The following is a 144,179-nucleotide window of genomic DNA, read 5'->3' as shown; positions in this document are numbered from 1 at the left end:
ATTTTGAGCACTGTCACCATGGGTATTGCAACCATGAGCACTGTCACCATGAGCACTGTCACCATTGCGATTATCACCATGTGTACTGTCACCATGGGCACTATCACAATAAGAACTGTCAGCGTGGGCACTGTCACTGTTGGCAAGGGCACCGTGGGCACTTCCACCATGGGCAATGTCACCATGGGCACTATCACTGTGAGCACTGTCAACATGAGCACGTCACCATGGGCACTGTCACCATGGGTACTATCTCGAAGGTCAATGTCACCATGAGCATTGTCAGGATGGGCAACTTCACCATGAGCACTGTCACCAATGGCACTATCACCATGAGCAATGTCACTGTGGGCCGTGTCACCAGGGGCACTATCACCATGGTTAATGTTCTCATTGGCACTTTCCCCGTGAGCACTGTCACCCTGGGCACTGTCATCATGGGCACGGTCACCGTGAGCACTATCTCCATGAGCACAGCCACTGTGAACACCATCACCATAATCACTGGCCTCATCGGTACTGTCACCATGAGCACTGCCACAATGAGCACTGTCAGCATGGGCACTTCCCCCATGAGCACTGTCACTAGGAGAACTGCTAGCATGGGTATTTTCACCATGAGTACTGTCACCCTCTGTATTGTCACCATTTGCACTGTCACCATCAGGACTATTACCGTGAGTGCTATCACCGTGAGATCTCTCACCATGGTCACTGTCACCATGGCACCTTGCACAATGCGTGCTGTCAACATGAGTGCTGTCACCATTGGCACTATCACCGTGAGCATTCTCACTGTGGTCAGAGTCAACATGGGCTCTGTCACCATGAGCACTGTCACCATAGGCAATGTCACCGTGGTCAGTGTCACCATGAGCAATGTCTCCATGGGCACTCCTACAGTGGGCACTGTCACTGTGCGAACTGTCACCATGGTTACTGCCACTATGAGCAGTGTCTCTGTGAGTACTGTCAGCATGGGTTTTTACCGTGAGCACTGTCACCATGAGCCCTGTCACCATTTTTCAGTGCCACCATGTGCACTACCACCATGTGCACTCTCACCATGGGCACTATCACCGATAACACTGTCACCATAAGTACTGTCTGCATGGGCACTGTCACCAAGGGCACGGCCAACATGTGACCTGTAACCATTGTCAGTGTCACTGTGAGAAGTGTCACCATGGGAATTAACAACATAGGCACTCTCATCATGAGCACTGTCACCATGAGCACTGACACCACGAGCACTGTCACCCAGGGCAGTGCCACCATGAGCACTGTCACCATAACTGTTGCTATGAGAATTGTAACCATGGGCAATTTCTCAATGAGTAATGTCACCATGTGTATTTTCACCTTGGGCACTCTCAAAGTAAACAGTATTACCATGAGCACTTTCACTGTGAACACTGTCACCATGGGCACTGGCACAATGTGGTGTGTCACCATGAGCCATGTCACCATGGGAAATGTCACCGTGAGAAGTGTCACCATAGGCAATGTCACCATGGGCAATGTCACCATGGGAACTGCCATTTTGAGCACTGTCACCATGGGTACTGCAACCATGAGTACTGTCACCATGAGTAATTTAACCATTGGCAGTATGACCATGTGCACTGTCACCATGGGCACTATCACCATGACAACTCTCAGCGTGAGCACTGTCACTGTTGGAAATGGCATTGTGTGCAATTCCACCATGGGCAATGTCACCATGGACATTATCGCTGTGAGCACTGTCAATATGAGCACGTCAACATGAGCCCTGTCACCATGGGCAATGTCACTGTGAGAAGTGTCACTATAGGCAATGTCACGGTGGGCACTGTCACCATGGTCACTGCCACCACTGTCACTGTCATTTTGAGCACTGTCACCATGGGTACTGCAACCATGAGCGCTGTCACCATGAGCACTGTCACCATTGCAAGTATCACCATGTGCACTGTCACCATGGGCACTATCACAATGAGAACTGTCAGCATGGGCACTGTCACTCTTGGCAATATCACCATGGGCACTATCACTTTGAGCACTGTCAACATGAGCACGTCACCATGGGCACTGTCAACATCGGTACTATCTCGAAGGTCAATGTCACCATGAGCATTGTCAGGATGGGCAACTTCACCGTGAGCACTGTCACCAATGGCACTATCACCATGAGCAATGTCACTGTGGGCCGTGTCACCAGGGGCACTATCACCATGGTTAATGTTATCATTGGCAATTTCCCCGTGTGCACTGTCTCCCTGGGCACTGTCATCATGGGCACGGTCACCGTGAGCACTATCTCCATGAGCACAGCCACTGTGAACACCATCACCATAATCACTGGCCTCATCGGTACTGTCACCATGAGCACTGCCACAATGAGCACTGTCATCATGGGCACATCCCCCATGAGCACTGTCACTATGAGAACTGCTAGCATGGGTATTTTCACCATGTGTACTGTCACCCTGTGTATTGTCACCATTTGCACTGTCACCATGAGGACTATTACCGTGAGCGCTATCACCGTGAGATCTCTCACCATGGTCACTGTCAGCATGGCAACTTGCACAATGGGGGCTGTCAACATGAGTGCTGGCACCATTGGCACTATCACTGTGAGCATTCTCACTGTGGTCAGTGTCACCATGGCCACTGTCACCATGAGCACTGTCACCATAGGCAATGTCACCATGGTCAGTGTCACCATGAGCACTGTCAACATGGGCACTCATACAGTGGGCACTGTCACTGTGAGCACTGTCACCTTGGGTACTGCCACCATGAGCGCTGTCACCATGAGCACTGTCACCATTGCGAGTATCACAATGTGCACTGTCACCATGGGCACTGGCACAATGTCGTGTGTCACCTTGAGCAATGTCACCATGGGAAATGTCACCGTGAGAAGTGTCACCATAGGCAATGTCACCATGGGCAATGTCACCATGGGAACTGCCATTTTGAGCACTGTCACCATGGGTACTGCAACCATGAGTACTGTCACCATGAGTAATTTAACCATTGGCAGTATGACCATGTGCACTGTCACCATGGGCACTATCACCATGACAACTCTCAGCGTGAGCACTGTCACTGTTGGAAATGGCATTGTGTGCAATTCCACCATGGGCAATGTCACCATGGACATTATCGCTGTGAGCACTGTCAATATGAGCACGTCAACATGAGCCCTGTCACCATGGGCAATGTCACTGTGAGAAGTGTCACTATAGGCAATGTCACGGTGGGCACTGTCACCATGGTCACTGCCACCACTGTCACTGTCATTTTGAGCACTGTCACCATGGGTACTGCAACCATGAGCGCTGTCACCATGAGCACTGTCACCATTGCAAGTATCACCATGTGCACTGTCACCATGGGCACTATCACAATGAGAACTGTCAGCATGGGCACTGTCACTCTTGGCAATATCACCATGGGCACTATCACTTTGAGCACTGTCAACATGAGCACGTCACCATGGGCACTGTCAACATCGGTACTATCTCGAAGGTCAATGTCACCATGAGCATTGTCAGGATGGGCAACTTCACCGTGAGCACTGTCACCAATGGCACTATCACCATGAGCAATGTCACTGTGGGCCGTGTCACCAGGGGCACTATCACCATGGTTAATGTTATCATTAGCAATTTCCCCGTGTGCACTGTCTCCCTGGGCACTGTCATCATGGGCACGGTCACCGTGAGCACTATCTCCATGAGCACAGCCACTGTGAACACCATCACCATAATCACTGGCCTCATCGGTACTGTCACCATGAGCACTGCCACAATGAGCACTGTCATCATGGGCACATCCCCCATGAGCACTGTCACTATGAGAACTGCTAGCATGGGTATTTTCACCATGTGTACTGTCACCCTGTGTATTGTCACCATTTGCACTGTCACCATGAGGACTATTACCGTGAGCGCTATCACCGTGAGATCTCTCACCATGGTCACTGTCAGCATGGCAACTTGCACAATGGGGGCTGTCAACATGAGTGCTGGCACCATTGGCACTATCACTGTGAGCATTCTCACTGTGGTCAGTGTCACCATGGCCACTGTCACCATGAGCACTGTCACCATAGGCAATGTCACCATGGTCAGTGTCACCATGAGCACTGTCAACATGGGCACTCATACAGTGGGCACTGTCACTGTGAGCACTGTCACCTTGGGTACTGCCACCATGAGCGCTGTCACCATGAGCACTGTCACCATTGCGAGTATCACAATGTGCACTGTCACCATGGGCACTGGCACAATGTCGTGTGTCACCTTGAGCAATGTCACCATGGGAAATGTCACCGTGAGATGTGTCACCTTAGGCAATGTCACCATGGGCAATGCCACCACGGGAAATGCCATTTTGCACACTGTCACCATGGGTACTGCAACCATGAGTACTGTCACCATTGGCAGTATGACCATGTGCACTGTCACCATGGGCACTATCACCATGACAACTCTCAGCATGAGCACTGTCACTGTGGGAACTGGCATTGTGTGCAATTCCACCATGGGCAATGTCACCATGGGCACTATCACTGTGAGCACTGTCAATATAAGCACGTAAACATGAGCCCTGTCACCATTGGCAATGTCACCGTGAGAAGTGTCACTATAGGCGATGTCACCGTGGGCACTGTCACCATGGTCACTGCCACCACTGTCACTGTCATTTTGAGCACTGTCACCATGGGTATTGCAACCATGAGCACTGTCACCATGAGCACTGTCACCATTGCGATTATCACCATGTGTACTGTCACCATGGGCACTATCACAATGAGAACTGTCAGCGTGGGCACTGTCACTGTTGGCAAGGGCACCGTGGGCACTTCCACCATGGGCAATGTCACCATGGGCACTATCACTGTGAGCACTGTCAACATGAGCACGTCACCATGGGCACTGTCAACATGGGTACTATCTCGAAGGGCAATGTCACCATGAGCATTGTCAGGAAGGGCAATTTCACCATGAGCACTGTCACCAAAGGCACTATCACCATGAGCAATGTCACTGTGGGCCGTGTCACCAGGGGCACTATCACCATGGTTAATGTTCTCATTGGCACTTTCCCCGTGAGCACTGTCACCCTGGGCACTGTCATCATGGGCACGGTCACCGTGAGCACTATCTCCATGAGCACAGCCACTGTGAACACCATCACCATAATCACTGGCCTCATCGGTACTGTCACCATGAGCACTGCCACAATGAGCACTGTCAGCATGGGCACTTCCCCCATGAGCACTGTCACTATGAGAACTGCTAGCATGGGTATTTTCACCATGAGTACTGTCACCCTCTGTATTGTCACCATTTGCACTGTCACCATCAGGACTATTACCGTGAGTGCTATCACCGTGAGATCTCTCACCATGGTCACTGTCACCATGGCACCTTGCACAATGCGTGCTGTCAACATGAGTGCTGTCACCATTGGCACTATCACCGTGAGCATTCTCACTGTGGTCAGAGTCAACATGGGCTCTGTCATCATGAGCACTGTCACCATAGGCAATGTCACCGTGGTCAGTGTCACCATGAGCAATGTCTCCATGGGCACTCCTACAGTGGGCACTGTCACTGTGCGAACTGTCACCATGGTTACTGCCACTATGAGCAGTGTCTCTGTGAGTACTGTCAGCATGGGTTTTTACCGTGAGCACTGTCACCATGAGCCCTGTCACCATTCTTCAGTGCCACCATGTGCACTACCACCATGTGCACTCTCACCATGGGCACTATCACCGATAACACTGTCACCATAAGTACTGTCTGCATGGGCACTGTCACCAAGGGCACGGCCAACATGTGACCTGTAACCATTGTCAGTGTCACTGTGAGAAGTGTCACCATGGGAATTAACAACATAGGCACTCTCATCATGAGCACTGTCACCATGAGCACTGACACCACGAGCACTGTCACCCAGGGCAGTGCCACCATGAGCACTGTCACCATAACTGTTGCTATGAGAATTGTAACCATGGGCAATTTCTCAATGAGTAATGTCACCATGTGTATTTTCACCTTGGGCACTCTCAAAGTAAACAGTATTACCATGAGCACTTTCACTGTGAACACTGTCACCATGGGCACTGGCACAATGTGGTGTGTCACCATGAGCCATGTCACCATGGGAAATGTCACCGTGAGAAGTGTCACCATAGGCAATGTCACCATGGGCAATGTCACCATGGGAACTGCCATTTTGAGCACTGTCACCATGGGTACTGCAACCATGAGTACTGTCACCATGAGTAATTTAACCATTGGCAGTATGACCATGTGCACTGTCACCATGGGCACTATCACCATGACAACTCTCAGCGTGAGCACTGTCACTGTTGGAAATGGCATTGTGTGCAATTCCACCATGGGCAATGTCACCATGGACATTATCGCTGTGAGCACTGTCAATATGAGCACGTCAACATGAGCCCTGTCACCATGGGCAATGTCACTGTGAGAAGTGTCACTATAGGCAATGTCACGGTGGGCACTGTCACCATGGTCACTGCCACCACTGTCACTGTCATTTTGAGCACTGTCACCATGGGTACTGCAACCATGAGCGCTGTCACCATGAGCACTGTCACCATTGCAAGTATCACCATGTGCACTGTCACCATGGGCACTATCACAATGAGAACTGTCAGCATGGGCACTGTCACTCTTGGCAATATCACCATGGGCACTATCACTTTGAGCACTGTCAACATGAGCACGTCACCATGGGCACTGTCAACATCGGTACTATCTCGAAGGTCAATGTCACCATGAGCATTGTCAGGATGGGCAACTTCACCGTGAGCACTGTCACCAATGGCACTATCACCATGAGCAATGTCACTGTGGGCCGTGTCACCAGGGGCACTATCACCATGGTTAATGTTATCATTAGCAATTTCCCCGTGTGCACTGTCTCCCTGGGCACTGTCATCATGGGCACGGTCACCGTGAGCACTATCTCCATGAGCACAGCCACTGTGAACACCATCACCATAATCACTGGCCTCATCGGTACTGTCACCATGAGCACTGCCACAATGAGCACTGTCATCATGGGCACATCCCCCATGAGCACTGTCACTATGAGAACTGCTAGCATGGGTATTTTCACCATGTGTACTGTCACCCTGTGTATTGTCACCATTTGCACTGTCACCATGAGGACTATTACCGTGAGCGCTATCACCGTGAGATCTCTCACCATGGTCACTGTCAGCATGGCAACTTGCACAATGGGGGCTGTCAACATGAGTGCTGGCACCATTGGCACTATCACTGTGAGCATTCTCACTGTGGTCAGTGTCACCATGGCCACTGTCACCATGAGCACTGTCACCATAGGCAATGTCACCATGGTCAGTGTCACCATGAGCACTGTCAACATGGGCACTCATACAGTGGGCACTGTCACTGTGAGCACTGTCACCTTGGGTACTGCCACCATGAGCGCTGTCACCATGAGCACTGTCACCATTGCGAGTATCACAATGTGCACTGTCACCATGGGCACTGGCACAATGTCGTGTGTCACCTTGAGCAATGTCACCATGGGAAATGTCACCGTGAGAAGTGTCACCATAGGCAATGTCACCATGGGCAATGTCACCATGGGAACTGCCATTTTGAGCACTGTCACCATGGGTACTGCAACCATGAGTACTGTCACCATGAGTAATTTAACCATTGGCAGTATGACCATGTGCACTGTCACCATGGGCACTATCACCATGACAACTCTCAGCGTGAGCACTGTCACTGTTGGAAATGGCATTGTGTGCAATTCCACCATGGGCAATGTCACCATGGACATTATCGCTGTGAGCACTGTCAATATGAGCACGTCAACATGAGCCCTGTCACCATGGGCAATGTCACTGTGAGAAGTGTCACTATAGGCAATGTCACGGTGGGCACTGTCACCATGGTCACTGCCACCACTGTCACTGTCATTTTGAGCACTGTCACCATGGGTACTGCAACCATGAGCGCTGTCACCATGAGCACTGTCACCATTGCAAGTATCACCATGTGCACTGTCACCATGGGCACTATCACAATGAGAACTGTCAGCATGGGCACTGTCACTCTTGGCAATATCACCATGGGCACTATCACTTTGAGCACTGTCAACATGAGCACGTCACCATGGGCACTGTCAACATCGGTACTATCTCGAAGGTCAATGTCACCATGAGCATTGTCAGGATGGGCAACTTCACCGTGAGCACTGTCACCAATGGCACTATCACCATGAGCAATGTCACTGTGGGCCGTGTCACCAGGGGCACTATCACCATGGTTAATGTTATCATTAGCAATTTCCCCGTGTGCACTGTCTCCCTGGGCACTGTCATCATGGGCACGGTCACCGTGAGCACTATCTCCATGAGCACAGCCACTGTGAACACCATCACCATAATCACTGGCCTCATCGGTACTGTCACCATGAGCACTGCCACAATGAGCACTGTCATCATGGGCACATCCCCCATGAGCACTGTCACTATGAGAACTGCTAGCATGGGTATTTTCACCATGTGTACTGTCACCCTGTGTATTGTCACCATTTGCACTGTCACCATGAGGACTATTACCGTGAGCGCTATCACCGTGAGATCTCTCACCATGGTCACTGTCAGCATGGCAACTTGCACAATGGGGGCTGTCAACATGAGTGCTGGCACCATTGGCACTATCACTGTGAGCATTCTCACTGTGGTCAGTGTCACCATGGCCACTGTCACCATGAGCACTGTCACCATAGGCAATGTCACCATGGTCAGTGTCACCATGAGCACTGTCAACATGGGCACTCATACAGTGGGCACTGTCACTGTGAGCACTGTCACCTTGGGTACTGCCACCATGAGCGCTGTCACCATGAGCACTGTCACCATTGCGAGTATCACAATGTGCACTGTCACCATGGGCACTGGCACAATGTCGTGTGTCACCTTGAGCAATGTCACCATGGGAAATGTCACCGTGAGATGTGTCACCTTAGGCAATGTCACCATGGGCAATGCCACCACGGGAAATGCCATTTTGCACACTGTCACCATGGGTACTGCAACCATGAGTACTGTCACCATTGGCAGTATGACCATGTGCACTGTCACCATGGGCACTATCACCATGACAACTCTCAGCATGAGCACTGTCACTGTGGGAACTGGCATTGTGTGCAATTCCACCATGGGCAATGTCACCATGGGCACTATCACTGTGAGCACTGTCAATATAAGCACGTAAACATGAGCCCTGTCACCATTGGCAATGTCACCGTGAGAAGTGTCACTATAGGCGATGTCACCGTGGGCACTGTCACCATGGTCACTGCCACCACTGTCACTGTCATTTTGAGCACTGTCACCATGGGTATTGCAACCATGAGCACTGTCACCATGAGCACTGTCACCATTGCGATTATCACCATGTGTACTGTCACCATGGGCACTATCACAATGAGAACTGTCAGCGTGGGCACTGTCACTGTTGGCAAGGGCACCGTGGGCACTTCCACCATGGGCAATGTCACCATGGGCACTATCACTGTGAGCACTGTCAACATGAGCACGTCACCATGGGCACTGTCAACATGGGTACTATCTCGAAGGGCAATGTCACCATGAGCATTGTCAGGAAGGGCAATTTCACCATGAGCACTGTCACCAAAGGCACTATCACCATGAGCAATGTCACTGTGGGCCGTGTCACCAGGGGCACTATCACCATGGTTAATGTTCTCATTGGCACTTTCCCCGTGAGCACTGTCACCCTGGGCACTGTCATCATGGGCACGGTCACCGTGAGCACTATCTCCATGAGCACAGCCACTGTGAACACCATCACCATAATCACTGGCCTCATCGGTACTGTCACCATGAGCACTGCCACAATGAGCACTGTCAGCATGGGCACTTCCCCCATGAGCACTGTCACTATGAGAACTGCTAGCATGGGTATTTTCACCATGAGTACTGTCACCCTCTGTATTGTCACCATTTGCACTGTCACCATCAGGACTATTACCGTGAGTGCTATCACCGTGAGATCTCTCACCATGGTCACTGTCACCATGGCACCTTGCACAATGCGTGCTGTCAACATGAGTGCTGTCACCATTGGCACTATCACCGTGAGCATTCTCACTGTGGTCAGAGTCAACATGGGCTCTGTCATCATGAGCACTGTCACCATAGGCAATGTCACCGTGGTCAGTGTCACCATGAGCAATGTCTCCATGGGCACTCCTACAGTGGGCACTGTCACTGTGCGAACTGTCACCATGGTTACTGCCACTATGAGCAGTGTCTCTGTGAGTACTGTCAGCATGGGTTTTTACCGTGAGCACTGTCACCATGAGCCCTGTCACCATTCTTCAGTGCCACCATGTGCACTACCACCATGTGCACTCTCACCATGGGCACTATCACCGATAACACTGTCACCATAAGTACTGTCTGCATGGGCACTGTCACCAAGGGCACGGCCAACATGTGACCTGTAACCATTGTCAGTGTCACTGTGAGAAGTGTCACCATGGGAATTAACAACATAGGCACTCTCATCATGAGCACTGTCACCATGAGCACTGACACCACGAGCACTGTCACCCAGGGCAGTGCCACCATGAGCACTGTCACCATAACTGTTGCTATGAGAATTGTAACCATGGGCAATTTCTCAATGAGTAATGTCACCATGTGTATTTTCACCTTGGGCACTCTCAAAGTAAACAGTATTACCATGAGCACTTTCACTGTGAACACTGTCACCATGGGCACTGGCACAATGTGGTGTGTCACCATGAGCCATGTCACCATGGGAAATGTCACCGTGAGAAGTGTCACCATAGGCAATGTCACCATGGGCAATGTCACCATGGGAACTGCCATTTTGAGCACTGTCACCATGGGTACTGCAACCATGAGTACTGTCACCATGAGTAATTTAACCATTGGCAGTATGACCATGTGCACTGTCACCATGGGCACTATCACCATGACAACTCTCAGCGTGAGCACTGTCACTGTTGGAAATGGCATTGTGTGCAATTCCACCATGGGCAATGTCACCATGGACATTATCGCTGTGAGCACTGTCAATATGAGCACGTCAACATGAGCCCTGTCACCATGGGCAATGTCACTGTGAGAAGTGTCACTATAGGCAATGTCACGGTGGGCACTGTCACCATGGTCACTGCCACCACTGTCACTGTCATTTTGAGCACTGTCACCATGGGTACTGCAACCATGAGCGCTGTCACCATGAGCACTGTCACCATTGCAAGTATCACCATGTGCACTGTCACCATGGGCACTATCACAATGAGAACTGTCAGCATGGGCACTGTCACTCTTGGCAATATCACCATGGGCACTATCACTTTGAGCACTGTCAACATGAGCACGTCACCATGGGCACTGTCAACATCGGTACTATCTCGAAGGTCAATGTCACCATGAGCATTGTCAGGATGGGCAACTTCACCGTGAGCACTGTCACCAATGGCACTATCACCATGAGCAATGTCACTGTGGGCCGTGTCACCAGGGGCACTATCACCATGGTTAATGTTATCATTAGCAATTTCCCCGTGTGCACTGTCTCCCTGGGCACTGTCATCATGGGCACGGTCACCGTGAGCACTATCTCCATGAGCACAGCCACTGTGAACACCATCACCATAATCACTGGCCTCATCGGTACTGTCACCATGAGCACTGCCACAATGAGCACTGTCATCATGGGCACATCCCCCATGAGCACTGTCACTATGAGAACTGCTAGCATGGGTATTTTCACCATGTGTACTGTCACCCTGTGTATTGTCACCATTTGCACTGTCACCATGAGGACTATTACCGTGAGCGCTATCACCGTGAGATCTCTCACCATGGTCACTGTCAGCATGGCAACTTGCACAATGGGGGCTGTCAACATGAGTGCTGGCACCATTGGCACTATCACTGTGAGCATTCTCACTGTGGTCAGTGTCACCATGGCCACTGTCACCATGAGCACTGTCACCATAGGCAATGTCACCATGGTCAGTGTCACCATGAGCACTGTCAACATGGGCACTCATACAGTGGGCACTGTCACTGTGAGCACTGTCACCTTGGGTACTGCCACCATGAGCGCTGTCACCATGAGCACTGTCACCATTGCGAGTATCACAATGTGCACTGTCACCATGGGCACTGGCACAATGTCGTGTGTCACCTTGAGCAATGTCACCATGGGAAATGTCACCGTGAGAAGTGTCACCATAGGCAATGTCACCATGGGCAATGTCACCATGGGAACTGCCATTTTGAGCACTGTCACCATGGGTACTGCAACCATGAGTACTGTCACCATGAGTAATTTAACCATTGGCAGTATGACCATGTGCACTGTCACCATGGGCACTATCACCATGACAACTCTCAGCGTGAGCACTGTCACTGTTGGAAATGGCATTGTGTGCAATTCCACCATGGGCAATGTCACCATGGACATTATCGCTGTGAGCACTGTCAATATGAGCACGTCAACATGAGCCCTGTCACCATGGGCAATGTCACTGTGAGAAGTGTCACTATAGGCAATGTCACGGTGGGCACTGTCACCATGGTCACTGCCACCACTGTCACTGTCATTTTGAGCACTGTCACCATGGGTACTGCAACCATGAGCGCTGTCACCATGAGCACTGTCACCATTGCAAGTATCACCATGTGCACTGTCACCATGGGCACTATCACAATGAGAACTGTCAGCATGGGCACTGTCACTCTTGGCAATATCACCATGGGCACTATCACTTTGAGCACTGTCAACATGAGCACGTCACCATGGGCACTGTCAACATCGGTACTATCTCGAAGGTCAATGTCACCATGAGCATTGTCAGGATGGGCAACTTCACCGTGAGCACTGTCACCAATGGCACTATCACCATGAGCAATGTCACTGTGGGCCGTGTCACCAGGGGCACTATCACCATGGTTAATGTTATCATTAGCAATTTCCCCGTGTGCACTGTCTCCCTGGGCACTGTCATCATGGGCACGGTCACCGTGAGCACTATCTCCATGAGCACAGCCACTGTGAACACCATCACCATAATCACTGGCCTCATCGGTACTGTCACCATGAGCACTGCCACAATGAGCACTGTCATCATGGGCACATCCCCCATGAGCACTGTCACTATGAGAACTGCTAGCATGGGTATTTTCACCATGTGTACTGTCACCCTGTGTATTGTCACCATTTGCACTGTCACCATGAGGACTATTACCGTGAGCGCTATCACCGTGAGATCTCTCACCATGGTCACTGTCAGCATGGCAACTTGCACAATGGGGGCTGTCAACATGAGTGCTGGCACCATTGGCACTATCACTGTGAGCATTCTCACTGTGGTCAGTGTCACCATGGCCACTGTCACCATGAGCACTGTCACCATAGGCAATGTCACCATGGTCAGTGTCACCATGAGCACTGTCAACATGGGCACTCATACAGTGGGCACTGTCACTGTGAGCACTGTCACCTTGGGTACTGCCACCATGAGCGCTGTCACCATGAGCACTGTCACCATTGCGAGTATCACAATGTGCACTGTCACCATGGGCACTGGCACAATGTCGTGTGTCACCTTGAGCAATGTCACCATGGGAAATGTCACCGTGAGATGTGTCACCTTAGGCAATGTCACCATGGGCAATGCCACCACGGGAAATGCCATTTTGCACACTGTCACCATGGGTACTGCAACCATGAGTACTGTCACCATTGGCAGTATGACCATGTGCACTGTCACCATGGGCACTATCACCATGACAACTCTCAGCATGAGCACTGTCACTGTGGGAACTGGCATTGTGTGCAATTCCACCATGGGCAATGTCACCATGGGCACTATCACTGTGAGCACTGTCAATATAAGCACGTAAACATGAGCCCTGTCACCATTGGCAATGTCACCGTGAGAAGTGTCACTATAGGCGATGTCACCGTGGGCACTGTCACCATGGTCACTGCCACCACTGTCACTGTCATTTTGAGCACTGTCACCATGGGTATTGCAACCATGAGCACTGTCACCATGAGCACTGTCACCATTGCGATTATCACCATGTGTACTGTCACCATGGGCACTATCACAATGAGAACTGTCAGCGTGGGCACTGTCACTGTTGGCAAGGGCACCGTGGGCACTTCCACCATGGGCAATGTCACCATGGGCACTATCACTGTGAGCACTGTCAACATGAGCACGTCACCATGGGCACTGTCAACATGGGTACTATCTCGAAGGGCAATGTCACCATGAGCATTGTCAGGAAGGGCAATTTCACCATGAGCACTGTCACCAAAGGCACTATCACCATGAGCAATGTCACTGTGGGCCGTGTCACCAGGGGCACTATCACCATGGTTAATGTTCTCATTGGCACTTTCCCCGTGAGCACTGTCACCCTGGGCACTGTCATCATGGGCACGGTCACCGTGAGCACTATCTCCATGAGCACAGCCACTGTGAACACCATCACCATAATCACTGGCCTCATCGGTACTGTCACCATGAGCACTGCCACAATGAGCACTGTCAGCATGGGCACTTCCCCCATGAGCACTGTCACTATGAGAACTGCTAGCATGGGTATTTTCACCATGAGTACTGTCACCCTCTGTATTGTCACCATTTGCACTGTCACCATCAGGACTATTACCGTGAGTGCTATCACCGTGAGATCTCTCACCATGGTCACTGTCACCATGGCACCTTGCACAATGCGTGCTGTCAACATGAGTGCTGTCACCATTGGCACTATCACCGTGAGCATTCTCACTGTGGTCAGAGTCAACATGGGCTCTGTCATCATGAGCACTGTCACCATAGGCAATGTCACCGTGGTCAGTGTCACCATGAGCAATGTCTCCATGGGCACTCCTACAGTGGGCACTGTCACTGTGCGAACTGTCACCATGGTTACTGCCACTATGAGCAGTGTCTCTGTGAGTACTGTCAGCATGGGTTTTTACCGTGAGCACTGTCACCATGAGCCCTGTCACCATTCTTCAGTGCCACCATGTGCACTACCACCATGTGCACTCTCACCATGGGCACTATCACCGATAACACTGTCACCATAAGTACTGTCTGCATGGGCACTGTCACCAAGGGCACGGCCAACATGTGACCTGTAACCATTGTCAGTGTCACTGTGAGAAGTGTCACCATGGGAATTAACAACATAGGCACTCTCATCATGAGCACTGTCACCATGAGCACTGACACCACGAGCACTGTCACCCAGGGCAGTGCCACCATGAGCACTGTCACCATAACTGTTGCTATGAGAATTGTAACCATGGGCAATTTCTCAATGAGTAATGTCACCATGTGTATTTTCACCTTGGGCACTCTCAAAGTAAACAGTATTACCATGAGCACTTTCACTGTGAACACGGTCACCATGGGCACTGGCACAATGTGGTGTGTCACCATGAGCCATGTCACCATGGGAAATGTCACCGTGAGAAGTGTCACCATAGGCAATGTCACCATGGGCAATGTCACCATGGGAACTGCCATTTTGAGCACTGTCACCATGGGTACTGCAACCATGAGTACTGTCACCATGAGTAATTTAACCATTGGCAGTATGACCATGTGCACTGTCACCATGGGCACTATCACCATGACAACTCTCAGCGTGAGCACTGTCACTGTTGGAAATGGCATTGTGTGCAATTCCACCATGGGCAATGTCACCATGGACATTATCGCTGTGAGCACTGTCAATATGAGCACGTCAACATGAGCCCTGTCACCATGGGCAATGTCACTGTGAGAAGTGTCACTATAGGCAATGTCACCGTGGGCACTGTCACCATGGTCACTGCCACCACTGTCACTGTCATTTTGAGCACTGTCACCATGGGTACTGCAACCATGAGCGCTGTCACCATGAGCACTGTCACCATTGCAAGTATCACCATGTGCACTGTCACCATGGGCACTATCACAATGAGAACTGTCAGCATGGGCACTGTCACTCTTGGCAATGTCACCATGGGCACTATCACTTTGAGCACTGTCAACATGAGCACGTCACCATGGGCACTGTCAACATGGGTACTATCTCGAAGGTCAATGTCACCATGAGCATTGTCAGGATGGGCAACTTCACCGTGAGCACTGTCACAAATGGCACTATCACCATGAGCAATGTCACTGTGGGCCGTGTCACCAGGGGCACTATCACCATGGTTAATGGTCTCATTGGCACTTTCCCCGTGAGCACTGTCACCCTGGGCACTGTCATCATGGGCACGGTCACCGTGAGCACTATCTCCATGAGCACAGCCACTGTGAACACCATCACCATAATCACTGGCCTCATCGGTACTGTCACCATGAGCACTGCCACAATGAGCACTGTCAGCATGGGCACTTCCCCCATGAGCACTGTCACTATGAGAACTGCTAGCATGGGTATTTTCACCATGAGTACTGTCACCCTCTGTATTGTCACCATTTGCACTGTCACCATCAGGACTATTACCGTGAGTGCTATCACCGTGAGATCTCTCACCATGGTCACTGTCACCATGGCACCTTGCACAATGCGTGCTGTCAACATGAGTGCTGTCACCATTGGCACTATCACCGTGAGCATTCTCACTGTGGTCAGAGTCAACATGGGCTCTGTCATCATGAGCACTGTCACCATAGGCAATGTCACCGTGGTCAGTGTCACCATGAGCAATGTCTCCATGGGCACTCCTACAGTGGGCACTGTCACTGTGCAAACTGTCACCATGGTTACTGCCACTATGAGCAGTGTCTCTGTGAGTACTGTCAGCATGGGTTTTTACCGTGAGCACTGTCACCATGAGCCCTGTCACCATTCTTCAGTGCCACCATGTGCACTACCACCATGTGCACTCTCACCATGGGCACTATCACCGATAACACTGTCACCATAAGTACTGTCTTCATGGGCACTGTCACCAAGGGCACGGCCAACATGTGACCTGTAACCATTGTCAGTGTCACTGTGAGAAGTGTCACCATGGGAATTAACAACATAGGCACTCTCATCATGAGCACTGTCACCATGAGCACTGACACCACGAGCACTGTCACCCAGGGCAGTGCCACCATGAGCACTGTCACCATAACTGTTGCTATGAGAATTGTAACCATGGGCAATTTCTCAATGAGTAATGTCACCATGTGTATTTTCACCTTGGGCACTCTCAAAGTAAACAGTATTACCATGAGCACTTTCACTGTGAACACTGTCACCATGGGCACTGGCACAATGTGGTGTTTCACCATGAGCCATGTCACCATGGGAAATGTCACCGTGAGAAGTGTCACCATAGGCAATGTCACCATGGGCAATGTCACCATGGGAACTGCCATTTTGAGCACTGTCACCATGGGTACTGCAACCATGAGTACTGTCACCATGAGTAATTTAACCATTGGCAGTATGACCATGTGCACTGTCACCATGGGCACTATCACCATGACAACTCTCAGCGTGAGCACTGTCACTGTTGGAAATGGCATTGTGTGCAATTCCACCATGGGCAATGTCACCATGGACATTATCGCTGTGAGCACTGTCAATATGAGCACGTCAACATGAGCCCTGTCACCATGGGCAATGTCACTGTGAGAAGTGTCACTATAGGCAATGTCACCGTGGGCACTGTCACCATGGTCACTGCCACCACTGTCACTGTCATTTTGAGCACTGTCACCATGGGTACTGCAACCATGAGCGCTGTCACCATGAGCACTGTCACCATTGCAAGTATCACCATGTGCACTGTCACCATGGGCACTATCACAATGAGAACTGTCAGCATGGGCACTGTCACTCTTGGCAATGTCACCATGGGCACTATCACTTTGAGCACTGTCAACATGAGCACGTCACCATGGGCACTGTCAACATGGGTACTATCTCGAAGGTCAATGTCACCATGAGCATTGTCAGGATGGGCAACTTCACCGTGAGCACTGTCACCAATGGCACTATCACCATGAGCAATGTCACTGTGGGCCGTGTCACCAGGGGCACTATCACCATGGTTAATGTTCTCATTGGCACTTTCCCCGTGAGCACTGTCACCCTGGGCACTGTCATCATGGGCACGGTCACCGTGAGCACTATCTCCATGAGCACAGCCACTGTGAACACCATCACCATAATCACTGGCCTCATCGGTACAGTCACCATGAGCACTGCCACAATGAGCACTGTCAGCATGGGCACTTCCCCCATGAGCACTGTCACTATGAGAACTGCTAGCATGGGTATTTTCACCATGAGTACTGTCACCCTCTGTATTGTCACCATTTGCACTGTCACCATCAGGACTATTACCGTGAGTGCTATCACCGTGAGATCTCTCACCATGGTCACTGTCACCATGGCACCTTGCACAATGCGTGCTGTCAACATGAGTGCTGTCACCATTGGCACTATCACCGTGAGCATTCTCACTGTGGTCAGAGTCAACATGGGCTCTGTCACCATGAGCACTGTCACCATAGGCAATGTCACCACGGTCAGTGGCACCATGAGCACTGTCAACATGGGCACTCATACAGTGGGCACTGTCACTGTGAGCACTGTCACCTTGGGTACTGCCACCATGAGCGCTGTCACCATGAGCACTGTCACCATTGCGAGTATCACAATGTGCACTGTCACCATGGGCACTGGCACAATGTCGTGTGTCACCTTGAGCAATGTCACCATGGGAAATGTCACCGTGAGATGTGTCACCATAGGCAATGTCACCATGGGCAATGTCACCATGGGAAATGCCATTTTGCACACTGTCACCATGGGTACTGCAACCATGAGTACTGTCACCATTGGCAGTATGACCATGTGCACTGTCACCATGGGCACTATCACCATGACAACTCTCAGCGTGAGCACTGTCACTGTGGGAACTGGCATTGTGTGCAATTCCACCATGGGCAATGTCACCATGGGCACAATCACTGTGAGCACTGTCAATATAAGCACGTCAACATGAGCCCTGTCACCATGGGCAATGTCACCGTGAGAAGTGTCACTATAGGCGATGTCACCATGGGCACTGTCACCATGGTCACTGCCACCACTGTCACTGTCATTTTGAGCACTGTCACCATGGGTATTGCAACCATGAGCACTGTCACCATGAGCACTGTCACCATTGCGATTATCACCATGTGTACTGTCACCATGGGCACTATCACAATAAGAACTGTCAGCGTGGGCACTGTCACTGTTGGCAAGGGCACCGTGGGCACTTCCACCATGGGCAATGTCACCATGGGCACTATCACTGTGAGCACTGTCAACATGAGCACGTCACCATGGGCACTGTCACCATGGGTACTATCTCGAAGGTCAATGTCACCATGAGCATTGTCAGGATGGGCAACTTCACCATGAGCACTGTCACCAATGGCACTATCACCATGAGCAATGTCACTGTGGGCCGTGTCACCAGGGGCACTATCACCATGGTTAATGTTCTCATTGGCACTTTCCCCGTGAGCACTGTCACCCTGGGCACTGTCATCATGGGCACGGTCACCGTGAGCACTATCTCCATGAGCACAGCCACTGTGAACACCATCACCATAATCACTGGCCTCATCGGTACTGTCACCATGAGCACTGCCACAATGAGCACTGTCATCATGGGCACATCCCCCATGAGCACTGTCACTATGAGAACTGCTAGCATGGGTATTTTCACCATGTGTACTGTCACCCTGTGTATTGTCACCATTTGCACTGTCACCATGAGGACTATTACCGTGAGCGCTATCACCGTGAGATCTCTCACCATGGTCACTGTCACCATGGCAACTTGCACAATGGGGGCTGTCAACATGAGTGCTGGCACCATTGGCACTATCACTGTGAGCATTCTCACTGTGGTCAGTGTCACCATGGCCACTGTCACCATGAGCACTGTCACCATAGGCAATGTCACCATGGTCAGTGTCACCATGAGCACTGTCAACATGGGCACTCATACAGTGGGCACTGTCACTGTGAGCACTGTCACCTTGGGTACTGCCACCATGAGCGCTGTCACCATGAGCACTGTCACCATTGCGAGTATCACAATGTGCACTGTCACCATGGGCACTGGCACAATGTCGTGTGTCACCTTGAGCAATGTCACCATGGGAAATGTCACCGTGAGATGTGTCACCTTAGGCAATGTCACCATGGGCAATGCCACCACGGGAAATGCCATTTTGCACACTGTCACCATGGGTACTGCAACCATGAGTACTGTCACCATTGGCAGTATGACCATGTGCACTGTCACCATGGGCACTATCACCATGACAACTCTCAGCATGAGCACTGTCACTGTGGGAACTGGCATTGTGTGCAATTCCACCATGGGCAATGTCACCATGGGCACTATCACTGTGAGCACTGTCAATATAAGCACGTCAACATGAGCCCTGTCACCATTGGCAATGTCACCGTGAGAAGTGTCACTATAGGCGATGTCACCGTGGGCACTGTCACCATGGTCACTGCCACCACTGTCACTGTCATTTTGAGCACTGTCACCATGGGTATTGCAACCATGAGCACTGTCACCATGAGCACTGTCACCATTGCGATTATCACCATGTGTACTGTCACCATGGGCACTATCACAATGAGAACTGTCAGCGTGGGCACTGTCACTGTTGGCAAGGGCACCGTGGGCACTTCCACCATGGGCAATGTCACCATGGGCACTATCACTGTGAGCACTGTCAACATGAGCACGTCACCATGGGCACTGTCAACATGGGTACTATCTCGAAGGGCAATGTCACCATGAGCATTGTCAGGAAGGGCAATTTCACCATGAGCACTGTCACCAAAGGCACTATCACCATGAGCAATGTCACTGTGGGCCGTGTCACCAGGGGCACTATCACCATGGTTAATGTTCTCATTGGCACTTTCCCCGTGAGCACTGTCACCCTGGGCACTGTCATCATGGGCACGGTCACCGTGAGCACTATCTCCATGAGCACAGCCACTGTGAACACCATCACCATAATCACTGGCCTCATCGGTACTGTCACCATGAGCACTGCCACAATGAGCACTGTCAGCATGGGCACTTCCCCCATGAGCACTGTCACTATGAGAACTGCTAGCATGGGTATTTTCACCATGAGTACTGTCACCCTCTGTATTGTCACCATTTGCACTGTCACCATCAGGACTATTACCGTGAGTGCTATCACCGTGAGATCTCTCACCATGGTCACTGTCACCATGGCACCTTGCACAATGCGTGCGGTCAACATGAGTGCTGTCACCATTGGCACTATCACCGTGAGCATTCTCACTGTGGTCAGAGTCAACATGGGCTCTGTCATCATGAGCACTGTCACCATAGGCAATGTCACCGTGGTCAGTGTCACCATGAGCAATGTCTCCATGGGCACTCCTACAGTGGGCACTGTCACTGTGCGAACTGTCACCATGGTTACTGCCACTATGAGCAGTGTCTCTGTGAGTACTGTCAGCATGGGTTTTTACCGTAAGCACTGTCACCATGAGCCCTGTCACCATTCTTCAGTGCCACCATGTGCACTACCACCATGTGCACTCTCACCATGGGCACTATCACCGATAACACTGTCACCATAAGTACTGTCTGCATGGGCACTGTCACCAAGGGCACGGCCAACATGTGACCTGTAACCATTGTCAGTGTCACTGTGAGAAGTGTCACCATGGGAATTAACAACATAGGCACTCTCATCATGAGCACTGTCACCATGAGCACTGACACCACGAGCACTGTCACCCAGGGCAGTGCCACCATGAGCACTGTCACCATAACTGTTGCTATGAGAATTGTAACCATGGGCAATTTCTCAATGAGTAATGTCACCATGTGTATTTTCACCTTGGGCACTCTCAAAGTAAACAGTATTACCATGAGCACTTTCACTGTGAACACTGTCACCATGGGCACTGGCACAATGTGGTGTGTCACCATGAGCCATGTCACCATGGGAAATGTCACCGTGAGAAGTGTCACCATAGGCAATGTCACCATGGGCAATGTCACCATGGGAACTGCCATTTTGAGCACTGTCACCATGGGTACTGCAACCATGAGTACTGTCACCATGAGTAATTTAACCATTGGCAGTATGACCATGTGCACTGTCACCATGGGCACTATCACCATGACAACTCTCAGCGTGAGCACTGTCACTGTTGGAAATGGCATTGTGTGCAATTCCACCATGGGCAATGTCACCATGGACATTATCGCTGTGAGCACTGTCAATATGAGCACGTCAACATGAGCCCTGTCACCATGGGCAATGTCACTGTGAGAAGTGTCACTATAGGCAATGTCACCGTGGGCACTGTCACCATGGTCACTGCCACCACTGTCACTGTCATTTTGAGCACTGTCACCATGGGTACTGCAACCATGAGCGCTGTCACCATGAGCACTGTCACCATTGCAAGTATCACCATGTGCACTGTCACCATGGGCACTATCACAATGAGAACTGTCAGCATGGGCACTGTCACTCTTGGCAATGTCACCATGGGCACTATCACTTTGAGCACTGTCAACATGAGCACGTCACCATGGGCACTGTCAACATGGGTACTATCTCGAAGGTCAATGTCACCATGAGCATTGTCAGGATGGGCAACTTCACCGTGAGCACTGTCACAAATGGCACTATCACCATGAGCAATGTCACTGTGGGCCGTGTCACCAGGGGCACTATCACCATGGTTAATGGTCTCATTGGCACTTTCCCCGTGAGCACTGTCACCCTGGGCACTGTCATCATGGGCACGGTCACCGTGAGCACTATCTCCATGAGCACAGCCACTGTGAACACCATCACCATAATCACTGGCCTCATCGGTACTGTCACCATGAGCACTGCCACAATGAGCACTGTCAGCATGGGCACTTCCCCCATGAGCACTGTCACTATGAGAACTGCTAGCATGGGTATTTTCACCATGAGTACTGTCACCCTCTGTATTGTCACCATTTGCACTGTCACCATCAGGACTATTACCTTGACTGCTATCACCGTGAGATCTCTCACCATGGTCACTGTCACCATGGCACCTTGCACAATGCGTGCTGTCAACATGAGTGCTGTCACCATTGGCACTATCACCGTGAGCATTCTCACTGTGGTCAGAGTCAACATGGGCTCTGTCATCATGAGCACTGTCACCATAGGCAATGTCACCGTGGTCAGTGTCACCATGAGCAATGTCTCCATGGGCACTCCTACAGTGGGCACTGTCACTGTGCGAAATGTCACCATGGTTACTGCCACTATGAGCAGTGTCTCTGTGAGTACTGTCAGCATGGGTTTTTACCCTGAGCACTGTCACCATGAGCCCTGTCTCCATTTTGCAGTGCCACCATGTGCACTACCACCATGTGCACTCTCACCATGGGCACTATCACCGATAACACTGTCACCATAAGTACTGTCTGCATGGGCACTGTCACCAAGGGCACGGCCAACATGTGACCTGTAACCATTGTCAGTGTCACTGTGAGAAGTGTCACCATGGGAATTAACAACATAGGCACTCTCATCATGAGCACTGTCACCATGAGCACTGACACCACGAGCACTCTCACCCAGGGCAGTGCCACCATGAGCACTGTCACCATAACTGTTGCTATGAGAATTGTAACCATGGGCAATTTCTCAATGAGTAATGTCACCATGTGTATTTTCACCTTGGGCACTCTCAAAGTAAACAGTATTACCATGAGCACTTTCACTGTGAACACTGTCACCATGGGCACTGGCACAATGTGGTGTGTCACCATGAGCCATATCACCATGGGAAATGTCACCGTGAGAAGTGTCACCATAGGCAATGTCACCATGGGCAATGTCACCATGGGAACTGCCATTTTGAGCACTGTCACCATGGGTACTGCAACCATGAGTACTGTCACCATGAGTAATTTAACCATTGGCAGTATGACCATGTGCACTGTCACCATGGGCACTATCACCATGACAACTCTCAGCGTGAGCACTGTCACTGTTGGAAATGGCATTGTGTGCAATTCCACCATGGGCAATGTCACCATGGACATTATCGCTGTGAGCACTGTCAATATGAGCACGTCAACATGAGCCCTGTCACCATGGGCAATGTCACTGTGAGAAGTGTCACTATAGGCAATGTCACCGTGGGCACTGTCACCATGGTCACTGCCACCACTGTCACTGTCATTTTGAGCACTGTCACCATGGGTACTGCAACCATGAGTGCTGTCACCATGAGCACTGTCACCATTGCAAGTATCACCATGTGCACTGTCACCATGGGCACTATCACAATGAGAACTGTCAGCATGGGCACTGTCACTCTTGGCAATGTCACCATGGGCACTATCACTTTGAGCACTGTCAACATGAGCACGTCACCATGGGCACTGTCGACATCGGTACTATCTCGAAGGTCAATGTCACCATGAGCATTGTCAGGATGGGCAACTTCACCGTGAGCACTGTCACCAATGGCACTATCACCATGAGCAATGTCACTGTGGGCCGTGTCACCAGGGGCACTATCACCATGGTTAATGTTCTCATTGGCACTTTCCCCGTGAGCACTGTCACCCTGGGCACTGTCATCATGGGCACGGTCACCGTGAGCACTATCTCCATGAGCACAGCCACTGTGAACACCATCACCATAATCACTGGCCTCATCGGTACTGTCACCATGAGCACTGCCACAATGAGCACTGTCAGCATGGGCACATCCCCCATGAGCACTGTCACTATGAGAACTGCTACCATGGGTATTTTCACCATGTGTACTGTCACCCTGTGTATTGTCACCATTTGCACTGTCACCATGAGGACTATTACCGTGAGCGCTATCACCGTGAGATCTCTCACCATGGTCAATGTCACCATGGCACCTTGCACAATGGGGGCTGTCAACATGAGTGCTGGCACCATTGGCACTATCACTGTGAGCATTCTCACTGTGGTCAGTGTCACCATGGGCACTGTCACCATGAGCACTGTCACCATAGGCAATGTCACCATGGTCTGTGGCACCATTAGCACTGTCAACATGGGCACTCATACAGTGGGCACTGTCACTGTGAGCACTGTCACCTTGGGTACTGCCACCATGAGAGCTGTCACCATGAGCACTGTCACCATTGCGAGTATCACAATGTGCACTGTCACCATGGGCACTGGCACAATGTCGTGTGTCACCTTGAGCAATGTCACCATGGGAAATGTCACCGTGAGATGTGTCACCATAGGCAATGTCACCATGGGCAATGTCACCATGGGAAATGCCATTTTGCACACTGTCACCATGGGTACTGCATCCATGAGTACTGTCACCATTGGCAGTATGACCATGTGCACTGTCACCATGGGCACTATCACCATGACAACTCTCAGCGTGAGCACTGTCACTGTGGGAACTGGCATTGTGTGCAATTCCACCATGGGCAATGTCACCATGGGCACTATCACTGTGAGCACTGTCAATATAAGCACGTCAACATGAGCCCTGTCACCATTGGCAATGTCACCGTGAGAAGTGTCACTATAGGCGATGTCACCGTGGGCACTGTCACCATGGTCACTGCCACCACTGTCACTGTCATTTTGAGCACTGTCACCATGGGTATTGCAACCATGAGCACTGTCACCATGAGCACTGTCACCATTGCGATTATCACCATGTGTACTGTCACCATGGGCACTATCACAATGAGAACTGTCAGCGTGGGCACTGTCACTGTTGGCAAGGGCACCGTGGGCACTTCCACCATGGGCAATGTCACCATGGGCACTATCACTGTGAGCACTGTCAACATGAGCACGTCACCATGGGCACTGTCAACATGGGTACTATCTCGAAGGGCAATGTCACCATGAGCATTGTCAGGAAGGGCAATTTCACCATGAGCACTGTCACCAAAGGCACTATCACCATGAGCAATGTCACTGTGGGCCGTGTCACCAGGGGCACTATCACCATGGTTAATGTTCTCATTGGCACTTTCCCCGTGAGCACTGTCACCCTGGGCACTGTCATCATGGGCACGGTCACCGTGAGCACTATCTCCATGAGCACAGCCACTGTGAACACCATCACCATAATCACTGGCCTCATCGGTACTGTCACCATGAGCACTGCCACAATGAGCACTGTCAGCATGGGCACTTCCCCCATGAGCACTGTCACTATGAGAACTGCTAGCATGGGTATTTTCACCATGAGTACTGTCACCCTCTGTATTGTCACCATTTGCACTGTCACCATCAGGACTATTACCGTGAGTGCTATCACCGTGAGATCTCTCACCATGGTCACTGTCACCATGGCACCTTGCACAATGCGTGCTGTCAACATGAGTGCTGTCACCATTGGCACTATCACCGTGAGCATTCTCACTGTGGTCAGAGTCAACATGGGCTCTGTCATCATGAGCACTGTCACCATAGGCAATGTCACCGTGGTCAGTGTCACCATGAGCAATGTCTCCATGGGCACTCCTACAGTGGGCACTGTCACTGTGCGAACTGTCACCATGGTTACTGCCACTATGAGCAGTGTCTCTGTGAGTACTGTCAGCATGGGTTTTTACCGTGAGCACTGTCACCATGAGCCCTGTCACCATTCTTCAGTGCCACCATGTGCACTACCACCATGTGCACTCTCACCATGGGCACTATCACCGATAACACTGTCACCATAAGTACTGTCTTCATGGGCACTGTCACCAAGGGCACGGCCAACATGTGACCTGTAACCATTGTCAGTGTCACTGTGAGAAGTGTCACCATGGGAATTAACAACATAGGCACTCTCATCATGAGCACTGTCACCATGAGCACTGACACCACGAGCACTGTCACCCAGGGCAGTGCCACCATGAGCACTGTCACCATAACTGTTGCTATGAGAATTGTAACCATGGGCAATTTCTCAATGAGTAATGTCACCATGTGTATTTTCACCTTGGGCACTCTCAAAGTAAACAGTATTACCATGAGCACTTTCACTGTGAACACTGTCACCATGGGCACTGGCACAATGTGGTGTGTCACCATGAGCCATGTCACCATGGGAAATGTCACCGTGAGAAGTGTCACCATAGGCAATGTCACCATGGGCAATGTCACCATGGGAACTGCCATTTTGAGCACTGTCACCATGGGTACTGCAACCATGAGTACTGTCACCATGAGTAATTTAACCATTGGCAGTATGACCATGTGCACTGTCACCATGGGCACTATCACCATGACAACTCTCAGCGTGAGCACTGTCACTGTTGGAAATGGCATTGTGTGCAATTCCACCATGGGCAATGTCACCATGGACATTATCGCTGTGAGCACTGTCAATATGAGCACGTCAACATGAGCCCTGTCACCATGGGCAATGTCACTGTGAGAAGTGTCACTATAGGCAATGTCACCGTGGGCACTGTCACCATGGTCACTGCCACCACTGTCACTGTCATTTTGAGCACTGTCACCATGGGTACTGCAACCATGAGCGCTGTCACCATGAGCACTGTCACCATTGCAAGTATCACCATGTGCACTGTCACCATGGGCACTATCACAATGAGAACTGTCAGCATGGGCACTGTCACTCTTGGCAATGTCACCATGGGCACTATCACTTTGAGCACTGTCAACATGAGCACGTCACCATGGGCACTGTCAACATCGGTACTATCTCGAAGGTCAATGTCACCATGAGCATTGTCAGGATGGGCAACTTCACCGTGAGCACTGTCACCAATGGCACTATCACCATGAGCAATGTCACTGTGGGCCGTGTCACCAGGGGCACTATCACCATGGTTAATGTTATCATTGGCACTTTCCCCGTGAGCACTGTCACCCTGGGCACTGTCATCATGGGCACGGTCACCGTGAGCACTATCTCCATGAGCACAGCCACTGTGAACACCATCACCATAATCACTGGCCTCATCGGTACTGTCACCATGAGCACTGCCACAATGAGCACTGTCAGCATGGGCACATCCCCCATGAGCACTGTCACTATGAGAACTGCTAGCATGGGTATTTTCACCATGAGTACTGTCACCCTCTGTATTGTCACCATTTGCACTGTCACCATCAGGACTATTACCGTGAGTGCTATCACCGTGAGATCTCTCACCATGGTCACTGTCACCATGGCACCTTGCACAATGCGTGCTGTCAACATGAGTGCTGTCACCATTGGCACTATCACCGTGAGCATACTCACTGTGGTCAGAGTCAACATGGGCTCTGTCACCATGAGCACTGTCACCATAGGCAATGTCACCATGGTCAGTGGCACCATGAGCACTGGCAACATGGGCACTCATACAGTGGGCACTGTCACTGTGAGCACTGTCACCTTGAGTACTGCCACCATGAGCGCTGTCACCATGAGCACTGTCACCATTGCGAGTATCACAATGTGCACTGTCACCATGGGCACTGGCACAATGTCGTGTGTCACCTTGAGCAATGTCACCATGGGAAATGTCACCGTGAGATGTGTCACCATAGGCAATGTCACCATGGGCAATGTCACCATGGGAAATGCCATTTTGCACACAGTCACCATGGGTACTGCAACCATGAGTACTGTCACCATTGGCAGTATGACCATGTGCACTGTCACCATGGGCACTATCACCATGACAACTCTCAGCGTGAGCACTGTCACTGTGGGAACTGGCATTGTGTGCAATTCCACCATGGGCAATGTCAACATGGGCACAATCACTGTGAGCACTGTCAATATAAGCACGTCAACATGAGCCCTGTCACCATGGGAAATGTCACCGTGAGAAGTGTCACTATAGGCGATGTCACCATGGGCACTGTCACCATGGTCACTGCCACCACTGTCACTGTCATTTTGAGCACCGTCACCATGGGTATTGCAACCATGAGCACTGTCACCATGAGCACTGTCACCATTGCGATTATCACCATGTGTACTGTCACCATGGGCACTATCACAATGAGATCTGTCAGCGTGGGCACTGTCACTGTTGGCAACGGCACCGTGGGCAATTCCACCATGGGCAATGTCACCATGGGCACTATCACTGTGAGCACTGTCAACATGAGCACGTCACCATGGGCACTGTCACCATGGGTACTATCTCGAAGGGCAATGTCACCATGAGCATTGTCAGGAAGGGCAATTTCACCATGAGCACTGTCACCAAAGGCACTATCACCATGAGCAATGTCACTGTGGGCCGTGTCACCAGGGGCACTATCACCATGGTTAATGTTCTCATTGGCACTTTCCCCGTGAGCACTGTCACCCTGGGCACTGTCATCATGGGCACGGTCACCGTGAGCACTATCTCCATGAGCACAGCCACTGTGAACACCATCACCATAATCACTGGCCTCATCGGTACTGTCACCATGAGCACTGCCACAATGAGCACTGTCAGCATGGGCACTTCCCCCATGAGCACTGTCACTATGAGAACTGCTAGCATGGGTATTTTCACCATGAGGACTGTCACCCTCTGTATTGTCACCATTTGCACTGTCACCATCAGGACTATTACCGTGACTGCTATCACCGTGAGATCTCTCACCATGGTCACTGTCACCATGGCACCTTGCACAATGCGTGCTGTCAACATGAGTGCTGTCACCATTGGCACTATCACCGTGAGCATTCTCACTGTGGTCAGAGTCAACATGGGCTCTGTCACCATGAGCACTGTCACCATAGGCAATGTCACCATGGTCAGTGGCACCATGAGCAATGTCTCCATGGGCACTCCTACAGTGGGCACTGTCACTGTGCAAACTGTCACCATGGTTACTGCCACTATGAGCAGTGTCTCTGTGAGTACTGTCAGCATGGGTTTTTACCGTGAGCACTGTCACCATGAGCCCTGTCACCATTTTTCAGTGCCACCATGTGCACTACAACCATGTGCACTCTCACCATGGGCACTATCACCGATAACACTGTCACCATAAGTACTGTCTGCATGGGCACTGTCACCAAGGGCACGGCCAACATGTGACCTGTAACCATTGTCAGTGTCACTGTGAGAAGTGTCACCATGGGAATTAACAACATAGGCACTCTCATCATGAGCACTGTCACCATGAGCACTGACACCACGAGCACTGTCACCCAGGGCAGTGCCACCATGAGCACTGTCACCATAACTGTTGCTATGAGAATTGTAACCATGGGCAATTTCTCAATGAGTAATGTCACCATGTGTATTCTCACCTTGGGCACTCTCAAAGTAAACAGTATTACCATGAGCACTTTCACTGTGAACACTGTCACCATGGGCACTGGCACAATGTGGTGTGTCACCATGAGCCATGTCACCATGGGAAATGTCACCGTGAGAAGTGTCACCATAGGCAATGTCACCATGGGCAATGTCACCATGGGAACTGCCATTTTGAGCACTGTCACCATGGGTACTGCAACCATGAGTACTGTCACCATGAGTAATTTAACCATTGGCAGTATGACCATGTGCACTGTCACCATGGGCACTATCAAAATGACAACTCTCAGCGTGAGCACTGTCACTGTTGGAAATGGCATTGTGTGCAATTCCACCATGGGCAATGTCACCATGGACATTATCGCTGTGAGCACTGTCAATATGAGCACGTCAACATGAGCCCTGTCACCATGGGCAATGTCACTGTGAGAAGTGTCACTATAGGCAATGTCACCGTGGGCACTGTCACCATGGTCACTGCCACCACTGTCACTGTCATTTTGAGCACTGTCAACATGGGTACTGCAACCATGAGCGCTGTCACCATGAGCACTGTCACCATTGCAAGTATCACCATGTGCACTGTCACCATGGGCACTATCACAATGAGAACTGTCAGCATGGGCACTGTCACTCTTGGCAATGTCACCATGGGCACTATCACTTTGAGCACTGTCAACATGAGCACATCACCATGGGCACTGTCAACATGGGTACTATCTCGAAGGTCAATGTCACCATGAGCATTGTCAGGATGGGCAACTTCACCGTGAGCACTGTCACCAATGGCACTATCACCATGAGCAATGTCACTGTGGGCCGTGTCACCAGGGGCACTATCACCATGGTTAATGTTCTCATTGGCACTTTCCCCGTGAGCACTGTCACCCTGGGCACTGTCATCATGGGCACGGTCACCGTGAGCACTATCTCCATGAGCACAGCCACTGTGAACACCATCACCATAATCACTGGCCTCATCGGTACTGTCACCATGAGCACTGCCACAATGAGCACTGTCAGCATGGGCACTTCCCCCATGAGCACTGTCACTATGAGAACTGCTAGCATGGGTATTTTCACCATGAGTACTGTCACCCTCTGTATTGTCACCATTTGCACTGTCACCATCAGGACTATTACCGTGAGTGCTATCACCGTGAGATCTCTCACCATGGTCACTGTCACCATGGCACCTTGCACAATGCGTGCTGTCAACATGAGTGCTGTCACCATTGGCACTATCACCGTGAGCATTCTCACTGTGGTCAGAGTCAACATGGGCTCTGTCACCATGAGCACTGTCACCATAGGCAATGTCACCGTGGACAGTGACACCATGAGAAATGTCTCCATGGGCACTCCTACAGTGGGCACTGTCACTGTGCGAACTGTCACCATGGTTACTGCCACTATGAGCAGTGTCTCTGTGAGTACTGTCAGCATGGGTTTTTACCGTGAGCACTGTCACCATGAGCCCTGTCACCATTTTGCAGTGCCACCATGTGCACTACCACCATGTGCACTCTCACCATGGGCACTATCACCAATAACACTGTCACCATAAGTACTGTCTGCATGGGCACTGTCACCAAGGGCACGGCCAACATGTGACCTGTAACCACTGTCAGTGTCACTGTGAGAAGTGTCACCATGGAAATTAACAACATAGGCACTCTCATCATGAGCACTGTCACCATGAGCACTGACACCACGAGCACTGTCACCCAGGGCAGTGCCACCGTGAGCACTGTCACCATAACTGTTGCTATGAGAATTGTAACCATGGGCAATTTCTCAATGAGTAATGTCACCATGTGTATTTTCACCTAGGGCACTCTCAAAGTAAACAGTATTACCATGAGCACTTTCACTGTGAACACTGTCACCATGGGCACTGGCACAATGTGGTGTGTCACCATGAGCCATGTCACCATGGGGAATGTCACCGTGAGAAGTGTCACCATAGGCAATGTCACCATGGGCAATGTCACCATGGGAACTGCCATTTTGAGCACTGTCACCATGGGTACTGCAACCATGAGTACTGTCACCATGAGTAATTTAACCATTGGCAGTATGACCATGTGCACTGTCACCATGGGCACTATCACCATGACAACTCTCAGCGTGAGCACTGTCACTGTTGGAAATGGCATTGTGTGCAATTCCACCATGGGCAATGTCACCATGGACATTATCGCTGTGAGGACTGTCAATAAGAGCACGTCAACATGAGCCCTGTCACCATGGGCAATGTCACTGTGAGAAGTGTCACTATAGGCAATGTCACCGTGGGCACTGTCACCATGGTCACTGCCACCACTGTCACTGTCATTTTGAGCACTGTCACCATGGGTACTGCAACCATGAGCGCTGTCACCATGAGCACTGTCACCATTGCAAGTATCACCATGTGCACTGTCACCATGGGCACTATCACAATGAGAACTGTCAGCATGGGCACTGTCACTCTTGGCAATGTCACCATGGGCACTATCACTTTGAGCACTGTCAACATGAGCACGGCACCATGGGCACTGTCAACATGGGTACTATCTCGAAGGTCAATGTCACCATGAGCATTGTCAGGATGGGCAACTTCACCATGAGCACTGTCACCAATGGCACTATCACCATGAGCAATGTCACTGTGGGCCGTGTCACCAGGGGCACTATCACCATGGTTAATGTTCTCATTGGCACTTTCCCCGTGAGCACTGTCACCCTGGGCACTGTCATCATGGGCACGGTCACCGTGAGCACTATCTCCATGAGCACAGCCACTGTGAACACCATCACCATAATCACTGGCCTCATCGGTACTGTCACCATGAGCACTGCCACAATGAGCACTGTCAGCATGGGCACTTCCCCCATGAGCACTGTCACTATGAGAACTGCTAGCATGGGTATTTTCACCATGAGTACTGTCACCCTCTGTATTGTCACCATTTGCACTGTCACCATCAGGACTATTACCGTGAGTGCTATCACCGTGAGATCTCTCACCATGGTCACTGTCACCATGGCACCTTGCACAATGTGTGCTGTCAACATGAGTGCTGGCACCATTGGCACTATCACCGTGAGCATTCTCACTGTGGTCAGAGTCAACATGGGCTCTGTCACCATGAGCACTGTCACCATAGGCAATGTCACCGTGGTCAGTGTCACCATGAGCAATGTCTCCATGGGCACTCCTACAGTGGGCACTGTCACTGTGCGAACTGTCACCATGGTTACTGCCACTATGAGCAGTGTCTCTGTGAGTACTGTCAGCATGGGTTTTTACCGTGAGCACTGTCACCATGAGCCCTGTCACCATTTTCCAGTGCCACCATGTGCACTACCACCATGTGCACTCTCACCATGGGCACTATCACCGATAACACTGTCACCATAAGTACTGTCTGCATGGGCACTGTCACCAAGGGCACGGCCAACATGTGACCTGTAACCATTGTCAGTGTCACTGTGAGAAGTGTCACCATGGGAATTAACAACATAGGCACTCTCATCATGAGCACTGTCACCATGAGCACTGACACCACGAGCACTGTCACCCAGGGCAGTGCCACCATGAGCACTGTCACCATAACTGTTGCTATGAGAATTGTAACCATGGGCAATTTCTCAATGAGTAATGTCACCATGTGTATTTTCACCTTGGGCACTCTCAAAGTAAACAGTATTACCATGAGCACTTTCACTGTGAACACTGTCACCATGGGCACTGGCACAATGTGGTGTGTCACCATGAGCCATGTCACCATGGGAAATGTCACCGTGAGAAGTGTCACCATAGGCAATGTCACCATGGGCAATGTCACCATGGGAACTGCCATTTTGAGCACTGTCACCATGGGTACTGCAACCATGAGTACTGTCACCATGAGTAATTTAACCATTGGCAGTATGACCATGTGCACTGTCACCATGGGCACTATCACCATGACAACTCTCAGCGTGAGCACTGTCACTGTTGGAAATGGCATTGTGTGCAATTCCACCATGGGCAATGTCACCATGGACATTATCGCTGTGAGCACTGTCAATATGAGCACGTCAACATGAGCCCTGTCACCATGGGCAATGTCACTGTGAGAAGTGTCACTATAGGCAATGTCACCGTGGGCACTGTCACCATGGTCACTGCCACCACTGTCACTGTCATTTTGAGCACTGTCACCATGGGTACTGCAACCATGAGCACTGTCACCATGAGCACTGTCACCATTGCAAGTATCACCATGTGCACTGTCACCATGGGCACTATCACAATGAGAACTGTCAGCATGGGCACTGTCACTCTTGGCAATGTCACCATGGGCACTATCACTTTGAGCACTGTCAACATGAGCACGTCACCATGGGCACTGTCAACATCGGTACTATCTCGAAGGTCAATGTCACCATGAGCATTGTCAGGATGGGCAACTTCACCGTGAGCACTGTCACCAATGGCACTATCACCATGAGCAATGTCACTGTGGGCCGTGTCACCAGGGGCACTATCACCATGGTTAATGTTATCATTGGCACTTTCCCCGTGGGCACTGTCACCCTGGGCACTGTCATCATGGGCACGGTCACCGTGAGCACTATCTCCATGAGCACAGCCACTGTGAACACCATCACCATAATCACTGGCCTCATCGGTACTGTCACCATGAGCACTGCCACAATGAGCACTGTCAGCATGGGCACATCCCCCATGAGCACTGTCACTATGAGAACTGCTACGATGGGTATATTCACCCTGTGTACTGTCACCCTGTGTATTGTCACCATTTGCACTGTCACCATGAGGACTATTACCGTGAGCGCTATCACCGTGAGATCTCTCACCATGGTCACTGTCACCATGGCAACTTGCACAATGGGGGCTGTCAACATGAGTGCTGGCACCATTGGCACTATCACTGTGAGCATTCTCACTGTGGTCAGTGTCACCATGGCCACTGTCACCATGAGCACTGTCAACATAGGCAATGTCACCATGGTCAGTGGCACCATGAGCACTGTCAACATGGGCACTCATACAGTGGGCACTGTCACTGTGAGCACTGTCACCTTGGGTACTGCCACCATGAGCGCTGTCACCATGAGCACTGTCACCATTGCGAGTATCACAATGTGCACTGTCACCATGGGCACTGGCACAATGTCGTGTGTCACCTTGAGCAATGTCACCATGGGAAATGTCACCGTGAGATGTGTCACCATAGGCAATGTCACCATGGGCAATGTCACCATGGGAAATGCCATTTTGAGCACTGTCACCATGGGTACTGCAACCATGAGTACTGTCACCATTGGCAGTATGACCATGTGCACTGTCACCATGGGCACTATCACCATGACAACTCTCAGCGTGAGCACTGTCACTGTGGGAACTGGCATTGTGTGCAATTCCACCATGGGCAATGTCAACATGGGCACAATCACTGTGAGCACTGTCAATATAAGCACGTCAACATGAGCCCTGTCACCATTGGCAATGTCACCGTGAGAAGTGTCACTATAGGTGATGTCACCATGGGCACTGTCACCATGGTCACTGCCACCACTGTCACTGTCATTTTGAGCACTGTCACCATGGGTATTGCAACCATGAGCACTGTCACCATGAGCACTGTCACCATTGCGATTATCACCATGTGTACTGTCACCATGGGCACTATCACAATGAGAACTGTCAGCGTGGGCACTGTCACTGTTGGCAAGGGCACCGTGGGCACTTCCACCATGGGCAATGTCACCATGGGCACTATCACTGTGAGCACTGTCAACATGAGCACGTCACCATGGGCACTGTCAACATGGGTACTATCTCGAAGGGCAATGTCACCATGAGCATTGTCAGGAAGGGCAATTTCACCATGAGCACTGTCACCAAAGGCACTATCACCATGAGCAATGTCACTGTGGGCCGTGTCACCAGGGGCACTATCACCATGGTTAATGTTCTCATTGGCACTTTCCCCGTGAGCACTGTCACCCTGGGCACTGTCATCATGGGCACGGTCACCGTGAGCACTATCTCCATGAGCACAGCCACTGTGAACACCATCACCATAATCACTGGCCTCATCGGTACTGTCACCATGAGCACTGCCACAATGAGCACTGTCAGCATGGGCACTTCCCCCATGAGCACTGTCACTATGAGAACTGCTAGCATGGGTATTTTCACCATGAGTACTGTCACCCTCTGTATTGTCACCATTTGCACTGTCACCATCAGGACTATTACCGTGAGTGCTATCACCGTGAGATCTCTCACCATGGTCACTGTCACCATGGCACCTTGCACAATGCGTGCTGTCAACATGAGTGCTGTCACCATTGGCACTATCACCGTGAGCATTCTCACTGTGGTCAGAGTCAACTTGGGCTCTGTCACCATGAGCACTGTCACCATAGGCAATGTCACCGTGGTCAGTGTCACCATGAGCAATGTCTCCATGGGCACTCCTACAGTGGGCACTGTCACTGTGCGAACTGTCACCATGGTTACTGCCACTATGAGCAGTGTCTCTGTGAGTACTGTCAGCATGGGTTTTTACCATGAGCACTGTCACCATGAGCCCTGTCACCATTTTTTAGTGCCACCATGTGCACTACCACCATGTGCACTCTCACCATGGGCACTATCACCGATAACACTGTCACCATAAGTACTGTCTGCATGGGCACTGTCACCAAGGGCACGGCCAACATGTGACCTGTAACCATTGTCAGTGTCACTGTGAGAAGTGTCACCATGGGAATTAACAACATAGGCACTCTCATCATGAGCACTGTCACCATGAGCACTGACACCACGAGCACTGTCACCCAGGGCAGTGCCACCATGAGCACTGTCACCATAACTGTTGCTATGAGAATTGTAACCATGGGCAATTTCTCAATGAGTAATGTCACCATGTGTATTTTCACCTTGGGCACTCTCAAAGTAAACAGTATTACCATGAGCACTTTCACTGTGAACACTGTCACCATGGGCACTGGCACAATGTGGTGTGTCACCATGAGCCATGTCACCATGGGAAATGACACCGTGAGAAGTGTCACCATAGGCAATGTCACCATGGGCAATGTCACCATGGGAACTGCCATTTTGAGCACTGTCACCATGGGTACTGCAACCATGAGTACTGTCACCATGAGTAATTTAACCATTGGCAGTATGACCATGTGCACTGTCACCATGGGCACTATCACCATGACAACTCTCAGCGTGAGCACTGTTACTGTTGGAAATGGCATTGTGTGCAATTCCACCATGGGCAATGTCACCATGGACATTATCGCTGTGAGCACTGTCAATATGAGCACGTCAACATGCGCCCTGTCACCATGGGCAATGTCACCGTGAGAAGTGTCACTATAGGCAATGTCACCGTGGGCACTGTCACCATGGTCACTGCCACCACTGTCACTGTCATTTTGAGCACTGTCACCATGGGTACTGCAACCATGAGCGCTGTCACCATGAGCACTGTCACCATTGCAAGTATCACCATGTGCACTGTCACCATGGGCACTATCACAATGAGAACTGTCAGCATGGGCACTGTCACTCTTGGCAATGTCACCATGGGCACTATCACTTTGAGCACTGTCAACATGAGCACGTCACCATGGGCACTGTCAACATGGGTACTATCTCGAAGGTCAATGTCACCATGAGCATTGTCAGGATGGGCAACTTCACCATGAGCACTGTCACCAATGGCACTATCACCATGAGCAATGTCACTGTGGGCCGTGTCACCAGGGGCACTATCACCATGGTTAATGTTATCATTGGCACTTTCCCCGTGAGCACTGTCACCCTGGGCACTGTCATCATGGGCACGGTCACCGTGAGCACTATCTCCATGAGCACAGCCACTGTGAACACCATCACCATAATGACTGGCCTCATCGGTACTGTCACCATGAGCACTGCCACAATGAGCACTGTCAGCATGGGCACTTCCCCCATGAGCACTGTCACTATGAGAACTGCTAGCATGGGTATTTTCACCATGAGTACTGTCACCCTCTGTATTGTCACCATTTGCACTGTCACCATCAGGACTATTACCGTGAGTGCTATCACCGTGAGATCTCTCACCATGGTCACTGTCACCATGGCACCTTGCACAATGCGTGCTGTCAACATGAGTGCTGTCACCATTGGCACTATCACCGTGAGCATTCTCACTGTGGTCAGAGTCAACATGGGCTCTGTCACCATGAGCACTGTCACCATAGGCAATGTCACCGTGGTCAGTGTCACCATGAGCAATGTCTCCATGGGCACTCCTACAGTGGGCACTGTCACTGTGCGAACTGTCACCATGGTTACTGCCACTATGAGCAGTGTCTCTGTGAGTACTGTCAGCATGGGTTTTTACCGTGAGCACTGTCACCATGAGCCCTGTCACCATTTTTCAGTGCCACCATGTGCACTACCACCATGTGCACTCTCACCATGGGCACTATCACCGATAACACTGTCACCATAAGTACTGTCTGCATGGGCACTGTCACCAAGGGCACGGCCAACATGTGACCTGTAACCATTGTCAGTGTCACTGTGAGAAGTGTCACCATGGGAATTAACAACATAGGCACTCTCATCATGAGCACTGTCACCATGAGCACTGACACCACGAGCACTGTCACCCAGGGCAGTGCCACCATGAGCACTGTCACCATAACTGTTGCTATGAGAATTGTAACCATGGGCAATTTCTCAATGAGTAATGTCACCATGTGTATTTTCACCTTGGGCACTCTCAAAGTAAACAGTATTACCATGAGCACTTTCACTGTGAACACTGTCACCATGGGCACTGGCACAATGTGGTGTGTCACCATGAGCCATGTCACCATGGGAAATGTCACCGTGAGAAGTGTCACCATAGGCAATGTCACCATGGGCAATGTCACCATGGGAACTGCCATTTTGAGCACTGTCACCATGGGTACTGCAACCATGAGTACTGTCACCATGAGTAATTTAACCATTGGCAGTATGACCATGTGCACTGTCACCATGGGCACTATCACCATGACAACTCTCAGCGTGAGCACTGTTACTGTTGGAAATGGCATTGTGTTCAATTCCACCATTGGCAATGTCACCATGGACATTATCGCTGTGAGCACTGTCAATATGAGCACGTCAACATGAGCCCTGTCACCATGGGCAATGTCACTGTGAGAAGTGTCACTATAGGCAATGTCACCGTGGGCACTGTCACCATGGTCACTGCCACCACTGTCACTGTCATTTTGAGCACTGTCACCATGGGTACTGCAACCATGAGCGCTGTCACCATGAGCACTGTCACCATTGCAAGTATCACCATGTGCACTGTCACCATGGGCACTATCACAATGAGAACTGTCAGCATGGGCACTGTCACTCTTGGCAATGTCACCATGGGCACTATCACTTTGAGCACTGTCAACATGAGCACGTCACCATGGGCACTGTCAACATGGGTACTATCTCGAAGGTCAATGTCACCATGAGCATTGTCAGGATGGGCAACTTCACCATGAGCACTGTCACCAATGGCACTATCACCATGAGCAATGTCACTGTGGGCCGTGTCACCAGGGGCACTATCACCATGGATAATGTTCTCATTGGCACTTTCCCCGTGAGCACTGTCACCCTGGGCACTGTCATCATGGGCACGGTCACCGTGAGCACTATCTCCATGAGCACAGCCACTGTGAACACCATCACCATAATCACTGGCCTCATCGGTACTGTCACCATGAGCACTGCCACAATGAGCACTGTCAGCATGGGCACTTCCCCCATGAGCACTGTCACTATGAGAACTGCTAGCATGGGTATTTTCACCATGAGTACTGTCACCCTCTGTATTGTCACCATTTGCACTGTCACCATCAGGACTATTACCGTGAGTGCTATCACCGTGAGATCTCTCACCATGGTCACTGTCACCATGGCACCTTGCACAATGCGTGCTGTCAACATGAGTGCTGTCACCATTGGCACTATCACTGTGAGCATTCTCACTGTGGTCAGAGTCAACATGGGCTCTGCCACCATGAGCACTGTCACCATAGGCAATGTCACCGTGGTCAGTGTCACCATGAGCAATGTCTCCATGGGCACTCCTACAGTGGGCACTGTCACTGTGCGAACTGTCACCATGGTTACTGCCACTATGAGCAGTGTCTCTGTGAGTACTGTCAGCATGGGTTTTTACCGTGAGCACTGTCACCATGAGCCCTGTCACCATTTTTCAGTGCCACCATGTGCACTACCACCATGTGCACTCTCACCATGGGCACTATCACCGATAACACTGTCACCATAAGTACTGTCTGCATGGGCACTGTCACCAAGGGCACGGCCAACATGTGACCTGTAACCATTGTCAGTGTCACTGTGAGAAGTGTCACCATGGGAATTAACAACATAGGCACTCTCATCATGAGCACTGTCACCATGAGCACTGACACCACGAGCACTGTCACCCAGGGCAGTGCCACCATGAGCACTGTCACCATAACTGTTGCTATGAGAATTGTAACCATGGGCAATTTCTCAATGAGTAATATCACCATGTGTATTTTCACCTTGGGCACTCTCAAAGTAAACAGTATTACCATGAGCACTTTCACTGTGAACACTGTCACCATGGGCACTGGCACAATGTGGTGTGTCACCATGAGCCATGTCACCATGGGAAATGTCACCGTGAGAAGTGTCACCATAGGCAATGTCACCATGGGCAATGTCACCATGGGAACTGCCATTTTGAGCACTGTCACCATGGGTACTGCAACCATGAGTACTGTCACCATGAGTAATTTAACCATTGGCAGTATGACCATGTGCACTGTCACCATGGGCACTATCACCATGACAACTCTCAGCGTGAGCACTGTCACTGTTGGAAATGGCATTGTGTGCAATTCCACCATGGGCAATGTCACCATGGACATTATCGCTGTGAGCACTGTCAATATGAGCACGTCAACATGAGCCCTGTCACCATGGGCAATGTCACTGTGAGAAGTGTCACTATAGGCAATGTCACCGTGGGCACTGTCACCATGGTCACTGCCACCACTGTCACTGTCATTTTGAGCACTGTCACCATGGGTACTGCAACCATGAGCGCTGTCACCATGAGCACTGTCACCATTGCAAGTATCACCATGTGCACTGTCACCATGGGCACTATCACAATGAGAACTGTCAGCATGGGCACTGTCACTCTTGGCAATGTCACCATGGGCACTATCACTGTGAGCACTGTCAACATGAGCACGTCACCATGGGCACTGTCAACATGGGTACTATCTCGAAGGGCAATGTCACCATGAGCATTGTCAGGAAGGGCAATTTCACCGTGAGCACTGTCACCAAAGGCACTATCACCGTGAGCAATGTCACTGTGGGCCGTGTCACCAGGGGCACTATCACCATGGTTAATATTCTCATTGGCACTTTCCCCGTGAGCACTGTCACCCTGGGCACTGTCATCATGGGCACGGTCACCGTGAGCACTATCTCCATGAGCACAGCCACTGTGAACACCATCACCATAATCACTGGCCTCATCGGTACTGTCACCATGAGCACTGCCACAATGAGCACTGTCAGCATGGGCACTTCCCCCATGAGCACTGTCACTATGAGAACTGCTAGCATGGGTATTTTCACCATGAGTACTGTCACCCTCTGTATTTTCACCATTTGCACTGTCACCATCAGGACTATTACCGTGAGTGCTATCACCGTGAGATCTCTCACCATGGTCACTGTCACCATGGCACCTTGCACAATGCGTGCTGTCAACATGAGTGCTGGCACCATTGGCACTATCACCGTGAGCATTCTCACTGTGGTCAGAGTCAACATGGGCTCTGTCACCATGAGCACTGTCACCATAGGCAATGTCACCGTGGTCAGTGTCACCATGAGCAATGTCTCCATGGGCACTCCTACAGTGGGCACTGTCACTGTGCGAACTGTCACCATGGTTACTGCCACTATGAGCAGTGTCTCTGTGAGTACTGTCAGCATGGGTTTTTACCGTGAGCACTGTCACCATGAGCCCTGTCACCATTTTTCAGTGCCACCATGTGCACTACCACCATGTGCACTCTCACCATGGGCACTATCAACGATAACACTGTCACCATAAGTACTGTCTGCATGGGCACTGTCACCAAGGGCACGGCCAACATGTGACCTGTAACCATTGTCAGTGTCACTGTGAGAAGTGTCACCATGGGAATTAACAACATAGGCACTCTCATCATGAGTACTGTCACCATGAGCACTGACACCACGAGCACTGTCACCCAGGGCAGTGCCACCATGAGCACTGTCACCATAACTGTTGCTATGAGAATTGTAACCATGGGCAATTTCTCAATGAGTAATGTCACCATGTGTATTTTCACCTTGGGCACTCTCAAAGTAAACAGTATTACCATGAGCACTTTCACTGTGAACACTGTCACCATGGGCACTGGCACAATGTGGTGTGTCACCATGAGCCATGTCACCATGGGAAATGTCACCGTGAGAAGTGTCACCATAGGCAATGTCACCATGGGCAATGTCACCATGGGAACTGCCATTTTGAGCACTGTCACCATGGGTACTACAACCATGAGTACTGTCACCATGAGTAATTTAACCATTGGCAGTATGACCATGTGCACTGTCACCATGGGCACTATCACCATGACAACTCTCAGCGTGAGCACTGTCACTGTTGGAAATGGCATTGTGTGCAATTCCACCATGGGCAATGTCACCATGGACATTATCGCTGTGAGCACTGTCAATATGAGCACGTCAACATGAGCCCTGTCACCATGGGCAATGTCAATGTGAGAAGTGTCACTATAGGCAATGTCACCGTGGGCACTGTCACCATGGTCACTGCCACCACTGTCACTGTCATTTTGAGCACTGTCACCATGGGTACTGCAACCATGAGCGCTGTTACCATGAGCACTGTCACCATTGCAAGTATCACCATGTGCACTGTCACCATGGGCACTATCACTTTGAGCACTGTCAACATGAGCACGTCACCATGGGCACTGTCAACATGGGTACTACCTCGAAGGTAAATGTCACCATGAGCATTGTCAGGATGGGCAACTTCACCGTGAGCACTGTCACCAATGTCACTATCACCATGAGCAATGTCACTGTGGGCCGTGTCACCAGGGGCACTATCACCATGGTTAATGTTCTCATTGGCACTTTCCCCGTGAGCACTGTCACCCTGGGCACTGTCATCATGGGCACGGTCACTGTGAGCACTATCTCCATGAGCACAGCCACTGTGAACACCATCACCATAATCACTGGCCTCATCGGTACTGTCAACATGAGCACTGCCACAATGAGCACTGTCATCATGGGCACATCCCCCATGAGCACTGTCACTATGAGAACTGCTACCATGGGTATTTTCACCATGTGTACTGTCACCCTGTGTATTGTCACCATTTGCACTGTCACCATGAGGACTATTACCGTGAGCACTATCACCGTGAGATCTCTCACCATGGTCACTGTCACCATGGCACCTTGCACAATGGGGGCTGTCAACATGAGTGCTGGCACCATTGGCACTATCACTGTGAGCATTCTCACTGTGGTCAGTGTCACCATGGGCACTGTCACCATGAGCACTGTCACCATAGGCAATGTCACCATGGTCAGTGTCACCATGAGCACTGTCAACATGGGCACTCATACAGTGGGCACTGTCACTGTGAGCACTGTCACCTTGGGTACTGCCACCATGAGCGCTGTCACCATGAGAACTGTCACCATTGCGAGTATCACAATGTGCACTGTCACCATGGGCACTGGCACAATATCGTGTGTCACCTTGAGCAATGTCACCATGGGAAATGTCACCGTGAGATGTGTCACCATAGGCAATGTCACCATGGGAAATGTCACCATGGGAAATGCCATTTTGCACACTGTCACCATGGGTACTGCAACCATGAGTACTGTCACCATTGGCAGTATGACCATGTGCACTGTCACCATGGGCACTATCACCATGACAACTCTCAGCATGAGCACTGTCACTGTGGGAACTGGCATTGTGTGCAATTCCACCATGGGCAATGTCACCATGGGCACTATCACTGTGAGCACTGTCAATATAAGCACGTCAACATGAGCCCTGTCACCATTGGCAATGTCACCGTGAGAAGTGTCACTATAGGCGATGTCACCGTGGGCACTGTCACCATGGTCTCTGCCACCACTGTCACTGTCATTTTGAGCACTGTCACCATGGGTATTGCAACCATGAGCACTGTCACCATGAGCACTGTCACCATTGCGATTATCACCATGTGTACTGTCACCATGGGCACTATCACAATGAGAACTGTCAGCGTGGGCACTGTCACTGTTGGCAAGGGCACTGTGGGCACTTCCACCATGGGCAATGTCACCATGGGCACTATCACTGTGAGCACTGTCAACATGAGCACGTCACCATGGGCACTGTCAACATGGGTACTATCTCGAAGGTCAATGTCACCATGAGCATTGTCAGGAAGGGCAATTTCACCATGAGCACTGTCACCAAAGGCACTATCACCATGAGCAATGTCACTGTGGGCCGTGTCACCAGGGGCACTATCACCATGGTTAATGTTCTCATTGGCACTTTCCCCGTGAGCACTGTCACCCTGGGCACTGTCATCATGGGTACGGTCACCGTGAGCACTATCTCCATGAGCACAGCCACTGTGAACACCATCACCATAATCACTGGCCTCATCGGTACTGTCACCATGAGCACTGCCACAATGAGCACTGTCAGCATGGGCACTTCCCCCATGAGCACTGTCACTATGAGAACTGCTAGCATGGGTATTTTCACCATGAGTACTGTCACCCTCTGTATTGTCACCATTTGCACTGTCACCATCAGGACTATTACCGTGAGTGCTATCACCGTGAGATCTCTCACCATGGTCACTGTCACCATGGCACCTTGCACAATGCGTGCTGTCAACATGAGTGCTGTCACCATTGGCACTATCACCGTGAGCATTCTCACTGTGGTCAGAGTCAACATGGGCTCTGTCACCATGAGCACTGTCACCATAGGCAATGTCACCGTGGTCAGTGTCACCATGAGCAATGTCTCCATGGGCACTCCTACAGTGGGCACTGTCACTGTGCGAACTGTCACCATGGTTACTGCCACTATGAGCAGTGTCTCTGTGAGTACTGTCAGCATGGGTTTTTACCGTGAGCACTGTCACCATGAGCCCTGTCACCATTTTTCAGTGCCACCATGTGCACTACCACCATGTGCACTCTCACCATGGGCACTATCAACGATAACACTGTCACCATAAGTACTGTCTGCATGGGCACTGTCACCAAGGGCACGGCCAACATGTGACCTGTAACCATTGTCAGTGTCACTGTGAGAAGTGTCACCATGGGAATTAACAACATAGGCACTCTCATCATGAGCACTGTCACCATGAGCACTGACACCACGAGCACTGTCACCCAGGGCAGTGCCACCATGAGCACTGTCACCATAACTGTTGCTATGAGAATTGTAACCATGGGCAATTTCTCAATGAGTAATGTCACCATGTGTATTTTCACCTTCGGCACTCTCAAAGTAAACAGTATTACCATGAGCACTTTCACTGTGAACACTGTCACCATGGGCACTGGCACAATGTGGTGTGTCACAATGAGCCATGTCACCATGGGAAATGTCACCGTGAGAAGTGTCACCATAGGCAATGTCACCATGGGCAATGTCACCATGGGAACTGCCATTTTGAGCACTGTCACCATGGGTACTGCAACCATGAGTACTGTCACCATGAGTAATTTAACCATTGGCAGTATGACCATGTGCACTGTCACCATGGGCACTATCACCATGACAACTCTCAGCGTGAGCACTGTCACTGTTGGAAATGGCATTGTGTGCAATTCCACCATGGGCAATGTCACCATGGACATTATCGCTGTGAGCACTGTCAATATGAGCACGTCAACATGAGCCCTGTCACCATGGGCAATGTCACTGTGAGAAGTGTCACTATAGGCAATGTCACCGTGGGCACTGTCACCATGGTCACTGCCACCACTGTCACTGTCATTTTGAGCACTGTCACCATGGGTACTGCAACCATGAGCGCTGTCACCATGAGCACTGTCACCATTGCAAGTATCACCATGTGCACTGTCACCATGGGCACTATCACAATGAGAACTGTCAGCATGGGCACTGTCACTCTTGGCAATGTCACCATGGGCACTATCACTGTGAGCACAGTCAACATGAGCACGTCACCATGGGCACTGTCAACATGGGTACTATCTCGAAGGGCAATGTCACCATGAGCATTGTCAGGAAGGGCAATTTCACCGTGAGCACTGTCACCAAAGGCACTATCACCGTGAGCAATGTCACTGTGGGCCGTGTCACCAGGGGCACTATCACCATGGTTAATATTCTCATTGGCACTTTCCCCGTGAGCACTGTCACCCTGGGCACTGTCATCATGGGCACGGTCACCGTGAGCACTATCTCCATGAGCACAGCCACTGTGAACACCATCACCATAATCACTGGCCTCATCGGTACTGTCACCATGAGCACTGCCACAATGAGCACTGTCAGCATGGGCACTTCCCCCATGAGCACTGTCACTATGAGAACTGCTAGCATGGGTATTTTCACCATGAGTACTGTCACCCTCTGTATTGTCACCATTTGCACTGTCACCATCAGGACTATTACCGTGAGTGCTATCACCGTGAGATCTCTCACCATGGTCACTGTCACCATGGCACCTTGCACAATGCGTGCTGTCAACATGAGTGCTGTCACCATTGGCACTATCACCGTGAGCATTCTCACTGTGTTCAGAGTCAACATGGGCTCTGTCACCATGAGCACTGTCACCATAGGCAATGTCACCGTGGTCAGTGTCACCATGAGCAATGTCTCCATGGGCACTCCTACAGTGGGCACTGTCACTGTGCGAACTGTCACCATGGTTACTGCCACTATGAGCAGTGTCTCTGTGAGTACTGTCAGCATGGGTTTTTACCGTGAGCACTGTCACCATGAGCCCTGTCACCATTCTTCAGTGCCACCATGTGCACTACCACCATGTGCACTCTCACCATGGGCACTATCACCGATAACACTGTCACCATAAGTACTGTCTGCATGGGCACTGTCACCAAGGGCACGGCCAACATGTGACCTGTAACCATTGTCAGTGTCACTGTGAGAAGTGTCACCATGGGAAGTAACAACATAGGCACTCTCATCATGAGCACTGTCACCATGAGCACTGACACCACGAGCACTGTCACCCAGGGCAGTGCCACCATGAGCACTGTCACCATAACTGTTGCTATGAGAATTGTAACCATGGGCAATTTCTCAATGAGTAATGTCACCATGTGTATTTTCACCTTGGGCACTCTCAAAGTAAACAGTATTACCATGAGCACTTTCACTGTGAACACTGTCACCATGGGCACTGGCACAATGTGGTGTGTCACCATGAGCCATGTCACCATGGGAAATGTCACCGTGAGAAGTGTCACCATAGGCAATGTCACCATGGGCAATGTCAGCATGGGAACTGCCATTTTGAGCACTGTCACCATGGGTACTGCAACCATGAGTACTGTCACCATGAGTAATTTAACCATTGGCAGTATGACCATGTGCACTGTCACCATGGGCACTATCACCATGACAACTCTCAGCGTGAGCACTTTCACTGTTGGAAATGGCATTGTGTGCAATTCCACCATGGGCAATGTCACCATGGACATTATCGCTGTGAGCACTGTCAATATGAGCACGTCAACATGAGCCCTGTCACCATGGGCAATGTCACTGTGAGAAGTGTCACTATAGGCAATGTCACCGTGGGCACTGTCACCATGGTCACTGCCACCACTGTCACTGTCATTTTGAGCACTGTCACCATGGGTACTGCAACCATGAGCGCTGTCACCATGAGCACTGTCACCATTGCAAGTATCACCATGTGCACTGTCACCATGGGCACTATCACAATGAGAACTGTCAGCATGGGCACTGTCACTCTTGGCAATGTCACCATGGGCACTATCACTTTGAGCACTGTCAACATGAGCACGTCACCATGGGCACTGTCAACATGGGTACTACCTCGAAGGTAAATGTCACCATGAGCATTGTCAGGATGGGCAACTTCACCGTGAGCACTGTCACCAATGGCACTATCACCATGAGCAATGTCACTGTGGGCCGTGTCACCAGGGGCACTATCACCATGGTTAATGTTCTCATTGGCACTTTCCCCGTGAGCACTGTCACCCTGGGCACTGTCATCCTGGGCACGGTCACTGTGAGCACTATCTCCATGAGCACAGCCACTGTGAACACCATCACCATAATCACTGGCCTCATCGGTACTGTCACCATGAGCACTGCCACAATGAGCACTGTCAGCATGGGCACTTCCCCCATGAGCACTGTCACTATGAGAACTGCTAGCATGGGTATTTTCACCATGTGTACTGTCACCCTGTGTATTGTCACCATTTGCACTGTCACCATGAGGACTATTACCGTGAGCACTATCACCGTGAGATCTCTCACCATGGTCACTGTCACCATGGCACCTTGCACAATGGGGGCTGTCAACATGAGTGCTGGCACCATTGGCACTATCACTGTGAGCATTCTCACTGTGGTCAGTGTCACCATGGGCACTGTCACCATGAGCACTGTCACCATAGGCAATGTCACCATGGTCAGTGTCACCATGAGCACTGTCAACATGGGCACTCATACAGTGGGCACTGTCACTGTGAGCACTGTCACCTTGGGTACTGCCACCATGAGCGCTGTCACCATGAGCACTGTCACCATTGCGAGTATCACAATGTGCACTGTCACCATGGGCACTGGCACAATGTCGTGTGTCACCTTGAGCAATGTCACCATGGGAAATGTCACCGTGAGATGTGTCACCATAGGCAATGTCACCATGGGAAATGTCACCATGGGAAATGCCATTTTGCACACTGTCACCATGGGTACTGCAACCATGAGTACTGTCACCATTGGCAGTATGACCATGTGCACTGTCACCATGGGCACTATCACCATGACAACTCTCAGCATGAGCACTGTCACTGTGGGAACTGGCATTGTGTGCAATTCCACCATGGGCAATGTCACCATGGGCACTATCACTGTGAGCACTGTCAATATAAGCACGTCAACATGAGCCCTGTCACCATTGGCAATGTCACCGTGAGAAGTGTCACTATAGGCGATGTCACCGTGGGCACTGTCACCATGGTCACTGCCACCACTGTCACTGTCATTTTGAGCACTGTCACCATGGGTATTGCAACCATGAGCACTGTCACCATGAGCACTGTCACCATTGCGATTATCACCATGTGTACTGTCACCATGGGCACTATCACAATGAGAACTGTCAGCGTGGGCACTGTCACTGTTGGCAAGGGCACTGTGGGCACTTCCACCATGGGCAATGTCACCATGGGCACTATCACTGTGAGCACTGTCAACATGAGCACGTCACCATGGGCACTGTCAACATGGGTACTATCTCGAAGGTCAATGTCACCATGAGCATTGTCAGGATGGGCAACTTCACCATGAGCACTGTCACCAATGGCACTATCACCATGAGCAATGTCACTGTGGGCCGTGTCACCAGGGGCACTATCACCATGGTTAATGTTCTCATTGGCACTTTCCCCGTGAGCACTGTCACCCTGGGCACTGTCATCATGGGCACGGTCACCGTGAGCACTATCTCCATGAGCACAGCCACTGTGAACACCATCACCATAATCACTGGCCTCATCGGTACTGTCACCATGAGCACTGCCACAATGAGCACTGTCAGCATGGGCACTTCCCCCATGAGCACTGTCACTATGAGAACTGCTAGCATGGGTATTTTCACCATGAGTACTGTCACCCTCTGTATTGTCACCATTTGCACTGTCACCATCAGGACTATTACAGTGAGCGCTATCACCGTGTGATCTCTCACCATGGTCACTGTCACCATGGCACCTTGCACAATGCGTGCTGTCAACATGAGTGCTGTCACCATTGGCACTATCACCGTGAGCATTCTCACTGTGGTCAGAGTCAACATGGTCTCTGTCACCATGAGCACTGTCACCATAGGCAATGTCACCGTGGTCAGTGTCACCATGAGCAATGTCTCCATGGGCACTCCTACAGTGGGCACTGTCACTGTGCGAACTGTCACCATGGTTACTGCCACTATGAGCAGTGTCTCTGTGAGTACTGTCAGCATGGGTTTTTACCGTGAGCACTGTCACCATGAGCCCTGTCACCATTTTTCAGTGCCACCATGTGCACTACCACCATGTGCACTCTCACCATGGGCACTATCACCGATAACACTGTCACCATAAGTACTGTCTGCATGGGCACTGTCACCAAGGGCACGGCCAACATGTGACCTGTAACCACTGTCAGTGTCACTGTGAGAAGTGTCACCATGGGAATTAACAACATAGGCACTCTCATCATGAGCACTGTCACCATGAGCACTGACACCACGAGCACTGTCACCCAGGGCAGTGCCACCGTGAGCACTGTCACCATAACTGTTGCTATGAGAATTGTAACCATGGGCAATTTCTCAATGAGTAATGTCACCATGTGTATTTTCACCTTGGGCACTCTCAAAGTAAACAGTATTACCATGAGCACTTTCACTGTGAACACTGTCACCATGGGCACTGGCACAATGTGGTGTGTCACCATGAGCCATGTCACCATGGGGAATGTCACTGTGAGAAGTGTCACCATAGGCAATGTCACCATGGGCAATGTCAGCATGGGAACTGCCATTTTGAGCACTGTCACCATGGGTACTGCAACCATGAGTACTGTCACCATGAGTAATTTAACCATTGGCAGTATGACCATGTGCACTGTCACCATGGGCACTATCACCATGACAACTCTCAGCGTGAGCACTGTCACTGTTGGAAATGGCATTGTGTGCAATTCCACCATGGGCAATGTCACCATGGACATTATCGCTGTGAGCACTGTCAATATGAGCACGTCAACATGAGCCCTGTCACCATGGGCAATGTCACTGTGAGAAGTGTCACTATAGGGAATGTCACCGTGGACACTGTCACCATGGTCACTGCCACCACTGTCACTGTCATTTTGAGCACTGTCACCATGGGTACTGCAACCATGAGCGCTGTCACCATGAGCACTGTCACCATTGCAAGTATCACCATGTGCACTGTCACCATGGGCACTATCACAATGAGAACTGTCAGCATGGGCACTGTCACTCTTGGCAATGTCACCATGGGCACTATCACTGTGAGCACTGTCAACATGAGCACGTCACCATGGGCACTGTCAACATGGGTACTATCTCGAAGGGCAATGTCACCATGAGCATTGTCAGGAAGGGCAATTTCACCGTGAGCACTGTCACCAAAGGCACTATCACCGTGAGCAATGTCACTGTGGGCCGTGTCACCAGGGGCACTATCACCATGGTTAATGTTCTCATTGGCACTTTCCCCGTGAGCACTGTCACCCTGGGCACTGTCATCATGGGCACGGTCACCGTGAGCACTATCTCCATGAGCACAGCCACTGTGAACACCATCACCATAATCACTGGCCTCATCGGTACTGTCACCATGAGCACTGCCACAATGAGCACTGTCAGCATGGGCACTTCCCCCATGAGCACTGTCACTATGAGAACTGCTAGCATGGGTATTTTCACCATGAGTACTGTCACCCTCTGTATTGTCACCATTTGCACTGTCACCATCAGGACTATTACCGTGAGTGCTATCACCGTGAGATCTCTCACCATGGTCACTGTCACCATGGCACCTTGCACAATGCATGCTGTCAACATGAGTGCTGTCACCATTGGCACTATCACCGTGAGCATTCTCACTGTGGTCAGAGTCAACATGGGCTCTGCCACCATGAGCACTGTCACCATAGGCAATGTCACCGTGGTCAGTGTCACCATGAGCAATGTCTCCATGGGCACTCCTACAGTGGGCACTGTCACTGTGCGAACTGTCACCATGGTTACTGCCACTATGAGCAGTGTCTCTGTGAGTACTGTCAGCATGGGTTTTTTCCGTGAGCACTGTCACCATGAGCCCTGTCACCATTTTTCAGTGCCACCATGTGCACTACCACCATGTGCACTCTCACCATGGGCACTATCACCGATAACACTGTCACCATAAGTACTGTCTGCATGGGCACTGTCACCAAGGGCACGGCCAACATGTGACCTGTAACCATTGTCAGTGTCACTGTGAGAAGTGTCACCATGGGAATTAACAACATAGGCACTCTCATCATGAGCACTGTCACCATGAGCACTGACACCACGAGCACTGTCACCCAGGGCAGTGCCACCATGAGCACTGTCACCATAACTGTTGCTATGAGAATTGTAACCATGGGCAATTTCTCAATGAGTAATGTCACCATGTGTATTTTCACCTTGGGCACTCTCAAAGTAAACAGTATTACCATGAGCACTTTCACTGTGAACACTGTCACCATGGGCACTGGCACAATGTGGTGTGTCACCATGAGCCATGTCACCATGGGGAATGTCACCGTGAGAAGTGTCACCATAGGCAATGTCACCATGGGCAATGTCACCATGGGAACTGCCATTTTGAGCACTGTCACCATGGGTACTGCAACCATGAGTACTGTCACCATGAGTAATTTAACCATTGGCATTATGACCATTTGCACTGTCACCATGGGCACTATCACCATGACAACTCTCAGCGTGAGCACTGTCACTGTTGGAAATGGCATTGTGTGCAATTCCACCATGGGCAATGTCACCATGGACATTATCGCTGTGAGCACTGTCAATATGAGCACGTCAACATGAGCCCTGTCACCATGGGCAATGTCACTGTGAGAAGTGTCACTATAGGCAATGTCACCGTGGGCACTGTCACCATGGTCACTGCCACCACTGTCACTGTCATTTTGAGCACTGTCACCATGGGTACTGCAACCATGAGCGCTGTTACCATGAGCACTGTCACCATTGCAAGTATCACCATGTGCACTGTCACCATGGGCACTATCACTTTGAGCACTGTCAACATGAGCATGTCACCATGGGCACTGTCAACATGGGTACTACCTCGAAGGTAAATGTCACCATGAGCATTGTCAGGATGGGCAACTTCACCGTGAGCACTGTCACCAATGTCACTATCACCATGAGCAATGTCACTGTGGGCCGTGTCACCAGGGGCACTATCACCATGGTTAATGTTCTCATTGGCACTTTCCCCGTGAGCACTGTCACCCTGGGCACTGTCATCATGGGCACGGTCACTGTGAGCACTATCTCCATGAGCACAGCCACTGTGAACACCATCACCATAATCACTGGCCTCATCGGTACTGTCAACATGAGCACTGCCACAATGAGCACTGTCATCATGGGCACATCCCCCATGAGCACTGTCACTATGAGAACTGCTACCATGGGTATTTTCACCATGTGTACTGTCACCCTGTGTATTGTCACCATTTGCACTGTCACCATGAGGACTATTACCGTGAGCACTATCACCGTGAGATCTCTCACCATGGTCACTGTCACCATGGCACCTTGCACAATGGGGGCTGTCAACATGAGTGCTGGCACCATTGGCACTATCACTGTGAGCATTCTCACTGTGGTCATTGTCACCATGGGCACTGTCACCATGAGCACTGTCACCATAGGCAATGTCACCATGGTCAGTGTCACCATGAGCACTGTCAACATGGGCACTCATACAGTGGGCACTGTCACTGTGAGCACTGTCACCTTGGGTACTGCCACCATGAGCGCTGTCACCATGAGAACTGTCACCATTGCGAGTATCACAATGTGCACTGTCACCATGGGCACTGGCACAATATCGTGTGTCACCTTGAGCAATGTCACCATGGGAAATGTCACCGTGAGATGTGTCACCATAGGCAATGTCACCATGGGAAATGTCACCATGGGAAATGCCATTTTGCACACTGTCACCATGGGTACTGCAACCATGAGTACTGTCACCATTGGCAGTATGACCATGTGCACTGTCACCATGGGCACTATCACCATGACAACTCTCAGCATGAGCACTGTCACTGTGGGAACTGGCATTGTGTGCAATTCCACCATGGGCAATGTCACCATGGGCACTATCACTGTGAGCACTGTCAATATAAGCACGTCAACATGAGCCCTGTCACCATTGGCAATGTCACCGTGAGAAGTGTCACTATAGGCGATGTCACCGTGGGCACTGTCACCATGGTCTCTGCCACCACTGTCACTGTCATTTTGAGCACTGTCACCATGGGTATTGCAACCATGAGCACTGTCACCATGAGCACTGTCACCATTGCGATTATCACCATGTGTACTGTCACCATGGGCACTATCACAATGAGAACTGTCAGCGTGGGCACTGTCACTGTTGGCAAGGGCACTGTGGGCACTTCCACCATGGGCAATGTCACCATGGGCACTATCACTGTGAGCACTGTCAACATGAGCACGTCACCATGGGCACTGTCAACATGGGTACTATCTCGAAGGTCAATGTCACCATGAGCATTGTCAGGAAGGGCAATTTCACCATGAGCACTGTCACCAAAGGCACTATCACCATGAGCAATGTCACTGTGGGCCGTGTCACCAGGGGCACTATCACCATGGTTAATGTTCTCATTGGCACTTTCCCCGTGAGCACTGTCACCCTGGGCACTGTCATCATGGGTACGGTCACCGTGAGCACTATCTCCATGAGCACAGCCACTGTGAACACCATCACCATAATCACTGGCCTCATCGGTACTGTCACCATGAGCACTGCCACAATGAGCACTGTCAGCATGGGCACTTCCCCCATGAGCACTGTCACTATGAGAACTGCTAGCATGGGTATTTTCACCATGAGTACTGTCACCCTCTGTATTGTCACCATTTGCACTGTCACCATCAGGACTATTACCGTGAGTGCTATCACCGTGAGATCTCTCACCATGGTCACTGTCACCATGGCACCTTGCACAATGCGTGCTGTCAACATGAGTGCTGTCACCATTGGCACTATCACCGTGAGCATTCTCACTGTGGTCAGAGTCAACATGGGCTCTGTCACCATGAGCACTGTCACCATAGGCAATGTCACCGTGGTCAGTGTCACCATGAGCAATGTCTCCATGGGCACTCCTACAGTGGGCACTGTCACTGTGCGAACTGTCACCATGGTTACTGCCACTATGAGCAGTGTCTCTGTGAGTACTGTCAGCATGGGTTTTTACCGTGAGCACTGTCACCATGAGCCCTGTCACCATTTTTCAGTGCCACCATGTGTACTACAATCATGTGCACTCTCACCATGGGCACTATCACCGATAACACTGTCACCATAAGTACTGTCTGCATGGGCACTGTCACCAAGGGCACGGCCAACATGTGACCTGTAACCATTGTCAGTGTCACTGTGAGAAGTGTCACCATGGGAATTAACAACATAGGCACTCTCATCATGAGCACTGTCACCATGAGCACTGACACCACGAGCACTGTCACCCAGGGCAGTGCCACCATGAGCACTGTCACCATAACTGTTGCTATGAGAATTGTAACCATGGGCAATTTCTCAATGAGTAATGTCACCATGTGTATTTTCACCTTGGGCACTCTCAAAGTAAACAGTATTACCATGAGCACTTTCACTGTGAACACTGTCACCATGGGCACTGGCACAATGTGGTGTGTCACCATGAGCCATGTCACCATGGGAAATGTCACCGTGAGAAGTGTCACCATAGGCAATGTCACCATGGGCAATGTCAGCATGGGAACTGCCATTTTGAGCACTGTCACCATGGGTACTGCAACCATGAGTACTGTCACCATGAGTAATTTAACCATTGGCAGTATGACCATGTGCACTGTCACCATGGGCACTATCACCATGACAACTCTCAGCGTGAGCACTTTCACTGTTGGAAATGGCATTGTGTGCAATTCCACCATGGGCAATGTCACCATGGACATTATCGCTGTGAGCACTGTCAATATGAGCACGTCAACATGAGCCCTGTCACCATGGGCAATGTCACTGTGAGAAGTGTCACTATAGGCAATGTCACCGTGGGCACTGTCACCATGGTCACTGCCACCACTGTCACTGTCATTTTGAGCACTGTCACCATGGGTACTGCAACCATGAGCGCTGTCACCATGAGCACTGTCACCATTGCAAGTATCACCATGTGCACTGTCACCATGGGCACTATCACAATGAGAACTGTCAGCATGGGCACTGTCACTCTTGGCAATGTCACCATGGGCACTATCACTTTGAGCACTGTCAACATGAGCACGTCACCATGGGCACTGTCAACATGGGTACTACCTCGAAGGTAAATGTCACCATGAGCATTGTCAGGATGGGCAACTTCACCGTGAGCACTGTCACCAATGGCACTATCACCATGAGCAATGTCACTGTGGGCCGTGTCACCAGGGGCACTATCACCATGGTTAATGTTCTCATTGGCACTTTCCCCGTGAGCACTGTCACCCTGGGCACTGTCATCCTGGGCACGGTCACTGTGAGCACTATCTCCATGAGCACAGCCACTGTGAACACCATCACCATAATCACTGGCCTCATCGGTACTGTCACCATGAGCACTGCCACAATGAGCACTGTCAGCATGGGCACTTCCCCCATGAGCACTGTCACTATGAGAACTGCTAGCATGGGTATTTTCACCATGTGTACTGTCACCCTGTGTATTGTCACCATTTGCACTGTCACCATGAGGACTATTACCGTGAGCACTATCACCGTGAGATCTCTCACCATGGTCACTGTCACCATGGCACCTTGCACAATGGGGGCTGTCAACATGAGTGCTGGCACCATTGGCACTATCACTGTGAGCATTCTCACTGTGGTCAGTGTCACCATGGGCACTGTCACCATGAGCACTGTCACCATAGGCAATGTCACCATGGTCAGTGTCACCATGAGCACTGTCAACATGGGCACTCATACAGTGGGCACTGTCACTGTGAGCACTGTCACCTTGGGTACTGCCACCATGAGCGCTGTCACCATGAGCACTGTCACCATTGCGAGTATCACAATGTGCACTGTCACCATGGGCACTGGCACAATGTCGTGTGTCACCTTGAGCAATGTCACCATGGGAAATGTCACCGTGAGATGTGTCACCATAGGCAATGTCACCATGGGAAATGTCACCATGGGAAATGCCATTTTGCACACTGTCACCATGGGTACTGCAACCATGAGTACTGTCACCATTGGCAGTATGACCATGTGCACTGTCACCATGGGCACTATCACCATGACAACTCTCAGCATGAGCACTGTCACTGTGGGAACTGGCATTGTGTGCAATTCCACCATGGGCAATGTCACCATGGGCACTATCACTGTGAGCACTGTCAATATAAGCACGTCAACATGAGCCCTGTCACCATTGGCAATGTCACCGTGAGAAGTGTCACTATAGGCGATGTCACCGTGGGCACTGTCACCATGGTCACTGCCACCACTGTCACTGTCATTTTGAGCACTGTCACCATGGGTATTGCAACCATGAGCACTGTCACCATGAGCACTGTCACCATTGCGATTATCACCATGTGTACTGTCACCATGGGCACTATCACAATGAGAACTGTCAGCGTGGGCACTGTCACTGTTGGCAAGGGCACTGTGGGCACTTCCACCATGGGCAATGTCACCATGGGCACTATCACTGTGAGCACTGTCAACATGAGCACGTCACCATGGGCACTGTCAACATGGGTACTATCTCGAAGGTCAATGTCACCATGAGCATTGTCAGGATGGGCAACTTCACCATGAGCACTGTCACCAATGGCACTATCACCATGAGCAATGTCACTGTGGGCCGTGTCACCAGGGGCACTATCACCATGGTTAATGTTCTCATTGGCACTTTCCCCGTGAGCACTGTCACCCTGGGCACTGTCATCATGGGCACGGTCACCGTGAGCACTATCTCCATGAGCACAGCCACTGTGAACACCATCACCATAATCACTGGCCTCATCGGTACTGTCACCATGAGCACTGCCACAATGAGCACTGTCAGCATGGGCACTTCCCCCATGAGCACTGTCACTATGAGAACTGCTAGCATGGGTATTTTCACCATGAGTACTGTCACCCTCTGTATTGTCACCATTTGCACTGTCACCATCAGGACTATTACCGTGAGTGCTATCACCGTGAGATCTCTCACCATGGTCACTGTCACCATGGCACCTTGCACAATGCGTGCTGTCAACATGAGTGCTGTCACCATTGGCACTATCACCGTGAGCATTCTCACTGTGGTCAGAGTCAACATGGGCTCTGTCACCATGAGCACTGTCACCATAGGCAATGTCACCGTGGTCAGTGTCACCATGAGCAATGTCTCCATGGGCACTCCTACAGTGGGCACTGTCACTGTGCGAACTGTCACCATGGTTACTGCCACTATGAGCAGTGTCTCTGTGAGTACTGTCAGCATGGGTTTTTACCGTGAGCACTGTCACCATGAGCCCTGTCACCATTTTTCAGTGCCACCATGTGTACTACAATCATGTGCACTCTCACCATGGGCACTATCACCGATAACACTGTCACCATAAGTACTGTCTGCATGGGCACTGTCACCAAGGGCACGGCCAACATGTGACCTGTAACCATTGTCAGTGTCACTGTGAGAAGTGTCACCATGGGAATTAACAACATAGGCACTCTCATCATGAGCACTGTCACCATGAGCACTGACACCACGAGCACTGTCACCCAGGGCAGTGCCACCATGAGCACTGTCACCATAACTGTTGCTATGAGAATTGTAACCATGGGCAATTTCTCAATGAGTAATGTCACCATGTGTATTTTCACCTTGGGCACTCTCAAAGTAAACAGTATTACCATGAGCACTTTCACTGTGAACACTGTCACCATGGGCACTGGCACAATGTGGTGTGTCACCATGAGCCATGTCACCATGGGAAATGTCACCGTGAGAAGTGTCACCATAGGCAATGTCACCATGGGCAATGTCAGCATGGGAACTGCCATTTTGAGCACTGTCACCATGGGTACTGCAACCATGAGTACTGTCACCATGAGTAATTTAACCATTGGCAGTATGACCATGTGCACTGTCACCATGGGCACTATCACCATGACAACTCTCAGCGTGAGCACTTTCACTGTTGGAAATGGCATTGTGTGCAATTCCACCATGGGCAATGTCACCATGGACATTATCGCTGTGAGCACTGTCAATATGAGCACGTCAACATGAGCCCTGTCACCATGGGCAATGTCACTGTGAGAAGTGTCACTATAGGCAATGTCACCGTGGGCACTGTCACCATGGTCACTGCCACCACTGTCACTGTCATTTTGAGCACTGTCACCATGGGTACTGCAACCATGAGCGCTGTCACCATGAGCACTGTCACCATTGCAAGTATCACCATGTGCACTGTCACCATGGGCACTATCACAATGAGAACTGTCAGCATGGGCACTGTCACTCTTGGCAATGTCACCATGGGCACTATCACTTTGAGCACTGTCAACATGAGCACGTCACCATGGGCACTGTCAACATGGGTACTACCTCGAAGGTAAATGTCACCATGAGCATTGTCAGGATGGGCAACTTCACCGTGAGCACTGTCACCAATGGCACTATCACCATGAGCAATGTCACTGTGGGCCGTGTCACCAGGGGCACTATCACCATGGTTAATGTTCTCATTGGCACTTTCCCCGTGAGCACTGTCACCCTGGGCACTGTCATCCTGGGCACGGTCACTGTGAGCACTATCTCCATGAGCACAGCCACTGTGAACACCATCACCATAATCACTGGCCTCATCGGTACTGTCACCATGAGCACTGCCACAATGAGCACTGTCAGCATGGGCACTTCCCCCATGAGCACTGTCACTATGAGAACTGCTAGCATGGGTATTTTCACCATGTGTACTGTCACCCTGTGTATTGTCACCATTTGCACTGTCACCATGAGGACTATTACCGTGAGCACTATCACCGTGAGATCTCTCACCATGGTCACTGTCACCATGGCACCTTGCACAATGGGGGCTGTCAACATGAGTGCTGGCACCATTGGCACTATCACTGTGAGCATTCTCACTGTGGTCAGTGTCACCATGGGCACTGTCACCATGAGCACTGTCACCATAGGCAATGTCACCATGGTCAGTGTCACCATGAGCACTGTCAACATGGGCACTCATACAGTGGGCACTGTCACTGTGAGCACTGTCACCTTGGGTACTGCCACCATGAGCGCTGTCACCATGAGCACTGTCACCATTGCGAGTATCACAATGTGCACTGTCACCATGGGCACTGGCACAATGTCGTGTGTCACCTTGAGCAATGTCACCATGGGAAATGTCACCGTGAGATGTGTCACCATAGGCAATGTCACCATGGGAAATGTCACCATGGGAAATGCCATTTTGCACACTGTCACCATGGGTACTGCAACCATGAGTACTGTCACCATTGGCAGTATGACCATGTGCACTGTCACCATGGGCACTATCACCATGACAACTCTCAGCATGAGCACTGTCACTGTGGGAACTGGCATTGTGTGCAATTCCACCATGGGCAATGTCACCATGGGCACTATCACTGTGAGCACTGTCAATATAAGCACGTCAACATGAGCCCTGTCACCATTGGCAATGTCACCGTGAGAAGTGTCACTATAGGCGATGTCACCGTGGGCACTGTCACCATGGTCACTGCCACCACTGTCACTGTCATTTTGAGCACTGTCACCATGGGTATTGCAACCATGAGCACTGTCACCATGAGCACTGTCACCATTGCGATTATCACCATGTGTACTGTCACCATGGGCACTATCACAATGAGAACTGTCAGCGTGGGCACTGTCACTGTTGGCAAGGGCACTGTGGGCACTTCCACCATGGGCAATGTCACCATGGGCACTATCACTGTGAGCACTGTCAACATGAGCACGTCACCATGGGCACTGTCAACATGGGTACTATCTCGAAGGTCAATGTCACCATGAGCATTGTCAGGATGGGCAACTTCACCATGAGCACTGTCACCAATGGCACTATCACCATGAGCAATGTCACTGTGGGCCGTGTCACCAGGGGCACTATCACCATGGTTAATGTTCTCATTGGCACTTTCCCCGTGAGCACTGTCACCCTGGGCACTGTCATCATGGGCACGGTCACCGTGAGCACTATCTCCATGAGCACAGCCACTGTGAACACCATCACCATAATCACTGGCCTCATCGGTACTGTCACCATGAGCACTGCCACAATGAGCACTGTCAGCATGGGCACTTCCCCCATGAGCACTGTCACTATGAGAACTGCTAGCATGGGTATTTTCACCATGAGTACTGTCACCCTCTGTATTGTCACCATTTGCACTGTCACCATCAGGACTATTACCGTGAGTGCTATCACCGTGAGATCTCTCACCATGGTCACTGTCACCATGGCACCTTGCACAATGCGTGCTGTCAACATGAGTGCTGTCACCATTGGCACTATCACCGTGAGCATTCTCACTGTGGTCAGAGTCAACATGGTCTCTGTCACCATGAGCACTGTCACCATAGGCAATGTCACCGTGGTCAGTGTCACCATGAGCAATGTCTCCATGGGCACTCCTACAGTGGGCACTGTCACTGTGCGAACTGTCACCATGGTTACTGCCACTATGAGCAGTGTCTCTGTGAGTACTGTCAGCATGGGTTTTTACCGTGAGCACTGTCACCATGAGCCCTGTCACCATTTTTCAGTGCCACCATGTGCACTACCACCATGTGCACTCTCACCATGGGCACTATCACCGATAACACTGTCACCATAAGTACTGTCTGCATGGGCACTGTCACCAAGGGCACGGCCAACATGTGACCTGTAACCACTGTCAGTGTCACTGTGAGAAGTGTCACCATGGGAATTAACAACATAGGCACTCTCATCATGAGCACTGTCACCATGAGCACTGACACCACGAGCACTGTCACCCAGGGCAGTGCCACCGTGAGCACTGTCACCATAACTGTTGCTATGAGAATTGTAACCATGGGCAATTTCTCAATGAGTAATGTCACCATGTGTATTTTCACCTTGGGCACTCTCAAAGTAAACAGTATTACCATGAGCACTTTCACTGTGAACACTGTCACCATGGGCACTGGCACAATGTGGTGTGTCACCATGAGCCATGTCACCATGGGGAATGTCACTGTGAGAAGTGTCACCATAGGCAATGTCACCATGGGCAATGTCAGCATGGGAACTGCCATTTTGAGCACTGTCACCATGGGTACTGCAACCATGAGTACTGTCACCATGAGTAATTTAACCATTGGCAGTATGACCATGTGCACTGTCACCATGGGCACTATCACCATGACAACTCTCAGCGTGAGCACTGTCACTGTTGGAAATGGCATTGTGTGCAATTCCACCATGGGCAATGTCACCATGGACATTATCGCTGTGAGCACTGTCAATATGAGCACGTCAACATGAGCCCTGTCACCATGGGCAATGTCACTGTGAGAAGTGTCACTATAGGGAATGTCACCGTAGACACTGTCACCATGGTCACTGCCACCACTGTCACTGTCATTTTGAGCACTGTCACCATGGGTACTGCAACCATGAGCGCTGTCACCATGAGCACTGTCACCATTGCAAGTATCACCATGTGCACTGTCACCATGGGCACTATCACAATGAGAACTGTCAGCATGGGCACTGTCACTCTTGGCAATGTCACCATGGGCACTATCACTGTGAGCACTGTCAACATGAGCACGTCACCATGGGCACTGTCAACATGGGTACTATCTCGAAGGGCAATGTCACCATGAGCATTGTCAGGAAGGGCAATTTCACCGTGAGCACTGTCACCAAAGGCACTATCACCGTGAGCAATGTCACTGTGGGCCGTGTCACCAGGGGCACTATCACCATGGTTAATGTTCTCATTGGCACTTTCCCCGTGAGCACTGTCACCCTGGGCACTGTCATCATGGGCACGGTCACCGTGAGCACTATCTCCATGAGCACAGCCACTGTGAACACCATCACCATAATCACTGGCCTCATCGGTACTGTCACCATGAGCACTGCCACAATGAGCACTGTCAGCATGGGCACTTCCCCCATGAGCACTGTCACTATGAGAACTGCTAGCATGGGTATTTTCACCATGAGTACTGTCACCCTCTGTATTGTCACCATTTGCACTGTCACCATCAGGACTATTACCGTGAGTGCTATCACCGTGAGATCTCTCACCATGGTCACTGTCACCATGGCACCTTGCACAATGCATGCTGTCAACATGAGTGCTGTCACCATTGGCACTATCACCGTGAGCATTCTCACTGTGGTCAGAGTCAACATGGGCTCTGCCACCATGAGCACTGTCACCATAGGCAATGTCACCGTGGTCAATGTCACCATGAGCAATGTCTCCATGGGCACTCCTACAGTGGGCACTGTCACTGTGCGAACTGTCACCATGGTTACTGCCACTATGAGCAGTGTCTCTGTGAGTACTGTCAGCATGGGTTTTTACCGTGAGCACTGTCACCATGAGCCCTGTCACCATTTTTCAGTGCCACCATGTGCACTACCACCATGTGCACTCTCACCATGGGCACTATCACCGATAACACTGTCACCATAAGTACTGTCTGCATGGGCACTGTCACCAAGGGCACGGCCAACATGTGACCTGTAACCATTGTCAGTGTCACTGTGAGAAGTGTCACCATGGGAATTAACAACATAGGCACTCTCATCATGAGCACTGTCACCATGAGCACTGACACCACGAGCACTGTCACCCAGGGCAGTGCCACCATGAGCACTGTCACCATAACTGTTGCTATGAGAATTGTAACCATGGGCAATTTCTCAATGAGTAATGTCACCATGTGTATTTTCACCTTGGGCACTCTCAAAGTAAACAGTATTACCATGAGCACTTTCACTGTGAACACTGTCACCATGGGCACTGGCACAATGTGGTGTGTCACCATGAGCCATGTCACCATGGGGAATGTCACCGTGAGAAGTGTCACCATAGGCAATGTCACCATGGGCAATGTCACCATGGGAACTGCCATTTTGAGCACTGTCACCATGGGTACTCCAACCATGAGTACTGTCACCATGAGTAATTTAACCATTGGCATTATGACCATTTGCACTGTCACCATGGGCACTATCACCATGACAACTCTCAGCGTGAGCACTGTCACTGTTGGAAATGGCATTGTGTGCAATTCCACCATGGGCAATGTCACCATGGACATTATCGCTGTGAGCACTGTCAATATGAGCACGTCAACATGAGCCCTGTCACCATGGGCAATGTCACTGTGAGAAGTGTCACTATAGGCAATGTCACCGTGGGCAATGTCACCATGGTCACTGCCACCACTGTCACTGTCATTTTGAGCACTGTCACCATGGGTACTGCAACCATGAGCGCTGTCACCATGAGCACTGTCACCATTGCAAGTATCACCATGTGCACTGTCACCATGGGCACTATCACAATGAGAACTGTCAGCATGGGCACTGTCACTCTTGGCAATGTCACCATGGGCACTATCACTTTGAGCACTGTCAACATGAGCACGTCACCATGGGCACTGTCAACATGGGTACTATCTCGAAGGTCAATGTCACCATGAGCATTGTCAGGATGGGCAACTTCACCATGAGCACTGTCACCAATGGCACTATCACCATGAGCAATGTCACTGTGGGCCGTGTCACCAGGGGCACTATCACCATGGTTAATGTTCTCATTGGCACTTTCCCCGTGAGCACTGTCACCCTGGGCACTGTCATCATGGGCACGGTCACCGTGAGCACTATCTCCATGAGCACAGCCACTGTGAACACCATCACCATAATCACTGGCCTCATCGGTACTGTCACCATGAGCACTGCCACAATGAGCACTGTCAGCATGGGCACTTCCCCCATGAGCACTGTCACTATGAGAACTGCTAGCATGGGTATTTTCACCATGAGTACTGTCACCCTCTGTATTGTCACCATTTGCACTGTCACCATCAGGACTATTACCGTGAGTGCTATCACCGTGAGATCTCTCACCATGGTCACTGTCACCATGGCTCCTTGCACAATGCGTGCTGTCAACATGAGTGCTGTCCCCATTGGCACTATCACCGTGAGCATTCTCACTGTGGTCAGAGTCAACATGGGCTCTGTCACCATGAGCACTGTCACCATAGGCAATGTCACCGTGGTCAGTGTCACCATGAGCAATGTCTCCATGGGCACTCCTACAGTGGGCACTGTCACTGTGCGAACTGTCACCATGGTTACTGCCACTATGAGCAGTGTCTCTGTGAGTACTGTCAGCATGGGTTTTTACCGTGAGCACTGTCACCATGAGCCCTGTCACCATTCTTCAGTGCCACCATGTGCACTACCACCATGTGCACTCTCACCATGGGCACTATCACCGATAACACTGTCACCATAAGTACTGTCTGCATGGGCACTGTCACCAAGGGCACGGCCAACATGTGACCTGTAACCATTGTCAGTGTCACTGTGAGAAGTGTCACCATGGGAATTAACAACATAGGCACTCTCATCATGAGCACTGTCACCATGAGCACTGACACCACGAGCACTGTCACCCAGGGCAGTGCCACCATGAGCACTGTCACCATAACTGTTGCTATGAGAATTGTAACCATGGGCAATTTCTCAATGAGTAATGTCACCATGTGTATTTTCACCTTGGGCACTCTCAAAGTAAACAGTATTACCATGAGCACTTTCACTGTGAACACTGTCACCATGGGCACTGGCACAATGTGGTGTGTCACCATGAGCCATGTCACCATGGGAAATGTCACCGTGAGAAGTGTCACCATATGCAATGTCACCATGGGCAATGTCACCATGGGAACTGCCATTTTGAGCACTGTCACCATGGGTACTGCAACCATGAGTACTGTCACCATGAGTAATTTAACCATTGGCAGTATGACCATGTGCACTGTCACCATGGGCACTATCACCATGACAACTCTCAGCGTGAGCACTGTCACTGTTGGAAATGGCATTGTGTGCAATTCCACCATGGGCAATGTCACCATGGACATTATCGCTGTGAGCACTGTCAATATGAGCACGTCAACATGAGCCCTGTCACCATGGGCAATGTCACTGTGAGAAGTGTCACTATAGGCAATGTCACCGTGGGCACTGTCACCATGGTCACTGCCACCACTGTCACTGTCATTTTGAGCACTGTCACCATGGGTACTGCAACCATGAGCGCTGTCACCATGAGCACTGTCACCATTGCAAGTATCACCATGTGCACTGTCACCATGGGCACTATCACAATGAGAACTGTCAGCATGGGCACTGTCACTCTTGGCAATGTCACCATGGGCACTATCACTTTGAGCACTGTCAACATGAGCACGTCACCATGGGCACTGTCAACATGGGTACTATCTCGAAGGTCAATGTCACCATGAGCATTGTCAGGATGGGCAACTTCACCATGAGCACTGTCACCAATGGCACTATCACCATGAGCAATGTCACTGTGGGCCGTGTCACCAGGGGCACTATCACCATGGTTAATGTTCTCATTGGCACTTTCCCCGTGAGCACTGTCACCCTGGGCACTGTCATCATGGGCACGGTCACCGTGAGCACTATCTCCATGAGCACAGCCACTGTGAACACCATCACCATAATCACTGGCCTCATCGGTACTGTCACCATGAGCACTGCCACAATGAGCACTGTCAGCATGGGCACTTCCCCCATGAGCACTGTCACTATGAGAACTGCTAGCATGGGTATTTTCACCATGAGTACTGTCACCCTCTGTATTGTCACCATTTGCACTGTCACCATCAGGACTATTACCGTGAGTGCTATCACCGTGAGATCTCTCACCATGGTCACTGTCACCATGGCACCTTGCACAATGCGTGCTGTCAACATGAGTGCTGTCACCATTGGCACTATCACCGTGAGCATTCTCACTGTGGTCAGAGTCAACATGGGCTCTGTCACCATTAGCACTGTCACCATAGGCAATGTCACCGTGGTCAGTGTCACCATGAGCAATGTCTCCATGGGCACTCCTACAGTGGGCACTGTCACTGTGCGAAATGTCACCATGGTTACTGCCACTATGAGCAGTGTCTCTGTGAGTACTGTCAGCATGGGTTTTTACCGTGAGCACTGTCACCATGAGCCCTGTCACCATTCTTCAGTGCCACGATGTGCACTACCACCATGTGCACTCTCACCATGGGCACTATCACCAATAACACTGTCACCATAAGTACTGTCTGCATGGGCACTGTCACCAAGGGCACGGCCAACATGTGACCTGTAACCATTGTCAGTGTCACTGTGAGAAGTGTCACCATGGGAATTAACAACATAGGCACTCTCATCATGAGCACTGTCACCATGAGCACTGACACCACGAGCACTATCACCCAGGGCAGTGCCACCATGAGCACTGTCACCATAACTGTTGCTATGAGAATTGTAACCATGGGCAATTTCTCAATGAGTAATGTCACCATGTGTATTTTCACCTTGGGCACTCTCAAAGTAAACAGTATTACCATGAGCACTTTCACTGTGAACACTGTCACCACGGGCACTGGCACAATGTGGTGTGTCACCATGAGCCATGTCACCATGGGAAATGTCACCGTGAGAAGTGTCACCATAGGCAATGTCACCATGGGCAATGTCACCATGGGAACTGCCATTTTGAGCACTGTCACCAAGGGTACTGCAACCATGAGTACTGTCACCATGAGTAATTTAACCATTGGCAGTATGACCATGTGCACTGTCACCATGGGCACTATCACCATGACAACTCTCAGCGTGAGCACTGTCACTGTTGGAAATGGCATTGTGTGCAATTCCACCATGGGCAATGTCACCATGGACATTATCGCTGTGAGCACTGTCAATATGAGCACGTCAACATGAGCCCTGTCACCATGGGCAATGTCACTGTGAGAAGTGTCACTATAGGCAATGTCACCGTGGGCACTGTCACCATGGTCACTGCCACCACTGTCACTGTCATTTTGAGCACTGTCACCATGGGTACTGCAACCATGAGCGCTGTCACCATGAGCACTGTCACCATTGCAAGTATCACCATGTGCACTGTCACCATGGGCACTATCACAATGAGAACTGTCAGCATGGGCACTGTCACTCTTGGCAATGTCACCATGGGCACTATCTCTTTGAGCACTGTCAACATGAGCACGTCACCATGGGCACTGTCAACATGGGTACTATCTCGAAGGGCAATGTCACCATGAGCATTGTCAGGATGGGCAACTTCACCGTGAGCACTGTCACCAATGGCACTATCACAATGAGCAATGTCACTGTGGGCCGTGTCACCAGGGGCACTATCACCATGGTTAATGTTCTCATTGGCACTTTCCCCGTGAGCACTGTCACCCTGGGCACTGTCATCATGGGCACGGTCACCGTGAGCACTATCTCCATGAGCACAGCCACTGTGAACACCATCACCATAATCACTGGCCTCATCGGTACTGTCACCATGAGCACTGCCACAATGAGCACTGTCAGCATGGGCACTTCCCCCATGAGCACTGTCACTATGAGAACTGCTAGCATGGGTATTTTCACCATGAGTACTGTCACCCTCTGTATTGTCACCATTTGCACTGTCACCATCAGGACTATTACCGTGAGTGCTATCACCGTGAGATCTCTCACCATGGTCACTGTCACCATGGCACCTTGCACAATGCGTGCTGTCAACATGAGTGCTGTCACCATTGGCACTATCACCGTGAGCATTCTCACTGTGGTCAGAGTCAACATGGGCTCTGTCACCATGAGCACTGTCACCATAGGCAATGTCACCGTGGTCAGTGACACCATGAGCAATGTCTCCATGGGCACTCCTACAGTGGGCACTGTCACTGTGCGAACTGTCACCATGGTTACTGCCACTATGAGCAGTGTCTCTGTGAGTACTGTCAGCATGGGTTTTTACCGTGAGCACTGTCACCATGAGCCCTGTCACCATTTTTCAGTGCCACCATGTGCACTACCACCATGTGCACTCTCACCATGGGCACTATCACCGATAACACTGTCACCATAAGTACTGTCTGCATGGGCACTGTCACCAAGGGCACGGCCAACATGTGACCTGTAACCACTGTCAGTGTCACTGTGAGAAGTGTCACCATGGGAATTAACAACATAGGCACTCTCATCATGAGCACTGTCACCATGAGCACTGACACCACGAGCATTGTCACCCAGGGCAGTGCCACCGTGAGCACTGTCACCATAACTGTTGCTATGAGAATTGTAACCATGGGCAATTTCTCAATGAGTAATGTCACCATGTGTATTTTCACCTTGGGCACTCTCAAAGTAAACAGTATTACCATGAGCACTTTCACTGTGAACACTGTCACCATGGGCACTGGCACAATGTGGTGTGTCACCATGAGCCATGTCACCATGGGGAATGTCACCGTGAGAAGTGTCACCATAGGCAATGTCACCATGGGCAATGTCAGCATGGGAACTGCCATTTTGAGCACTGTCACCATGGGTACTGCAACCATGAGTACTGTCACCATGAGTAATTTAACCATTGGCAGTATGACCATGTGCACTGTCACCATGGGCACTATCACCATGACAACTCTCAGCGTGAGCACTGTCACTGTTGGAAATGGCATTGTGTGCAATTCCACCATGGGCAATGTCACCATGGACATTATCGCTGTGAGCACTGTCAATATGAGCACGTCAACATGAGCCCTGTCACCATGGGCAATGTCACTGTGAGAAGTGTCACTATAGGCAATATCACCGTGGACACTGTCACCATGGTCACTGCCACCACTGTCACTGTCATTTTGAGCACTGTCACCATGGGTATTGCAACCATGAGCGCTGTCACCATGAGCACTGTCACCATTGCGATTATCACCATGTGTACTGTCACCATGGGCACTATCACAATGAGAACTGTCAGCGTGGGCACTGTCACTGTTGGCAAGGGCACCGTGGGCACTTCCACCATGGGCAATGTCACCATGGGCACTATCACTGTGAGCACTGTCAACATGAGCACGTCACCATGGGCACTGTCACCATGGGTACTATCTCGAAGGGCAATGTCACCATGAGCATTGTCAGGAAGGGCAATTTCACCATGAGCACTGTCACCAAAGGCACTATCACCATGGGCAATGTCACTGTGGGCCGTGTCACCAGGGGCACTATCACCATGGTTAATGTTATCATTGGCACTTTCCCCGTGAGCACTGTCACCCTGGGCACTGTCATCATGGGCACGGTCACCGTGAGCACTATCTCCATGAGCACAGCCACTGTGAACACCATCACCATAATCACTGGCCTCATCGGTACTGTCACCATGAGCACTGCCACAATGAGCACTGTCAGCATGGGCACTTCCCCCATGAGCACTGTCACTATGAGTACTGCTAGCATGGGTATTTTCACCATGAGTACTGTCACCCTCTGTATTGTCACCATTTGCACTGTCACCATCAGGACTATTACCGTGAGTGCTATCACCGTGAGATCTCTCACCATGGTCACTGTCACCATGGCACCTTGCACAATGCGTGCTGTCAACATGAGTGCTGTCACCATTGGCACTATCACCGTGAGCATTCTCACTGTGGTCAGAGTCAACATGGTCTCTGTCACCATGAGCACTGTCACCATAGGCAATGTCACCGTGGTCAGTGTCACCATGAGCAATGTCTCCATGGGCACTCCTACAGTGGGCACTGTCACTGTGCGAACTGTCACCATGGTTACTGCCACTATGAGCAGTGTCTCTGTGAGTACTGTCAGCATGGGTTTTTACCGTGAGCACTGTCACCATGAGCCCTGTCACCATTCTTCAGTGCCACCATGTGCACTACCACCATGTGCACTCTCACCATGGGCACTATCACCGATAACACTGTCACCATAAGTACTGTCTTCATGGGCACTGTCACCAAGGGCACGGCCAACATGTGACCTGTAACCATTGTCAGTGTCACTGTGAGAAGTGTCACCATGGGAATTAACAACATAGGCACTCTCATCATGAGCACTGTCACCATGAGCACTGACACCACGAGCACTGTCACCCAGGGCAGTGCCACCATGAGCACTGTCACCATAACTGTTGCTATGAGAATTGTAACCATGGGCAATTTCTCAATGAGTAATGTCACCATGTGTATTTTCACCTTGGGCACTCTCAAAGTAAACAGTATTACCATGAGCACTTTCACTGTGAACACTGTCACCATGGGCACTGGCACAATGTGGTGTGTCACCATGAGCCATGTCACCATGGGAAATGTCACCGTGAGAAGTGTCACCAAAGGCAATGTCACCATGGGCAATGTCACCATGGGAAGTGCCATTTTGAGCACTGTCACCATGGGTACTACAACCATGAGTACTGTCACCATGAGTAATTTAACCATTGGCAGTATGACCATGTGCACTGTCACCATGGGCACTATCACCATGACAACTCTCAGCGTGAGCACTGTCACTGTTGGAAATGGCATTGTGTGCAATTCCACCATGGGCAATGTCACCATGGACATTATCGCTGTGAGCACTGTCAATATGAGCACGTCAACATGAGCCCTGTCACCATGGGCAATGTCAATGTGAGAAGTGTCACTATAGGCAATGTCACCGTGGACACTGTCACCATGGTCACTGCCACCACTGTCACTGTCATTTTGAGCACTGTCACCATGGGTACTGCAACCATGAGCGCTGTCACCATGAGCACTGTCACCATTGCAAGTATCACCATGTGCACTGTCACCATGGGCACTATCACAATGAGAACTGTCAGCATGGGCACTGTCACTCTTGGCAATGTCACCATGGGCACTATCACTTTGAGCACTGTCAACATGAGCACGTCACCATGGGCACTGTCAACATGGGTACTATCTCGAAGGTCAATGTCACCATGAGCATTGTCAGGATGGGCAACTTCACCGTGAGCACTGTCACCAATGGCACTATCACCATGAGCAATGTCACTGTGGGCCGTGTCACCAGGGGCACTATCACCATGGTTAATGTTCTCATTGGCACTTTCCCCGTGAGCACTGTCACCCTGGGCACTGTCATCATGGGCACGGTCACCGTGAGCACTATCTCCATGAGCACAGCCACTGTGAACACCATCACCATAATCACTGGCCTCATCGGTACTGTCAACATGAGCACTGCCACAATGAGCACTGTCATCATGGGCACATCCCCCATGAGCACTGTCACTATGAGAACTGCTACCATGGGTATTTTCACCATGTGTACTGTCACCCTGTGTATTGTCACCATTTGCACTGTCACCATGAGGACTATTACCGTGAGCGCTATCACCGTGAGATCTCTCACCATGGTCACTGTCACCATGGCACCTTGCACAATGGGGGCTGTCAACATGAGTGCTGGCACCATTGGCACTATCACTGTGAGCATTCTCACTGTGGTCAGTGTCACCATGGCCACTGTCACCATGAGCACTGTCACCATAGGCAATGTCACCATGGTCAGTGGCACCATGAGCACTGTCAACATGGGCACTCATACAGTGGGCACTGTCACTGTGAGCACTGTCACCTTGGGTACTGCCACCATGAGCGCTGTCACCATGAGCACTGTCACCATTGCGAGTATCACAATGTGCACTGTCACCATGGGCACTGGCACAGTGTCGTGTGTCACCTTGAGCAATGTCACCATGGGAAATGTCACCGTGAGATGTGTCACCATAGGCAATGTCACCATGGGCAATGTCACCATGGGCACTATCACTGTGAGCACTGTCAACATGAGCACGTCACCATGGGCACTGTCAACATGGGTACTATCTCGAAGGGCAATGTCATCATGAGCATTGTCAGGAAGGGCAATTTCACCATGAGCACTGTCACCAAAGGCACTATCACCATGAGCAATGTCACTGTGGGCCGTGTCACCAGGGGCACTATCACCATGGTTAATGTTCTCATTGGCACTTTCCCCGTGAGCACTGTCACCCTGGGCACTGTCATCATGGGCACGGTCACCGTGAGCACTATCTCCATGAGCACAGCCACTGTGAACACCATCACCATAATCACTGGCCTCATCGGTACTGTCACCATGAGCACTGCCACAATGAGCACTGTCAGCATGGGCACTTCCCCCATGAGCACTGTCACTATGAGAACTGCTAGCATGGGTATTTTCACCATGAGTACTGTCACCCTCTGTATTGTCACCATTTGCACTGTCACCATCAGGACTATTACCGTGAGATCTCTCACCATGGTCACTGTTACCATGGCACCTTGTACAATGCGTGCTGTCAACATGAGTGCTGTCACCATTGGCACTATCACCGTGAGCATTCTCACTGTGGTCAGAGTCAACATGGGCTCTGTCACCATGAGCACTGTCACCATAGGCAATGTCACCGTGGTCAGTGTCACCATGAGCAATGTCTCCATGGGCACTCCTACAGTGGGCACTGTCACTGTGCGAACTGTCACCATGGTTACTGCCACTATGAGCAGTGTCTCTGTGAGTACTGTCAGCATGGGTTTTTACCGTGAGCACTGTCACCATGAGCCCTGTCACCATTTTTCAGTGCCACCATGTGCACTACCACCATGTGCACTCTCACCATGGGCACTATCACCGATAACACTGTCACCATAAGTACTGTCTGCATGGGCACTGTCACCAAGGGCACGGCCAACATGTGACCTGTAACCACTGTAAGTGTCACTGTGAGAAGTGTCACCATGGGAATTAACAACATAGGCACTCTCATCATGAGCACTGTCACCATGAGCACTGACACCACGAGCACTGTCACCCAGGGCAGTGCCACCATGAGCACTGTCACCATAACTGTTGCTATGAGAATTGTAACCATGGGCAATTTCTCAATGAGTAATGTCACCATGTGTATTTTCACCTTGGGCACTCTCAAAGTAAACAGTATTACCATGAGCACTTTCACTGTGAACACTGTCACCATGGGCACTGGCACAATGTGGTGTGTCACCATGAGCCATGTCACCATGGGAAATGTCACCGTGAGAAGTGTCACCATAGGCAATGTCACCATGGGCAATGTCAGCATGGGAACTGCCATTTTGAGCACTGTCACAATGGGTACTACAACCATGAGTACTGTCACCATGAGTTATTTAACCATTGGCAGTATGACCATGTGCACTGTCACCATGGGCACTATCACCATGACAACTCTCAGCGTGAGCACTGTCACTGTTGGAAATGGCATTGTGTGCAATTCCACCATGGGCAATGTCACCATGGACATTATCGCTGTGAGCACTGTCAATATGAGCACGTCAACATGAGCCCTGTCACCATGGGCAATGTCACTGTGAGAAGTGTCACTATAGGCAATGTCACCGTGGACACTCTCACCATGGTCACTGCCACCACTGTCACTGTCATTTTGAGCACTGTCACCATGGGTACTGCAACCATGAGTGCTGTCACCATGAGCACTGTCACCATTGCAAGTATCACCATGTGCACTGTCACCATGGGCACTATCACAATGAGAACTGTCAGCATGGGCACTGTCACTCTTGGCAATGTCACCATGGGCACTATCACTTTGAGCACTGTCAACATGAGCACGTCACCATGGGCACTGTCAACATGGGTACTATCTCGAAGGTCAATGTCACCATGAGCATTGTCAGGATGGGCAACTTCACCGTGAGCACTGTCACCAATGGCACTATCACCATGAGCAATGTCACTGTGGGCCGTGTCACCAGGGGCACTATCACCATGGTTAATGTTATCATTGGCACTTTCCCCGTGAGCACTGTCACCCTGGGCACTGTCATCATGGGCACGGTCACCGTGAGCACTATCTCCATGAGCACAGCCACTGTGAACACCATCACCATAATCACTGGCCTCATCGGTACTGTCAACATGAGCACTGCCACAATGAGCACTGTCATCATGGGCACATCCCCCATGAGCACTGTCACTATGAGAACTGCTACCATGGGTATTTTCACCATGTGTACTGTCACCCTGTGTATTGTCACCATTTGCACTGTCACCATGAGGACTATTACCGTGAGCGCTATCACCGTGAGATCTCTCACCATGGTCACTGTCACCATGGCACCTTGCACAATGGGGGCTGTCAACATGAGTGCTTTCACCATTGGCACTATCACTGTGAGCATTCTCACTGTGGTCAGTGTCACCATGGCCACTGTCACCATGAGCACTGTCACCATAGGCAATGTCACCATGGTCAGTGGCACCATGAGCACTGTCAACATGGGCACTCATACAGTGGGCACTATCACTGTGAGCACTGTCACCTTGGGTACTGCCACCATGAGCGCTGTCACCATGAGCACTGTCACCATTGCGAGTATCACAATGTGCACTGTCACCATGGGCACTGGCACAGTGTCCTGTGTCACCCTGAGCAATGTCACCATGGGAAATGTCACCGTGAGATGTGTCACCATAGGCAATGTCACCATGGGCAATGTCACCATGGGAAATGCCATTTTGCACACTGTCACCATGGGTACTGCAACCATGAGTACTGTCACCATTGGCAGTATGACCATGTGCACTGTCACCATGGGCACTATCACCATGACAACTCTCAGCATGAGCACTGTCACTGTGGGAACTGGCATTGTGTGCAATTCCACCATGGGCAATGTCACCATGGGCACTATCACTGTGAGCACTGTCAATATAAGCACGTCAACATGAGCCCTGTCACCATTGGCAATGTCACCGTGAGAAGTGTCACTATAGGCGATGTCACCGTGGGCACTGTCACCATGGTCACTGCCACCACTGTCACTGTCATTTTGAGCACTGTCACCATGGGTATTGCAACCATGAGCACTGTCACCATGAGCGCTGTCACCATTGCGATTATTACCATGTGTACTGTCACCATGGGCACTATCACAATGAGAACTGTCAGCGTGGGCACTGTCACTGTTGGCAAGGGCACCGTGGGCACTTCCACCATGGGCAATGTCAACATGGGCACTATCACTGTGAGCACTGTCAACATGAGCACGTCACCATGGGCACTGTCAACATGGGTACTATCTCGAAGGGCAATGTCACCATGAGCATTGTCAGGAAGGGCAATTTCACCATGAGCACTGTCACCAAAGGCACTATCACCATGAGCAATGTCACTGTGGGCCGTGTCACCAGGGGCACTATCACCATGGTTAATGTTCTCATTGGCACTTTCCCCGTGAGCACTGTCACCCTGGGCACTGTCATCATGGGCACGGTCACCGTGAGCACTATCTCCATGAGCACAGCCACTGTGAACACCATCACCATAATCACTGGCCTCATCGGTACTGTCACCATGAGCACTGCCACAATGAGCACTGTCAGCATGGGCACTTCCCCCATGAGCACTGTCACTATGAGAACTGCTAGCATGGGTATTTTCACCATGAGTACTGTCACCCTCTGTATTGTCACCATTTGCACTGTCACCATCAGGACTATTACCGTGAGTGCTATCACCGTGAGATCTCTCACCATGGTCACTGTCACCATGGCACCTTGCACAATGCGTGCTGTCAACATGAGTGCTGTCACCATTGGCACTATCACCGTGAGCATTCTCACTGTGGTCAGAGTCAACTTGGGCTCTGTCACCATGAGCACTGTCACCATAGGCAATGTCACCGTGGTCAGTGTCACCATGAACAATGTCTCCATGGGCACTCCTACAGTGGGCACTGTCACTGTGCGAACTGTCACCATGGTTACTGCCACTATGAGCAGTGTCTCTGTGAGTACTGTCAGCATGGGTTTTTACCGTGAGCACTGTCACCATGAGCCCTGTCACCATTTTTCAGTGCCACCATGTGCACTACAACCATGTGCACTCTCACCATGGGCACTATCACCGATAACACTGTCACCATAAGTACTGTCTGCATGGGCACTGTCACCAAGGGCACGGCCAACATGTGACCTGTAACCATTGTCAGTGTCACTGTGAGAAGTGTCACCATGGGAATTAACAACATAGGCACTCTCATCATGAGCACTGTCACCATGAGCACTGACACCACGAGCACTGTCACCCAGGGCAGTGCCACCATGAGCACTGTCACCATAACTGTTGCTATGAGAATTGTAACCATGGGCAATTTCTCAATGAGTAATGTCACCATGTGTATTTTCACCTTGGGCACTCTCAAAGTAAACAGTATTACCATGAGCACTTTCACTGTGAACACTGTCACCATGGGCACTGGCACAATGTGGTGTGTCACCATGAGCCATGTCACCATGGGGAATGTCACCGTGAGAAGTGTCACCATAGGCAATGTCACCATGGGCAATGTCAGCATGGGAACTGCCATTTTGAGCACTGTCACCATGGGTACTGCAACCATGAGTACTGTCACCATGAGTAATTTAACCATTGGCAGTATGACCATGTGCACTGTCACCATGGGCACTATCACCATGACAACTCTCAGCGTGAGCACTGTCACTGTTGGAAATGGCATTGTGTGCAATTCCACCATGGGCAATGTCACCATGGACATTATCGCTGTGAGCACTGTCAATATGAGCACGTCAACATGAGCCCTGTCACCATGGGCAATGTCACTGTGAGAAGTGTCACTATAGGCAATGTCACCGTGGACACTGTCACCATGGTCACTGCCACCACTGTCACTGTCATTTTGAGCACTGTCACCATGGGTACTGCAACCATGAGCGCTGTCACCATGAGCACTGTCACCATTGCAAGTATCACCATGTGCACTGTCACCATGGGCACTATCACAATGAGAACTGTCAGCATGGGCACTGTCACTCTTGGCAATGTCACCATGGGCACTATCACTTTGAGCACTGTCAACATGAGCACGTCACCATGGGCACTGTCAACATGGGTACTATCTCGAAGGTCAATGTCACCATGAGCATTGTCAGGATGGGCAACTTCACCGTGAGCACTGTCACCAATGGCACTATCACCATGAGCAATGTCACTGTGGGCCGTGTCACCAGGGGCACTATCACCATGGTTAATGTTATCATTGGCACTTTCCCCGTGAGCACTGTCACCCTGGGCACTGTCATCATGGGCACGGTCACCGTGAGCACTATCTCCATGAGCACAGCCACTGTGAACACCATCACCATAATCACTGGCCTCATCGGTACTGTCAACATGAGCACTGCCACAATGAGCACTGTCATCATGGGCACATCCCCCATGAGCACTGTCACTATGAGAACTGCTACCATGGGTATTTTCACCATGTGTACTGTCACCCTGTGTATTGTCACCATTTGCACTGTCACCATGAGGACTATTACCGTGAGCGCTATCACCGTGAGATCTCTCACCATGGTCACTGTCACCATGGCACCTTGCACAATGGGGGCTGTCAACATGAGTGCTGGCACCATTGGCACTATCACTGTGAGCATTCTCACTGTGGTCAGTGTCACCATGGCCACTGTCACCATGAGCACTGTCACCATAGGCAATGTCACCATGGTCAGTGGCACCATGAGCACTGTCAACATGGGCACTCATACAGTGGGCACTGTCACTGTGAGCACTGTCACCTTGGGTACTGCCACCATGAGCGCTGTCACCATGAGCACTGTCACCATTGCGAGTATCACAATGTGCACTGTCACCATGGGCACTGGCACAGTGTCGTGTGTCACCTTGAGCAATGTCACCATGGGAAATGTCACCGTGAGATGTGTCACCATAGGCAATGTCACCATGGGCAATGTCACCATGGGAAATGCCATTTTGCACACTGTCACCATGGGTACTGCAACCATGAGTACTGTCACCATTGGCAGTATGACCATGTGCACTGTCACCATGGGCACTATCACCATGACAACTCTCAGCATGAGCACTGTCACTGTGGGAACTGGCATTGTGTGCAATTCCACCATGGGCAATGTCACCATGGGCACTATCACTGTGAGCACTGTCAATATAAGCACGTCAACATGAGCCCTGTCACCATTGTCAATGTCACCGTGAGAAGTGTCACTATAGGCGATGTCACCGTGGGCACAGTCACCATGGTCACTGCCACCACTGTCACTGTCATTTTGAGCACTGTCACCATGGGTATTGCAACCATGAGCACTGTCACCATGAGCACTGTCACCATTGCGATTATCACCATGTGTACTGTCACCATGGGCACTATCACAATGAGAACTGTCAGCGTGGGCACTGTCACTGTTGGCAAGGGCACCGTGGGCACTTCCACCATGGGCAATGTCAACATGGGCACTATCACTGTGAGCACTGTCAACATGAGCACGTCACCATGGGCACTGTCAACATGGGTACTATCTCGAAGGGCAATGTCACCATGAGCATTGTCAGGAAGGGCAATTTCACCATGAGCACTGTCACCAAAGGCACTATCACCATGAGCAATGTCACTGTGGGCCGTGTCACCAGGGGCACTATCACCATGGTTAATGTTCTCATTGGCACTTTCCCCGTGAGCACTGTCACCCTGGGCACTGTCATCATGGGCACGGTCACCGTGAGCACTATCTCCATGAGCACAGCCACTGTGAACACCATCACCATAATCACTGGCCTCATCGGTACTGTCACCATGAGCACTGCCACAATGAGCACTGTCAGCATGGGCACTTCCCCCATGAGCACTGTCACTATGAGAACTGCTAGCATGGGTATTTTCACCATGAGTACTGTCACCCTCTGTATTGTCACCATTTGCACTGTCACCATCAGGACTATTACCGTGAGTGCTATCACCGTGAGATCTCTCACCATGGTCACTGTCACCATGGCACCTTGCACAATGCGTGCTGTCAACATGAGTGCTGTCACCATTGGCACTATCACCGTGAGCATTCTCACTGTGGTCAGAGTCAACATGGGCTCTGTCACCATGAGCACTGTCACCATAGGCAATGTCACCGTGGTCAGTGTCACCATGAGCAATGTCTCCATGGGCACTCCTACAGTGGGCACTGTCACTGTGCGAACTGTCACCATGGTTACTGCCACTATGAGCAGTGTCTCTGTGTGTACTGTCAGCATGGGTTTTTACCTTGAGCACTGTCACCATGAGCCCTGTCACCATTTTTCAGTGCCACCATGTGCACTACCACCATGTGCACTCTCACCATGGGCACTATCACCGATAACACTGTCACCATAAGTACTGTCTGCATGGGCACTGTCACCAAGGGCACGGCCAACATGTGACCTGTAACCACTGTAAGTGTCACTGTGAGAAGTGTCACCATGGGAAATAACAACATAGGCACTCTCATCATGAGCACTGTCACCATGAGCACTGACACCACGAGCACTGTCACCCAGGGCAGTGCCACCATGAGCACTGTCACCATAACTGTTGCTATGAGAATTGTAACCATGGGCAATTTCTCAATGAGTAATGTCACCATGTGTATTTTCACCTTGGGCACTCTCAAAGTAAACAGTATTACCATGAGCACTTTCACTGTGAACACTGTCACCATGGGCACTGGCACAATGTGGTGTGTCACCATGAGCCATGTCACCATGGGAAATGTCACCGTGAGAAGTGTCACCATAGGCAATGTCACCATGGGCAATGTCAGCATGGGAACTGCCATTTTGAGCACTGTCACAATGGGTACTACAACCATGAGTACTGTCACCATGAGTAATTTAACCATTGGCAGTATGACCATGTGCACTGTCACCATGGGCACTATCACCATGACAACTCTCAGCGTGAGCACTGTCACTGTTGGAAATGGCATTGTGTGCAATTCCACCATGGGCAATGTCACCATGGACATTATCGCTGTGAGCACTGTCAATATGAGCACGTCAACATGAGCCCTGTCACCATGGGCAATGTCACTGTGAGAAGTGTCACTATAGGCAATGTCACCGTGGACACTCTCACCATGGTCACTGCCACCACTGTCACTGTCATTTTGAGCACTGTCACCATGGGTACTGCAACCATGAGTGCTGTCACCATGAGCACTGTCACCATTGCAAGTATCACCATGTGCACTGTCACCATGGGCACTATCACAATGAGAACTGTCAGCATGGGCACTGTCACTCTTGGCAATGTCACCATGGGCACTATCACTTTGAGCACTGTCAACATGAGCACGTCACCATGGGCACTGTCAACATGGGTACTATCTCGAAGGTCAATGTCACCATGAGCATTGTCAGGATGGGCAACTTCACCGTGAGCACTGTCACCAATGGCACTATCACCATGAGCAATGTCACTGTGGGCCGTGTCACCAGGGGCACTATCACCATGGTTAATGTTATCATTGGCACTTTCCCCGTGAGCACTGTCACCCTGGGCACTGTCATCATGGGCACGGTCACCGTGAGCACTATCTCCATGAGCACAGCCACTGTGAACACCATCACCATAATCACTGGCCTCATCGGTACTGTCAACATGAGCACTGCCACAATGAGCACTGTCATCATGGGCACATCCCCCATGAGCACTGTCACTATGAGAACTGCTACCATGGGTATTTTCACCATGTGTACTGTCACCCTGTGTATTGTCACCATTTGCACTGTCACCATGAGGACTATTACCGTGAGCGCTATCACCGTGAGATCTCTCACCATGGTCACTGTCACCATGGCACCTTGCACAATGGGGGCTGTCAACATGAGTGCTTTCACCATTGGCACTATCACTGTGAGCATTCTCACTGTGGTCAGTGTCACCATGGCCACTGTCACCATGAGCACTGTCACCATAGGCAATGTCACCATGGTCAGTGGCACCATGAGCACTGTCAACATGGGCACTCATACAGTGGGCACTATCACTGTGAGCACTGTCACCTTGGGTACTGCCACCATGAGCGCTGTCACCATGAGCACTGTCACCATTGCGAGTATCACAATGTGCACTGTCACCATGGGCACTGGCACAGTGTCGTGTGTCACCCTGAGCAATGTCACCATGGGAAATGTCACCGTGAGATGTGTCACCATAGGCAATGTCACCATGGGCAATGTCACCATGGGAAATGCCATTTTGCACACTGTCACCATGGGTACTGCAACCATGAGTACTGTCACCATTGGCAGTATGACCATGTGCACTGTCACCATGGGCACTATCACCATGACAACTCTCAGCATGAGCACTGTCACTGTGGGAACTGGCATTGTGTGCAATTCCACCATGGGCAATGTCACCATGGGCACTATCACTGTGAGCACTGTCAATATAAGCACGTCAACATGAGCCCTGTCACCATTGGCAATGTCACCGTGAGAAGTGTCACTATAGGCGATGTCACCGTGGGCACTGTCACCATGGTCACTGCCACCACTGTCACTGTCATTTTGAGCACTGTCACCATGGGTATTGCAACCATGAGCACTGTCACCATGAGCGCTGTCACCATTGCGATTATCACCATGTGTACTGTCACCATGGGCACTATCACAATGAGAACTGTCAGCGTGGGCACTGTCACTGTTGGCAAGGGCACCGTGGGCACTTCCACCATGGGCATTGTCACCATGGGCACTATCACTGTGAGCACTGTCAACATGAGCACGTCACCATGGGCACTGTCAACATGGGTACTATCTCGAAGGGCAATGTCACCATGAGCATTGTCAGGAAGGGCAATTTCACCATGAGCACTGTCACCAAAGGCACTATCACCATGAGCAATGTCACTGTGGGCCGTGTCACCAGGGGCACTATCACCATGGTTAATGTTCTCATTGGCACTTTCCCCGTGAGCACTGTCACCCTGGGCACTGTCATCATGGGCACGGTCACCGTGAGCACTATCTCCATGAGCACAGCCACTGTGAACACCATCACCATAATCACTGGCCTCATCGGTACTGTCACCATGAGCACTGCCACAATGAGCACTGTCAGCATGGGCACTTCCCCCATGAGCACTGTCACTATGAGAACTGCTAGCATGGGTATTTTCACCATGAGTACTGTCACCCTCTGTATTGTCACCATTTGCACTGTCACCATCAGGACTATTACCGTGAGTGCTATCACCGTGAGATCTCTCACCATGGTCACTGTCACCATGGCACCTTGCACAATGCGTGCTGTCAACATGAGTGCTGTCACCATTGGCACTATCACCGTGAGCATTCTCACTGTGGTCAGAGTCAACATGGGCTCTGTCACCATGAGCACTGTCACCATAGGCAATGTCACCGTGGTCAGTGTCACCATGAGCAATGTCTCCATGGGCACTCCTACAGTGGGCACTGTCACTGTGCGAACTGTCACCATGGTTACTGCCACTATGAGCAGTGTCTCTGTGAGTACTGTCAGCATGGGTTTTTACCGTGAGCACTGTCACCATGAGCCCTGTCACCATTTTTCAGTGCCACCATGTGCACTACCACCATGTGCACTCTCACCATGGGCACTATCACCGATAACACTGTCACCATAAGTACTGTCTGCATGGGCACTGTCACCAAGGGCACGGCCAACATGTGACCTGTAACCATTGTCAGTGTCACTGTGAGAAGTGTCACCATGGGAATTAACAACATAGGCACTCTCATCATGAGCACTGTCACCATGAGCACTGACACCACGAGCACTGTCACCCAGGGCAGTGCCACCATGAGCACTGTCACCATAACTGTTGCTATGAGAATTGTAACCATGGGCAATTTCTCAATGAGTAATGTCACCATGTGTATTTTCACCTTGGGCACTCTCAAAGTAAACAGTATTACCATGAGCACTTTCACTGTGAACACTGTCACCATGGGCACTGGCACAATGTGGTGTGTCACCATGAGCCATGTCACCATGGGGAATGTCACCGTGAGAAGTGTCACCATAGGCAATGTCACCATGGGCAATGTCAGCATGGGAACTGCCATTTTGAGCACTGTCACCATGGGTACTGCAACCATGAGTACTGTCACCATGAGTAATTTAACCATTGGCAGTATGACCATGTGCACTGTCACCATGGGCACTATCACCATGACAACTCTCAGCGTGAGCACTGTCACTGTTGGAAATGGCATTGTGTGCAATTCCACCATGGGCAATGTCACCATGGACATTATCGCTGTGAGCACTGTCAATATGAGCACGTCAACATGAGCCCTGTCACCATGGGCAATGTCACTGTGAGAAGTGTCACTATAGGCAATGTCACCGTGGGCACTGTCACCATGGTCACTGCCACCACTGTCACTGTCATTTTGAGCACTGTCACCATGGGTACTGCAACCATGAGCGCTGTCACCATGAGCACTGTCACCATTGCAAGTATCACCATGTGCACTGTCACCATGGGCACTATCACAATGAGAACTGTCAGCATGGGCACTGTCACTCTTGGCAATGTCACCATGGGCACTATCACTTTGAGCACTGTCAACATGAGCACGTCACCATGGGCACTGTCAACATGGGTACTATCTCGAAGGTCAATGTCACCATGAGCATTGTCAGGATGGGCAACTTCACCGTGAGCACTGTCACCAATGGCACTATCACCATGAGCAATGTCACTGTGGGCCGTGTCACCAGGGGCACTATCACCATGGTTAATGTTCTCATTGGCACTTTCCCCGTGAGCACTGTCACCCTGGGCACTGTCATCATGGGCACGGTCACCGTGAGCACTATCTCCATGAGCACAGCCACTGTGAACACCATCACCATAATCACTGGCCTCATCGGTACTGTCACCATGAGCACTGCCACAATGAGCACTGTCAGCATGGGCACTTCCCCCATGAGCACTGTCACTATGAGAACTGCTAGCATGGGTATTTTCACCATGAGTACTGTCACCCTCTGTATTGTCACCATTTGCACTGTCACCATCAGGACTATTACCGTGAGTGCTATCACCGTGAGATCTCTCACCATGGTCACTGTCACCATGGCACCTTGCACAATGCGTGCTGTCAACATGAGTGCTGTCACCATTGGCACTATCACCGTGAGCATTCTCACTGTGGTCAGAGTCAACATGGGCTCTGTCACCATGAGCACTGTCACCATAGGCAATGTCACCGTGGTCAGTGTCACCATGAGCAATGTCTCCATGGGCACTCCTACAGTGGGCACTGTCACTGTGCGAACTGTCACCATGGTTACTGCCACTATGAGCAGTGTCTCTGTGAGTACTGTCAGCATGGGTTTTTACCGTGAGCACTGTCACCATGAGCCCTGTCACCATTCTTCAGTGCCACCATGTGCACTACCACCATGTGCACTCTCACCATGGGCACTATCACCGATAACACTGTCACCATAAGTACTGTCTGCATGGGCACTGTCACCAAGGGCACGGCCAACATGTGACCTGTAACCATTGTCAGTGTCACTGTGAGAAGTGTCACCATGGGAATTAACAACATAGGCACTCTCATCATGAGCACTGTCACCATGAGCACTGACACCACGAGCACTGTCACCCAGGGCAGTGCCACCATGAGCACTGTCACCATAACTGTTGCTATGAGAATTGTAACCATGGGCAATTTCTCAATGAGTAATGTCACCATGTGTATTTTCACCTTGGGCACTCTCAAAGTAAACAGTATTACCATGAGCACTTTCACTGTGAACACTGTCACCATGGGCACTGGCACAATGTGGTGTGTCACCATGAGCCATGTCACCATGGGAAATGTCACCGTGAGAAGTGTCACCATAGGCAATGTCACCATGGGCAATGTCACCATGGGAACTGCCATTTTGAGCACTGTCACCATGGGTACTGCAACCATGAGTACTGTCACCATGAGTAATTTAACCATTGGCAGTATGACCATGTGCACTGTCACCATGGGCACTATCACCATGACAACTGTCAGCGTGAGCACTGTCACTGTTGGAAATGGCATTGTGTGCAATTCCACCATGGGCAATGTCACCATGGACATTATCGCTGTGAGCACTGTCAATATGAGCACGTCAACATGAGCCCTGTCACCATGGGCAATGTCACTGTGAGAAGTGTCACTATAGGCAATGTCACCGTGGGCACTGTCACCATGGTCACTGCCACCACTGTCACTGTCATTTTGAGCACTGTCACCATGGGTACTGCAACCATGAGCGCTGTCACCATGAGCACTGTCACCATTGCAAGTATCACCATGTGCACTGTCACCATGGGCACTATCACAATGAGAACTGTCAGCATGGGCACTGTCACTCTTGGCAATGTCACCATGGGCACTATCACTTTGAGCACTGTCAACATGAGCACGTCACCATGGGCACTGTCAACATGGGTACTATCTCGAAGGTCAATGTCACCATGAGCATTGTCAGGATGGGCAACTTCACCGTGAGCACTGTCACCAATGGCACTATCACCATGAGCAATGTCACTGTGGGCCGTGTCACCAGGGGCACTATCACCATGGTTAATGTTCTCATTGGCACTTTCCCCGTGAGCACTGTCACCCTGGGCACTGTCATCATGGGCACGGTCACCGTGAGCACTATCTCCATGAGCACAGCCACTGTGAACACCATCACCATAATCACTGGCCTCATCGGTACTGTCACCATGAGCACTGCCACAATGAGCACTGTCAGCATGGGCACTTCCCCCATGAGCACTGTCACTATGAGAACTGCTAGCATGGGTATTTTCACCATGAGTACTGTCACCCTCTGTATTGTCACCATTTGCACTGTCACCATCAGGACTATTACCGTGAGTGCTATCACCGTGAGATCTCTCACCATGGTCACTGTCACCATGGCACCTTGCACAATGCGTGCTGTCAACATGAGTGCTGTCACCATTGGCACTATCACCGTGAGCATTCTCACTGTGGTCAGAGTCAACATGGGCTCTGTCACCATGAGCACTGTCACCATAGGCAATGTCACCGTGGTCAGTGTCACCATGAGCAATGTCTCCATGGGCACTCCTACAGTGGGCACTGTCACTGTGCGAACTGTCACCATGGTTACTGCCACTATGAGCAGTGTCTCTGTGAGTACTGTCAGCATGGGTTTTTACCGTGAGCACTGTCACCATGAGCCCTGTCACCATTCTTCAGTGCCACCATGTGCACTACCACCATGTGCACTCTCACCATGGGCACTATCACCGATAACACTGTCACCATAAGTACTGTCTGCATGGGCACTGTCACCAAGGGCACGGCCAACATGTGACCTGTAACCATTGTCAGTGTCACTGTGAGAAGTGTCACCATGGGAATTAACAACATAGGCACTCTCATCATGAGCACTGTCACCATGAGCACTGACACCACGAGCACTGTCACCCAGGGCAGTGCCACCATGAGCACTGTCACCATAACTGTTGCTATGAGAATTGTAACCATGGGCAATTTCTCAATGAGTAATGTCACCATGTGTATTTTCACCTTGGGCACTCTCAAAGTAAACAGTATTACCATGAGCACTTTCACTGTGAACACTGTCACCATGGGCACTGGCACAATGTGGTGTGTCACCATGAGCCATGTCACCATGGGAAATGTCACCGTGAGAAGTGTCACCATAGGCAATGTCACCATGGGCAATGTCACCATGGGAACTGCCATTTTGAGCACTGTCACCATGGGTACTGCAACCATGAGTACTGTCACCATGAGTAATTTAACCATTGGCAGTATGACCATGTGCACTGTCACCATGGGCACTATCACCATGACAACTGTCAGCGTGAGCACTGTCACTGTTGGAAATGGCATTGTGTGCAATTCCACCATGGGCAATGTCACCATGGACATTATCGCTGTGAGCACTGTCAATATGAGCACGTCAACATGAGCCCTGTCACCATGGGCAATGTCACTGTGAGAAGTGTCACTATAGGCAATGTCACCGTGGGCACTGTCACCATGGTCACTGCCACCACTGTCACTGTCATTTTGAGCACTGTCACCATGGGTACTGCAACCATGAGCGCTGTCACCATAAGCACTGTCACCATTGCAAGTATCACCATGTGCACTGTCACCATGGGCACTATCACAATGAGAACTGTCAGCATGGGCACTGTCACTCTTGGCAATGTCACCATGGGCACTATCACTTTGAGCACTGTCAACATGAGCACGTCACCATGGGCACTGTCAACATGGGTACTATCTCGAAGGTCAATGTCACCATGAGCATTGTCAGGATGGGCAACTTCACCATGAGCACTGTCACCAATGGCACTATCACCATGAGCAATGTCACTGTGGGCCGTGTCACCAGGGGCACTATCACCATGGTTAATGTTATCATTGGCAATTTCCCCGTGAGCACTGTCACCCTGGGCACTGTCATCATGGGCACGGTCACCGTGAGCAATATCTCCATGAGCACAGCCACTGTGAACACCATCACCATAATCACTGGCCTCATCGGTACTGTCACCATGAGCACTGCCACAATGAGCACTGTCAGCATGGGCACATCCCCCATGAGCACTGTCACTATGAGAACTGCTACCATGGGTATTTTCACCATGTGTACTGTCACCCTGTGTATTGTCACCATTTGCACTGTCACCATGAGGACTATTACCGTGAGCGCTATCACCGTGAGATCTCTCACCATGGTCACTCTCACCATGGCACCTTGCACAATGGTGGCTGTCAACATGAGTGCTGGCACCATTGGCACTATCACTGTGAGCATTCTCACTGTGGTCAGTGTCACCATGGGCACTGTCACCATGAGCACTGTCACCATAGGCAATGTCACCATGGTCTGTGGCACCATGAGCACTGTCAACATGGGCACTCATACAGTGGGCAGTGTCACTGTGAGCACTGTCACCTTGGGTACTGCCACTATGAGCAGTGTCTCTGTGAGTACTGTCAGCATGGGTTTTTACTGTGAGCACTCTCACCATGAGCCCTGTCACCATTTTTCAGTGCCACCATGTGCACTACCACCATGTGCACTCTCACCATGGGCACTATCACCGATAACACTGTCACCATAAGTACTGTCTGCATGGGCACTGTCACCAAGGGCACGGCCAACATGTGACCTGTAACCATTGTCAGTGTCACTGTGAGAAGTGTCACCATGGGAATTAACAACATAGGCACTCTCATCATGAGCACTGTCACCATGAGCACTGACACCACGAGCACTGTCACCCAGGGCAGTGCCACCATGAGCACTGTCACCATAACTGTTGCTATGAGAATTGTAACCATGGGCAATTTCTCAATGAGTAATGTCACCATGTGTATTTTCACCTTGGGCACTCTCAAAGTAAACAGTATTACCATGAGCACTTTCACTGTGAACACTGTCACCATGGGCACTGGCACAATGTGGTGTGTCACCATGAGCCATGTCACCATGGGGAATGTCACCGTGAGAAGTGTCACCATAGGCAATGTCACCATGGGCAATGTCAGCATGGGAACTGCCATTTTGAGCACTGTCACCATGGGTACTGCAACCATGAGTACTGTCACCATGAGTAATTTAACCATTGGCAGTATGACCATGTGCACTGTCACCATGGGCACTATCACCATGAGAACTCTCAGCGTGAGCACTGTCACTGTTGGAAATGGCATTGTGTGCAATTCCACCATGGGCAATGTCACCATGGACATTATCGCTGTGAGCACTGTCAATATGAGCACGTCAACATGAGCCCTGTCACCATGGGCAATGTCACTGTGAGAAGTGTCACTATAGGCAATGTCACCGTGGACACTGTCACCATGGTCACTGCCACCACTGTCACTGTCATTTTGAGCACTGTCACCATGGGTACTGCAACCATGAGCGCTGTCACCATGAGCACTGTCACCATTGCAAGTATCACCATGTGTACTGTCACCATGGGCACTATCACAATGAGAACTGTCAGCATGGGCACTGTCACTCTTGGCAATGTCACCATGGGCACTATCACTTTGAGCACTGTCAACATGAGCACGTCACCATGGGCACTGTCAACATGGGTACTATCTCGAAGGTCAATGTCACCATGAGCATTGTCAGGATGGGCAACTTCACCGTGAGCACTGTCACCAATGGCACTATCACCATGAGCAATGTCACTGTGGGCCGTGTCACCAGGGGCACTATCACCATGGTTAATGTTATCATTGGCACTTTCCCCGTGAGCACTGTCACCCTGGGCACTGTCATCATGGGCACGGTCACCGTGAGCACTATCTCCATGAGCACAGCCACTGTGAACACCATCACCATAATCACTGGCCTCATCGGTACTGTCAACATGAGCACTACCACAATGAGCACTGTCATCATGGGCACATCCCCCATGAGCACTGTCACTATGAGAACTGCTACCATGGGTATTTTCACCATGTGTACTGTCACCCTGTGTATTGTCACCATTTGCACTGTCACCATGAGGACTATTACCGTGAGCGCTATCACCGTGAGATCTCTCACCATGGTCACTGTCACCATGGCACCTTGCACAATGGGGGCTGTCAACATGAGTGCTGGCACCATTGGCACTATCACTGTGAGCATTCTCACTGTGGTCAGTGTCACCATGGCCACTGTCACCATGAGCACTGTCACCATAGGCAATGTCACCATGGTCAGTGGCACCATGAGCACTGTCAACATGGGCACTCATACAGTGGGCACTGTCACTGTGAGCACTGTCACCTTGGGTACTGCCACCATGAGCGCTGTCACCATGAGCACTGTCACCATTGCGAGTATCACAATGTGCACTGTCACCATGGGCACTGGCACAATGTCGTGTGTCACCTTGAGCAATGTCACCATGGGAAATGTCACCGTGAGATGTGTCACCTTAGGCAATGTCACCATGGGCAATGCCACCACGGGAAATGCCATTTTGCACACTGTCACCATGGGTACTGCAACCATGAGTACTGTCACCATTGGCAGTATGACCATGTGCACTGTCACCATGGGCACTATCACCATGACAACTCTCAGCATGAGCACTGTCACTGTGGGAACTGGCATTGTGTGCAATTCCACCATGGGCAATGTCACCATGGGCACTATCACTGTGAGCACTGTCAATATAAGCACGTCAACATGAGCCCTGTCACCATTGGCAATGTCGCCGTGAGAAGTGTCACTATAGGCGATGTCACCGTGGGCACTGTCACCATGGTCACTGCCACCACTGTCACTGTCATTTTGAGCACTGTCACCATGGGTATTGCAACCATGAGCACTGTCACCATGAGCGCTGTCACCATTGCGATTATCACAATGTGTACTGTCACCATGGGCACTATCACAATGAGAACTGTCAGCGTGGGCACTGTCACTGTTGGCAAGGGCACCGTGGGCACTTCCACCATGGGCAATGTCACCATGGGCACTATCACTGTGAGCACTGTCAACATGAGCACGTCACCATGGGCACTGTCAACATGGGTACTATCTCGAAGGGCAATGTCACCATGAGCATTGTCAGGAAGGGCAATTTCACCATGAGCACTGTCACCAAAGGCACTATCACCATGAGCAATGTCACTGTGGGCCGTGTCACCAGGGGCACTATCACCATGGTTAATGTTCTCATTGGCACTTTCCCCGTGAGCACTGTCACCCTGGGCACTGTCATCATGGGCACGGTCACCGTGAGCACTATCTCCATGAGCACAGCCACTGTGAACACCATCACCATAATCACTGGCCTCATCGGTACTGTCACCATGAGCACTGCCACAATGAGCACTGTCAGCATGGGCACTTCCCCCATGAGCACTGTCACTATGAGAACTGCTAGCATGGGTATTTTCACCATGAGTACTGTCACCCTCTGTATTGTCACCATTTGCACTGTCACCATCAGGACTATTACCGTGAGTGCTATCACCGTGAGATCTCTCACCATGGTCACTGTCACCATGGCACCTTGCACAATGCGTGCTGTCAACATGAGTGCTGTCACCATTGGCACTATCACCGTGAGCATTCTCACTGTGGTCAGAGTCAACATGGGCTCTGTCACCATGAGCACTGTCACCATAGGCAATGTCACCGTGGTCAGTGTCACCATGAGCAATGTCTCCATGGGCACTCCTACAGTGGGCACTGTCACTGTGCGAACTGTCACCATGGTTACTGCCACTATGAGCAGTGTCTCTGTGAGTACTGTCAGCATGGGTTTTTACCGTGAGCACTGTCACCATGAGCCCTGTCACCATTCTTCAGTGCCACCATGTGCACTACCACCATGTGCACTCTCACCATGGGCACTATCACCGATAACACTGTCACCATAAGTACTGTCTGCATGGGCACTGTCACCAAGGGCACGGCCAACATGTGACCTGTAACCATTGTCAGTGTCACTGTGAGAAGTGTCACCATGGGAATTAACAACATAGGCACTCTCATCATGAGCACTGTCACCATGAGCACTGACACCACGAGCACTGTCACCCAGGGCAGTGCCACCATGAGCACTGTCACCATAACTGTTGCTATGAGAATTGTAACCATGGGCAATTTCTCAATGAGTAATGTCACCATGTGTATTTTCACCTTGGGCACTCTCAAAGTAAACAGTATTACCATGAGCACTTTCACTGTGAACACTGTCACCATGGGCACTGGCACAATGTGGTGTGTCACCATGAGCCATATCACCATGGGAAATGTCACCGTGAGAAGTGTCACCATAGGCAATGTCACCATGGGCAATGCCACCATGGGAACTGCCATTTTGAGCACTGTCACCATGGGTACTACAACCATGAGTACTGTCACCATGAGTAATTTAACCATTGGCAGTATGACCATGTGCACTGTCACCATGGGCACTATCACCATGACAACTCTCAGCGTGAGCACTGTCACTGTTGGAAATGGCATTGTGTGCAATTCCACCATGGGCAATGTCACCATGGACATTATCGCTGTGAGCACTGTCAATATGAGCACGTCAACATGAGCCCTGTCACCATGGGCAATGTCACTGTGAGAAGTGTCACTATAGGCAATGTCACCGTGGGCACTGTCACCATGGTCAATGCCACCACTGTCACTGTCATTTTGAGCACTGTCACCATGGGTACTGCAACCATGAGCGCTGTCACCATGAGCACTGTCACCATTGCAAGTATCACCATGTGCACTGTCACCATGGGCACTATCACAATGAGAACTGTCAGCATGGGCACTGTCACTCTTGGCAATGTCACCATGGGCACTATCACTTTGAGCACTGTCAACATGAGCACGTCACCATGGGCACTGTCAACATGGGTACTACCTCGAAGGTAAATGTCACCATGAGCATTGTCAGGATGGGCAACTTCACCGTGAGCACTGTCACCAATGGCACTATCACCATGTGCAATGTCACTGTGGGCCGTGTCACCAGGGGCACTATCACCATGGTTAATGTTCTCATTGGCACTTTCCCCGTGAGCACTGTCACCCTGGGCACTGTCATCATGGGCACGGTCACTGTGAGCACTATCTCCATGAGCACAGCCACTGTGAACACCATCACCATAATCACTGGCCTCATCGGTACTGTCAACATGAGCACTGCCACAATGAGCACTGTCATCATGGGCACATCCCCCATGAGCACTGTCACTATGAGAACTGCTACCATGGGTATTTTCACCATGTGTAGTGTCACCCTGTGTATTGTCACCATTTGCACTGTCACCATGAGGACTATTACTGTGAGCACTATCACCGTGAGATCTCTCACCATGGTCACTGTCACCATGGCACCTTGCACAATGGGGGCTGTCAACATGAGTGCTGGCACCATTGGCACTATCACTGTGAGCATTCTCACTGTGGTCAGTGTCACCATGGGCACTGTCACCATGAGCACTGTCACCATAGGCAATGTCACCATGGTCAGTGTCACCATGAGCACTGTCAACATGGGCACTCATACAGTGGGCACTGTCACTGTGAGCACTGTCACCTTGGGTACTGCCACCATGAGCGCTGTCACCATGAGCACTGTCACCATTGCGAGTATCACAATGTGCACTGTCACCATGGGCACTGGCACAATGTCGTGTGTCACCTTGAGCAATGTCACCATGGGAAATGTCACCGTGAGATGTGTCACCATAGGCAATGTCACCATGGGAAATGTCACCATGGGAAATGCCATTTTGCACACTGTCACCATGGGTACTGCAACCATGAGTACTGTCACCATTGGCAGTATGACCATGTGCACTGTCACCATGGGCACTATCACCATGACAACTCTCAGCATGAGCACTGTCACTGTGGGAACTGGCATTGTGTGCAATTCCACCATGGGCAATGTCACCATGGGCACTATCACTGTGAGCACTGTCAATATAAGCACGTCAACATGAGCCCTGTCACCATTGGCAATGTCACCGTGAGAAGTGTCACTATAGGCGATGTCACCATGGGCACTGTCACCATGGTCACTGCCACCACTGTCACTGTCATTTTGAGCACTGTCACCATGGGTATTGCAACCATGAGCACTGTCACCATTGCGATTATCACCATGTGTACTGTCACCATGGGCACTATCACAATGAGAACTGTCAGCGTGGGCACTGTCACTGTTGGCAAGGGCACTGTGGGCACTTCCACCATGGGCAATGTCACCATGGGCACTATCACTCTGAGCACTGTCAACATGAGCACGTCACCATGGGCACTGTCAACATGGGTACTATCTCGAAGGTCAATGTCACCATGAGCATTGTCAGGAAGGGCAATTTCACCATGAGCACTGTCACCAATGGCACTATCACCATGAGCAATGTCACTGTGGGCCGTGTCACCAGGGGCACTATCACCATGGTTAATGTTCTCATTGGCACTTTCCCCGTGAGCACTGTCACCCTGGGCACTGTCATCATGGGCACGGTCACCGTGAGCACTATCTCCATGAGCACAGCCACTGTGAACACCATCACCATAATCACTGGCCTCATCGGTACTGTCACCATGAGCACTGCCACAATGAGCACTGTCAGCATGGGCACTTCCCCCATGAGCACTGTCACTATGAGAACTGCTAGCATGGGTATTTTCACCATGAGTACTGTCACCCTCTGTATTGTCACCATTTGCACTGTCACCATCAGGACTATTACCGTGAGTGCTATCACCGTGAGATCTCTCACCATGGTCACTGTCACCATGGCACCTTGCACAATGCGTGCTGTCAACATGAGTGCTGTCACCATTGGCACTATCACCGTGAGCATTCTCACTGTGGTCAGAGTCAACATGGGCTCTGTCACCATGAGCACTGTCACCATAGGCAATGTCACCGTGGTCAGTGTCACCATGAGCAATGTCTCCATGGGCACTCCTACAGTGGGCACTGTCACTGTGCGAACTGTCACCATGGTTACTGCCACTATGAGCAGTGTCTCTGTGAGTACTGTCAGCATGGGTTTTTACCGTGAGCACTGTCACCATGAGCCCTGTCACCATTTTTCAGTGCCACCATGTGCACTACAACCATGTGCACTCTCACCATGGGCACTATCACCGATAACACTGTCACCATAAGTACTGTCTGCATGGGCACTGTCACCAAGGGCACGGCCAACATGTGACCTGTAACCATTGTCAGTGTCACTGTGAGAAGTGTCACCATGGGAATTAACAACATAGGCACTCTCATCATGAGCACTGTCACCATGAGCACTGACACCACGAGCACTGTCACCCAGGGCAGTGCCACCATGAGCACTGTCACCATAACTGTTGCTATGAGAATTGTAACCATGGGCAATTTCTCAATGAGTAATGTCACCATGTGTATTTTCACCTTGGGCACTCTCAAAGTAAACAGTATTACCATGAGCACTTTCACTGTGAACACTGTCACCATGGGCACTGGCACAATGTGGTGTGTCACCATGAGCCATGTCACCATGGGAAATGTCACCGTGAGAAGTGTCACCATAGGCAATGTCACCATGGGCAATGTCAGCATGGGAACTGCCATTTTGAGCACTGTCACCATGGGTACTGCAACCATGAGTACTGTCACCATGAGTAATTTAACCATTGGCAGTATGACCATGTGCACTGTCACCATGGGCACTATCACCATGACAACTCTCAGCGTGAGCACTGTCACTGTTGGAAATGGCATTGTGTGCAATTCCACCATGGGCAATGTCACCATGGACATTATCGCTGTGAGCACTGTCAATATGAGCACGTCAACATGAGCCCTGTCACCATGGGCAATGTCACTGTGAGAAGTGTCACTATAGGCAATGTCACCGTGGGCACTGTCACCATGGTCACTGCCACCACTGTCACTGTCATTTTGAGCACTGTCACCATGGGTACTGCAACCATGAGCGCTGTCACCATGAGCACTGTCACCATTGCAAGTATCACCATGTGCACTGTCACCATGGGCACTATCACAATGAGAACTGTCAGCATGGGCACTGTCACTCTTGGCAATGTCACCATGGGCACTATCACTTTGAGCACTGTCAACATGAGCACGGCACCATGGGCACTGTCAACATGGGTACTATCTCGAAGGTCAATGTCACCATGAGCATTGTCAGGATGGGCAACTTCACCATGAGCACTGTCACCAATGGCACTATCACCATGAGCAATGTCACTGTGGGCCGTGTCACCAGGGGCACTATCACCATGGTTAATGTTCTCATTGGCACTTTCCCCGTGAGCACTGTCACCCTGGGCACTGTCATCATGGGCACGGTCACCGTGAGCACTATCTCCATGAGCACAGCCACTGTGAACACCATCACCATAATCACTGGCCTCATCGGTACTGTCACCATGAGCACTGCCACAATGAGCACTGTCAGCATGGGCACTTCCCCCATGAGCACTGTCACTATGAGAACTGCTAGCATGGGTATTTTCACCATGAGTACTGTCACCCTCTGTATTGTCACCATTTGCACTGTCACCATCAGGACTATTACCGTGAGTGCTATCACCGTGAGATCTCTCACCATGGTCACTGTCACCATGGCACCTTGCACAATGCGTGCTGTCAACATGAGTGCTGTCACCATTGGCACTATCACCGTGAGCATTCTCACTGTGGTCAGAGTCAACATGGGCTCTGTCACCATGAGCACTGTCACCATAGGCAATGTCACCGTGGTCAGTGTCACCATGAGCAATGTCTCCATGGGCACTCCTACAGTGGGCACTGTCACTGTGCGAACTGTCACCATGGTTACTGCCACTATGAGCAGTGTCTCTGTGAGTACTGTCAGCATGGGTTTTTACCGTGAGCACTGTCACCATGAGCCCTGTCACCATTCTTCAGTGCCACCATGTGCACTACCACCATGTGCACTCTCACCATGGGCACTATCACCGATAACACTGTCACCATAAGTACTGTCTGCATGGGCACTGTCACCAAGGGCACGGCCAACATGTGACCTGTAACCATTGTCAGTGTCACTGTGAGAAGTGTCACCATGGGAATTAACAACATAGGCACTCTCATCATGAGCACTGTCACCATGAGCACTGACACCACGAGCACTGTCACCCAGGGCAGTGCCACCATGAGCACTGTCACCATAACTGTTGCTATGAGAATTGTAACCATGGGCAATTTCTCAATGAGTAATGTCACCATGTGTATTTTCACCTTGGGCACTCTCAAAGTAAACAGTATTACCATGAGCACTTTCACTGTGAACACTGTCACCATGGGCACTGGCACAATGTGGTGTGTCACCATGAGCCATGTCACCATGGGAAATGTCACCGTGAGAAGTGTCACCATAGGCAATGTCACCATTGGCAATGTCAGCATGGGAACTGCCATTTTGAGCACTGTCACCATGGGTACTGCAACCATGAGTACTGTCACCATGAGTAATTTAACCATTGGCAGTATGACCATGTGCACTGTCACCATGGGCACTATCACCATGAGAACTCTCAGCGTGAGCACTGTCACTGTTGGAAATGGCATTGTGTGCAATTCCACCATGGGCAATGTCACCATGGACATTATCGCTGTGAGCACTGTCAATATGAGCACGTCAACATGAGCCCTGTCACCATGGGCAATGTCACTGTGAGAAGTGTCACTATAGGCAATGTCACCGTGGACACTGTCACCATGGTCACTGCCACCACTGTCACTGTCATTTTGAGCACTGTCACCATGGGTACTGCAACCATGAGCGCTGTCACCATGAGCACTGTCACCATTGCAAGTATCACCATGTGCACTGTCACCATGGGCACTATCACAATGAGAACTGTCAGCATGGGCACTGTCACTCTTGGCAATGTCACCATGGGCACTATCACTTTGAGCACTGTCAACATGAGCACGTCACCATGGGCACTGTCAACATGGGTACTATCTCGAAGGTCAATGTCACCATGAGCATTGTCAGGATGGGCAACTTCACCGTGAGCACTGTCACCAATGGCACTATCACCATGAGCAATGTCACTGTGGGCCGTGTCACCAGGGGCACTATCACCATGGTTAATGTTATCATTGGCACTTTCCCCGTGAGCACTGTCACCCTGGGCACTGTCATCATGGGCACGGTCACCGTGAGCACTATCTCCATGAGCACAGCCACTGTGAACACCATCACCATAATCACTGGCCTCATCGGTACTGTCAACATGAGCACTGCCACAATGAGCACTGTCATCATGGGCACATCCCCCATGAGCACTGTCACTATGAGAACTGCTACCATGGGTATTTTCACCATGTGTACTGTCACCCTGTGTATTGTCACCATTTGCACTGTCACCATGAGGACTATTACCGTGAGCGCTATCACCGTGAGATCTCTCACCATGGTCACTGTCACCATGGCACCTTGCACAATGGGGGCTGTCAACATGAGTGCTGGCACCATTGGCACTATCACTGTGAGCATTCTCACTGTGGTCAGTGTCACCATGGCCACTGTCACCATGAGCACTGTCACCATAGGCAATGTCACCATGGTCAGTGGCACCATGAGCACTGTCAACATGGGCACTCATACAGTGGGCACTGTCACTGTGAGCACTGTCACCTTGGGTACTGCCACCATGAGCGCTGTCACCATGAGCACTGTCACCATTGCGAGTATCACAATGTGCACTGTCACCATGGGCACTGGCACAGTGTCGTGTGTCACCCTGAGCAATGTCACCATGGGAAATGTCACCGTGAGATGTGTCACCATAGGCAATGTCACCATTGGCAATGTCACCATGGGAAATGCCATTTTGCACACTGTCACCATGGGTACTGCAAACATGAGTACTGTCACCATTGGCAGTATGACCATGTGCACTGTCACCATGGGCACTATCACCATGACAACTCTCAGCATGAGCACTGTCACTGTGGGAACTGGCATTGTGTGCAATTCCACCATGGGCAATGTCACCATGGGCACTATCACTGTGAGCACTGTCAATATAAGCACGTCAACATGAGCCCTGTCACCATTGGCAATGTCGCCGTGAGAAGTGTCACTATAGGCGATGTCACCGTGGGCACTGTCACCATGGTCACTGCCACCACTGTCACTGTCATTTTGAGCACTGTCACCATGGGTATTGCAACCATGAGCACTGTCACCATGAGCGCTGTCACCATTGCGATTATCACAATGTGTACTGTCACCATGGGCACTATCACAATGAGAACTGTCAGCGTGGGCACTGTCACTGTTGGCAAGGGCACCGTGGGCACTTCCACCATGGGCAATGTCACCATGGGCACTATCACTGTGAGCACTGTCAACATGAGCACGTCACCATGGGCACTGTCAACATGGGTACTATCTCGAAGGGCAATGTCACCATGAGCATTGTCAGGAAGGGCAATTTCACCATGAGCACTGTCACCAAAGGCACTATCACCATGAGCAATGTCACTGTGGGCCGTGTCACCAGGGGCACTATCACCATGGTTAATGTTCTCATTGGCACTTTCCCCGTGAGCACTGTCACCCTGGGCACTGTCATCATGGGCACGGTCACCGTGAGCACTATCTCCATGAGCACAGCCACTGTGAACACCATCACCATAATCACTGGCCTCATCGGTACTGTCACCATGAGCACTGCCACAATGAGCACTGTCAGCATGGGCACTTCCCCCATGAGCACTGTCACTATGAGAACTGCTAGCATGGGTATTTTCACCATGAGTACTGTCACCCTCTGTATTGTCACCATTTGCACTGTCACCATCAGGACTATTACCGTGAGTGCTATCACCGTGAGATCTCTCACCATGGTCACTGTCACCATGGCACCTTGCACAATGCGTGCTGTCAACATGAGTGCTGTCACCATTGGCACTATCACCGTGAGCATTCTCACTGTGGTCAGAGTCAACATGGGCTCTGTCACCATGAGCACTGTCACCATAGGCAATGTCACCGTGGTCAGTGTCACCATGAGCAATGTCTCCATGGGCACTCCTACAGTGGGCACTGTCACTGTGCGAACTGTCACCATGGTTACTGCCACTATGAGCAGTGTCTCTGTGAGTACTGTCAGCATGGGTTTTTACCGTGAGCACTGTCACCATGAGCCCTGTCACCATTCTTCAGTGCCACCATGTGCACTACCACCATGTGCACTCTCACCATGGGCACTATCACCGATAACACTGTCACCATAAGTACTGTCTGCATGGGCACTGTCACCAAGGGCACGGCCAACATGTGACCTGTAACCATTGTCAGTGTCACTGTGAGAAGTGTCACCATGGGAATTAACATCATAGGCACTCTCATCATGAGCACTGTCACCATGAGCACTGACACCACGAGCACTGTCACCCAGGGCAGTGCCACCATGAGCACTGTCACCATAACTGTTGCTATGAGAATTGTAACCATGGGCAATTTCTCAATGAGTAATGTCACCATGTGTATTTTCACCTTGGGCACTCTCAAAGTAAACAGTATTACCATGAGCACTTTCACTGTGAACACTGTCACCATGGGCACTGGCACAATGTGGTGTGTCACCATGAGCCATATCACCATGGGAAATGTCACCGTGAGAAGTGTCACCATAGGCAATGTCACCATGGGCAATGCCACCATGGGAACTGCCATTTTGAGCACTGTCACCATGGGTACTACAACCATGAGTACTGTCACCATGAGTAATTTAACCATTGGCAGTATGACCATGTGCACTGTCACCATGGGCACTATCACCATGACAACTCTCAGCGTGAGCACTGTCACTGTTGGAAATGGCATTGTGTGCAATTCCACCATGGGCAATGTCACCATGGACATTATCGCTGTGAGCACTGTCAATATGAGCACGTCAACATGAGCCCTGTCACCATGGGCAATGTCACTGTGAGAAGTGTCACTATAGGCAATGTCACCGTGGGCACTGTCACCATGGTCAATGCCACCACTGTCACTGTCATTTTGAGCACTGTCACCATGGGTACTGCAACCATGAGCGCTGTCACCATGAGCACTGTCACCATTGCAAGTATCACCATGTGCACTGTCACCATGGGCACTATCACAATGAGAACTGTCAGCATGGGCACTGTCACTCTTGGCAATGTCACCATGGGCACTATCACTTTGAGCACTGTCAACATGAGCACGTCACCATGGGCACTTTCAACATGGGTACTACCTCGAAGGTAAATGTCACCATGAGCATTGTCAGGATGGGCAACTTCACCGTGAGCACTGTCACCAATGGCACTATCACCATGAGCAATGTCACCGTGGGCCGTGTCACCAGGGGCACTATCACCATGGTTAATGTTCTCATTGGAACTTTCCCCGTGAGCACTGTCACCCTGGGCACTGTCATCATGGGCACGGTCACTGTGAGCACTATCTCCATGAGCACAGCCACTGTGAACACCATCACCATAATCACTGGCCTCATCGGTACTGTCAACATGAGCACTGCCACAATGAGCACTGTCATCATGGGCACATCCCCCATGAGCACTGTCACTATGAGAACTGCTACCATGGGTATTTTCACCATGTGTAGTGTCACCCTGTGTATTGTCACCATTTGCACTGTCACCATGAGGACTATTACCGTGAGCACTATCACCGTGAGATCTCTCACCATGGTCACTGTCACCATGGCACCTTGCACAATGGGGGCTGTCAACATGAGTGCTGGCACCATTGGCACTATCACTGTGAGCATTCTCACTGTGGTCAGTGTCACCATGGGCACTGTCACCATGAGCACTGTCACCATAGGCAATGTCACCATGGTCAGTGTCACCATGAGCACTGTCAACATGGGCACTCATACAGTGGGCACTGTCACTGTGAGCACTGTCACCTTGGGTACTGCCACCATGAGCGCTGTCACCATGAGCACTGTCACCATTGCGAGTATCACAATGTGCACTGTCACCATGGGCACTGGCACAATGTCGTGTGTCACCTTGAGCAATGTCACCATGGGAAATGTCACCGTGAGATGTGTCACCATAGGCAATGTCACCATGGGAAATGTCACCATGGGAAATGCCATTTTGCACACTGTCACCATGGGTACTGCAACCATGAGTACTGTCACCATTGGCAGTATGACCATGTGCACTGTCACCATGGGCACTATCACCATGACAACTCTCAGCATGAGCACTGTCACTGTGGGAACTGGCATTGTGTGCAATTCCACCATGGGCAATGTCACCATGGGCACTATCACTGTGAGCACTGTCAATATAAGCACGTCAACATGAGCCCTGTCACCATTGGCAATGTCACCGTGAGAAGTGTCACTATAGGCGATGTCACCATGGGCACTGTCACCATGGTCACTGCCACCACTGTCACTGTCATTTTGAGCACTGTCACCATGGGTATTGCAACCATGAGCACTGTCACCATGAGCACTGTCACCATTGCGATTATCACCATGTGTACTGTCACCATGGGCACTATCACAATGAGAACTGTCAGCGTGGGCACTGTCACTGTTGGCAAGGGCACTGTGGGCACTTCCACCATGGGCAATGTCACCATGGGCACTATCACTGTGAGCACTGTCAACATGAGCACGTCACCATGGGCACTGTCAACATGGGTACTATCTCGAAGGTCAATGTCACCATGAGCATTGTCAGGAAGGGCAATTTCACCATGAGCACTGTCACCAATGGCACTATCACCATGAGCAATGTCACTGTGGGCCGTGTCACCAGGGGCACTATCACCATGGTTAATGTTCTCATTGGCACTTTCCCCGTGAGCACTGTCACCCTGGGCACTGTCATCATGGGCACGGTCACTGTGAGCACTATCTCCATGAGCACAGCCACTGTGAACACCATCACCATAATCACTGGCCTCATCGGTACTGTCACCATGAGCACTGCCACAATGAGCACTGTCAGCATGGGCACTTCCCCCATGAGCACTGTCACTATGAGAACTGCTAGCATGGGTATTTTCACCATGAGTACTGTCACCCTCTGTATTGTCACCATTTGCACTGTCACCATCAGGACTATTACCGTGAGTGCTATCACCGTGAGATCTCTCACCATGGTCACTGTCACCATGGCACCTTGCACAATGCGTGCTGTCAACATGAGTGCTGTCACCATTGGCACTATCACCGTGAGCATTCTCACTGTGGTCAGAGTCAACATGGGCTCTGTCACCATGAGCACTGTCACCATAGGCAATGTCACCGTGGTCAGTGTCACCATGAGCAATGTCTCCATGGGCACTCCTACAGTGGGCACTGTCACTGTGCGAACTGTCACCATGGTTACTGCCACTATGAGCAGTGTCTCTGTGAGTACTGTCAGCATGGGTTTTTACCGTGAGCACTGTCACCATGAGCCCTGTCACCATTCTTCAGTGCCACCATGTGCACTACCACCATGTGCACTCTCACCATGGGCACTATCACCGATAACACTGTCACCATAAGTACTGTCTGCATGGGCACTGTCACCAAGGGCACGGCCAACATGTGACCTGTAACCATTGTCAGTGTCACTGTGAGAAGTGTCACCATGGGAATTAACAACATAGGCACTCTCATCATGAGCACTGTCACCATGAGCACTGACACCACGAGCACTGTCACCCAGGGCAGTGCCACCATGAGCACTGTCACCATAACTGTTGCTATGAGAATTGTAACCATGGGCAATTTCTCAATGAGTAATGTCACCATGTGTATTTTCACCTTGGGCACTCTCAAAGTAAACAGTATTACCATGAGCACTTTCACTGTGAACACTGTCACCATGGGCACTGGCACAATGTGGTGTGTCACCATGAGCCATGTCACCATGGGAAATGTCACCGTGAGAAGTGTCACCATAGGCAATGTCACCATGGGCAATGTCACCATGGGAACTGCCATTTTGAGCACTGTCACCATGGGTACTGCAACCATGAGTACTGTCACCATGAGTAATTTAACCATTGGCAGTATGACCATGTGCACTGTCACCATGGGCACTATCACCATGACAACTCTCAGCGTGAGCACTGTCACTGTTGGAAATGGCATTGTGTGCAATTCCACCATGGGCAATGTCACCATGGACATTATCGCTGTGAGCACTGTCAATATGAGCACGTCAACATGAGCCCTGTCACCATGGGCAATGTCACTGTGAGAAGTGTCACTATAGGCAATGTCACCGTGGGCACTGTCACCATGGTCACTGCCACCACTGTCACTGTCATTTTGAGCACTGTCACCATGGGTACTGCAACCATGAGCGCTGTCACCATGAGCACTGTCACCATTGCAAGTATCACCATGTGCACTGTCACCATGGGCACTATCACAATGAGAACTGTCAGCATGGGCACTGTCACTCTTGGCAATGTCACCATGGGCACTATCACTTTGAGCACTGTCAACATGAGCACGTCACCATGGGCACTGTCAACATGGGTACTATCTCGAAGGTCAATGTCACCATGAGCATTGTCAGGATGGGCAACTTCACCGTGAGCACTGTCACCAATGGCACTATCACCATGAGCAATGTCACTGTGGGCCGTGTCACCAGGGGCACTATCACCATGGTTAATGTTCTCCTTGGCACTTTCCCCGTGAGCACTGTCACCCTGGGCACTGTCATCATGGGCACGGTCACCGTGAGCACTATCTCCATGAGCACAGCCACTGTGAACACCATCACCATAATCACTGGCCTCATCGGTACTGTCACCATGAGCACTGCCACAATGAGCACTGTCAGCATGGGCACTTCCCCCATGAGCACTGTCACTATGAGAAATGCTAGCATGGGTATTTTCACCATGAGTACTGTCACCCTCTGTATTGTCACCATTTGCACTGTCACCATCAGGACTATTACCGTGAGTGCTATCACCGTGAGATCTCTCACCATGGTCACTGTCACCATGGCACCTTGCACAATGCGTGCTGTCAACATGAGTGCTGTCACCATTGGCACTATCACCGTGAGCATTCTCACTGTGGTCAGAGTCAACATGGGCTCTGTCACCATGAGCACTGTCACCATAGGCAATGTCACCATGGTAAGTGGCACCATGAGCACTGTCAACATGGGCACTCATACAGTGGGCACTGTCACTGTGCGAACTGTCACCATGGTTACTGCCACTATGAGCAGTGTCTCTGTGAGTACTGTCAGCATGGGTTTTTACCGTGAGCACTGTCACCATGAGCCCTGTCACCATTCTTCAGTGCCACCATGTGCACTACCACCATGTGCACTCTCACCATGGGCACTATCACCGATAACACTGTCACCATAAGTACTGTCTGCATGGGCACTGTCACCAAGGGCACGGCCAACATGTGACCTGTAACCATTGTCAGTGTCACTGTGAGAAGTGTCACCATGGGAATTAACAACATAGGCACTCTCATCATGAGCACTGTCACCATGAGCACTGACACCACGAGCACTGTCACCCAGGGCAGTGCCACCATGAGCACTGTCACCATAACTGTTGCTATGAGAATTGTAACCATGGGCAATTTCTCAATGAGTAATGTCACCATGTGTATTTTCACCTTGGGCACTCTCAAAGTAAACAGTATTACCATGAGCACTTTCACTGTGAACACTGTCACCATGGGCACTGGCACAATGTGGTGTGTCACCATGAGCCATGTCACCATGGGAAATGTCACCGTGAGAAGTGTCACCATAGGCAATGTCACCATTGGCAATGTCAGCATGGGAACTGCCATTTTGAGCACTGTCACCATGGGTACTGCAACCATGAGTACTGTCACCATGAGTAATTTAACCATTGGCAGTATGACCATGTGCACTGTCACCATGGGCACTATCACCATGAGAACTCTCAGCGTGAGCACTGTCACTGTTGGAAATGGCATTGTGTGCAATTCCACCATGGGCAATGTCACCATGGACATTATCGCTGTGAGCACTGTCAATATGAGCACGTCAACATGAGCCCTGTCACCATGGGCAATGTCACTGTGAGAAGTGTCACTATAGGCAATGTCACCGTGGACACTGTCACCATGGTCACTGCCACCACTGTCACTGTCATTTTGAGCACTGTCACCATGGGTACTGCAACCATGAGCGCTGTCACCATGAGCACTGTCACCATTGCAAGTATCACCATGTGCACTGTCACCATGGGCACTATCACAATGAGAACTGTCAGCATGGGCACTGTCACTCTTGGCAATGTCACCATGGGCACTATCACTTTGAGCACTGTCAACATGAGCACGTCACCATGGGCACTGTCAACATGGGTACTATCTCGAAGGTCAATGTCACCATGAGCATTGTCAGGATGGGCAACTTCACCATGACCACTGTCACCAATGGCACTATCACCATGAGCAATGTCACTGTGGGCCGTGTCACCAGGGGCACTATCACCATGGTTAATGTTATCATTGGCACTTTCCCCGTGAGCACTGTCACCCTGGGCACTGTCATCATGGGCACGGTCACCGTGAGCACTATCTCCATGAGCACAGCCACTGTGAACACCATCACCATAATCACTGGCCTCATCGGTACTGTCAACATGAGCACTGCCACAATGAGCACTGTCATCATGGGCACATCCCCCATGAGCACTGTCACTATGAGAACTGCTACCATGGGTATTTTCACCATGTGTACTGTCACCCTGTGTATTGTCACCATTTGCACTGTCACCATGAGGACTATTACCGTGAGCGCTATCACCGTGAGATCTCTCACCATGGTCACTGTCACCATGGCACCTTGCACAATGGGGGCTGTCAACATGAGTGCTGGCACCATTGGCACTATCACTGTGAGCATTCTCACTGTGGTCAGTGTCACCATGGCCACTGTCACCATGAGCACTGTCACCATAGGCAATGTCACCATGGTCAGTGGCACCATGAGCACTGTCAACATGGGCACTCATACAGTGGGCACTGTCACTGTGAGCACTGTCACCTTGGGTACTGCCACCATGAGCGCTGTCACCATGAGCACTGTCACCATTGCGAGTATCACAATGTGCACTGTCACCATGGGCACTGGCACAGTGTCGTGTGTCACCCTGAGCAATGTCACCATGGGAAATGTCACCGTGAGATGTGTCACCATAGGCAATGTCACCATTGGCAATGTCACCATGGGAAATGCCATTTTGCACACTGTCACCATGGGTACTGCAAACATGAGTACTGTCACCATTGGCAGTATGACCATGTGCACTGTCACCATGGGCACTATCACCATGACAACTCTCAGCATGAGCACTGTCACTGTGGGAACTGGCATTGTGTGCAATTCCACCATGGGCAATGTCACCATGGGCACTATCACTGTGAGCACTGTCAATATAAGCACGTCAACATGAGCCCTGTCACCATTGGCAATGTCGCCGTGAGAAGTGTCACTATAGGCGATGTCACCGTGGGCACTGTCACCATGGTCACTGCCACCACTGTCACTGTCATTTTGAGCACTGTCACCATGGGTATTGCAACCATGAGCACTGTCACCATGAGCGCTGTCACCATTGCGATTATCACAATGTGTACTGTCACCATGGGCACTATCACAATGAGAACTGTCAGCGTGGGCACTGTCACTGTTGGCAAGGGCACCGTGGGCACTTCCACCATGGGCAATGTCACCATGGGCACTATCACTGTGAGCACTGTCAACATGAGCACGTCACCATGGGCACTGTCAACATGGGTACTATCTCGAAGGGCAATGTCACCATGAGCATTGTCAGGAAGGGCAATTTCACCATGAGCACTGTCACCAAAGGCACTATCACCATGAGCAATGTCACTGTGGGCCGTGTCACCAGGGGCACTATCACCATGGTTAATGTTCTCATTGGCACTTTCCCCGTGAGCACTGTCACCCTGGGCACTGTCATCATGGGCACGGTCACCGTGAGCACTATCTCCATGAGCACAGCCACTGTGAACACCATCACCATAATCACTGGCCTCATCGGTACTGTCACCATGAGCACTGCCACAATGAGCACTGTCAGCATGGGCACTTCCCCCATGAGCACTGTCACTATGAGAACTGCTAGCATGGGTATTTTCACCATGAGTACTGTCACCCTCTGTATTGTCACCATTTGCACTGTCACCATCAGGACTATTACCGTGAGTGCTATCACCGTGAGATCTCTCACCATGGTCACTGTCACCATGGCACCTTGCACAATGCGTGCTGTCAACATGAGTGCTGTCACCATTGGCACTATCACCGTGAGCATTCTCACTGTGGTCAGAGTCAACATGGGCTCTGTCACCATGAGCACTGTCACCATAGGCAATGTCACCGTGGTCAGTGTCACCATGAGCAATGTCTCCATGGGCACTCCTACAGTGGGCACTGTCACTGTGCGAACTGTCACCATGGTTACTGCCACTATGAGCAGTGTCTCTGTGAGTACTGTCAGCATGGGTTTTTACCGTGAGCACTGTCACCATGAGCCCTGTCACCATTCTTCAGTGCCACCATGTGCACTACCACCATGTGCACTCTCACCATGGGCACTATCACCGATAACACTGTCACCATAAGTACTGTCTGCATGGGCACTGTCACCAAGGGCACGGCCAACATGTGACCTGTAACCATTGTCAGTGTCACTGTGAGAAGTGTCACCATGGGAATTAACATCATAGGCACTCTCATCATGAGCACTGTCACCATGAGCACTGACACCACGAGCACTGTCACCCAGGGCAGTGCCACCATGAGCACTGTCACCATAACTGTTGCTATGAGAATTGTAACCATGGGCAATTTCTCAATGAGTAATGTCACCATGTGTATTTTCACCTTGGGCACTCTCAAAGTAAACAGTATTACCATGAGCACTTTCACTGTGAACACTGTCACCATGGGCACTGGCACAATGTGGTGTGTCACCATGAGCCATATCACCATGGGAAATGTCACCGTGAGAAGTGTCACCATAGGCAATGTCACCATGGGCAATGCCACCATGGGAACTGCCATTTTGAGCACTGTCACCATGGGTACTACAACCATGAGTACTGTCACCATGAGTAATTTAACCATTGGCAGTATGACCATGTGCACTGTCACCATGGGCACTATCACCATGACAACTCTCAGCGTGAGCACTGTCACTGTTGGAAATGGCATTGTGTGCAATTCCACCATGGGCAATGTCACCATGGACATTATCGCTGTGAGCACTGTCAATATGAGCACGTCAACATGAGCCCTGTCACCATGGGCAATGTCACTGTGAGAAGTGTCACTATAGGCAATGTCACCGTGGGCACTGTCACCATGGTCAATGCCACCACTGTCACTGTCATTTTGAGCACTGTCACCATGGGTACTGCAACCATGAGCGCTGTCACCATGAGCACTGTCACCATTGCAAGTATCACCATGTGCACTGTCACCATGGGCACTATCACAATGAGAACTGTCAGCATGGGCACTGTCACTCTTGGCAATGTCACCATGGGCACTATCACTTTGAGCACTGTCAACATGAGCACGTCACCATGGGCACTTTCAACATGGGTACTACCTCGAAGGTAAATGTCACCATGAGCATTGTCAGGATGGGCAACTTCACCGTGAGCACTGTCACCAATGGCACTATCACCATGAGCAATGTCACCGTGGGCCGTGTCACCAGGGGCACTATCACCATGGTTAATGTTCTCATTGGAACTTTCCCCGTGAGCACTGTCACCCTGGGCACTGTCATCATGGGCACGGTCACTGTGAGCACTATCTCCATGAGCACAGCCACTGTGAACACCATCACCATAATCACTGGCCTCATCGGTACTGTCAACATGAGCACTGCCACAATGAGCACTGTCATCATGGGCACATCCCCCATGAGCACTGTCACTATGAGAACTGCTACCATGGGTATTTTCACCATGTGTAGTGTCACCCTGTGTATTGTCACCATTTGCACTGTCACCATGAGGACTATTACCGTGAGCACTATCACCGTGAGATCTCTCACCATGGTCACTGTCACCATGGCACCTTGCACAATGGGGGCTGTCAACATGAGTGCTGGCACCATTGGCACTATCACTGTGAGCATTCTCACTGTGGTCAGTGTCACCATGGGCACTGTCACCATGAGCACTGTCACCATAGGCAATGTCACCATGGTCAGTGTCACCATGAGCACTGTCAACATGGGCACTCATACAGTGGGCACTGTCACTGTGAGCACTGTCACCTTGGGTACTGCCACCATGAGCGCTGTCACCATGAGCACTGTCACCATTGCGAGTATCACAATGTGCACTGTCACCATGGGCACTGGCACAATGTCGTGTGTCACCTTGAGCAATGTCACCATGGGAAATGTCACCGTGAGATGTGTCACCATAGGCAATGTCACCATGGGAAATGTCACCATGGGAAATGCCATTTTGCACACTGTCACCATGGGTACTGCAACCATGAGTACTGTCACCATTGGCAGTATGACCATGTGCACTGTCACCATGGGCACTATCACCATGACAACTCTCAGCATGAGCACTGTCACTGTGGGAACTGGCATTGTGTGCAATTCCACCATGGGCAATGTCACCATGGGCACTATCACTGTGAGCACTGTCAATATAAGCACGTCAACATGAGCCCTGTCACCATTGGCAATGTCACCGTGAGAAGTGTCACTATAGGCGATGTCACCATGGGCACTGTCACCATGGTCACTGCCACCACTGTCACTGTCATTTTGAGCACTGTCACCATGGGTATTGCAACCATGAGCACTGTCACCATGAGCACTGTCACCATTGCGATTATCACCATGTGTACTGTCACCATGGGCACTATCACAATGAGAACTGTCAGCGTGGGCACTGTCACTGTTGGCAAGGGCACTGTGGGCACTTCCACCATGGGCAATGTCACCATGGGCACTATCACTGTGAGCACTGTCAACATGAGCACGTCACCATGGGCACTGTCAACATGGGTACTATCTCGAAGGTCAATGTCACCATGAGCATTGTCAGGAAGGGCAATTTCACCATGAGCACTGTCACCAATGGCACTATCACCATGAGCAATGTCACTGTGGGCCGTGTCACCAGGGGCACTATCACCATGGTTAATGTTCTCATTGGCACTTTCCCCGTGAGCACTGTCACCCTGGGCACTGTCATCATGGGCACGGTCACTGTGAGCACTATCTCCATGAGCACAGCCACTGTGAACACCATCACCATAATCACTGGCCTCATCGGTACTGTCACCATGAGCACTGCCACAATGAGCACTGTCAGCATGGGCACTTCCCCCATGAGCACTGTCACTATGAGAACTGCTAGCATGGGTATTTTCACCATGAGTACTGTCACCCTCTGTATTGTCACCATTTGCACTGTCACCATCAGGACTATTACCGTGAGTGCTATCACCGTGAGATCTCTCACCATGGTCACTGTCACCATGGCACCTTGCACAATGCGTGCTGTCAACATGAGTGCTGTCACCATTGGCACTATCACCGTGAGCATTCTCACTGTGGTCAGAGTCAACATGGGCTCTGTCACCATGAGCACTGTCACCATAGGCAATGTCACCGTGGTCAGTGTCACCATGAGCAATGTCTCCATGGGCACTCCTACAGTGGGCACTGTCACTGTGCGAACTGTCACCATGGTTACTGCCACTATGAGCAGTGTCTCTGTGAGTACTGTCAGCATGGGTTTTTACCGTGAGCACTGTCACCATGAGCCCTGTCACCATTCTTCAGTGCCACCATGTGCACTACCACCATGTGCACTCTCACCATGGGCACTATCACCGATAACACTGTCACCATAAGTACTGTCTGCATGGGCACTGTCACCAAGGGCACGGCCAACATGTGACCTGTAACCATTGTCAGTGTCACTGTGAGAAGTGTCACCATGGGAATTAACAACATAGGCACTCTCATCATGAGCACTGTCACCATGAGCACTGACACCACGAGCACTGTCACCCAGGGCAGTGCCACCATGAGCACTGTCACCATAACTGTTGCTATGAGAATTGTAACCATGGGCAATTTCTCAATGAGTAATGTCACCATGTGTATTTTCACCTTGGGCACTCTCAAAGTAAACAGTATTACCATGAGCACTTTCACTGTGAACACTGTCACCATGGGCACTGGCACAATGTGGTGTGTCACCATGAGCCATGTCACCATGGGAAATGTCACCGTGAGAAGTGTCACCATAGGCAATGTCACCATGGGCAATGTCACCATGGGAACTGCCATTTTGAGCACTGTCACCATGGGTACTGCAACCATGAGTACTGTCACCATGAGTAATTTAACCATTGGCAGTATGACCATGTGCACTGTCACCATGGGCACTATCACCATGACAACTCTCAGCGTGAGCACTGTCACTGTTGGAAATGGCATTGTGTGCAATTCCACCATGGGCAATGTCACCATGGACATTATCGCTGTGAGCACTGTCAATATGAGCACGTCAACATGAGCCCTGTCACCATGGGCAATGTCACTGTGAGAAGTGTCACTATAGGCAATGTCACCGTGGGCACTGTCACCATGGTCACTGCCACCACTGTCACTGTCATTTTGAGCACTGTCACCATGGGTACTGCAACCATGAGCGCTGTCACCATGAGCACTGTCACCATTGCAAGTATCACCATGTGCACTGTCACCATGGGCACTATCACAATGAGAACTGTCAGCATGGGCACTGTCACTCTTGGCAATGTCACCATGGGCACTATCACTTTGAGCACTGTCAACATGAGCACGTCACCATGGGCACTGTCAACATGGGTACTATCTCGAAGGTCAATGTCACCATGAGCATTGTCAGGATGGGCAACTTCACCGTGAGCACTGTCACCAATGGCACTATCACCATGAGCAATGTCACTGTGGGCCGTGTCACCAGGGGCACTATCACCATGGTTAATGTTCTCCTTGGCACTTTCCCCGTGAGCACTGTCACCCTGGGCACTGTCATCATGGGCACGGTCACCGTGAGCACTATCTCCATGAGCACAGCCACTGTGAACACCATCACCATAATCACTGGCCTCATCGGTACTGTCACCATGAGCACTGCCACAATGAGCACTGTCAGCATGGGCACTTCCCCCATGAGCACTGTCACTATGAGAAATGCTAGCATGGGTATTTTCACCATGAGTACTGTCACCCTCTGTATTGTCACCATTTGCACTGTCACCATCAGGACTATTACCGTGAGTGCTATCACCGTGAGATCTCTCACCATGGTCACTGTCACCATGGCACCTTGCACAATGCGTGCTGTCAACATGAGTGCTGTCACCATTGGCACTATCACCGTGAGCATTCTCACTGTGGTCAGAGTCAACATGGGCTCTGTCACCATGAGCACTGTCACCATAGGCAATGTCACCATGGTAAGTGGCACCATGAGCACTGTCAACATGGGCACTCATACAGTGGGCACTGTCACTGTGCGAACTGTCACCATGGTTACTGCCACTATGAGCAGTGTCTCTGTGAGTACTGTCAGCATGGGTTTTTACCGTGAGCACTGTCACCATGAGCCCTGTCACCATTTTTCAGTGCCACCATGTGCACTACCACCATGTGCACTCTCACCATGGGCACTATCACCGATAACACTGTCACCATAAGTACTGTCTGCATGGGCACTGTCACCAAGGGCACGGCCAACATGTGACCTGTAACCACTGTCAGTGTCACTGTGAGAAGTGTCACCATGGGAATTAACAACATAGGCACTCTCATCATGAGCACTGTCACCATGAGCACTGACACCACGAGCACTGTCACCCAGGGCAGTGCCACCGTGAGCACTGTCACCATAACTGTTGCTATGAGAATTGTAACCATGGGCAATTTCTCAATGAGTAATGTCACCATGTGTATTTTCACCTTGGGCACTCTCAAAGTAAACAGTATTACCATGAGCACTTTCACTGTGAACACTGTCACCATGGGCACTGGCACAATGTGGTGTGTCACCATGAGCCATGTCACCATGGGGAATGTCACCGTGAGAAGTGTCACCATAGGCAATGTCACCATGGGCAATGTCAGCATGGGAACTGCCATTTTGAGCACTGTCACCATGGGTACTGCAACCATGAGTACTGTCACCATGAGTAATTTAACCATTGGCAGTATGACCATGTGCACTGTCACCATGGGCACTATCACCATGACAACTCTCAGCGTGAGCACTGTCACTGTTGGAAATGGCATTGTGTGCAATTCCACCATGGGCAATGTCACCATGGACATTATCGCTGTGAGCACTGTCAATATGAGCACGTCAACATGAGCCCTGTCACCATGGGCAATGTCACTGTGAGAAGTGTCACTATAGGCAATGTCACCGTGGACACTGTCACCATGGTCACTGCCACCACTGTCACTGTCATTTTGAGCACTGTCACCATGGGTATTGCAACCATGAGCGCTGTCACCATGAGCACTGTCACCATTGCGATTATCACCATGTGTACTGTCACCATGGGCACTATCACAATGAGAACTGTCAGCGTGGGCACTGTCACTGTTGGCAAGGGCACCGTGGGCACTTCCACCATGGGCAATGTCACCATGGGCACTATCACTGTGAGCAATGTCAACATGAGCACGTCACCATGGGCACTGTCACCATGGGTACTATCTCGAAGGTCAATGTCACCATGAGCATTGTCAGGAAGGGCAATTTCACCATGAGCACTGTCACCAAAGGCACTATCACCATGAGCAATGTCACTGTGGGCCGTGTCACCAGGGGCACTATCACCATGGTTAATGTTCTCATTGGCACTTTCCCCGTGAGCACTGTCACCCTGGGCACTGTCATCATGGGCACGGTCACCGTGAGCACTATCTCCATGAGCACAGCCACTGTGAACACCATCACCATAATCACTGGCCTCATCGGTACTGTCACCATGAGCACTGCCACAATGAGCACTGTCAGCATGGGCACTTCCCCCATGAGCACTGTCACTATGAGAACTGCTAGCATGGGTATTTTCACCATGAGTACTGTCACCCTCTGTATTGTCACCATTTGCACTGTCACCATCAGGACTATTACCGTGAGTGCTATCACCGTGAGATCTCTCACCATGGTCACTGTCACCATGGCACCTTGCACAATGCGTGCTGTCAACATGAGTGCTGTCACCATTGGCACTATCACCGTGAGCATTCTCACTGTGGTCAGAGTCAACATGGGCTCTGTCACCATGAGCACTGTCACCATAGGCAATGTCACCGTGGTCAGTGTCACCATGAGCAATGTCTCCATGGGCACTCCTACAGTGGGCACTGTCACTGTGCGAACTGTCACCATGGTTACTGCCACTATGAGCAGTGTCTCTGTGAGTACTGTCAGCATGGGTTTTTACCGTGAGCACTGTCACCATGAGCCCTGTCACCATTCTTCAGTGCCACCATGTGCACTACCACCATGTGCACTCTCACCATGGGCACTATCACCGATAACACTGTCACCATAAGTACTGTCTTCATGGGCACTGTCACCAAGGGCACGGCCAACATGTGACCTGTAACCATTGTCAGTGTCACTGTGAGAAGTGTCACCATGGGAATTAACAACATAGGCACTCTCATCATGAGCACTGTCACCATGAGCACTGACACCACGAGCACTGTCACCCAGGGCAGTGCCACCATGAGCACTGTCACCATAACTGTTGCTATGAGAATTGTAACCATGGGCAATTTCTCAATGAGTAATGTCACCATGTGTATTTTCACCTTGGGCACTCTCAAAGTAAACAGTATTACCATGAGCACTTTCACTGTGAACACTGTCACCATGGGCACTGGCACAATGTGGTGTGTCACCATGAGCCATGTCACCATGGGAAATGTCACCGTGAGAAGTGTCACCATAGGCAATGTCACCATGGGCAATGTCACCATGGGAACTGCCATTTTGAGCACTGTCACCATGGGTACTACAACCATGAGTACTGTCACCATGAGTAATTTAACCATTGGCAGTATGACCATGTGCACTGTCACCATGGGCACTATCACCATGACAACTCTCAGCGTGAGCACTGTCACTGTTGGAAATGGCATTGTGTGCAATTCCACCATGGGCAATGTCACCATGGACATTATCGCTGTGAGCACTGTCAATATGAGCACGTCAACATGAGCCCTGTCACCATGGGCAATGTCACTGTGAGAAGTGTCACTATAGGCAATGTCACCGTGGGCACTGTCACCATGGTCACTGCCACCACTGTCACTGTCATTTTGAGCACTGTCACCATGGGTACTGCAACCATGAGCGCTGTCACCATGAGCACTGTCACCATTGCAAGTATCACCATGTGCACTGTCACCATGGGCACTATCACAATGAGAACTGTCAGCATGGGCACTGTCACTCTTGGCAATGTCACCATGGGCACTATCACTTTGAGCACTGTCAACATGAGCACGTCACCATGGGCACTGTCAACATGGGTACTATCTCGAAGGTCAATGTCACCATGAGCATTGTCAGGATGGGCAACTTCACCGTGAGCACTGTCACCAATGGCACTATCACCATGAGCAATGTCACTGTGGGCCGTGTCACCAGGGGCACTATCACCATGGTTAATGTTCTCCTTGGCACTTTCCCCGTGAGCACTGTCACCCTGGGCACTGTCATCATGGGCACGGTCACCGTGAGCACTATCTCCATGAGCACAGCCACTGTGAACACCATCACCATAATCACTGGCCTCATCGGTACTGTCACCATGAGCACTGCCACAATGAGCACTGTCAGCATGGGCACTTCCCCCATGAGCACTGTCACTATGAGAACTGCTAGCATGGGTATTTTCACCATGAGTACTGTCACCCTCTGTATTGTCACCATTTGCACTGTCACCATCAGGACTATTACCGTGAGTGCTATCACCGTGAGATCTCTCACCATGGTCACTGTCACCATGGCACCTTGCACAATGCGTGCTGTCAACATGAGTGCTGTCACCATTGGCACTATCACCGTGAGCATTCTCACTGTGGTCAGAGTCAACATGGGCTCTGTCACCATGAGCACTGTCACCATAGGCAATGTCACCGTGGTCAGTGACACCATGAGCAATGTCTCCATGGGCACTACTACAGTGGGCACTGTCACTGTGCGAACTGTCACCATGGTTACTGCCACTATGAGCAGTGTCTCTGTGAGTACTGTCAGCATGGGTTTTTACCGTGAGCACTGTCACCATGAGCCCTGTCACCATTTTTCAGTGCCACCATGTGCACTACCACCATGTGCACTCTCACCATGGGCACTATCACCGATAACACTGTCACCATAAGTACTGTCTGCATGGGCACTGTCACCAAGGGCACGGCCAACATGTGACCTGTAACCACTGTCAGTGTCACTGTGAGAAGTGTCACCATGGGAATTAACAACATAGGCACTCTCATCATGAGCACTGTCACCATGAGCACTGACACCACGAGCACTGTCACCCAGGGCAGTGCCACCGTGAGCACTGTCACCATAACTGTTGCTATGAGAATTGTAACCATGGGCAATTTCTCAATGAGTAATGTCACCATGTGTATTTTCACCTTGGGCACTCTCAAAGTAAACAGTATTACCATGAGCACTTTCACTGTGAACACTGTCACCATGGGCACTGGCACAATGTGGTGTGTCACCATGAGCCATGTCACCATGGGGAATGTCACCGTGAGAAGTGTCACCATAGGCAATGTCACCATGGGCAATGTCAGCATGGGAACTGCCATTTTGAGCACTGTCACCATGGGTACTGCAACCATGAGTACTGTCACCATGAGTAATTTAACCATTGGCAGTATGACCATGTGCACTGTCACCATGGGCACTATCACCATGACAACTCTCAGCGTGAGCACTGTCACTGTTGGAAATGGCATTGTGTGCAATTCCACCATGGGCAATGTCACCATGGACATTATCGCTGTGAGCACTGTCAATATGAGCACGTCAACATGAGCCCTGTCACCATGGGCAATGTCACTGTGAGAAGTGTCACTATAGGCAATGTCACCGTGGACACTGTCACCATGGTCACTGCCACCACTGTCACTGTCATTTTGAGCACTGTCACCATGGGTATTGCAACCATGAGCGCTGTCACCATGAGCACTGTCACCATTGCGATTATCACCATGTGTACTGTCACCATGGGCACTATCACAATGAGAACTGTCAGCGTGGGCACTGTCACTGTTGGCAAGGGCACCGTGGGCACTTCCACCATGGGCAATGTCACCATGGGCACTATCACTGTGAGCAATGTCAACATGAGCACGTCACCATGGGCACTGTCACCATGGGTACTATCTCGAAGGTCAATGTCACCATGAGCATTGTCAGGAAGGGCAATTTCACCATGAGCACTGTCACCAAAGGCACTATCACCATGAGCAATGTCACTGTGGGCCGTGTCACCAGGGGCACTATCACCATGGTTAATGTTCTCATTGGCACTTTCCCCGTGAGCACTGTCACCCTGGGCACTGTCATCATGGGCACGGTCACCGTGAGCACTATCTCCATGAGCACAGCCACTGTGAACACCATCACCATAATCACTGGCCTCATCGGTACTGTCACCATGAGCACTGCCACAATGAGCACTGTCAGCATGGGCACTTCCCCCATGAGCACTGTCACTATGAGAACTGCTAGCATGGGTATTTTCACCATGAGTACTGTCACCCTCTGTATTGTCACCATTTGCACTGTCACCATCAGGACTATTACCGTGAGTGCTATCACCGTGAGATCTCTCACCATGGTCACTGTCACCATGGCACCTTGCACAATGCGTGCTGTCAACATGAGTGCTGTCACCATTGGCACTATCACCGTGAGCATTCTCACTGTGGTCAGAGTCAACATGGGCTCTGTCACCATGAGCACTGTCACCATAGGCAATGTCACCGTGGTCAGTGTCACCATGAGCAATGTCTCCATGGGCACTCCTACAGTGGGCACTGTCACTGTGCGAACTGTCACCATGGTTACTGCCACTATGAGCAGTGTCTCTGTGAGTACTGTCAGCATGGGTTTTTACCGTGAGCACTGTCACCATGAGCCCTGTCACCATTCTTCAGTGCCACCATGTGCACTACCACCATGTGCACTCTCACCATGGGCACTATCACCGATAACACTGTCACCATAAGTACTGTCTTCATGGGCACTGTCACCAAGGGCACGGCCAACATGTGACCTGTAACCATTGTCAGTGTCACTGTGAGAAGTGTCACCATGGGAATTAACAACATAGGCACTCTCATCATGAGCACTGTCACCATGAGCACTGACACCACGAGCACTGTCACCCAGGGCAGTGCCACCATGAGCACTGTCACCATAACTGTTGCTATGAGAATTGTAACCATGGGCAATTTCTCAATGAGTAATGTCACCATGTGTATTTTCACCTTGGGCACTCTCAAAGTAAACAGTATTACCATGAGCACTTTCACTGTGAACACTGTCACCATGGGCACTGGCACAATGTGGTGTGTCACCATGAGCCATGTCACCATGGGAAATGTCACCGTGAGAAGTGTCACCATAGGCAATGTCACCATGGGCAATGTCACCATGGGAACTGCCATTTTGAGCACTGTCACCATGGGTACTACAACCATGAGTACTGTCACCATGAGTAATTTAACCATTGGCAGTATGACCATGTGCACTGTCACCATGGGCACTATCACCATGACAACTCTCAGCGTGAGCACTGTCACTGTTGGAAATGGCATTGTGTGCAATTCCACCATGGGCAATGTCACCATGGACATTATCGCTGTGAGCACTGTCAATATGAGCACGTCAACATGAGCCCTGTCACCATGGGCAATGTCACTGTGAGAAGTGTCACTATAGGCAATGTCACCGTGGGCACTGTCACCATGGTCACTGCCACCACTGTCACTGTCATTTTGAGCACTGTCACCATGGGTACTGCAACCATGAGCGCTGTCACCATGAGCACTGTCACCATTGCAAGTATCACCATGTGCACTGTCACCATGGGCACTATCACAATGAGAACTGTCAGCATGGGCACTGTCACTCTTGGCAATGTCACCATGGGCACTATCACTTTGAGCACTGTCAACATGAGCACGTCACCATGGGCACTGTCAACATGGGTACTATCTCGAAGGTCAATGTCACCATGAGCATTGTCAGGATGGGCAACTTCACCGTGAGCACTGTCACCAATGGCACTATCACCATGAGCAATGTCACTGTGGGCCGTGTCACCAGGGGCACTATCACCATGGTTAATGTTCTCATTGGCACTTTCCCCGTGAGCACTGTCACCCTGGGCACTGTCATCATGGGCACGGTCACCGTGAGCACTATCTCCATGAGCACAGCCACTGTGAACACCATCACCATAATCACTGGCCTCATCGGTACTGTCAACATGAGCACTGCCACAATGAGCACTGTCATCATGGGCACATCCCCCATGAGCACTGTCACTATGAGAACTGCTACCATGGGTATTTTCACCATGTGTACTGTCACCCTGTGTATTGTCACCATTTGCACTGTCACCATGAGGACTATTACCGTGAGCGCTATCACCGTGAGATCTCTCACCATGGTCACTGTCACCATGGCACCTTGCACAATGGGGGCTGTCAACATGAGTGCTGGCACCATTGGCACTATCACTGTGAGCATTCTCACTGTGGTCAGTGTCACCATGGCCACTGTCACCATGAGCACTGTCACCATAGGCAATGTCACCATGGTCAGTGGCACCATGAGCACTGTCAACATGGGCACTCATACAGTGGGCACTGTCACTGTGAGCACTGTCACCTTGGGTACTGCCACCATGAGCGCTGTCACCATGAGCACTGTCACCATTGCGAGTATCACAATGTGCACTGTCACCATGGGCACTGGCACAGTGTCGTGTGTCACCTTGAGCCATGTCACCATGGGAAATGTCACCGTGAGATGTGTCACCATAGGCAATGTCACCATGGGCAATGTCACCATGGGAAATGCCATTTTGCACACTGTCACCATGGGTACTGCAACCATGAGTACTGTCACCATTGGCAGTATGACCATGTGCACTGTCACCATGGGCACTATCACCATGACAACTCTCAGCGTGAGCACTGTCGCTGTGGGAACTGGCATTGTGTGCAATTCCACCATGGGCAATGTCACCATGGGCACTATCACTGTGAGCACTGTCAATATAAGCACGTCAACATGAGCCCTGTCACCATTGGCAATGTCACCGTGAGAAGTGTCACTATAGGCGATGTCACCGTGGGCACTGTCACCATGGTCACTGCCACCACTGTCACTGTCATTTTGAGCACTGTCACCATGGGTATTGCAACCATGAGCACTGTCACCATGAGCACTGTCACTATTGCGATTATCACCATGTGTACTGTCACCATGGGCACTATCACAATGAGAACTGTCAGCGTGGGCACTGTCACTGTTGGCAAGGGCACCGTGGGCACTTCCACCATGGGCAATGTCACCATGGGCACTATCACTGTGAGCACTGTCAACATGAGCACGTCACCATGGGCACTGTCAACATGGGTACTATCTCGAAGGGCAATGTCACCATGAGCATTGTCAGGAAGGGCAATTTCACCGTGAGCACTGTCACCAAAGGCACTATCACCATGAGCAATGTCACTGTGGGCCGTGTCACCAGGGGCACTATCACCATGGTTAATGTTCTCATTGGCACTTTCCCCGTGAGCACTGTCACCCTGGGCACTGTCATCATGGGCACGGTCACCGTGAGCACTATCTCCATGAGCACAGCCACTGTGAACACCATCACCATAATCACTGGCCTCATCGGTACTGTCACCATGAGCACTGCCACAATGAGCACTGTCAGCATGGGCACTTCCCCCATGAGCACTGTCACTATGAGAACTGCTAGCATGGGTATTTTCACCATGAGTACTGTCACCCTCTGTATTGTCACCATTTGCACTGTCACCATCAGGACTATTACCGTGAGTGCTATCACCGTGAGATCTCTCACCATGGTCACTGTCACCATGGCACCTTGCACAATGCGTGCTGTCAACATGAGTGCTGTCACCATTGGCACTATCACCGTGAGCATTCTCACTGTGGTCAGAGTCAACATGGGCTCTGTCACCATGAGCACTGTCACCATAGGCAATGTCACCATGGTAAGTGGCACCATGAGCACTGTCAACATGGGCACTCATACAGTGGGCACTGTCACTGTGAGCACTGTCACCTTGGGTACTGCCACTATGAGCAGTGTCTCTGTGAGTACTGTCAGCATGGGTTTTTACCGTGAGCACTGTCACCATGAGCCCTGTCACCATTTTGCAGTGCCACCATGTGCACTACCACCATGTGCACTCTCACCATGGGCACTATCACCGATAACACTGTCACCATAAGTACTGTCTGCATGGGCACTGTCACCAAGGGCACGGCCAACATGTGACCTGTAACCACTGTCAGTGTCACTGTGAGAAGTGTCACCATGGGAATTAACAACATAGGCACTCTCATCATGAGCACTGTCACCATGAGCACTGACACCACGAGCACTGTCACCCAGGGCAGTGCCACCATGAGCACTGTCACCATAACTGTTGCTATGAGAATTGTAACCATGGGCAATTTCTCAATGAGTAATGTCACCATGTGTATTTTCACCTTGGGCACTCTCAAAGTAAACAGTATTACCATGAGCACTTTCACTGTGAACACTGTCACCATGGGCACTGGCACAATGTGGTGTGTCACCATGAGCCATGTCACCATGGGAAATGTCACCGTGAGAAGTGTCACCATAGGCAATGTCACCATGGGCAATGTCAGCATGGGAACTGCCATTTTGAGCACTGTCACCATGGGTACTACAACCATGAGTACTGTCACCATGAGTAATTTAACCATTGGCAGTATGACCATGTGCACTGTCACCATGGGCACTATCACCATGACAACTCTCAGCGTGAGCACTGTCACTGTTGGAAATGGCATTGTGTGCAATTCCACCATGGGCAATGTCACCATGGACATTATCGCTGTGAGCACTGTCAATATGAGCACGTCAACATGAGCCCTGTCACCATGGGCAATGTCACTGTGAGAAGTGTCACTATAGGCAATGTCACCGTGGGCACTGTCACCATGGTCACTGCCACCACTGTCACTGTCATTTTGAGCACTGTCACCATGGGTACTGCAACCATGAGCGCTGTCACCATGAGCACTGTCACCATTGCAAGTATCACCATGTGCACTGTCACCATGGGCACTATCACAATGAGAACTGTCAGCATGGGCACTGTCACTCTTGGCAATGTCACCATGGGCACTATCACTTTGAGCACTGTCAACATGAGCACGTCACCATGGGCACTGTCAACATGGGTACTACCTCGAAGGTAAATGTCACCATGAGCATTGTCAGGATGGGCAACTTCACCGTGAGCACTGTCACCAATGGCACTACCACCATGAGCAATGTCACTGTGGGCCGTGTCACCAGGGGCACTATCACCATGGTTAATGTTCTCATTGGCACTTTCCCCGTGAGCACTGTCACCCTGGGCACTGTCATCATGGGCACGGTCACCGTGAGCACTATCTCCATGAGCACAGCCACTGTGAACACCATCACCATAATCACTGGCCTCATCGGTACTGTCACCATGAGCACTGCCACAATGAGCACTGTCAGCATGGGCACTTCCCCCATGAGCACTGTCACTATGAGAACTGCTAGCATGGGTATTTTCACCATGAGTACTGTCACCCTCTGTATTGTCACCATTTGCACTGTCACCATCAGGACTATTACCGTGAGTGCTATCACCGTGAGATCTCTCACCATGGTCACTGTCACCATGGCACCTTGCACAATGCGTGCTGTCAACATGAGTGCTGTCACCATTGGCACTATCACCGTGAGCATTCTCACTGTGGTCAGAGTCAACATGGGCTCTGTCACCATGAGCACTGTCACCATAGGCAATGTCACCGTGGTCAGTGTCACCATGAGCAATGTCTCCATGGGCACTCCTACAGTGGGCACTGTCACTGTGCGAAATGTCACCATGGTTACTGCCACTATGAGCAGTGTCTCTGTGAGTACTGTCAGCATGGGTTTTTACCGTGAGCACTGTCACCATGAGCCCTGTCACCATTTTTCAGTGCCACCATGTGCACTACCACCATGTGCACTCTCACCATGGGCACTATCACCGATAACACTGTCACCATATGTACTGTCTGCATGGGCACTGTCACCAAGGGCACGGCCAACATGTGACCTGTAACCATTGTCAGTGTCACTGTGAGAAGTGTCACCATGGGAATTAACAACATAGGCACTCTCATCATGAGCACTGTCACCATGAGCACTGACACCACGAGCACTGTCACCCAGGGCAGTGCCACCATGAGCACTGTCACCATAACTGTTGCTATGAGAATTGTAACCATGGGCAATTTCTCAATGAGTAATGTCACCATGTGTATTTTCACCTTGGGCACTCTCAAAGTAAACAGTATTACCATGAGCACTTTCACTGTGAACACTGTCACCATGGGCACTGGCACAATGTGGTGTGTCACCATGAGCCATGTCACCATGGGGAATGTCACCGTGAGAAGTGTCACCATAGGCAATGTCACCATGGGCAATGTCAGCATGGGAACTGCCATTTTGAGCACTGTCACCATGGGTACTGCAACCATGAGTACTGTCACCATGAGTAATTTAACCATTGGCAGTATGACCATGTGCACTGTCACCATGGGCACTATCACCATGACAACTCTCAGCGTGAGCACTGTCACTGTTGGAAATGGCATTGTGTGCAATTCCACCATGGGCAATGTCACCATGGACATTATCGCTGTGAGCACTGTCAATATGAGCACGTCAACATGAGCCCTGTCACCATGGGCAATGTCACTGTGAGAAGTGTCACTATAGGCAATGTCACCGTGGGCACTGTCACCATGGTCACTGCCACCACTGTCACTGTCATTTTGAGCACTGTCACCATGGGTACTGCAACCATGAGCGCTGTCACCATGAGCACTGTCACCATTGCAAGTATCACCATGTGCACTGTCACCATGGGCACTATCACAATGAGAACTGTCAGCATGGGCACTGTCACTCTTGGCAATGTCACCATGGGCACTATCACTTTGAGCACTGTCAACATGAGCACGTCACCATGGGCACTGTCAACATGGGTACTATCTCGAAGGTCAATGTCACCATGAGCATTGTCAGGATGGGCAACTTCACCATGAGCACTGTCACCAATGGCACTATCACCATGAGCAATGTCACTGTGGGCCGTGTCACCAGGGGCACTATCACCATGGTTAATGTTATCATTGGCAATTTCCCCGTGAGCACTGTCACCCTGGGCACTGTCATCATGGGCACGGTCACCGTGAGCAATATCTCCATGAGCACAGCCACTGTGAACACCATCACCATAATCACTGGCCTCATCGGTACTGTCACCATGAGCACTGCCACAATGAGCACTGTCAGCATGGGCACATCCCCCATGAGCACTGTCACTATGAGAACTGCTACCATGGGTATTTTCACCATGTGTACTGTCGCCCTGTGTATTGTCACCATTTGCACTGTCACCATGAGGACTATTACCGTGAGCGCTATCACCGTGAGATCTCTCACCATGGTCACTCTCACCATGGCACCTTGCACAACGGTGGCTGTCAACATGAGTGCTGGCACCATTGGCACTATCACTGTGAGCATTCTCACTGTGGTCAGTGTCACCATGGGCACTGTCACCATGAGCACTGTCACCATAGGCAATGTCACCATGGTCTGTGGCACCATGAGCACTGTCAACATGGGCACTCATACAGTGGGCACTGTCACTGTGAGCACTGTCACCTTGGGTACTGCCACTATGAGCAGTGTCTCTGTGAGTACTGTCAGCATGGGTTTTTACTGTGAGCACACTCACCATGAGCCCTGTCACCATTTTTCAGTGCCACCATGTGCACTACCACCATGTGCACTCTCACCATGGGCACTATCACCGATAACACTGTCACCATAAGTACTGTCTGCATGGGCACTGTCACCAAGGGCACGGCCAACATGTGACCTGTAACCATTGTCAGTGTCACTGTGAGAAGTGTCACCATGGGAATTAACAACATAGGCACTCTCATCATGAGCACTGTCACCATGAGCACTGACACCACGAGCACTGTCACCCAGGGCAGTGCCACCATGAGCACTGTCACCATTGCAAGTATCACCATGTGCACTGTCACCATGGGCACTATCACAATGAGAACTGTCAGCATGGGCACTGTCACTCTTGGCAATGTCACCATGGGCACTATCACTTTGAGCACTGTCAACATGAGCACGTCACCATGGGCACTGTCAACATGGGTACTATCTCGAAGGTCAATGTCACCATGAGCATTGTCAGGATGGGCAACTTCACCGTGAGCACTGTCACCAATGGCACTATCACCATGAGCAATGTCACTGTGGGCCGTGTCACCAGGGGCACTATCACCATGGTTAATGTTATCATTGGCACTTTCCCCGTGAGCACTGTCACCCTGGGCACTGTCATCATGGGCACGGTCACCGTGAGCACTATCTCCATGAGCACAGCCACTGTGAACACCATCACCATAATCACTGGCCTCATCGGTACTGTCAACATGAGCACTGCCACAATGAGCACTGTCATCATGGGCACATCCCCCATGAGCACTGTCACTATGAGAACTGCTACCATGGGTATTTTCACCATGTGTACTGTCACCCTGTGTATTGTCACCATTTGCACTGTCACCATGAGGACTATTACCGTGAGCGCTATCACCGTGAGATCTCTCACCATGGTCACTGTCACCATGGCACCTTGCACAATGGGGGCTGTCAACATGAGTGCTGGCACCATTGGCACTATCACTGTGAGCATTCTCACTGTGGTCAGTGTCACCATGGCCACTGTCACCATGAGCACTGTCACCATAGGCAATGTCACCATGGTCAGTGGCACCATGAGCACTGTCAACATGGGCACTCATACAGTGGGCACTGTCACTGTGAGCACTGTCACCTTGGGTACTGCCACCATGAGCGCTGTCACCATGAGCACTGTCACCATTGCGAGTATCACAATGTGCACTGTCACCATGGGCACTGGCACAATGTCGTGTGTCACCCTGAGCAATGTCACCATGGGAAATGTCACCGTGAGATGTGTCACCATAGGCAATGTCACCATGGGCAATGTCACCATGGGAAATGCCATTTTGCACACTGTCACCATGGGTACTGCAACCATGAGTACTGTCACCATTGGCAGTATGACCATGTGCACTGTCACCATGGGCACTATCACCATGACAACTCTCAGCATGAGCACTGTCACTGTGGGAACTGGCATTGTGTGCAATTCCACCATGGGCAATGTCACCATGGGCACTATCACTGTGAGCACTGTCAATATAAGCACGTCAACATGAGCCCTGTCACCATTGGCAATGTCGCCGTGAGAAGTGTCACTATAGGCGATGTCACCGTGGGCACTGTCACCATGGTCACTGCCACCACTGTCACTGTCATTTTGAGCACTGTCACCATGGGTATTGCAACCATGAGCACTGTCACCATGAGCGCTGTCACCATTGCGATTATCACCATGTGTACTGTCACCATGGGCACTATCACAATGAGAACTGTCAGCGTGGGCACTGTCACTGTTGGCAAGGGCACCGTGGGCACTTCCACCATGGGCAATGTCACCATGGGCACTATCACTGTGAGCACTGTCAACATGAGCACGTCACCATGGGCACTGTCACCATGGGTACTATCTCGAAGGGCAATGTCACCATGAGCATTGTCAGGAAGGGCAATTTCACCATGAGCACTGTCACCAAAGGCACTATCACCATGAGCAATGTCACTGTGGGCCGTGTCACCAGGGGCACTATCACCATGGTTAATGTTCTCATTGGCACTTTCCCCGTGAGCACTGTCACCCTGGGCACTGTCATCATGGGCACGGTCACCGTGAGCACTATCTCCATGAGCACAGCCACTGTGAACACCATCACCATAATCACTGGCCTCATCGGTACTGTCACCATGAGCACTGCCACAATGAGCACTGTCAGCATGGGCACTTCCCCCATGAGCACTGTCACTATGAGAACTGCTAGCATGGGTATTTTCACCATGAGTACTGTCACCCTCTGTATTGTCACCATTTGCACTGTCACCATCAGGACTATTACCGTGAGTGCTATCACCGTGAGATCTCTCACCATGGTCACTGTCACCATGGCACCTTGCACAATGCATGCTGTCAACATGAGTGCTGTCACCATTGGCACTATCACCGTGAGCATTCTCACTGTGGTCAGAGTCAACATGGGCTCTGTCACCATGAGCACTGTCACCATAGGCAATGTCACCGTGGTCAGTGTCACCATGAGCAATGTCTCCATGGGCACTCCTACAGTGGGCACTGTCACTGTGCGAACTGTCACCATGGTTACTGCCACTATGAGCAGTGTCTCTGTGAGTACTGTCAGCATGGGTTTTTACCGTGAGCACTGTCACCATGAGCCCTGTCACCATTTTTCAGTGCCACCATGTGCACTACAACCATGTGCACTCTCACCATGGGCACTATCACCGATAACACTGTCACCATAAGTACTGTCTGCATGGGCACTGTCACCAAGGGCACGGCCAACATGTGACCTGTAACCATTGTCAGTGTCACTGTGAGAAGTGTCACCATGGGAATTAACAACATAGGCACTCTCATCATGAGCACTGTCACCATGAGCACTGACACCACGAGCACTGTCACCCAGGGCAGTGCCACCATGAGCACTGTCACCATAACTGTTGCTATGAGAATTGTAACCATGGGCAATTTCTCAATGAGTAATGTCACCATGTGTATTTTCACCTTGGGCACTCTCAAAGTAAACAGTATTACCATGAGCACTTTCACTGTGAACACTGTCACCATGGGCACTGGCACAATGTGGTGTGTCACCATGAGCCATGTCACCATGGGGAATGTCACCGTGAGAAGTGTCACCATAGGCAATGTCACCATGGGCAATGTCAGCATGGGAACTGCCATTTTGAGCACTGTCACCATGGGTACTGCAACCATGAGTACTGTCACCATGAGTAATTTAACCATTGGCAGTATGACCATGTGCACTGTCACCATGGGCACTATCACCATGACAACTCTCAGCGTGAGCACTGTCACTGTTGGAAATGGCATTGTGTGCAATTCCACCATGGGCAATGTCACCATGGACATTATCGCTGTGAGCACTGTCAATATGAGCACGTCAACATGAGCCCTGTCACCATGGGCAATGTCACTGTGAGAAGTGTCACTATAGGCAAAGTCACCGTGGGCACTGTCACCATGGTCACTGCCACCACTGTCACTGTCATTTTGAGCACTGTCACCATGGGTACTGCAACCATGAGCGCTGTCACCATGAGCACTGTCACCATTGCAAGTATCACCATGTGCACTGTCACCATGGGCACTATCACAATGAGAACTGTCAGCATGGGCACTGTCACTCTTGGCAATGTCACCATGGGCACTATCACTTTGAGCACTGTCAACATGAGCACGTCACCATGGGCACTGTCAACATGGGTACTATCTCGAAGGTCAATGTCACCATGAGCATTGTCAGGATGGGCAACTTCACCGTGAGCACTGTCACCAATGGCACTATCACCATGAGCAATGTCACTGTGGGCCGTGTCACCAGGGGCACTATCACCATGGTTAATGTTATCATTGGCACTTTCCCCGTGAGCACTGTCACCCTGGGCACTGTCATCATGGGCACGGTCACCGTGAGCACTATCTCCATGAGCACAGCCACTGTGAACACCATCACCATAATCACTGGCCTCATCGGTACTGTCACCATGAGCACTGCCACAATGAGCACTGTCAGCATGGGCACTTCCCCCATGAGCACTGTCACTATGAGAACTGCTAGCATGGGTATTTTCACCATGAGTACTGTCACCCTCTGTATTGTCACCATTTGCACTGTCACCATCAGGACTATTACCGTGAGTGCTATCACCGTGAGATCTCTCACCATGGTCACTGTCACCATGGCACCTTGCACAATGCGTGCTGTCAACATGAGTGCTGTCACCATTGGCACTATCACCGTGAGCATTCTCACTGTGGTCAGAGTCAACATGGGCTCTGTCACCATGAGCACTGTCACCATAGGCAATGTCACCGTGGTCAGTGTCACCATGAGCAATGTCTCCATGGGCACTCCTACAGTGGGCACTGTCACTGTGCGAACTGTCACCATGGTTACTGCCACTATGAGCAGTGTCTCTGTGAGTACTGTCAGCATGGGTTTTTACCGTGAGCACTGTCACCATGAGCCCTGTCACCATTTTTCAGTGCCACCATGTGCACTACCACCATGTGCACTCTCACCATGGGCACTATCACCGATAACACTGTCACCATAAGTACTGTCTGCATGGGCACTGTCACCAAGGGCACAGCCAACATGTGACCTGTAACCATTGTCAGTGTCACTGTGAGAAGTGTCACCATGGGAATTAACAACATAGGCACTCTCATCATGAGCACTGTCACCATGAGCACTGACACCACGAGCACTGTCACCCAGGGCAGTGCCACCATGAGCACTGTCACCATAACTGTTGCTATGAGAATTGTAACCATGGGCAATTTCTCAATGAGTAATGTCACCATGTGTATTTTCACCTTGGGCACTCTCAAAGTAAACAGTATTACCATGAGCACTTTCACTGTGAACACTGTCACCATGGGCACTGGCACAATGTGGTGTGTCACATTAGCCATGTCACCATGGGAAATGTCACCGTGAGAAGTGTCACCATAGGCAATGTCACCATGGGCAATGTCAGCATGGGAACTGCCATTTTGAGCACTGTCACCATGGGTACTGCAACCATGAGTACTGTCACCATGAGTAATTTAACCATTGGCAGTATGACCATGTGCACTGTCACCATGGGCACTATCACCATGACAACTCTCAGCGTGAGCACTGTCACTGTTGGAAATGGCATTGTGTGCAATTCCACCATGGGCAATGTCACCATGGACATTATCGCTGTGAGCACTGTCAATATGAGCACGTCAACATGAGCCCTGTCACCATGGGCAATGTCACTGTGAGAAGTGTCACTATAGGCAATGTCACCGTGGGCACTGTCACCATGGTCACTGCCACCACTGTCACTGTCATTTTGAGCACTGTCACCATGGGTACTGCAACCATGAGCGCTGTCACCATGAGCACTGTCACCATTGCAAGTATCACCATGTGCACTGTCACCATGGGCACTATCACAATGAGAACTGTCAGCATGGGCACTGTCACTCTTGGCAATGTCACCATGGGCACTATCACTTTGAGCACTGTCAACATGAGCACGTCACCATGGGCACTGTCAACATGGGTACTATCTCGAAGGTCAATGTCACCATGAGCATTGTCAGGATGGGCAACTTCACCATGAGCACTGTCACCAATGGCACTATCACCATGAGCAATGTCACTGTGGGCCGTGTCACCAGGGGCACTATCACCATGGTTAATGTTATCATTGGCAATTTCCCCGTGAGCACTGTCACCCTGGGCACTGTCATCATGGGCACGGTCACCGTGAGCAATATCTCCATGAGCACAGCCACTGTGAACACCATCACCATAATCACTGGCCTCATCGGTACTGTCACCATGAGCACTGCCACAATGAGCACTGTCAGCATGGGCACATCCCCCATGAGCACTGTCACTATGAGAACTGCTACCATGGGTATTTTCACCATGTGTACTGTCACCCTGTGTATTGTCACCATTTGCACTGTCACCATGAGGACTATTACCGTGAGCGCTATCACCGTGAGATCTCTCACCATGGTCACTCTCACCATGGCACCTTGCACAATGGTGGCTGTCAACATGAGTGCTGGCACCATTGGCACTATCACTGTGAGCATTCTCACTGTGGTCAGTGTCACCATGGGCACTGTCACCATGAGCACTGTCACCATAGGCAATGTCACCATGGTCTGTGGCACCATGAGCACTGTCAACATGGGCACTCATACAGTGGGCACTGTCACTGTGAGCACTGTCACCTTGGGTACTGCCACTATGAGCAGTGTCTCTGTGAGTACTGTCAGCATGGGTTTTTACTGTGAGCACTCTCACCATGAGCCCTGTCACCATTTTTCAGTGCCACCATGTGCACTACCACCATGTGCACTCTCACCATGGGCACTATCACCGATAACACTGTCACCATAAGTACTGTCTGCATGGGCACTGTCACCAAGGGCACAGCCAACATGTGACCTGTAACCATTGTCAGTGTCACTGTGAGAAGTGTCACCATGGGAATTAACAACATAGGCACTCTCATCATGAGCACTGTCACCATGAGCACTGACACCACGAGCACTGTCACCCAGGGCAGTGCCACCATGAGCACTGTCACCATAACTGTTGCTATGAGAATTGTAACCATGGGCAATTTCTCAATGAGTAATGTCACCATGTGTATTTTCACCTTGGGCACTCTCAAAGTAAACAGTATTACCATGAGCACTTTCACTGTGAACACTGTCACCATGGGCACTGGCACAATGTGGTGTGTCACCATGAGCCATGTCACCATGGGAAATGTCACCGTGAGAAGTGTCACCATAGGCAATGTCACCATGGGCAATGTCACCATGGGAACTGCCATTTTGAGCACTGTCACCATGGGTACTGCAACCATGAGTACTGTCACCATGAGTAATTTAACCATTGGCAGTATGACCATGTGCACTGTCACCATGGGCACTATCACCATGACAACTCTCAGCGTGAGCACTGTCACTGTTGGAAATGGCATTGTGTGCAATTCCACCATGGGCAATGTCACCATGGACATTATCGCTGTGAGCACTGTCAATATGAGCACGTCAACATGAGCCCTGTCACCATGGGCAATGTCACTGTGAGAAGTGTCACTATAGGCAATGTCACCGTGGGCACTGTCACCATGGTCACTGCCACCACTGTCACTGTCATTTTGAGCACTGTCACCATGGGTACTGCAACCATGAGCGCTGTCACCATGAGCACTGTCACCATTGCAAGTATCACCATGTGCACTGTCACCATGGGCACTATCACAATGAGAACTGTCAGCATGGGCACTGTCACTCTTGGCAATGTCACCATGGGCACTATCACTTTGAGCACTGTCAACATGAGCACGTCACCATGGGCACTGTCAACATGGGTACTATCTCGAAGGTCAATGTCACCATGAGCATTGTCAGGATGGGCAACTTCACCGTGAGCACTGTCACCAATGGCACTATCACCATGAGCAATGTCACTGTGGGCCGTGTCACCAGGGGCACTATCACCATGGTTAATGTTATCATTGGCACTTTCCCCGTGAGCACTGTCACCCTGGGCACTGTCATCATGGGCACGGTCACCGTGAGCACTATCTCCATGAGCACAGCCACTGTGAACACCATCACCATAATCACTGGCCTCATCGGTACTGTCACCATGAGCACTGCCACAATGAGCACTGTCAGCATGGGCACTTCCCCCATGAGCACTGTCACTATGAGAACTGCTAGCATGGGTATTTTCACCATGAGTACTGTCACCCTCTGTATTGTCACCATTTGCACTGTCACCATCAGGACTATTACCGTGAGTGCTATCACCGTGAGATCTCTCACCATGGTCACTGTCACCATGGCACCTTGCACAATGCGTGCTGTCAACATGAGTGCTGTCACCATTGGCACTATCACCGTGAGCATTCTCACTGTGGTCAGAGTCAACATGGGCTCTGTCACCATGAGCACTGTCACCATAGGCAATGTCACCGTGGTCAGTGTCACCATGAGCAATGTCTCCATGGGCACTCCTACAGTGGGCACTGTCACTGTGCGAAATGTCACCATGGTTACTGCCACTATGAGCAGTGTCTCTGTGAGTACTGTCAGCATGGGTTTTTACCGTGAGCACTGTCACCATGAGCCCTGTCACCATTTTTCAGTGCCACCATGTGCACTACCACCATGTGCACTCTCACCATGGGCACTATCACCGATAACACTGTCACCATAAGTACTGTCTGCATGGGCACTGTCACCAAGGGCACGGCCAACATGTGACCTGTAACCATTGTCAGTGTCACTGTGAGAAGTGTCACCATGGGAATTAACAACATAGGCACTCTCATCATGAGCACTGTCACCATGAGCACTGACACCACGAGCACTGTCACCCAGGGCAGTGCCACCATGAGCACTGTCACCATAACTGTTGCTATGAGAATTGTAACCATGGGCAATTTCTCAATGAGTAATGTCACCATGTGTATTTTCACCTTGGGCACTCTCAAAGTAAACAGTATTACCATGAGCACTTTCACTGTGAACACTGTCACCATGGGCACTGGCACAATGTGGTGTGTCACCATGAGCCATGTCACCATGGGAAATGTCACCGTGAGAAGTGTCACCATAGGCAATGTCACCATGGGCAATGTCACCATGGGAACTGCCATTTTGAGCACTGTCACCATGGGTACTGCAACCATGAGTACTGTCACCATGAGTAATTTAACCATTGGCAGTATGACCATGTGCACTGTCACCATGGGCACTATCACCATGACAACTCTCAGCGTGAGCACTGTCACTGTTGGAAATGGCATTGTGTGCAATTCCACCATGGGCAATGTCACCATGGACATTATCGCTGTGAGCACTGTCAATATGAGCACGTCAACATGAGCCCTGTCACCATGGGCAATGTCACTGTGAGAAGTGTCACTATAGGCAATGTCACCGTGGACACTGTCACCATGGTCACTGCCACCACTGTCACTGTCATTTTGAGCACTGTCACCATGGGTACTGCAACCATGAGCGCTGTCACCATGAGCACTGTCACCATTGCAAGTATCACCATGTGCACTGTCACCATGGGCACTATCACAATGAGAACTGTCAGCATGGGCACTGTCACTCTTGGCAATGTCACCATGGGCACTATCACTTTGAGCACTGTCAACATGAGCACGTCACCATGGGCACTGTCAACATGGGTACTATCTCGAAGGTCAATGTCACCATGAGCATTGTCAGGATGGGCAACTTCACCATGAGCACTGTCACCAATGGCACTATCACCATGAGCAATGTCACTGTGGGCCGTGTCACCAGGGGCACTATCACCATGGTTAATGTTATCATTGGCACTTTCCCCGTGAGCACTGTCACCCTGGGCACTGTCATCATGGGCACGGTCACCGTGAGCACTATCTCCATGAGCACAGCCACTGTGAACACCATCACCATAATCACTGGCCTCATCGGTACTGTCACCATGAGCACTGCCACAATGAGCACTGTCAGCATGGGCACTTCCCCCATGAGCACTGTCACTATGAGAACTGCTAGCATGGGTATTTTCACCATGAGTACTGTCACCCTCTGTATTGTCACCATTTGCACTGTCACCATCAGGACTATTACCGTGAGTGCTATCACCGTGAGATCTCTCACCATGGTCACTGTCACCATGGCACCTTGCACAATGCGTGCTGTCAACATGAGTGCTGTCACCATTGGCACTATCACCGTGAGCATTCTCACTGTGGTCAGAGTCAACATGGGCTCTGTCACCATGAGCACTGTCACCATAGGCAATGTCACCGTGGTCAGTGTCACCATGAGCAATGTCTCCATGGGCACTCCTACAGTGGGCACTGTCACTGTGCGAACTGTCACCATGGTTACTGCCACTATGAGCAGTGTCTCTGTGAGTACTGTCAGCATGGGTTTTTACCGTGAGCACTGTCACCATGAGCCCTGTCACCATTTTTCAGTGCCACCATGTGCACTACAACCATGTGCACTCTCACCATGGGCACTATCACCGATAACACTGTCACCATAAGTACTGTCTGCATGGGCACTGTCACCAAGGGCACGGCCAACATGTGACCTGTAACCATTGTCAGTGTCACTGTGAGAAGTGTCACCATGGGAATTAACAACATAGGCACTCTCATCATGAGCACTGTCACCATGAGCACTGACACCACGAGCACTGTCACCCAGGGCAGTGCCACCATGAGCACTGTCACCATAACTGTTGCTATGAGAATTGTAACCATGGGCAATTTCTCAATGAGTAATGTCACCATGTGTATTTTCACCTTGGGCACTCTCAAAGTAAACAGTATTACCATGAGCACTTTCACTGTGAACACTGTCACCATGGGCACTGGCACAATGTGGTGTGTCACCATGAGCCATGTCACCATGGGAAATGTCACCGTGAGAAGTGTCACCATAGGCAATGTCACCATGGGCAATGTCACCATGGGAACTGCCATTTTGAGCACTGTCACCATGGGTACTGCAACCATGAGTACTGTCACCATGAGTAATTTAACCATTGGCAGTATGACCATGTGCACTGTCACCATGGGCACTATCACCATGACAACTCTCAGCGTGAGCACTGTCACTGTTGGAAATGGCATTGTGTGCAATTCCACCATGGGCAATGTCACCATGGACATTATCGCTGTGAGCACTGTCAATATGAGCACGTCAACATGAGCCCTGTCACCATGGGCAATGTCACTGTGAGAAGTGTCACTATAGGCAATGTCACCGTGGGCACTGTCACCATGGTCACTGCCACCACTGTCACTGTCATTTTGAGCACTGTCACCATGGGTACTGCAACCATGAGCGCTGTCACCATGAGCACTGTCACCATTGCAAGTATCACCATGTGCACTGTCACCATGGGCACTATCACAATGAGAACTGTCAGCATGGGCACTGTCACTCTTGGCAATGTCACCATGGGCACTATCACTTTGAGCACTGTCAACATGAGCACGTCACCATGGGCACTGTCAACATGGGTACTATCTCGAAGGTCAATGTCACCATGAGCATTGTCAGGATGGGCAACTTCACCATGAGCACTGTCACCAATGGCACTATCACCATGAGCAATGTCACTGTGGGCCGTGTCACCAGGGGCACTATCACCATGGTTAATGTTATCATTGGCAATTTCCCCGTGAGCACTGTCACCCTGGGCACTGTCATCATGGGCACGGTCACCGTGAGCAATATCTCCATGAGCACAGCCACTGTGAACACCATCACCATAATCACTGGCCTCATCGGTACTGTCACCATGAGCACTGCCACAATGAGCACTGTCAGCATGGGCACATCCCCCATGAGCACTGTCACTATGAGAACTGCTACCATGGGTATTTTCACCATGTGTACTGTCACCCTGTGTATTGTCACCATTTGCACTGTCACCATGAGGACTATTACCGTGAGCGCTATCACCGTGAGATCTCTCACCATGGTCACTCTCACCATGGCACCTTGCACAATGGTGGCTGTCAACATGAGTGCTGGCACCATTGGCACTATCACTGTGAGCATTCTCACTGTGGTCAGTGTCACCATGGGCACTGTCACCATGAGCACTGTCACCATAGGCAATGTCACCATGGTCTGTGGCACCATGAGCACTGTCAACATGGGCACTCATACAGTGGGCACTGTCACTGTGAGCACTGTCACCTTGGGTACTGCCACTATGAGCAGTGTCTCTGTGAGTACTGTCAGCATGGGTTTTTACTGTGAGCACTCTCACCATGAGCCCTGTCACCATTTTTCAGTGCCACCATGTGCACTACCACCATGTGCACTCTCACCATGGGCACTATCACCGATAACACTGTCACCATAAGTACTGTCTGCATGGGCACTGTCACCAAGGGCACGGCCAACATGTGACCTGTAACCATTGTCAGTGTCACTGTGAGAAGTGTCACCATGGGAATTAACAACATAGGCACTCTCATCATGAGCACTGTCACCATGAGCACTGACACCACGAGCACTGTCACCCAGGGCAGTGCCACCATGAGCACTGTCACCATAACTGTTGCTATGAGAATTGTAACCATGGGCAATTTCTCAATGAGTAATGTCACCATGTGTATTTTCACCTTGGGCACTCTCAAAGTAAACAGTATTACCATGAGCACTTTCACTGTGAACACTGTCACCATGGGCACTGGCACAATGTGGTGTGTCACCATGAGCCATGTCACCATGGGAAATGTCACCGTGAGAAGTGTCACCATAGGCAATGTCACCATGGGCAATGTCACCATGGGAACTGCCATTTTGAGCACTGTCACCATGGGTACTGCAACCATGAGTACTGTCACCATGAGTAATTTAACCATTGGCAGTATGACCATGTGCACTGTCACCATGGGCACTATCACCATGACAACTCTCAGCGTGAGCACTGTCACTGTTGGAAATGGCATTGTGTGCAATTCCACCATGGGCAATGTCACCATGGACATTATCGCTGTGAGCACTGTCAATATGAGCACGTCAACATGAGCCCTGTCACCATGGGCAATGTCACTGTGAGAAGTGTCACTATAGGCAATGTCACCGTGGGCACTGTCACCATGGTCACTGCCACCACTGTCACTGTCATTTTGAGCACTGTCACCATGGGTACTGCAACCATGAGCGCTGTCACCATGAGCACTGTCACCATTGCAAGTATCACCATGTGCACTGTCACCATGGGCACTATCACAATGAGAACTGTCAGCATGGGCACTGTCACTCTTGGCAATGTCACCATGGGCACTATCACTTTGAGCACTGTCAACATGAGCACGTCACCATGGGCACTGTCAACATGGGTACTATCTCGAAGGTCAATGTCACCATGAGCATTGTCAGGATGGGCAACTTCACCGTGAGCACTGTCACCAATGGCACTATCACCATGAGCAATGTCACTGTGGGCCGTGTCACCAGGGGCACTATCACCATGGTTAATGTTCTCATTGGCACTTTCCCCGTGAGCACTGTCACCCTGGGCACTGTCATCATGGGCACGGTCACCGTGAGCACTATCTCCATGAGCACAGCCACTGTGAACACCATCACCATAATCACTGGCCTCATCGGTACTGTCACCATGAGCACTGCCACAATGAGCACTGTCAGCATGGGCACTTCCCCCATGAGCACTGTCACTATGAGAACTGCTAGCATGGGTATTTTCACCATGAGTACTGTCACCCTCTGTATTGTCACCATTTGCACTGTCACCATCAGGACTATTACCGTGAGTGCTATCACCGTGAGATCTCTCACCATGGTCACTGTCACCATGGCACCTTGCACAATGCGTGCTGTCAACATGAGTGCTGTCACCATTGGCACTATCACCGTGAGCATTCTCACTGTGGTCAGAGTCAACATGGGCTCTGTCACCATGAGCACTGTCACCATAGGCAATGTCACCGTGGTCAGTGTCACCATGAGCAATGTCTCCATGGGCACTCCTACAGTGGGCACTGTCACTGTGCGAACTGTCACCATGGTTACTGCCACTATGAGCAGTGTCTCTGTGAGTACTGTCAGCATGGGTTTTTACCGTGAGCACTGTCACCATGAGCCCTGTCACCATTTTTCAGTGCCACCATGTGCACTACCACCATGGGCACTCTCACCATGGGCACTATCACCGATAACACTGTCACCATAAGTACTGTCTGCATGGGCACTGTCACCAAGGGCACGGCCAACATGTGACCTGTAACCATTGTCAGTGTCACTGTGAGAAGTGTCACCATGGGAATTAACAACATAGGCACTCTCATCATGAGCACTGTCACCATGAGCACTGACACCACGAGCACTGTCACCCAGGGCAGTGCCACCATGAGCACTGTCACCATAACTGTTGCTATGAGAATTGTAACCATGGGCAATTTCTCAATGAGTAATGTCACCATGTGTATTTTCACCTTGGGCACTCTCAAAGTAAACAGTATTACCATGAGCACTTTCACTGTGAACACTGTCACCATGGGCACTGGCACAATGTGGTGTGTCACCATGAGCCATGTCACCATGGGAAATGTCACCGTGAGAAGTGTCACCATAGGCAATGTCACCATGGGCAATGTCACCATGGGAACTGCCATTTTGAGCACTGTCACCATGGGTACTGCAACCATGAGTACTGTCACCATGAGTAATTTAACCATTGGCAGTATGACCATGTGCACTGTCACCATGGGCACTATCACCATGACAACTCTCAGCGTGAGCACTGTCACTGTTGGAAATGGCATTGTGTGCAATTCCACCATGGGCAATGTCACCATGGACATTATCGCTGTGAGCACTGTCAATATGAGCACGTCAACATGAGCCCTGTCACCATGGGCAATGTCACTGTGAGAAGTGTCACTATAGGCAATGTCACCGTGGACACTGTCACCATGGTCACTGCCACCACTGTCACTGTCATTTTGAGCACTGTCACCATGGGTACTGCAACCATGAGCGCTGTCACCATGAGCACTGTCACCATTGCAAGTATCACCATGTGCACTGTCACCATGGGCACTATCACAATGAGAACTGTCAGCATGGGCACTGTCACTCTTGGCAATGTCACCATGGGCACTATCACTTTGAGCACTGTCAACATGAGCACGTCACCATGGGCACTGTCAACATGGGTACTATCTCGAAGGTCAATGTCACCATGAGCATTGTCAGGATGGGCAACTTCACCATGAGCACTGTCACCAATGGCACTATCACCATGAGCAATGTCACTGTGGGCCGTGTCACCAGGGGCACTATCACCATGGTTAATGTTATCATTGGCACTTTCCCCGTGAGCACTGTCACCCTGGGCACTGTCATCATGGGCACGGTCACCGTGAGCACTATCTCCATGAGCACAGCCACTGTGAACACCATCACCATAATCACTGGCCTCATCGGTACTGTCACCATGAGCACTGCCACAATGAGCACTGTCAGCATGGGCACTTCCCCCATGAGCACTGTCACTATGAGAACTGCTAGCATGGGTATTTTCACCATGAGTACTGTCACCCTCTGTATTGTCACCATTTGCACTGTCACCATCAGGACTATTACCGTGAGTGCTATCACCGTGAGATCTCTCACCATGGTCACTGTCACCATGGCACCTTGCACAATGCGTGCTGTCAACATGAGTGCTGTCACCATTGGCACTATCACCGTGAGCATTCTCACTGTGGTCAGAGTCAACATGGGCTCTGTCACCATGAGCACTGTCACCATAGGCAATGTCACCGTGGTCAGTGTCACCATGAGCAATGTCTCCATGGGCACTCCTACAGTGGGCACTGTCACTGTGCGAACTGTCACCATGGTTACTGCCACTATGAGCAGTGTCTCTGTGAGTACTGTCAGCATGGGTTTTTACCGTGAGCACTGTCACCATGAGCCCTGTCACCATTTTTCAGTGCCACCATGTGCACTACAACCATGTGCACTCTCACCATGGGCACTATCACCGATAACACTGTCACCATAAGTACTGTCTGCATGGGCACTGTCACCAAGGGCACGGCCAACATGTGACCTGTAACCATTGTCAGTGTCACTGTGAGAAGTGTCACCATGGGAATTAACAACATAGGCACTCTCATCATGAGCACTGTCACCATGAGCACTGACACCACGAGCACTGTCACCCAGGGCAGTGCCACCATGAGCACTGTCACCATAACTGTTGCTATGAGAATTGTAACCATGGGCAATTTCTCAATGAGTAATGTCACCATGTGTATTTTCACCTTGGGCACTCTCAAAGTAAACAGTATTACCATGAGCACTTTCACTGTGAACACTGTCACCATGGGCACTGGCACAATGTGGTGTGTCACCATGAGCCATGTCACCATGGGAAATGTCACCGTGAGAAGTGTCACCATAGGCAATGTCACCATGGGCAATGTCACCATGGGAACTGCCATTTTGAGCACTGTCACCATGGGTACTGCAACCATGAGTACTGTCACCATGAGTAATTTAACCATTGGCAGTATGACCATGTGCACTGTCACCATGGGCACTATCACCATGACAACTCTCAGCGTGAGCACTGTCACTGTTGGAAATGGCATTGTGTGCAATTCCACCATGGGCAATGTCACCATGGACATTATCGCTGTGAGCACTGTCAATATGAGCACGTCAACATGAGCCCTGTCACCATGGGCAATGTCACTGTGAGAAGTGTCACTATAGGCAATGTCACCGTGGGCACTGTCACCATGGTCACTGCCACCACTGTCACTGTCATTTTGAGCACTGTCACCATGGGTACTGCAACCATGAGCGCTGTCACCATGAGCACTGTCACCATTGCAAGTATCACCATGTGCACTGTCACCATGGGCACTATCACAATGAGAACTGTCAGCATGGGCACTGTCACTCTTGGCAATGTCACCATGGGCACTATCACTTTGAGCACTGTCAACATGAGCACGTCACCATGGGCACTGTCAACATGGGTACTATCTCGAAGGTCAATGTCACCATGAGCATTGTCAGGATGGGCAACTTCACCATGAGCACTGTCACCAATGGCACTATCACCATGAGCAATGTCACTG

The sequence above is a fragment of the Mesoplodon mirus genome (genome assembly GCF_964341445.2).
Source record: "Mesoplodon mirus genome assembly, chromosome: 1".
NCBI lineage: Eukaryota > Metazoa > Chordata > Mammalia > Artiodactyla > Ziphiidae > Mesoplodon > Mesoplodon mirus.
Note: the sequence above shows the minus strand (reverse complement) of the source record.